This window comes from Procambarus clarkii, chromosome 17 (genome assembly GCF_040958095.1).
Source record: "Procambarus clarkii isolate CNS0578487 chromosome 17, FALCON_Pclarkii_2.0, whole genome shotgun sequence".
In the NCBI taxonomy this organism is placed as follows: Eukaryota; Metazoa; Arthropoda; class Malacostraca; order Decapoda; family Cambaridae; genus Procambarus; species Procambarus clarkii.
Window position 1 is genome coordinate 2,896,566 of NC_091166.1, and position 112,062 is coordinate 3,008,627.

Here is a 112,062-nt window from a genome sequence, read left to right on the forward strand (position 1 = left end):
GGCATGGGGGGGGGGGTGCTGGACCAGTAGCTCCAGCTCGCCTCTACTGGAAGGTGGATGATGCTGACCTTTAGCCCCAGCCCCCTTCTAATGGCAGGGGGTTGAGGCTGTACCTGTAGCTCCAGCCCACCTCTACTGGCAGGGGTTAGTGCTGGAGCTGTAGCTCCAGCCCCCCTTACTGGCAGGGGGTTAGTGCTCTCACCTATAGCTCCAGCCCCCCTCTACTGCAGGGGGTTGGTGCTGTATCTGTAGCTCCAGCCCACCTCTACTTGCAGGGGGTTGGTGCTGGAAATGTAGCTCCAGCCCCCCTCTACTGGCAGGGGTTTGGTCCTGGACCTGTATCTCCAGCCCCCTCTCTACTGGCAGGGGGGTTGGTCCTGGACCTGTATCTCCAGCCCCCTCTACTGGCAGGGGGTTGGTGCTGGAAATGTAGCTCCAGCGCCCCCTCTTCTGGCAGGGAGGTTGGTGCTGGACCTATAGTTTCAGCCCTCCTATACTGGCAGGGGGGTTGGTGCTGGACCTTTAGCTCCAGCCCACCTCTACTGGCAGGGGGTTGGTGCTGGACCTGTAGCTCATGCCCACCTCTACTGGAAGGGGGTTGGTTCGTACCTGTAGCTCCTGCCCACCTCTACTGGAAGGGGTTGGTGCTGGATCTGTAGCTCCAGCCCCCCTCTACTGGCAGGGGGTTTGATGCTGGACCTGTAGCTCCAGCCCCCTCTACTGGCAGGGGGTTAGTGTTAGACATGTAGCTCCAGTCCCCCTCTACTGGCAGGGGGTTGGAGCTAGACCAATAGCTCAAACCCCTCTTCTACTGGCAGGGGGATGATGCTGGACCTGTAGCTGCACCCCCTTCTTTAGTGGCAGGGGGTAGGTCCTTGACCTGTAGCTCCAGCCCCCTCCTGAAACTGGCAGGGGTTGATGTTGGACCTGTAGCTCCAGCTCCTCTCTACTTGCATGGGGTTGGTGCTGGACCTGTAGCTCCAGCGCCTCTCTAATGGCAGGGGGTTGATGCTGGACCTGTAGCTGCAGCCCCCCCTCTACTGACAGGGGGTTGGTGCTGGACCCTGTAGCTCCTGTCCCCCTCACAGGAAGGGGATTGGTGCTGGACCTGTAGCTGCAGCCCACCTCTACTGGCAGGGGGTTGGTCCTGGACCTGTATCTCCAGCACCCCTCTACTGGCAGGGGAGGGGGGGGTTGGTGCAGGAAATGTAGCTCCAGCGTCCCCCCTCTACTGGCAGGGGGGTTGGTGCTGGATCTGTAGCTACAGCCTCCCTCTCTAGTGGCAGGGGTTGGTGCTGGATCTGTAGCTACAGCCTCCCTCTCTAGTGGCAGGGGTTGGTGCTGGATCTGTAGCTACAGCCCCCCTCTACTGGCAGGGGGTTGGTGCTGGATCTGTAGCTCCAGCCCCCCTTTACTGCCAGGGGTTTGGTCCTGGACCCTGTATCTCCAGCCCCGCTCTACTGGCAGAGGGTTGGTGCTGGATCGGTAGCTATAGCCCCCCTCTACTGGCAGGGGGTTGGTGCTGGATCGGTAGCTATAGCCCCCCCTCTACTGGCAGGAGGTTGGTCCTGGACCTGTATCTCCAGCTCCCCTCTACTGGCAGGGGGTGGTGCTGGATCGGTAGCTATAGCCCCCCCTCTACTGGCAGGGGGTTGGTCCTGGACCTGTATCTCCAGCTCCCCTCTACTGGCAGGGGGTTGGTGCTGGATCGGTAGCTATAGCCCCCCCTCTACTGGCAGGGGGTTGGTCCTGGACCTGTATCTCCAGCTCCCCTCTACTGGCAGGGGGTTGGTCCTGGACCTGTATCTTTATCCCCCCTCTACTGGCAAGGGGTTGGTGCTGAAAATGTAGCTCCAGCCCACCTTTACTGGCAGGGGGATGATGCTGGACCTGTAGCTCCAGCCCCCCCTCTACTGGAAGGGGGTTGGTGCTAGACCAATAGCTCCAGCCCCCCCTCTTCTGGCAGGGGGGTTGGGGCTGGACCATTAGCTCCAGCCCCCTCAACTGGCAGGGGGTTGGTGCTGTACCTTTAGCTCCAGCCCACCTCTACTGGCAGGGGGTTGGTGCTGGAAATGTAGCTCCAGCCCCCCTCTACTGGTAGGGGGTTGGTCCTGGACCTGTATCTCCAGCCCCCCTCTACTGGCAGGGGGTTGGTGCTGGACGTTTAGCTTCCAGCCCACCTCTACTGGCAGGGGGTTGGTTCTGTACCTGTAGATCCTGCCCACCTCTACTGGAAGGGGGTTGGTGCTGGATCTGTAGCTCCAGTCCCCTTCTACTGACAGGGGGTTGGTGCTGGACCTGTAGCTCCAGCCCACCTCTACTGGCAGGGGGGGGGGAATTGGTTCTGGACGTGTAGCTCCAGCCCCCCTCTACTGGCAGGGGGTTGGCGCTGGGACCAGTAGCTTCAGCCCCCCTCTACTGGCAGGGGGTTGGAGTTGGACCTGTAGCCCCAGCCCCCTTCTAATGGCAGGGGGTTGGTGCTGGACCTGTAGCTCCAGCCCCCATCTACTGGCAGGGGGTTGGTGCTGGACGTGTAGCCACCCCCCCCCCCCCTCTCCTGGCAGGGGGTTGGTGCTGGACCTGTAGCTCCAGCCCCTCCTCTACTGGCAGGGGGTTGTTTGCCGGACCTGTAGCTCCAGCCCCCCCCCCTCTACTGGCAGGGGGTTGGTGCTGGACCTGTAGCTCCAGCCCACCTCTACTGGCAGGGGTTGGTGCTGGACCTGTATGTCCAGCCCCCCTCTACTGGCAGGGGGTTGGTCCTGGACCTGTATCTCCAGCCCCCTCTACTGGCAGGGGGTTGGTGCTGGAAATGTAGCTCCAGTGCCCCCTCTTCTGGCAGGGAGGTTGGTGCTGGACCTGTAGCTTCAGCCCTCCTATACTGGCAGGGGGTTGGTGCTGGACCTTTAGCTCCAGCCCACCTCTACTGGCAGGGGGTTGGTGCTGGACCTGTAGCTCATGCCCACCTCTACTGGAAGGGGGTTGGTTCTGTACCTGTAGCTCCTGCCCACCTCTACTGGAAGGGGGTTGGCGCTGGATCTGTAGCTCCAGCCCCCCTCTACTGGCAGGGGGGTTAGTGTTAGACATGTAGCTCCAGTCCCCCTCTGCTGGCAGGGGGTTGGTGCTAGACCAATAGCTCAAACCCCTCTTCTACTGGCAGGGGATTGATGCTGGACCTGTAGCTGCATCCCCCTTCTTTAGTGGCAGAGGGTAGGTCCTTGACCCGTAGCTCCAGCCCCCTCCTGAAACTGGCAGGGGGTTGATGTTGGACCTGTAGCTCCAGCTCCTCTCTACTTGCATGGGGTTGGTGCTGGACCTGTAGCTCCAGCGCCTCTCTAATGGCAGGGGGTTGATGCTGGACCTGTAGCTGCAGCACCCCCCTCTAATGACAGGGGGTAGGTCCTTGACCTGTAGCTCCAGCCCCCCTATACTGGAAGGAGGTTGGCGATTGACCTGTAGCTCCTGTCTCCCTCTACCGCAGGGGATTGGTGCTGGACCTGTAGCTACAGCCCCCCCTCTACTGACAGGGGGTTGGTGCTGGACCTGTAGCTCCTGTCCCCCTCTACAGGAAGGGGATTGGTGCTGGACCTGTAGCTGCAGCCCCCCTCTACTGGCAGGGGGTTGATGTTGGACATGTAGCTCCAGCCCTCCTCTACTGGCAGAGGGGTTGGTACTGGACCTGTAGCTCCAGCCCCCTGCCCCCTCTACTGGCAGGGGGGATGGTGCTGGATCTGTAGCTACAGCCCAGCTCTACTGGCAGGGGGTTGGTCCTGGACCTGTATCTCCAGCCCCCCTCTACTGGCAGGGGAGGGGGGGTTGGTGGCAGGAAATGTTGCTCCAGCGTCCCCCTCTACTGGCAGGGGGTTGGTGCTGGATCTGTAGCTACAGCCCCCCTTTACTTCCAGGGGGTTGGTCCTGGACCTGTATCTCCAGCCCCCCTCTACTGGCAGAGGGTTGGTGCTGGATCGGTAGCTATAGCCCCCCCTCTACTGGCAGGGGGTTGGTCCTGGACCTGTATCTCCAGCTCCCCTATACTGGCAGGGGGTTGGTGCTGGATCGGTAGCTATAGCCCCCCCCTCTACTGGCAGGGGGTTGGTTCTGGACCTGTATCTCCAGCTCCCCTCTACTGGCAGGGGGTTGGTGCTGGATCGGTAGCTATAACACCCCCTCTACTGGCAGGGGGTTGGTCCTGGACCTGTATCTTCAGCCCCCCTCTACTGGCAAGAGGTTGGTGCTGAAAATGTAGCTCCAGCCCACCTTTACTGGCAGGGGGTTGGTGCTGAACCTGTAGCTCCATCCCCCCTCTACTGGCAGGGGGGTTGGTGTTGGACCTGTAGCTCCAGGCCCCCTCTACTGGAAGGGGGTTGGTACTAGACCAATAGCTCCAGCCCCCCCCCCCTCTTCTGGCAGGGAGGTTGGGGCTGGACCAGTAGCTCCAGCCCCCTCTACTGGCAGGGGGTTGGTGCTGTACCTGTACCTCCAGCCCACCTCTACTGGCAGGGGGTTGGTGCTGGAAATGTAGCTCCAGCCCCCACTCTACTGGCAGGGGGTTGCTGCTGGAACTGTAGCTCCAGCCCCTTCTACTGGCAGGGGGTTGGTGCTGGACCTGTAGCTCCAGCCGTCTTCTACTGGCAAGGGGTTTGGTGCTGAACCTGTAGCTCCATCCCCCCTCTACTGGCAGGGGGTTGGTGCTGAACCTGTAGCTCCATCCCCCCTCTACTGGCAGGGGGTTGGTGCTGAACCTGTAGCTCCATCCCCCCTCTACTGGCAGGGGGTTGGTGCTGAACCTGTAGCTCCATCCCCCCTCTACTGGCAGGGGGTTGGTGTTGGACCTGTAGATCCAGCCCCCCTTTACTGGCAGGGGGTTGGTGTTGGACCTGTAGCTCCAGCCCCCTTCTACTGGCAGGGAGTTGGTGCTGGACCTGTAGCTCCAGCCCCCCTCTACTGACAGGGGATTGGTGCTGGACCTGTAGCTGCAGACCCCTTCTACTGGCAGGGGGTTGGTGCTGGACCTGTAGTTCCAGCTCCCTTCTACTGACAGGGGGTTGGTGCTGAACCTGTAGCACCAGCCCCCCCTCTACTAGCAGTGTTGGTGCTAGACCTGTAGCTCCAGCCCACCTCTACTGGCAGGGGGTTGGTGCTGGATGTGTAGCCACCCCCCCCTCTCCTGGCAGGGGGTTGGTGCTGGACCTGTAGCTCCAGCCCCCCCTCTACTGGCAGGGGGTTGTTGCCGGACCTGTAGCTCCAGCCCCCCCCCCCCTCTACTGGAAGGGGGTTGGTGCTGGACCTGTAGCTACAGCCCCCCTCTACTGGTAGGGGGTTGGAGCTGGACCTGTAGCTACAGCCCCCTCTCCTGGCAGGGGGTTGGTGCTGGACCTGTAGCTCCAGCCCACCTCTACTGGCAGGGGGTTGGTGCTGGACCTGTAGCTCCAGCCCACCTCTACTGGCAGGGGGTTGGTGCTGGACCTTTAGCTCCAGCCCACCTCTACTGGAAGGGGGTTAGTGCTGGACCTGTAGCTCCAACCCACCTCTACTGGCAGGGGGTTGGTGCTGGACCTGTAGCTCCAGCCCACCTTTACTGGCAGGGGGTTGGTGCTGGACCTTTAGCTCCAGCCCACCTCTACTGGCAGGGGGTTGGTGCTGGACCTGTAGCTCCAGCCCACCTCTACTGGCAGGGGGTTGGTGCTGGACCTTTAGCTCCAGCCCACCTCTACTGGCAGGGGGTTGGTGCTGGACCTGTAGCTCCAGCCCACCTCTGCTGGCAGGGGGTTGGTGCTGGACCTTTAGCTCCAGCCCAACTCTACTGGCAGGGGTTTGGTTCAGGACCTGTAGTTCCAGCCCACTCTCTTCTGGCAGGGGGTTGGTATTGGACCTGTAGCTCCACCCCCCCCCCCCCCTCTCTACTGGCAGGGGGTTGGTGCTGGACGTGTTGCTTAGCTCACCTTTACTGGCAGGGAGTTGGTTCTGGACCTGAAGCTCCAGCCCCTCTGTCTCTACTGGCAGGGGGTTGGTTCTGGACCTGTAGCTCAAGCCCACATCTACTGGCAGGGGGTTGGTGCTGGACCTGTTGCTCCAGCCCCCCTCTACTGGCAGGGGGATGGTGCTGGACCTGTAGCTCCAGCCCACCTTTACTGGCAGGGTATTGGTGCCGGACCTGTAGCTCCAGCCCCCCCACTACTGGCAGGGTGGATGGTGCTGGACCTGTAGCCCCAGCCCCCCTCTACTGGCAGGGGGTTGGTGCTGGACCTGTAGCTTCAGCCTCCCTCTACTGGCTGGGGGTTTGTGCGGGACCTGTAGATCCAGCCCCCCCTCTACTGGCAGGGGGTTGGTGCTGGACCTGTAGCTCCAGCCCTCCTCTTCTGGCAGGAGGTTGGTGCCAGACCTGTACCTGGTGATGAGGTTCTGGGAGTTCTTCTACTCCCCAAGCCCGGCCCGAGGCCAGGCTCGACTTGTGAGAGTTTGGTCCACCAGGCTGTTGCTTGGAGCGGTCCGCAGGGCCACATACCCACCACAGCCGGAAGTTCTCTTAGAAAACAGTCCAGTTTTCTCTTGAAGATGTCCACGATTGTTCCGGCAATATTTCTTATAGTCGCTGGGAGGACGTTGAACAACCGCGGACCTCTGATGTTTATACAGTGCTCTCTGATTGTGCCTATGGCACCTCTGCTCTTCACGGGTTCAATCTTGCATTTTCTTCCATATTGTTCACTCCAGTACGTTGTTATTTTACTGTGTAGATTTGGGACCTGACCCTCCAGTATTTTCCATGTGTATATTATGTAGTATCTCTCTCGTCTTCTTTCTAGTGAGTACATTTGGAGAGCTTTGAGACGATCCCAATAATTTAGGTGTTTTATGTCGTCTATGTGTGCCTTATATGTTCTCTGTATTCCCTCTAATTCAGCAATCTCTCCTGCTCTGAAAAGGGAAGTGAGTACTGAGCAGTACTCGAGACGGGACAACACAAGTGACTTCAAGAGTACAACCATTGTGATGGGATCCCTGGATTTGAAAGTTCTCGTAATCCATCCGATCATTTTTCTGGCTGACGCCTTATTTACTTGGTTATGCTCCCTAAACGTTAGATCGTCGGACATCATTATTCCCAAATCCTTGACAAGCTGTTTTTCTACTATGGGAAGATTCGATTGTGTTTTGTACCCTGTATTATGTTTCAGATCCTCATTTTTTCCGAACCTGAGTACCTGAAATTTATCACTGTTAAACATCATGTTATTTTCTGCTGCCCAATTGAAAACTTTGTTGACATCTGCTTGTAGTTTTTCAATGTCTTCAGCAGAGGTAATTTTCATGCTGATTTTTGTGTCATCTGCAAAGGACGACTCGAAGCTGTGACTTGTATTTTTGTCTATATCAGATGTGAGAATAAGGAACAGTAGCGGTGCAAGAACTGTACCTTGAGGTACAGAGCTTTTAACATCGCTTGGACTCGATTTTATCTGATTGACTGTTACTCTTTGTGTTCTGTTCGACAGGAAATTGAGTATCCAGCGTCCTACTTTTCCAGTTATTCCTATTGACCTCATTTTGTGAGCTATCACCCCATGGTCAAATTTGATGAACCCCTTTGCAAAGTATAACATCAAAGTACCCCTTTACAACATCTGTATACAACATCATACAACGTATACAACGTATACAGCAGTATACAACATCTGCATTTTGCTTTTCTTCTAGAGCTTCTGGGATTTTGTCATAGAGGTTGAGAAACTGTGACAGACAAGATCTTCCCGCTCTAAATCCATGTTGTCCTGGATTGTGCAATTCATTGTTTTCCATAAAACTAGAAATTTGATTCCTAATCACTTTTTCAAACACTTTTATTATGTGTGATGTTAGTGCAACTGGCCAGTAATTTTTTGCCAAGGCTTTAATTCCCCCCCCCCCCCTTGTGCAACGGAGCTATATCTGCAGATTTAAGTGCTGCTGGTATCTCCCCTGTATCCAGGCTCTTTCTCCATATTACGCTGTGCTCTCGCTACTGGTACTTTACATTTCTTTATGAGTATTGAATTCCATGAGTCAGGCCCAGGAGCTGAGTGCATAGGCATATTGTCAATTTCTCTTTCAAAGTCTTCCGAGTTTGTGGTAATATCCGGTATATTATCTGCAGCTTGAATGTCATTCATAAAGAAGCTGTCTGGGTCATCAACTTTCATGTTGTTTATTGGTGTGCTAAACATAGCCTCATACTGGCTTCTTAGAATTTCACTAATCTCTTTGTTATCCTCTGTGTACGTACCTTCATTTGTAATTAACGGTCCAATACTGGTCGAGGTTTTGGATTTTGATTTTGCGTATGTGAAAAAATATTTCGGATTTTTCCTTATCTCTTGTATAGCTTTCTGTTCCAATTCCATTTCCTCAGACTCATATGATCGCTTCAACGTTTGTTCTATTTCTTTGATCTCCCTGCTTAGGCTTATTTCCTTGCTTGTGATAGTTGTGTCTGCCGAAGCATTTCCGTTATTTTTCTCCTGTACAGTTGTCAGCGTTCTCTTTCTAGAGTGGTCCTCTTTCTGTCCCTCCTCACTGGCACGTGTTTCAAGCAGACCTTGTAAGCTTCAGCTGTCAGTTGAGCTATTCCCTGTGTGGGAGTTTTGTCGCTTAAGACCGTCTCCCATTGAATGGTTGCAAGGTCTACATTTATTTTTTCCCAGTCAATCCTCTTATTGTGAAATTGAATTGATTGAATATTCCTTCTCGCTTGTTGGGTCTCTTAGACCTACTATCGTTATTTATGCTAGTTCACACTTCAATGAGCTTATGGTCTGAGTATGAAGTATCTGAGATTGTTATGTCTCTGATTAGTTCATCATTGTTTGTGAATAACAAGTCTAGTGTGTTTTCGTTCCTAGTTGGTTCTGTAATCTGTTGATTGAGCGAGAATTTGTCACAGAATCTCAAAAGTTCTCTGACTTGTGGTTAGTTACTTCCCGGGTCATTCCCTGCTATGATATTTGTGTTTGCCACTCTCCATCTTAGACTCGGTAAATTGAAATCTCCGAGGAAGATAATATCTGGAGCTGGGTTTGCTAGGTTATCAAGTATGTTCTCTATCTATTGGTGCTGGACCTGTAGCTTCAGCCCCCACACCACTGGCAGGGGGTTGGTGCTGGACCTGTAGCTCCAGCCCCCCCTCTACTGGCAGGGGGTTGGTGCTGGACCTGTAGCTCCAGACCTCACCCTCTACTGGCAGGGTGTTGGTGCTGGACCTGTAGCTCCAGCCCCCTCTACTGGCAGGGGGGTGGTGCTGGACCTGTAGCACTAGCCCCCCTCTACTGGCAGGGTGTTAGTGCTGAACCTGTAGCTCTAGCCCCCCCACCACTGGCAGGGTGTTAGTGCTGGACCTGTAGCTTCAGCCCCCCCACCACTGGCAGGGGGTTGGTGCTGGACCTGTAGCTCCAGCCCCCCCTCTACTGGCAGGGGGTTGGTGCTGGACCTGTAGCTCCAGACCTCACCCTCTACTGGCAGGGAGTTGGTGCTGGACCTGTAGCTCCAGCCTCCCTCTACTGGCAGGGGGGTTGGTGCTGGACCTGTAGCTCCAGCCCTCACCCTCTACTGGCAGGTGGTTTGTGCTGGACCTGTAGCTTCAGCCCCCCTCTACTGGCAGAGGGTTGGTGCTGCACCTGATGCTTCAGCACCACCCTTCTACTGGCAGGGGGTTGGTGCTGGACCTGAAGCTCCAGCCCCCCCCCTCTACTGGCAGGGGGTTGGTGCTGGACCTGTAGCTCCAGCCCCTTTCTACTGGCAGGGGGTTGGTCCTGTAGCTCCAGCCCCCTCTACTGGCAGGGGGTTGGTGCTGGACCTGTAGCTCCATCCCTCCTCTAATGCCAAGGGGTTGGTGCTGGACCTGTAGCTCCAGCCCCCTCTACTGGCAGGGGGTTGGTGCTGGACGTGTAGGTCCAGGCCCCCCTCTACTGGCAGGAGGATGGTGCTGGACCTGTAGCTCCAGTCCACCCTCTACTGGCAGGGGGTTGGTGCTGGACCAGTAGCTCCAGCCCTCTTCTACTGGCAGGGGGTTGGTGCTGGACCTGTACGTCCAACCCCCTCTCTATTGGCAGGGGGTTGGTGCTGGACCTGTACTTCCAGCCCTCCCTCTACTGCCAGGGGGGTTAGTGCTGGACCTGTAGCTCCAGCTCCATCTAATGGCAGGGGGTTGGTGCTGGACCTGTAGCTCCAGTATCCCTCTACTGGCAGGGGGTTGGTGTTGGACCTGTAGCTCCAGCCCCCCTCTACTGGCAGGGGGTTGGTGCTGGACCTGTAGCTCCAGCACCCTCTACTGGCAGAGGGTTTATGCTGGACCTGTAGCTCCAGCCCTCTTCTACTGGCAGGGGGTTGGTGCTGGACCTGTAGCTCCAACCCCCCCTCTACTGGCAGGGGGGTTGGTGCTGGACCTGTAGCTTCAGCCCCCCTCTACTGGCAAGGAGTTGGTGCTGGACCTATAGCTCCATCCCTCCTCTAATGCCAAGGGGTTTGTGATGGATCTGTAGCTCCATCCACCCTCTATTGGCAGGGGGTTGGTGTTGGACCTGTAGATCCAGCTTCCCTCAACTGGCAGGGGGTTGGTGCTGGACCTGTAACTCCAGCCGCCCTCTACTGGCAGGGAGTTTGTGCTGGACCTGTAGCTTCAGCCCCCCTCTACTGGCAGCAGGTTGGTGCTGGACCTGTAGTTCCAGCCTCCCTCTACTGCCAGGAAGTTGGTGCTGGACCTGTAGCTCCAGCCTACCTCTACAGGCATGGGGTTGGTGTTGGACCTGTAGCTCCAGCCCCCCTCTACTGGCAGGGGGTTGGTGTTGGACCTGTAGCTCCAGCCCCCCTCTACTGGCAGAGGGTTGGTGCTGGACCTGTAGCTCCAGCCCATCTCTACTGGCAGGGGGGTTAGTGCTGGACCTGTAGCTCCAGCCCCCCTCTACTGGCAGGGGGTTGGTGCTGGACCTGTAGCTCCAGCCCCTCTCTACTGGCTGGGGGGGAGGGGTTGGTGCTGGACCTGTAGCTCCAGCTCCCCCTTCTACTGGCAGGGGGTTGGTGCTGGATTTGTTGTTCCAGTCCCCCCTCTACTAGCAGGGGGTTGGTGCTGGACCTGTAGCTCCAGCCCCCTCTACTGGCAGGGGGTTGGTGCTGGACTTGTAGCTTCAGCCTCCCTCTACTGGCAGGGGGTTGGTGCTGGACCTGTAGCTCCAGCCCCCTTCTACTGGCAGGGGGGTGGGGCTGGACCTGTAGCTCCAGCCCCCCCCCCCCTCTACTGGAAGGGGATTGGTCCTGGACCTGTAGCTCCAGCCCCCCCTCTACTGGCAGGGGGTTGGTGCTGGACCTGTAGCTCCAACCCCCCCCTCTCCTGGCAGGGGGTTGGTGCTGGACCTTTAGCTTCAGCCCTGCCTCTACTGCCAGGGGGTTGGTGCTGAACCTGTAGCTCCAGCCCCCCCCCCCCCTCTACTGGCAGGGGGTTGGTTCTGGACCTGAAGCTCCAGCCCACCACTACTGGCAGGGGTTTGGTGCTGGAAATGTACCTCCATCCCCCCTCTACTGGCAGGGGGTTGATTCTGGACCTGTACCTCCAGCCCCACCCATCTAGTGGCAGGGGGTTTGGCGTTGGACGTATAGCTCCAGACCCCATCTACGGGCAGGGGGTTGGTGCTGGACCTGAAGCTCCAGCCCTCCTCTACTAGCAGGGGGATGGTGCTGGACCTGTAGCTCCAGCCCCCTCCCCCCCCTCTACTGGCTGGGGGTTGGTTCTGGACCTGTAGCTCCAGCCCACCTCTACTGGCAGGGGGATGGTGCATTACCTGTAGGTCCAACCCCCTCTACTGGCAGGGGATTGGTGCTGGACTAGTAGCTGCAGACCCCTTCTACTGGCAGGGGGTTGGTGCTGGATCGCTGGACCTGTAGCTCCAGCCCCACTCTACTGGCAGGGTGGATGGTGCTGGACCTGTAGCCCCAGCCCCTTTCTATTGGCAGGGGGTTGGTGCTGGACCTGTAGCTCCAGACCACCTCTATTGGCAGGGGGCTGGTGCTGCGACCTGTAGCTCCAGCCCCTCTCTACTGGCAGGGGGTTGGTGCTGGACCTGTAGCTCCAGCCTCCTATCTACTGGCTGTGGAGGTTGGTGCTGGACCTGTAGCTCCACCCCCCCCATCCTCTACTGGCAGGAGGTTGGTGTTGGACCTGTAGCTCCTTCTTACCTCTACTGGCAGGTGGAATGGTGCTGGACCTGTAGCCCCAGCCCTCTCTACTCAGGGGGTTGGTTCTGAACCTGTAGCTCTGGCCCCCCTCTACTGGCAGGGGGTTGGTGCTGGACCTGTACCTTCAGCCCCCTCTACTCAGGGGGTTGGTTCTGGACCTGTAGCTCTAGCCCCCCTCTACTGGCAGGGGGTTGGTGCTGGACCTGTAGCTCCAGCCTCACTCTACTCGCAGGGGGAGAGATGGTGCTGGACCTGTAGCCCCAGCCCTCTCTACTCAGGGGGTTGGTTCTGAACCTGTAGCTCTGGCCCCCCTCTACTGGCAGGGGGTTGGTGCTGGACCTGTACCTTCAGCCCCCTCTACTCAGGGGGTTGGTTCTGGACCTGTAGCTCTAGCCCCCCTCTCCTGGCAAGGGGTTGGTGCTGTACCTGTAGCTTCAGCGCCCCCTCTCCTGACAGTTGGATGGTGCTGGACCTGTAGTTCCAGCCCCCCTCATGTGCCAGGAATTTGGTGCTAGACCTATAGCGCCAGTCCCCTCCCCCCTCTACTGGCAGGGGGTTGGTTCTGGACCTGTAGCTCCAGTCCCCTCTCCTGGAATTTGGGAATGGTGCTGGACCTGTAACTCAAGCCCCTTTCTACTGGCAGGGGGTTGGTGCTGGACCTATAGCTCCAGCCCTCCCCCCCCCCCCCCCCGTCTACTGGCAGGGGGGGATGGTGCTGGATCTGTAGCCCCAGCCCCTTTCTACTGGCAGAGGTTTGGTGCTGGACCTGTAGCTCCAGCCTCCCCTCTCTTGGCAGGGGGTTGGTGCTGGACCTGTAGCTACAGCCCCCCTCTAATGGTAGGGGCTTGGTCCTGGACCTGTAGCTCTAGCCCCCCCCCCCTCTACTGGCAGGGGGTTGATTCTGGGCCTGTAGCTCCAGCCCACCACTATACTGGCAGGGGGTTGGTGTGGGAAATGTAGCTCCAGCCCCCTCCTCTACTGGCAGGAGGTTGGTGCTAGACCTGTACCTTCAGCCCCCCTCTACTGGCAGGGGGTTGGTTCTGGACCTGTAGCTCCAGCCCACCTCTACTGTCAGGGGGCTGGTGCTGGACCTAAAGCTCCAGCCCCTCTCTACTGGCAGGGGGTTGGTTCTGGATCTGTAGCTTTAGCCCACCTCTACTGCATGTCAAGGATTTGGGAATAATGATGTCCGACGATGTAACGTTTAGGGAGCATAACCAAGCAAATATCGCATCAGCCAGAAAAATGATCGGATGGATTACGAGAACTTTCAAATCCAGGGATCCCATCACAATGGTTGTACTCTTCAAGTCACTTGTGTTGTTCCGTCTCGAGTACTGTTCAGTACTCAGTCCCCCCGTTTAGAGCAGGAGAGATTGCTGAAATAGAGGGAATACTGAGAACATATACGGCACGCATAGACCAGATAAAACACCTAAATTATTGGGATCGTCTCAAAGCTCTTTAAATGTACTCTCTAGAAAGGAGACGAGAGAGATACCAAGTAATATACACATTGAAAATACTGAAGGGTCAGGTCCAAAATGTACACAGTAAAATAACAACGTACTGGATTGAACGATATAGAAGAAAATGCATGATTGAACCAGTGAAGAGCAGGGGTGCCATAGGCACAATCAGAGAGCACTGTATAAACATCAGAGGTCAGCGCTTGTTCAACGTCCTCCCAGGGACTATAAGAAATATTGCCGGAACAACCGTGGACATCTTCAAGAGAAAACTGGACGGTTTTCTAAAAGAAGTTCCGGGTCAGCCGGGCTGTGGTGGGTATGTGGCCCTGCGGGCCGCTCCAAGCAACAGCCTGGTGGACCAGACTCTCACAAGTCGAGCCTGGCCTCGGGCCGGGCTTGGGGAGTAGAAGAACTCCCAGAACTCCATCAACCAGGTACTGGCAGGGGGTTGGTGCTGGACCGCTGGACCTGTAGCTCCAGCCTCACTGTACTGGCAGGGGGTTGGTGCTGGACCTGTAGCTTCAGCCCCCCTCTACTGGCAGGAGGTTGGTGCTGGACCTGTAGCTTCAGCCCCCACCTACTGGCAGGGGGGTTGGTGCTGGACCTGTAGCTTCAGCCCCCACCTACTGGCAGGAGGGTTGGTGCTGGACCTGTATCTCCAGCCCTCCCTGTACTGGCAGGGGGTTGGTGTTGGACCTGTAATTCCAGCCCCCCTCTACTGGCAGGGAAGTTTATGCTGGCATTGTCTGGGCGTTTGTTGGCAGTTCTAAGGCTTCAGTCTCTTCGAACCCATCAGTGGTCTGTTTTGGTTCACTGTCTTCCTGAATGCTTTCCCGGTTGGTTGGTGTAGTGTCACCCACTCTTTGTGCCTCTGTGAGGGGAGCCAGGATCCCGGGTTCAATAGAGGATCACAGGTTCAATCACCATGCAGGACAGAAATGGTTCACATGCTTCCTTTCACCTGTTAGGTCTGTTCACCTACCAGTAAATATTTATCCCAGGGGTAGGAAACTATTGTAAATTATAAGTCATGGAAAGTCAGTAGTTGACCTTGGGGAACCTCGATAAACCTAAGAACAGGCTTCCTCTCCACAAAATGCAACTCAATATCTTGTGATATGACCTATGAGAGAAAATAAAAAACTTACTGTTAACTGCTTCTGGGGGATCTGTCCAGTGATTTCTTGAACTTAATTCATGATGCTGGAGGCTGAGTCTCCCAGGTGTACGGGGTCAGCTGTGGCACCTGTCTCTGTGGTCATCATCTCCAGGGCCTCCCTGATGGTCTCCTGCACCTGCCATTACCAACACAAACATTAATGGTGGAGGCTGAGTCTCCCAGGTGTATGGGGTCAGCTGTGGCACCTGTCGCTGTGGTCATCATCTCCAGGGCCTCCCTGATGGGTCTCCTGCACCTGTCATTACCAACACAAACATTAATGGTGGAGGCTGAGTCTCCCAGGTGTACGGGGTCAGCTGTGGCACCTGTCTCTGTGGTCATCATCTCCAGGGCCTCCCTGATGGTCTCCTGCACCTGCCATTACCAACACAAACATTAATGTTGAACCTGGACTATAATGAAGCATCAGGCACTGAGTAAAGTAACTGGACTATAATGAAGCATCAGGCTCTCAGTAAAGTAACTGGACTATAATGAACCATCAGGCTCTGAGTAAAGTAACTGGACTATAATGAACCATCAGGCTCTGAGTAAAGTAACTGGACTATAATGAAGCATTAGGCTCTGAATAAAGTAACTGGACTATAATGAAGCATCAGGCACTGAGTAAAGTAACTGGACTATAATGAAGCATCAGGCTCTGAGTAAAGTAACTGGACTATAATGAAGCATTAGGCTCTGAATAAAGTAACTGGACTATAATGAAGCATCAGGCACTGAGTAAAGTAACTGGACTATAATGAAGCATCAGGCTCTGAGTAAAGTAACTGGACTATAATGAAGCATCAGGCTCTGATGTTTCGGTCTGTCCTGGACCATTCTCAAGTCGATCGACTTGAGAATGGTCCAGGATGGACCGAAACGTCGTCGTCCCTTCAACTTCTAGTGTGTGGTCTGGTCAACATACTTCAGCCACGTTATTGTGACTCATCGCCTGCATCAGGCTCTGAGTAAAGTAACTGGACTATAATGAAGCATCAGGCACTGAGTAAAGTAACTGGACTATAATGAACCATCAGGCTCTGAGTAAAGTAACTGGACTATAATGAAGCATTAGGCTCTGAATAAAGTAACTGGACTATAATGAAGCATCAGGCACTGAGTAAAGTAACTGGAGTATAATGAAGCATCAGGCTCTGAGTAAAGTAACTGGACTATAATGAAGCATCAGGCTCTGATGTTTCGGTCCGTCCTGGACCATTCTCAAGTCGATCGACTTGAGAATGGTCCAGGATGGACCGAAACGTCGTCGTCCCTTCAACTTCTAGTGTGTGGTCTGGTCAACATACTTCAGCCACGTTATTGTGACTCATCGCCTGCATCAGGCTCTGAGTAAAGTAACTGGACTATAATGAAGCATTAGGCTCTGAATAAAGTAACTGGACTATAATGAAGCATCAGGCTCTTAGTAAAGCAACTGGACTATAATGAAGCATCAGGCTCTGAGTAAAATAATTTCACAATATAAGTAATGGTGTTTCTCTACACTGACCACAGTGTAGAGAAACACCAAGATGACAGTTGACTTTATTAATACAAATGTTTCCTATATATAAAGTCAACTCTTATCTTGATGTGTCTCCAAGTCAAAAGTATTTATATAGAGGCAATACTACACTCAGTTGTGTGAGAACAATGTGACCTTCAGTAGTGTACCTTCACTGAGGTGTGGACAGTCTTGACATCTGGGAAGAGTTCCTGGCACTTCCGGAGCCAATCTTCTATCTTCATGCTGCACCCATCAGCTGTGTCTATGGTTGTGCCAACCTCCTGTGGAGTGTTGACTGTGCCGAGGCTCCCCAACATGGCCTGCAGCTGAGTCTTCCCTTCCTCTCCTTGTGTTGTCATATCCACCACACTGGTATCCTCCAGTTCCAAGAGTTTCATTGCTGACTTATTCTGCTCTACCAGAGCATAGAGTCTGTCCTGGAGCTGGAGGTGATGAGTCTTCCAGTCCCCCAGCTGCCCCCGGTACTCCCCCAGCTGGGACAGTACCTCTTCACAGCTAATAATGAGGCGGCTGATGCTGCTCATCTGCTCCTGCACCATGGAGCGTAATGTCTTACTGATGCCTTTGGCAGGACCTTCATAGGGTTTTGCTGGCACTACTTCCTCAGTTGTTAGTTGGATATTTTTGAGTTTCCTAACTAAAGCCTCCACAGCATAGTTAATTGGGAACTGAGTAGAGGCTGTGGCAGCGTGCTCGGCACGGCAGCTGGGGCAGGTCAGCTGACCATTCTTGATAGCATTGTCAATACACTGGGAGCAGAATGTGTGGCCACATGGCAGTGTGCGAGGTCGTAGCCGATTTTCGGCATAATCGTTAAAACACACTGAACATTCCTCTGGCTTGTTATCCTGTGGAAAAGAATATTTAGTTTGCTAGATGTATTTACAACTAAAACTAATATTACAGTACTTTATTTACTAATACAAATTACATAATATTGTTATACATTCTTTGCATTAACTATTTCAGAGCAGGGTTAATATTACTGACAGATTAACACATTCACAGCAAGGCCAATATTTTTTATAAACATATCCTGGAGTATGGGATAATATATTTGGTAACATATTGCAGCAGCAGGGCTCTTTGTAAGCCATACCTGAGAGTACAGATTAACAAAACCCGTCCTTACTTTATTATGAATAATGGAAGTAAATGTATGTATCGTAAGTGATAATGGGGGAAGGATCAAGTATTCTTAGTCTAAGTTGGACAATAAGTGCACTGTGGGTTACATCTTAACACATGGGTTTTATTGAACAACTCTGGATTATTTTACACTTACTATGGGAACACACAATTACGTTACGGGACTGTCGAAATATCGTAAGTAGAAGCGATTTTTCCCATAAGAAATAAAGGGAATTGAATTAATCCGCTCCCCACCCTCCAAAATATTAACATACAAATACATTTTATACTGAATACAATGTTTTTTTCTAACTACAATACAGTACCAAAGTGTCTCTTACCTTTATGGCTCTTGATGGCGTATGGAAGATGGTGATAAGGGGGGGAGGAAGAGAGTTGTTCCTGTTTGGAAGGGGAGTCCCCTTCCATTATCACATCAGGCAGTGATGTTTTCTCTGGGGTACTCTCTTTCCTACGTTTTGTCTGAATACCACTAGGACCTGGTTATGATTCAGTGCTTGTTTGTCTCACTACAAATTTGTCAAGAGGCATTTGTTGTTCCCTTAATTTTAACATTTGTCTGTAATGATGCATCAGTGTCATTGAATAGGTTAAGGCAACGACCTACTGCAGCTTGATTTGGGCGAGTCGTTTCAACAAAGGTTTGCAATTCTTCCCATGCTGCACACATTTTCTTAATTGTTGAGGAAGAGACATTCTGTACTCTTGTATCTGTTATATGCTCATCCTTACATGGGTTTTCATATGTTGAGCCTTACCACTGACTTTCCTGGGACTCATGGCAAGGTATATAATAATTACTTTAATGTTCAAAATGCAAAAAATCACCACAAAAGCGGAATTTCTTATAGGCGCGATCGTCACTAAGCAGGCAGCTGTAGTAAACTGAGGCAGGTCGGCCGCGTGACTGGGAACCACTCGCTCTGTCGACCCGAACGTGTACCAACAAATATCATAAGTCGACGACACCATCAGATGTCGAGTCGCATTTTTCGATGAAATTCACATCGTAACTCGAAATTATCGCAAGTAGGGGCAATCGTATGTCGAGGTGCCACTGTATATTTTATATATATATATATATATATATATATATATATATATATATATATATATATATATATATATATATATATATATATATATATATATATATATATAGCGGGCGGAGTGTATCGTGATCTGGCCTGTACTCCTCTTGACATACCAGAAAACATTCTAAGGAAACTACTCCAAGCTTGTACTAAAGAGGCATCCTTCTTGAGCCTGGATGGGCACATGTATAAGCAAGTAGATGGGGTCGCCATGGGTTCTCCCCTAGGTGTTCTGTTTGCAAACTTCTACATGGGTACCATCGAACAAAAGGTCTTCGTCGACATGAACTTGAAACCGGCCATATACTGCAGGTATGTTGACGACATTTTTACTCAGGTACCTGAGGTCAGACATCTGCAGGAGCTGAAGGAGGCATTTGAGCGGAATTCTGTGTTGCATTTCACCTACGAGATGGAGAAGGATGGGAAGCTGCCCTTTCTAGATGTAACAGTCATGGAAAGGAGCGGAGGTTTCCACACTGCAGTCTACACTAGAGAAACAAACATAGGAATGTGCCTCAATGCCAATAGTGACTGCCCAGACAGGTACAAGAGAAGTGTTGTTAACGCTTATGTCGACCGTGCTCTCAGCCACAGCTCAGGATGGAAGCAAGTCGATGAAGAACTTCGTAGGGTAAGGCAGGTCCTAGTCAACAATGGCTTCTCCAATGGTTTCATTGAAGACATCATAAGAAGGAAGGTGAAATGCCATGCAACCTCTGAAGAGACAACTAACACAACACCTGTACCCCCTATTAGACTATTTTACAGGAACTTCTTTTCCACAGCTCATAAAACGCAGGAAAGGGTCCTGAAAGATATTGTTAATAGAAACATTACCCCTACAGACAAAAATCAGAAGATACAATTGACGATTTACTATAAAACCAAGAAAACTGCCAACCTACTCATGAGAAACTCTCCAGACACAAAGCAGAACGCTTTGAAAGAGACCAATGTCGTCTATGCCTTCAAATGCCCACTTAGGGACTGTAAGCCTCAAAGAACTCAGTATATAGGCAAGACAACAACATCTCTTTCCTGGCGATTAACGATACATAAGCAACAGGGCTCCATTAAGGAACATATAATCTCTTCCCACAACCATACCATCACCAGAGAAGTCTTAACAAAAAACACGGAAATCATCGATAGATACACCGATAGCAGGCAGCTTGATATCTGCGAGGCACTACACATTAAGAAGTCAAGACCAGCAATCAACAGCCAATTAATGCACAACTATATTCTACCCACTTCAAGACTCCGCACCAATATAGAAGCATCAAGAAATATGGGCCAATAGGCCGTTTGCATTTACTTCCATTCTTCCCCTTTAACTTTACCCAATATTTCGTGTTCTATCTTGTGTTGAAAGTTTGTTTTCACCTCATCCAAAACTGTTGTAACATATCACCTCACCCAAATGCAGGTATATAAAATGAAAAGCCATTTGAATTATAGCATAGTAAGAAATCTGTTTAGTGTTTGCAGGTTATAGTTGTGTGCGTGTAAACTAAAGTCTTTGAAAATGTAATAAGTTATTACGAAACGCGTTTAAGTGTGGCATCAGACTAGAAATAAAAATGAATTTTGGAGAACTGATTTTTCAATTACCATCGACAGTGAAAAGAAACATAAGAAATATTGAGAAAATTTGTGTTAGAATTATTAATCTTATTTTTTCGGTCATATTTAACAATATATGTCTACAGGAAAGAATGCTACCAAAATATACAAATATATATATATATATATATATATATATATATATATATATATATATATATATATATATATATATGCGAACAAGCCTGAATGGTCCCCAGGACAATATGCAACTGAAAACTCACACCCCAGAAGTGACTCGAACCCATACTCCCAGATGCCACGCAACTGGTATGTACAAGACGCCTTAATCCACTTGACCATCACGACCGGACATAATGAGGTGATAGCCGAGGCTATTTGAACCACCCCACCGCCGGCACTCGGATAGTAATCTTGGGCATAGCATTTTACCAAATCACCTCATTCTTTGGGGCACACGTGAGGAACACAAATGCGAACAAGCCTGAATGGTCCCCAGGACAATATGCAACTGAAAACTCACACCCCAGAAGTGACTCGAACCCATACTCCCAGATGCCACGCAACTGGTATGTACAAGACGCCTTAATCCACTTGACCATCACGACCGGACATAATGAGGTGATAGCCGAGGCTATTTGAACCACCCCACCGCCGGCACTCGGATAGTAATCTTGGGCATAGCATTTTACCAAATCACCTCATTCTTTGAGGCACACGTGAGGAACACAAATGCGAACAAGCCTGAATGGTCCCCAGGACAATATGCAACTGAAAACTCACACCCCAGAAGTGACTCGAACCCATACTCCCAGATGCCACGCAACTGGTATGTACAAGACGCCTTAATCCACTTGACCATCACGACCGGACATAATGAGGTGATAGCCGAGGCTATTTGAACCACCCCACCGCCGGCACTCGGATAGTAATCTTGGGCATAGCATTTTACCAAATCACCTCATTCTTTGGGGCACACGTGAGGAACACAAATGCGAACAAGCCTGAATGGTCCCCAGGACAATATGCAACTGAAAACTCACACCCCAGAAGTGACTCGAACCCATACTCCCAGATGCCACGCAACTGGTATGTACAAGACGCCTTAATCCACTTGACCATCACGACCGGACATAATGAGGTGATAGCCGAGGCTATTTGAACCACCCCACCGCCGGCACTCGGATAGTAATCTTGGGCATAGCATTTTACCAAATCACCTCATTCTTTGGGGCACACGTGAGGAACACAAATGCGAACAAGCCTGAATGGTCCCCAGGACAATATGCAACTGAAAACTCACAACCCAGAAGTGACTCGAACCCATATAGTTTTATGTCCGGTCGTGATGGTCAAGTGGATTAAGGCGTCTTGTACATACCAGTTGCGTGGCATCTGGGAGTATGGGTTCGAGTCACTTCTGGGGTGTGAGTTTTCAGTTGCATATTGTCCTGGGGACCATTCAGGCTTGTTCGCATTTGTGTTCCTCACGTGTGCCCCAAAGAATGAGGTGATTTGGTAAAATGCTATGCCTGTCGGAAAATCCGACACCATTTTATATCATACAGATAATAGCTGTATTACCAACAAGTTACCCATAGAAAACGTAACTTGTAGTGGAATTACCATCTAAAGAAAACGGGATATCATCACCACACACTATTATAATTCACCACCTATTATGGTGGGAATTGTTCTTAAATACATTAGTCTTTGGACTTTACCATCATAAAAACATCTTATATAAATTAACTTAATTATCAATATTAAAGTAGAGTAAATGTGACCCTTCTATCACTTTCTGAAATCTGGACAAAGTAGGCCAGGAGTGAGGGGAAGGAGGGCAGCCATTGTTGTGTCACCTCCGAGACGTGTGGAGCAAATTCGGCTCCTATCATTCTGGACAATGTCGGCCAGTAACGTCAATAATATGGAGTGTTAAACAGCCATTGTTTATTAAGACCAGAGGCTCACACGGGAGTAAATTCGGCTCCTGTTAATTTACTTGGACGTAGTGTTATGGAAACCAAAGGTGTACCATTTTTCAACACGCTGTCTACATATCAAGTTAAGTGTCTATCCGAAATCCGTTTATCATTCATTTATGGCCATTAATGTCAGGATATAGGGTGACCCGGTTAGATCACGTGGAAGCCTCAAACTAAAGGTAATTAAGCCAGGTCTTCAATGTTCCATGTACTGTATAGTGTTTTCTCTGATATATCTTGTCATATATAGGATTCTGGCTTCACAGCTAGCGCACTTTTGACAGGTCAAGACGAGGAAGGAAGATATGTGCACCAGTTACTGGGTGATATGGAAGCTACCTCAAAGAGGATAATTTGGTGTCTACACCCTAGTTATACCTGGTGGACTAACCTGCTGTACTATAAGATAAGGAACCTCTTCAATGTATGTAGTTAATTTTGTAGTTTGATTGGCTGCATATATATATAAACTATTAAACCCCCCCCTAATGTGTAGAGGATCGATTTGTGAGATTATAAGATTATTGCAGAAATACAGTCCACTTAACATTATACAAATTGCTATCGAAGTATATAAATTAACGTAAATATAAATTCATATAAATTAAATAAATATAAATCTCACAGGTCGGTTCCCACAATGCCCAAGATTACTATCCGAGTGCCGGCGGTGGGGTGGTTCAAATAGCCTCGGCTATCACCTCATTATGTCCGGTCGTGATGGTCAAGTGGATTAAGGCGTCTTGTACATACCAGTTGCGTGGCATCTGGGAGTATGGGTTCGAGTCACTTCTGGGGTGTGAGTTTTCAGTTGCATATTGTCCTGGGGACCATTCAGGCTTGTTCGCATTTGTGTTCCTCACGTGTGCCCCAAAGAATGAGGTGATTTGGTAAAATGCTATGCCCAAGATTACTATCCGAGTGCCGGCGGTGGGGTGGTTCAAATAGCCTCGGCTATCACCTCATTATGTCCGGTCGTGATGGTCAAGTGGATTAAGGCGTCTTGTACATACCAGTTGCGTGGCATCTGGGAGTATGGGTTCGAGTCACTTCTGGGGTGTGAGTTTTCAGTTGCATATTGTCCTGGGGACCATTCAGGCTTGTTCGCATTTGTGTTCCTCACGTGTGCCCCAAAGAATGAGGTGATTTGGTAAAATGCTATGCCCAAGATTACTATCCGAGTGCCGGCGGTGGGGTGGTTCAAATAGCCTCGGCTATCACCTCATTATGTCCGGTCGTGATGGTCAAGTGGATTAAGGCGTCTTGTACATACCAGTTGCGTGGCATCTGGGAGTATGGGTTCGAGTCACTTCTGGGGTGTGAGTTTTCAGTTGCATATTGTCCTGGGGACCATTCAGGCTTGTTCGCATTTGTGTTCCTCACGTGTGCCCCAAAGAATGAGGTGATTTGGTAAAATGCTATGCCCAAGATTACTATCCGAGTGCCGGCGGTGGGGTGGTTCAAATAGCCTCGGCTATCACCTCATTATGTCCGGTCGTGATGGTCAAGTGGATTAAGGCGTCTTGTACATACCAGTTGCGTGGCATCTGGGAGTATGGGTTCGAGTCACTTCTGGGGTGTGAGTTTTCAGTTGCATATTGTCCTGGGGACCATTCAGGCTTGTTCGCATTTGTGTTCCTCACGGTTGCCCCAAAGAATGAGGTGATTTGGTAAAATGCTATGCCCAAGATTACTATCCGAGTGCCGGCGGTGGGGTGGTTCAAATAGCCTCGGCTATCACCTCATTATGTCCGGTCGTGATGGTCAAGTGGATTAAGGCGTCTTGTACATACCAGTTGCGTGGCATCTGGGAGTATGGGTTCGAGTCACTTCTGGGGTGTGAGTTTTCAGTTGCATATTGTCCTGAGAACCATTCAGGCTTGTTCGCATTTGTGTTCCTCACGGTTGCCCCAAAGAATGAGGTGATTTGGTAAAATGCTATGCCCAAGATTACTATCCGAGTGCCGGCGGTGGGGTGGTTCAAATAGCCTCGGCTATCACCTCATTATGTCCGGTCGTGATGGTCAAGTGGATTAAGGCGTCTTGTACATACCAGTTGCGTGGCATCTGGGAGTATGGGTTCGAGTCACTTCTGGGGTGTGAGTTTTCAGTTTATATATATATATATATATATATATATATATATATATATATATATTATATATATATATATATATATATATATATATATATATATATATATTAGTATATTTTGGTAGCAGTCTTTCCTGTAGACATATATTATTAAATATGACTGAAAAAGTAAGATTAATAATTCTAACACGAATTTTCTCTATCTTTCTTACATTTCTTTTTCACTGTTGATGGTAATTCAAAGATCAATTCTCCAAAATTCATTTTTATTTCTAGTCTGACGCGACACTTGAGCGCGTTTCGTAAAACTTATTACATTTTCAAAGACTTTAGTATACAAACACACAACTGAAACTGAATAGAGCTTACACATCTTCGAGGTTTATATCTACATTTGGGTGAGGTGGATGAGGTGAAAAAACGAACTTTCAACAATGGGTATTAAATTCCAACACAAGACAGAACACGAAACAATGGGTATTAAATTCAAACACAAGACAGAACACAAAACAATGGGTATTGAATGGAAGTAATTGTAGAAAGCCTATTGATCCATATTTCTTGATGCTTCTATATTGGAGCGGAGTCTTGAAGTGGGTAGAATATAGTTGTGCATTAATTGGCTGTTGATTGCTGGTGTTAACTTCTTGATGTGTAGTGCTTCGCAGACGTCAAGCCGCCTGCTATCGCTGTATCTATCGATGATTATCAAACAACTATCTAACAACACAGAAATCATCGATAGATACAGCGATAGCAGGCGGCTTGACATGTGTACGCCCTGAGTAACATGTCCCACTGTGCGCATGAAGTATATATACGCCATAGGGTGCCAGGCCCGATTCAAATGGGCCGCGGCTACACGGGGTTCACAGTAACGTCCTCATGGCTCTTGTAAACAGACGCCATTTTTTAAAAAAATCGTGGGCAATATTCTCAGGTGTAAGAGGCACAGTACTGTTGGAGCAACCAAGGCTGGCACACGCAGCATGAGCGAACAGCATTGCTGTTCAGCTTGTGACCACAGCATCGCCGAAAAATGTCAAAATATATAATTGTTATTATTTAGCGATGACAATATTACAGATGACCCATGACTGTGATATAAATAACCAGGGTTGTGATAATAGCAGGATTGTTGTAATAATTAGCGCTGTGGGAGGAGTAATGCTGAGAGACGGAGGGAGACAGCATCGTTTACTGACTGTGTGGCCACCTGTTATTGTTTGCATTCACCATACCAGGTCAGTGGTTCTCTATGGTGAACACAAATGTAGATACTTATATATAATGTGTGTATTAGTGTAATAACAGCAAAAGGATTATGCTGGGAGGAGCCATATGGGTGACGTAGGTGACGTCGTCTGCACAATTTGTCTAGCTGTTTAGAGGGTGGCCACTATGCTCTTTGGGCGCACTACAAGCTTAGGTGTACAGTTACGGTGCATAAAACATGTAGATACTTATATATAATATGTGTATATAGGGTAATAACACTGCAAACAGTATTGTTGGGGGAGAAAGTTTAGTGCGTGTGACCTTGAATGAGTGAGGGAGCCGCCAGCCGCCATCTGTGTATAGCGACGACTCTTAGTGCCTGAACTAACTATATCAGCTTAGCTTTACAGTTGTGGTGAACAAAATATATACATAATTATATATAACGTCTGTATATAGTGTAATAACACCACAAATGGTATTGTTGGGGGAAGAAAGTTTAGTGCGTGTGTTGAGGGAGTAGCAGCGAGTGGCTGGCTGGTGTGTGGTGGTAACTCTTCGTTGCTTTTCGACTCTCAATACCAACTTAGTGGTTCGTTATGGTGACCAAAACATGCAGATACTTATATATAACCTGTGTATAGAGTGTAATAGCAGCAAAACTATTTGTTTATTGTTTTATAAACATAATTGAATCACTAATATGCACATCATACTTTTGAGTATAGCGATTATTCACCACTTTTATTACATAAATATATTACAATACACACTATTGAATAATATTACTGCAAAAAAACTAAGAAAAAATAAATCGAAGACATTGAAACAATTAGGTAATAATATCTTTGTGGCAACTCCTACCTGTCAGCGCGGGTGATGCTGACGGGTCTGACGACCGCGCTGTCAACGCCCACTTTTTGTCAGACTTCCTCGGTCAATTGCGCCCAAAATATGTCACCTACGATTTTTTTTTATTTTTCCCGTGCTCAGGGGACACAAATTAACATGTCTAGAAGACGAAAAAAAAATTTTGAATTCTATTTTTCTTGCGCACAGGGGTGTAAGTGTCCCCAGGACCCCTGAGCAGTGTAAGGGTTAAACAGCTTTGATTTTATACCTGCATTTGGGTGAGGTGATATGTTACAACAGTTTTGGATGAGGTGAAAACAAATTTTCAACACAAGACAGAACACGAAACAATGGGTATAATATTTTGTAAGTTAAAAGGAAGAATGTAAGTAACTGCAATGGGCCTATTGGCCCATATTTCTTGATGCTTCTATATTGGTGCGGAGTCTTGAAGTGGGTAGAATATAATTGTGCATTAATTGGCTGTTGATTGCTGGTATCGGCTTCTTAATGTGTAGTGCCTCGCAGATATCAGGCCGCCTGCTATCGCTGTATCTATCGATGATTTCTGTGTTTTTTGATAAGACTTCTCTGGTGATGGTCTGGTTGTGGGAAGAGATTATATGTTCCTTAATGGAGCCCTGTTGCTTATGCATCGTTAATGATGCATAAGCCATTCTATAGGTCATTGCTCCCCTTGCCTCTCTGAGGGGGCCAGGTTCTGGCCGTGGTCCCCGGTAGGCCCTAGAACTCCATACACATGACTGATGCCAAAGTCTGACATTAGCATATCAGCCTGGTAAAGCTCCGGGGAGCCTCCGGGTCTCACCCAGAAAATGGCGTTTCATTACATTCAACGCTGGTTTTTTCCAATATTTTGACTATAACACTTGTCAATGACACAGGTCTATATTTGATGGGATCTTTCCTGCTGCCACTGTTGTAGATTGCTGCTGCCTCTAATATCAACAGGGAATCTGAAATAGGTAGTACAATGAATATCAACCTTGTAGTGCAAACATTTGTTCTGTGTTAGCCTTTTTCCACACATCTGCTAGGACTCCTGTTCACGGGGATGCCTGAAAAAATCTGTTAAGTGGAATGCTGAGCTCAAGTGCACATTCTCTCAAAACCCATGGTGAAACTCCATCTGAACCAAATGCTTTGTTCTTACTTAGCTCCTTTGGCATTTTTTTCACTTTATATTCAGACACCTCTATGAAATGTGAGAAATCTTTAAAGAATTCGGATAAAGAAAGAGATCTAGAAGTGGTTCTAGATAAAAAGCTATCACCTGAGGACCACATAAAGAACATTGTGTGAAGAGCCAATGCTACACTTTCTAACTTCAGAATTGCTTTTAAATACATGGATGGCAAAATACTAAAGAAATTATTCACAACTATTGTCAGACCAAAACTGGAATATGCAGTGGTTGTATGGTGCCCATATCTTAAGCAGCACATCAACAAACTGGAAAAGGTGCAGAGACATGCAACTACTGTAATTTACTCGTGGAAAATAGTAGAGGGGCTGGTCCCAAATCTGCACACAGAAATAATATCATTTGAGACCGGAAGGTATGGCAGCATGTGTAGAATACCCCCGTTGAAGAGCAGAGGTTCAATAGGTACTCTGAGAGAACTCTGTCAACATCAGAGGCCTGATACTGTTCAACACGCTTCCACTAAATATAAGAGGCATAACTGGCCGATCCCTCACAATGTTCAAGAGAGAACTCAATAAGCACCTCCAAATGATACCTGATTAACCAGGCTGTGATTTATACGTCAGGCTGCGAGTAGCCACATTCAACAGCCTGGTTGACCAATCCAGAAACGAGGAGGCCTGGTCGACGACCGGGCAGCGGGGACGCTAAGCCCAGAAAACACCTCAAGGTAGCCTTAAGGCAAGGCTAAAAGTTTTGTGAAGAAATGTTTGCACTGCAAGGTTGATATTCACTATGTCACCTATTTCAAACTCCCAGTTGATATTAGAGGCAGCAGCAATACAGTTGCTTTTACAAGTTTCATTGTGTAGCCTAAGGCTTATCTTCATTGTATCTAGAGGCGGTTTACCTGCTTGATGGGGTTCTGGGAGTTGTTCTACTCCTACTTCTACTCTACTGGAAGTACTTGAGGAGTACTCTCTACTCCTCAAACTCTGACTTGTGAGAGTTTGGTCCACCAGGCTGTTGCTTGGAGCGGCCCACATACCCACCACAGCCAGGTTGGTCCAGCACTCCTTGGAGAAACCTATCTAGTTTGCTCTTGAAGATGTCCATGGTTGTCCCAGCAATATTTCTTATGCTTGCCAGGAGAATGTTGAACAACCGCGGACCACTGATGTTTATACAGTGTTCTCTGTGCCTACGGCACCCCTGCTCTTCACTGGTATTCATTGTGCATTTTCTTTCATATCATTCACTCCAGTATGTTGTTATTTTACAGTGTAGATTTGGAACATGGTCCCTCTAGTATTTTCCATATGTATATTATTTGATATCTCTCTCGTCGTCTTTCTAGTGAGTACATTTGGAGGGCTTTGAGACGATCCCAATAATTTAGGTGCTTTATCGGGTCTATGTATGCCGTATATGTTCTCTGTATTCCCTCTATTTCTGCAATCTCTCCTGCTCTGAAGGGTAAAGTGAGTACTGAGCAGTACTCATGACGTGACAACACAAGTGATTTGAAGAGCACAACCATTGTGATGGGATCCCTGGATTTGAAAGTTCTCGTAATCCATCATTTTTCTGGCTGACGCAATATTTGCTTGGTTATGCTCCCTAAACATTAGGTCGTTAGACATCATTATTCCCAAATTCTTTACATGGTGCTTACCTACTATGGGCAAATTTGATTGTGTTATGTACCCTGTATTATGTTTAACCCCTGTGTGGCTCCAGGCTATTTAGCATTTGTCACCCACAGGCGCATACAAAAAAAAATTATTTTTTCTTTTAAACCTGTTAATTTGTGTTCTCTGATCATGGGAAAAATAATAAAAAATATCGTAAGTGGCATATATTGCCCGCTATAGGGCGGGGAAGTCTGGCAAAAAACAGGGGCTGACTCAGCGTGCGTCCCAAGCGGTCTGTTGCTCGCCAGCTGTCAGGCAGGAGTGGCCACAAAGAGATAATTACCTAATTATTTCAATGTCTCTGATTGATTTTTCATAGTATTTTTGCTGTAATATTATTCAATAGTGTGTAGTGTGATATATTTATATAATAAAATGAGTGAATCATCGCTGTACTCAAAAATATGGTGTGCATATTGTTGATTCAATTATTATGTTCATCAAACAGTGAACAAATACTTTGTCGATTATTACACTATATACACAGGTTATATATAAGTATCTGCATGTTTTGTTCACCATAACGTACCATTAAGTCGCTAATATGAGTCAAAAAGCAACCAGGAGTGACCGCCACACACCAGCCAGCCACTCGCTGCCACCCACTCCCTCAACACCTCAGTCGCCCACATTCTCCTCCCACCATACTGTTTTTGCTTTTATTCACTATATACAGACGTTACATATAAGTATCTACATTCGTGTTCACCATAACGAACCACTAAGTTGGCATGCTGAGTGGCAGTGGCAACCAGTGGCAGCCCGCCTCTGGCTGCTACTTCCTCCCTCCCTCACCCACATTCTCCTCCCACAATACTGTTTTTGCTTTTATTCACTATATACAGATGTTATATGTAAGTATCTACATGTTTTGTTCACCACAACTGTACAACTAAGTTGATATAGTTAGTTCAGGCACTAAGAGACGTCGCTACACAGAGTCAGGTGACGGCTGCTTCCTTCACACATTCAAGGTCAGACGCACTAAAGTTTCACCCCCAACAATACTGTTTGTGGTGTTATTACCCTATATACAGACGTTTTAAACACTTTTATTATGTGTGATGTTAGTGCAACTGGCCTATAATTTTTTGCCAAGGCTTTACTCCCCCCCTTGTGCAACGGAGCTATATCTGCAGATTTAAGTGCTGCTGGTATCTCCCCTGTATCCAGGCTCTTTCTCCAAATTACGCTGAGTGCTCTCGCTACTGGTACTTTACATTTCTTTATGAATATTGAATTCCATGAGTCAGGCCCAGGAGCTGAGTGCATAGGCATATTGTCAATTTCTCTTTCAAAGTTTTCCGAGTTTGTGGTAATATCCGTTATATTATCTGCAGCTTGAATGTCATTCATAAAGAAACTGTCTGGGTCATCAACTTTCATGTTGTTTATTGGTGTGCTAAACATAGCCTCATACTGGCTTCTTAGAATTTCACTAATCTCTTTGTTGTCCTCTGTGTACGTACCTTCATTTGTAATTAACGGTCCAATACTGGTAGAGGTTTTTGATTTTGATTTTGCGTATGTGAAAAAATATTTCGGATTTTTCCTTATCTCTTTTGTATAGCTTTCTGTTCCAATTCCATTTCCTCAGACTCATATGATCGCTTCAACGTTTGTTCTATTTCTTCGATCTCCCTGCTTAGGCTTATTTTTCTTGCTTGTGATAGTTGTGTCTGCCGAAGCATTTCTGTTATTTTTTCCCTTCTCCTGTACAGTTGTCTGCGTTCTCTTTCTAGAGTGGTCCTCTTTCTGCCCCTCCTCACAGGCACGTGCTTCAAGCAAACCTTGTAAGCTTCAGCTGTCAGTTGAGCTATTCCCTGTGTGGGAGTTTTGTCGTTTATGACTGTCTCCCATTGAATGGTTGCAAGGTCTACATTTATTTTTTCCCAGTCGATCCTTTTATTGTTAAAATTGATTGATTGAATATTCCTTCTCGCTTGTTGGGTCTCTTAGACCTACTACCGTTATTTATGCTAGTTTGCACTTCAATGAGCTTATGGTCTGAGTATGAAGTATCTGAGATTGTGATGTCTCTGATTAGTTCATCATTGTTTGTGAACTAATGATGAACTAGAAAACAAGTCTAGAAAACTAGAAAACAACAAAAACACCCTAGAAAACAAGTCTAGTGTGTTTTCGTTCCTAGTTGGTTCTGTAATCTGTTGATTGAACGAGAATTTGTCACAGAATCTCAAAAGTTCTCTGACCTGTGGTTGGTTATTTCCCGAGTCATTCCCTGCTATGATATTTGTGTTTGCCATTCTCCATCTTAGACTCGGGAAATTGAAATCTCCAAGGAAGATTAACTCTTTTGCTGGCCTGGCAAGCGACCTGGCACACACTGCAACGAAGGCTGAGCATTGGCCGTGAGCGCACAAACCATACTCAAATGTTTATACAGTGTGACCTCACTCGAATGAGGCGTAGGCATTATATGAGGCGAGGCCGATTCGTTTCACTGTGGAATTCGTTCTACCCGTCAGCCCCAGGCTGTCCCTCCCCTTCATGTGAAAATAACAAAGGTCCTACATCCACTATCAACAAAACAAAAAATCACAGAAAATCTATTTATTATGTATTTATCATTTTGAACATGGCACATGATAGAACAATCAATGGTAAACAATTCCATATTAAAATCAAAACTATGTGACTGTTATTGGTGGCTGCAAATATGATGTATTGGCCAGGATTTCCATAAGCCAACTGTATCAGTCTATATAAATATTCATAAACAATTCATTTATTATGAAGTCTTCATTTTCACTATGGCATTTGATAGAACAATCACTTATAAACAATTTGGATTAAAAATTCTACATATATGAGCATTATTGAATCCAAAAAAGCAAAATCACATAATTTTCTCAACAAACTGAAGAGGAGGGGTGGTTGGCGGGCCACCGGTGGTAGGGGAAGGAGGGTCAGGGCCGGCCGCTGGTAGTCAGGTGCGGGAGGGGAGGGGGGAGGGGTTGTAACATGTTGGTGGTATAGGAGTGAGGGGGGGAGGGTGGCAGCCAGACTGACAGGCCTTGGGCCAGACCAGGCCTCAGGCCAGACCTTGAACCCAGACCTCGACGAAACTCGACCCAATGTTGACTGCATAGAGGCTAGCCGCCTCCTTACCCCTCCATCCCTTCCCAATACATCCCCTCACCACTAACCCCACACTTTATTATGAATTCTTCATTTTGACTACGGAATGTGGTAGAGCGATACATTACAAGCCACTGAAATGGTAAAATTTTCTCTCCTAATTTTGTCAAAAGCAGCAAGTGAGCTTAGTATCGAGGCAGGCAAGTGCTGCAGCAGTCAGCTGGTGTCTCTACTCACCCTCCTTCTCTGACGCCTTTCCACCCCCAATACATCCTCTCACCACTGACACCACAATTTATTATAAATTGTTCAATTTGACTATGGAATATGATAGAGCTTTGTGTTACAAACAACTGAAATGGTAACATTTTCTCAGCTAATTTGGTGAAAAGCAGACAGTGAGTGAACTATCAAGGTGGAGCATGGAGGCGCCAGCCACGTGTTGCCATTTACATGATAACTCGAGCCAGAGCTCTCCACTGACACAACCTGCCTCCCCTGACACCACTGTTACTCCATCTTCCCTGACAACTTCCACCACTGACACAACCAGCCTTCCCTGACACCACTATTACTCCAGCTTCCCTGACAACTTACACCACTGACAACCTGCCTTCCATGAGAATAACTTACACCACCTGCCCCCCCCCTAACAATAAACCCTAACTACTGACACCACTTGCCCCCCTGACAACAACTCTCACCAATGACCCTTGATACCATTTTATCATCCTTCAACCATTTATCCCTAGAAACAATGGGTAAGCATAATAAAACACTGTATAACGGTTTACACTTTGGCGAATCATAGATGATGACAGCCACCTCCGACACTCGGTCTCGGTGACTGCTTGGATGAACAATCTTCGCTTAATCAAACATTTGTATGTTCCACTGAACATTTAGTACCTAATTCAATTTGTTCGGATCTTCTGGGAATTCGCTAGAACGGGGTTCGTTAGTGAGGATGAACTGTACTCTTTTCAGCTTTCTAACCTCAATTTTCATGCTACGTCATTCATTTTGCTATCAAACTGTTCACAATATAAAGGGGCACATTTAAAACCAGTCCCATAATATTCGGACAATAAATGGGATTTTTAAAAATGCATTAATTGATGATGGCATTACCTTCATCAGGGACTCAGCGTGTTTTGGTTTTATGATGTCGATACCCTCATCAGGCCGTGAAACCCCTGATATTATTAGTTGGTTTTTGTTAACCCTTGAGCTGCTCTCTTGCGATTTTAGCCTGCAACACGTCTTATAAAAGTGTTCATGTGTGTTTCCTGATCATGGGAAAAATAGAAAATAATTTGTGACATATTTTGACCACAATAGGGCGAGGAAGTCTGGCAAAAGTGAGGCGTTGACAGAGTAATCATCGGAGGCAGTCAGCTCCACCCGAGCTGTCAGGCGGGAGTTGCCACAAAAATATTATTACTTAATTATTTCAATGTCTTTGATTTTTTTTCTGTTTTTTTTTTCGAGTAATATTATTCAATAGTGTGTAGTGTGATATATTTATATAATAAAATGTGATCCATCGCTATACTCAAAAAGTATTGTGAGCATATTAGTTATTCAATTACAGTGCATCCTCACTCTAACGAACCCTACTCTAAAGCATTCCCGGATAATCCGAACAAATTGCATTTGGCGCTAAATGTTCAGTAGAACATACAAAAATTCATTTGTGTTGTTCCACTGATGGTGATGACCTAGGCCGGCATGGCAGGGCTGTGAGAGCTGTGTACTGTACACACTCTCCACATCGTTCACTTCAATATCCGTATCACTAGTATCAAACACCTGTCTTAGGTCTTTTTCCAGATTTGAGTTATCAAAATCCCTGGCATGCTCATCTTCAAGGAATATGCCCTGTATTCCAACATCAGAGAGTGTTTTCTCAAAAACATGGCCAATTAGAGACTGGGAGCTCAATATGGATACATACAAAATAGTTCCTACCTTGAATATGAGCCTGCCCACAACAGTGGGGAATGCTGGGAATTTTTTTCAAGCTGGCAAACACCTCAGGAATCCATCTTGTACCCAAGTTTTGAACCCTACAATATATCTACGAGTGCCTTAACCACTGTGATGCGCTGAGTTTATTGTGACATTCCCCGTGCACATGAAATCAAGTGTTCCCCCAAAAATGTTTTTTTAACCCTGAACATGTCTATGTAAAAATAAATACAAAATTCCACTTACTTTGGCTGTGGGGACGTGGACAAGGTACGCTGTGACGTCATCATGGCTGGTCGCCCGTACCAGAAACTCCCAGAAGCAAGTGTGCAGGCCATTCAAGCATTGTGAGTTGCCACAAATATATTTTTAATTATTTGTTCTATGTATTTTCAATGCGGTTTTATTAGTTTTTTTTATTGTATATGATGCATATTTTTGTTATTTACAATATGTATACAACAGAACGTTCATAATGTTCCATGGAACTGTGATACTGTGTGTCAGTAATGTATCCACAATGTTTATTGTTGCAATATTACTTGCTAAAAATTCACTAAGATTACAATATGTATAGTTTCACACACTATTTACACACTAACACACTGTATTACACAATCAGTACTTCAGAAGTGAGTAATAATCAATGAAGTAGTCCATGGTACAAAGCGCGACTTCGCTCTCGTTGCACCAGGTACATAGATTTTCGCTGTTTCTTTGTTCTATGTGCTTGCAAATAACGCACTCATGTACACCCTTGGCTTTAGTACTTGTAAGTGGTATGTAGCCAAGCTTGTAATGTGTAAGGTAGTCTTGAAAATACTGCTTTGTAAGGTCCCTGACTGGAAGATTCAGTCATTTATGGCAAGTGTCAGTCAATCTGGAAGAGATTCAGCCATTCTGGAAGAGATTCAGCTAATCTTGAAAATATCTATGGAAAACACCACCATGGAAACCGCTAACACTGTTCATCTATGCTACTTGTATCAGATGCATCATCACTGAACCCAGAAAATGATTCATCTATGTATCACCTATATAAATTGGAGATGGCATAGGTGGGCATGGGTGGCGTTCACAGCTACAACTGGATACGCTCGCTGTGTCGTCCTAATAGGTGCGGTATCACTTGCATCCGACCTTTGTGTTAGGTCCTTATTGCTTCATCAATATCATGACCTAGCTTCATCAATATCATGACCCTTATGTTCTTCAAGCTATAAGGTCTGAATTTCACCGACAGAGAGCAATCTTTCAACACTGCGTCGGACAGGTGTTTGGGAGCCAGAGGCACGTGCACCACCCCATGGTTACTCACTCAATACTAACCCAGCCAGCAGCCCTAGGACATTCTGGGAATTTTTTTCAAAGAAAGCTGCCTCTCACTGGAGGTCCCAAGAGTTCATTTTGTATCCAACCTACCGCGAGCAGTGTTTTGACCGAGTACGAAAAAAAAAACTTTTGTCGGTGGGGACAGTTAATGGCGAAAAGCATTTGTCGTTTGGCACAGTGCAGTGGTTAAGGTGTTATGTGCACCGCTTGACTGAGCAAAATTAGGCGCTAATGCATTTCAGAGGGTTAATACACTCAACAAAACTGGTTATTAATACCATGACTAATACAATCAACATCACTGGGTAATGCCAATATGATGAATACACTCACCATTACTGGGTAATGAAAACACCAAGAATAACCCTTGTGTGGCTCCGGGCTATTTAGCATTTGTTACCCACAGGTGCATACCAAAAAAAAAAAAATTATTTTTTCTTCCTAACCTGTTAAGTCGTGTTCCCTGACCACGAGAAAAAAAAATTAAATTGAACTTACAGACGACGTAATTGAGCCGACAAGATGGGCGATGACATCACACCCTGCATGATTGCTCATGCACGGTGTGTCCCAGAGGCGTCGCGTGCGGTCTTCAAGCAACCAGAGTTGCCACAAATTTATTTTTGCGTCATTATTTACAGTGTCTAGGCCTATTTTATTAGCAATATTAGTCACTAATTGTGTTGCACATAATGTTACATCACAGTCATTGTCAATAAATGTTACATACATCGAGTATACACATGTGCACACAAATGTTTTCCATTACGCCATTATATTATGTAATCACAATGTTCATTATTATATGTACACACAAGCATGCACTATGTACAGGTTTTTGCACTATTATTGCACATTTAGAAATCTTGGAGAGAGTGGTAGTCGTTGAAGCAGTCGACAGCACACAATGGCACTGCACACGCTTCACACGATGTTCGTACCACCTTACGTTTCTGTTCTCTCCTTTTTGTTGTTTTTACATACTAGGCATTCACGTTGGCCTATTGCACGCTTTCCAGCTGGTGGCAAATGTTTTAGTCTGTGTTGCTGAAAGGCCTCCATGTGAGTAAGCTTGGTGTTGCAGCATGCTGCAACACTGGGTTCATGATTGGTCTTTGTATGCCAGGGACACCTTTACCAAACTTTGCTAATAACTGTGCTGCAAGTGTAAAAGCAAATGCACAGAAACTAGGTTTATGTCCAGTTTTCCCCAGATACATATTATAGCAGTTCAACATGCTCATGTCAACAAGATGGAAAAACACTTTTTTCGTCCATTTCAATGTTTTCTGCACACACTCGATCATGCCAACCATCATGTTAGCCTTATCAATCAAACGCATGTTGATATTATAGTCAAGAACACAATCTGGCTTATATACTGGTTCTTTCGTTACACAGTTCACCTTGCCACTATTCACCATTGTACCCTCATGAATGGTTGTCAGCATGTTCACTTCTCTCTTGTCTTTCCACCGAACCGAGAGTATTTGATCACATTTCTGTAGCTGGCACTCACCAACTGCAAGTCTACCGTCAAACACTGGCATTTCCCTCTTTCGTGCCTTTACTGTGCCAACCAATCCAGTTCTATTTTCAACCAAAAACGTAGTTAGCAATAGACTAGTATAGTAATTATCTGTGTATAAGATGTGGCCCTTGTTCGTCCATGGTGCCATCAGTGACTTCACCACACTACCCGAGACACCATGTTCGTTGTTACCGGGAATGTCTACATCGCTAGCTGAATACAGAATCATGTATAACACGTATCCTGTTTCACAGTCATACAGTACAAAGAATTTCAATCCAAATCTGTTTCGTTTGGAGGGAATATACTGCTTGAATGAAACATATCCTTTGAAAAGCACAAGGGATTTATCAATCACCAGCTTCTGTGCTGGTACGTAAAAATCTCTGAACTTATCAATCACTTCATTCATATAGTCTCACTCGCCAAAGTCTATCATCCTCTGCCCGGTCCTCATTACATGCAAAATGCAGATACCTGAGGAGTATCTGAAACCTATCTCGGGATATATATTTCCCTAAGAAAGGTGTTGGAATAGTCAGATCTTTGCTCCAGTAATCTGTGATAGCGTGTTTGACACAGTGCTTCATCAACATACTGTACATATTGCTAAAAACACATACATTTCACCTACATTGGTGGTTTTCCAATGTTGCAATCGTGAAAATTCTGTTATCTCTCTTCTAATGAGATGAGCCGCATGAAGGTTCGTTTGGTGTACAATATATTCCATGAGCGGCTCATCATAGAATGCTGTAAAATAATCTAATTTACTCATATCCTCTCCATTATCAGGGAAAAGCTCGGTAATCCCATTTTTATTGTCAAAGGCAGGAATTCGAGGAATAAAACCAGCACCATTACTCCACACTAGTACACCTGGTGTCCTGCGAGACGCAACAGGGGCACGACGGCGAGGAAGCGATGTACACCGTGGACCAGGAGCTGAAGCCCATCTACGCACAGTACGGCCACTACGTGCACATAAGGTGGAAGCACGTGAACATCACCATCACTACACTACTCTTGGTGCCTCATGTTGTTCCATGCGGTGGCGCTTGGCTGGGCGAGACGCTGCTGACGCGACAAATTCTTGCCCAGTAACATCACTGGTACTGGCACCAGGCCCAATAACACTATGTTCTGATTCCACTTCACTAAAACCAGAAAATGAGTCACCTTCCTCTGACTCGTCACCGAAAATATCCTCAGACTCTAAATAAGCACATGAACTGTGTGGTCGAGGGTGAATTGGAGTAGACACTAGGCTAAGTGGTATTGGTGAGCATATAGGCCTCGCCATGGGAGGCGGCTGTATCTCATTTTCACTGTCAGTGCTACTATCATCGGTCAATTGTGTGTAGTCTTTATCAATATTAGTTATCAAAATCACTTTCCTCACCATCAGAAAATAATTCACTGGTTATTTGCTCTTGGGCGAGTGATTGCGTGGTGCGCGCCCGATAAGCGTTCGGCCGTGCGCTCGACATGGTGGCTGCTGGGTAACTGATGCCTCCCACGCGATGGTAGCGTGAGCTGGATTTTTTTTTTACAAAATGGTGTCTGTTTACTATAACCCCTAAGCAGCGTATGGGAGTCCCCTCTACTCGCGGGCCTTTCAAATCTTGCGCGGTACTCCAATGCATCATATGATGTGGAGCGCAAGTTACTGCAAGTCACTCAACCCATCATATGATGAGTTGCGCACTTAAAGGGTTAATACACTCAGCATCACTAGTTAATGACAACATAATAAATATACTTACCATCACTAGTTAATAACAATATGATACACACACACACACACTGGTAGTACAGTAAGAATAAAATTGTCCTTACCATCATTAATGGGCAGAAGTTGTGTTTGCTATCGTCCTTGGTAGCCGAGCAGAGATGGAAGCAGTATTACCTATTAGGCAAAATAAAACAAATTTAAGGTTTCTATGACTAAATTTTTCCCACCAAAACATAGTAAATTTTTTGAAAAATTTAATAATATTTTTTAGGTATTGTACTTTGAGCAAAAGTAAGGAGGGTGGCCAGGAGTAAGGAGGGTAGGCCAGAGAAAGGAGGGTGGGTAGGAGTAAGGAGGGTGGGTAGGAGTAAGGAGGGTGGGCAGGAGTAAGGAGGGTGGGCAGGAGTAAGGAGGGTGGGCAGGAGTAAGGAGGGTGGGCAGGAGTATGGAGGGTGGGCAGGAGTAAGGAGGGTGGGCAGGAGTAAGGAGGGTGGGCAGGAGTATGGAGGGTGGGCAGGAGTAAGGAGGGGGGGCAGGAGTAAGGAGGGTAGGCAGGAGTAAGGAGGGTAGGCAGGAGTAAGGAGGGTGGGCAGGAGTAAGGAGGGTGGACAGGAGTAAAGAGGGTGGACAGGAGTATGGAGGGTGGACAGGAGTAAGGAGGGTGGGGCAGGAAAGGGGAAGGGGTATGGGCGGGTTCTCGGCTGCCTCCCCTCCCTCTCTAACAGCCTACGTAATACAAACCATGTGCATTAACCTGTAAATGCTGTAAATGGGGGCTGGGCCAAAAATATTTGAATTATGTGAAAATTAATATTAAATGTTAGACAAATCTCCAACTTATTGGCATAAGCGTCATGCAAGTTTCATCCTAATATTTTCAAAAATATATTTTAGACAATTTTTTTTAAAAAGGAGAACATTTTGTTGATAAGGAGAACAGCTCCTATTAACTGGAACTGAGGGATAATGCAGTAATAAAGGGATGCAAGCACTTGTACAATGTACAAAGAAGAAGAATAGTAGCAAGAAGTATCGACAAAGTGGATATGCAGCTGGTGCCTGTATAGCATTGCTGAGTAATACATCATAATACCAATATTAATGAGTATGTTATCATGCTCTATTTTGTTAAATATCATAAAAATGTATTGCCTAATGTTAATATCTGTTACTGTCACCAATATCCAAAAAATATATATATTTTTTATCTCCTTTGTTTATTATCTCATTTTGATGTAACCTCTACATCCTGGAGAGTGCATACCCATCCCTAACTATGTCAAGATAGAATGATATTGGTCACCCAATAAATCAGTCACAACTGGCAGAACTTGGGACTTTGAATTTTTTTTGACTGAGTTTTTCACAGATTTCAAATTCTATTTTCTTTGTCTCTTTAGGCGGTTTTGATGATCAGGGCTTTATCACTTTTATAAAGTACAGTAGCACCTCGATTAACGAGCGGCTGTATCTAAGATCATTTTGAGTAACGAGTGAGCCACTCACAGCAAATTTGTCTCTATTGACGAGCTTCACCTCTATTAACGAGCAAAACCACATGGTGCTTCCTAGCGTCTCGCGGGTTCTCACAAATTCTCGGACGCCTCCGACACCAGTGTTGTTGTTGTATCGCGCATGACAAGCATCCCTCTGCATTTATTTGCGCTTTTCTTTAGGTATTTTGTGGTTTTATGACAACAATTTGTAACGCAAGATGTCGCCAAAGAAGCTGCTTGTTAAAGATAGTCTTGTCAAGAGGAAGAAACACACAATTACTATGGATTTGAAGAAGGAAATTATAGCAAAGCATGAGCGTGGTGTCTGTGCGGCAGATCTCACAAGGGAGTATGGCAGATCCTCATCAACAATTTGCACCATTAGTAAGGGGATGAGGAGGTAAGGGAGGATGCTGCCTCTTCCAGTGAGATCAGTGAAGTGTTGGGAATGTTTGAAAAGGTAACCGCATTCTTGGAAAAGCTGCCCTGATAAAGCAGTGACAACCTTGTGTGTGAACATGTTTAATGATAATTTGCTGACTCGTTTTAGGAACATCCTAAAACAAAGACAAGAGCAATTGTCAATAGATATGTTCTTTGGAAAAGTAGAGAAAAGAAGAGCCAGTGATAGTGAACCACAATCCGGTCCCAGTGGGGAGAAATTCCCGAGAGAGCCCCCCTGATTCAGAGGTGGATTCTCCTTCCACACCATAACCCCTCTCCTCCTTCCCACCTCCCCATCGTCTCATTCAAGCAAGCAACGACTCTTCATAAGGTAAACATGAAAATAGTACAACAAAACATTCATAAATACATGTGCAGTATTATATTTACATTATAAAATGTCATACAAGTATGGATATTTTTGTGAGTGAAACGGATTAAATTTATTTCCTTTATTTTATATGGGGAAATTTGTTTCTAAAGACGAGTTTCCAAATAACGAGCTCGGTGCCAGAAAGGGTTAAACTCGTTAATCGAGGTGCCACTATATACATTTTTATCCCCTAAATCATTATAATTTTCCCTATACAGTATTTAGCTGTTTTTTTTTTTTGGGGGGGGGGGTATTTTTTCTTGACATCATTCCAACACATATTGACCTACAACTTTCACATATTCGAGTACGAATGCCAAACAACGTTTATTAAAACATATAAGTAAATTAATGAATTAGAACTACCTTATTCATTGTCGATAACTTTAACTTCAGTTATCTCTAAAACTTTGAGTCAGCTTCAAAAAATTCCGTTTCTGACCAATTCTCACCATTTTTACAAATAATGTGCACAGTTGTCTGTTCTACAATCCTATTAGAATAATATTTTAAATAAAACAAATTGTAACAGTCATTTGATAACTTGTAACATGTACATTAAATTTTGAGTATGCCTATAAAATAAGCACAGGTCATGTCAACGCATTGGGCCTGGATGAGATGGCTGGCACCATGTGCTTCTCCTCTTCCTGGGGTAAAAACGTCAGGTTCACGCGCGATGGATTTTCGTGATAAATTTGAACAATTTTTACTGTTTGAACTCATTTAACCCTTAAATGGCGCATAGCTATATACCATTTGACACCCACAGGCGCATACCAAAAAAAAAAAAAAAATTATTTATTCTTCCTAACCTGTTAATTTGTGTTCACTGATCACGGTAAAAATAATAAAAAAATTGTAAGTGGCATATATTGCCCACTATAGGGCGGGGAAGTGTGGCAAAAATCAGGCGCTGACTGAGCGTGCGTCCCAGGCGGTCTGTTGATCGCCAGCTGTCAGGCCAGAGTTTCCACAAAGAGATAATTACCTAATTATTTCAATGTCTCTGATTGATTTTTTGTAGTTTTTTTGCTGTAATATTATTCAATAGTGTGTAGTGTGATATATTTATATAATAAAATGAGTGAATCATCGCTGTACTCAAAAATATGGTGTGCATATTGTTGACTCAATTAGGTTCATCAAACAGTGAACAAATACTTTGTCGGTTATTACACTATATACACAGGTTATATATAAGTATCTGCATGTTTTGTTCACCATGACAAACCACTAAGTTGGTATGCTGAGTGGCAGTGGCAGGCAGTGACTGGCTGCCACTGGCTGCCACTCCCTCCCTCACCTCACCTCACCTGACTTGCCACCATTCTCCACCCACCATACTGTTTTTGCTTTTATATACAGACGTTATATATAATTATTTACATGTTTTGTTCACCATAACTGTACATCTAAGTTTGTATGGTGAGTAAAGTCACAGAGACATAGCTTCTCACACAGTCAGCTGGTGGCGGCCGCCCTCAAGGCCAGACGCACTAATATTTCTCCTATAACAATACTGTGTGGTGTTATTACGCTATATATACACACATTATATATAAATATCTACCAGTTTTATTCACCATACTTGTACAAGTAAACTGGTTTGGTGCCCAAAGACCATCGTGGTCATCAGTAAACAACATGATAAGTCCTGCAGACGACGCTCCACCCTCACCAAAATGGCGGCTCCCAACCTCCTACTCTCGCTGTTATCTCACACTATACACACGTTACATATAAGTATCTACATTTGTGGTCATAGCGAACCACTAAGCTGGTATGGTGAGTGCAGTCAATAAAAGGTGGCCACACACACTCAAAAGACAACGCCACCATCCTCCCTCCCACAGCATTACTCCTCCCTCCATGGCGCACAGCGCCAAATATCACCACAATCTTGCTATTATCAGAACCCTGGTCAGTTTTATCACTGTCTGGGGTCTTCTGTAATATCATCGCTACATAATAGCATGAACAAGTAAATTATGGCATTTTTAGGCGATGCTGTGGTCACAAGCTGAACAGCAGTGTTGTGAGTTCATGCTGCGTGCGTCAGGCTTGGTAGCTGACTCAATACTGAGGCCCCTAACACCCGGGAGTTTGGCCCACGATTTTTTTTAAAAATGGCGTCTGTTTACAAGAGCCCTGATGAAGGTCTGGTGAACCCCGTGTATCCGCGGGCCGTTTAAATCTTGCGTAGTACTCCAAAGCATCACATGATGCGATGCGCAATTTACTGCAAGTCGGTCAAAGCATCATATGATGCGATGCGCAATTGAAGGGTTAATCTGTCAAGATGTCTCAGAGCAGCATTCATGGTATTAAAGGTATAAAACAAAAGAGAAAATATTTGTCAATTGATTAGAAAGTTGACTTGATAGAGAAAGTAGAGCATGGATACTCCGTCACTCGACTCGCCCAAGAATTCAACATCGGTAAAGCTACAGTTTGTGATATAAAAAAGCAGAAGGATAATATTAAGAAATTCTTTGCTCAAACTGATACAATAGGCAACAGAAAAAATTGAGGCCTGCTAAGTATACGGATTTGGACTCGTCTGTATTTAAATGGTTTACACAGCATGGTACGAAAGGAATTGCTGTTTCAGTTGATTCTATTAGAAATGCAGCTGAAAGACTTGCTGTAAAGTTAAACATAGACAATTTCAAGGCTAGCATTGAATAAGTATGTCGATTTAAAGAGAGGTATGGCATCATTAACAAGAAAATTTGTGGCGATGCATTAAGTGCAGATGTTGGAAGTGCTAATGCATATAAGCATAAACTTTCTCAGCACATGATATCTAATAATCTAAGCTGGTTTTAAGTGTACAATGCAGATGTAACAGGCTTTAACTGGAAATGACTTCAAAGAAACACTTTGGCCTTCAGGCTTGAGAAGAGTATTCCTGGTTGCAAGATAAAGAAGGAAAGAATTTCAGCATTATTGTGCTCTAACGCAGATGGCAGTCACCAAACAAAGTACGCAATTGTTGGGAAATCTGCCAACCTCAGAGCACTGAAAAACTGCATGAACAGATTACCTGTCATCTACTACAACACAAAAAATGCCTGGTTCACACAGATTATTTTTGAAGATTGGTTCCAGAATCACTTGTAAAGAAGTAAAGAAAGCAGCAGATGTAGAATTCAGAGTGTAGAATTCATCCTACTGAGGTAAAGGTAATGCTGTTGACTGATAATGCCCCAGCTCACCCCATTGCTAAATTAACATCGCCTGATGGCAAAATAACATGTATGGCTTTACCACCAAACACTACATCTGTAATACAGCCCATGGATTAAGGGCTTATCAATGCTCTCAAAAGGCTTTATAAAAGAGCTATGAATTCAGATATGGAAGTTCTGCTCTCTGAGGAAGACGAGATGCTTAACCACTGCACTGCGCAACGCGCTTGTAGGCGCTCGACGGGTGGTGCGTAACACACCTCAGGGATCTTATAGGTATAGCGTATGATTCAAAACTCCCGCGGATACATGGGGGTCACATCAGCTTCCTCAGGGCTCTTTTGTAAACAGATGCCATTTAAAAAAAAAATTGTGGGCAACATTCCTGGGTGTAAGAGCCTCAGTATTGAGTGAGCAACCAAGGCTGGCGCACACAGCATGAGCTCACAGCACTGCTGTTCAGCTTGTGACCACAGCATCGCCGAATAATGTCAAAATATATATGTAACTGGTATTATTTAGCCATGATAGTATTACAGAAGAGCCTGAGTGTGATAATGACTGTGTACAATGTTCAAATGTAAGTGAATCAATGCTCTTCAAGATGTTCACAGCGCTAGCCACAGCACCACAGCATTATTTCGTCCATCTAGGAATCTTCAAACGACTTCATACGTTCCTTTACAAAATAAATGTGTGATCGATTATTCATTTACAGGATTTAGTGACCAGGATTGTGGTGATAATTAGCGCTGTGTGTAGTATTGTGGGAGGTGGAATTTTGGTGAGGGAGGGAGGGAATCGAGGTAGCGTCAGCATGTGGCAGCCACTCTTGTTTTGCTCACCATACTAGCTTAGTGGTTCACTATTGTGAACACAAATGTAGATACTTATAATAAATAAATAAATAAATAAACGTTTATTTAGGTAAGGTACATACAAGAGATTTTACAAAGTTTGTTGGATTAATAGATAGAGCTAGTACATACAATGCCTAAAGCCACTATTACGCAAAGCGTTTTGGGCAGGAAAAACATTAATGACTAAAGCTTAATACTAATGGGTATAAAGAATAAAATGTGTTGAGAACAAATAAAAATAGAGATAAAAGAGGGGGAACATGGCTGAAAAAGCAGCACAAATACAATTACAAATTATTACAGACAATTACAGACAAACAGCGTTGTTTTAAAAAAACCAGCGTTGAATGTAATGAAACGCCATTTTCTGGGTGAGACCCGGAGGCTCCCCGGAGCTTTACCGGCTGATATGCTAATGTCAGACTTTGGCATCAGTCATGTGTATGGAGTTCTAGGGCCTACCGGGGACCACGAGCCAGAACCTGGCCCCCTCAGAGAGGCAAGGGGAGCAATGGCCTATAGAAACCCCCGTGTGGTTGGAAGCATTCTATGTCTGCCATCGACTGGGTCAAGCATCCAGAAAGGCAAGCATTCCAAAACAAACCCCTATTCTGGTGAAAATTGCTACCTAAAGCCGAACTAGTGGATAGAACTCTTCAACAGAAAACAAGGAAACTAGTATGACGTCATACGTCACCGCGCCGCTGTCTGCGCAGCTCCCCCCTCCCCGGGAGGGGGAAGGGGGAGCCCCAGACCTCCCACGCCGGCTATCCACCCATCAGTTCTGAGGCTGGATGTCAAAACACACGAAAAACGCCGACCGGAGGGAGGGAGGGTTGCCGGGGAGCCTCCGGATCTCACCCAGAAAATGGCGTTTCATTACATTCAACGCTGCTTTTCTGGGGGGAGCCCCGTCGGCTCCCCGGAGCTAACTACACACAGAGGAAGGTCAAGGGACAGAACCGGGAGGCGGACACCACGCACCCCCCAAAGAGGCGAGACAACCGGCAGCAAACGCCAACCCAAGGCACCACAGCCCCGAAAATCCCAGGAACAACACGAGAACCATGAGCAGCAAGGCCCCTGCACGAACACCAAAAATCCATGCCCGAAAGACCGCAAGGCCACGTCACCCAGACGGCAGTGAGAGCAGCGAAGCCACGAACGCCACAGGCATGAGTGAAGAACACAGGCAGCTTAGCCGCAAGAACACGGCTGACCACCCGGGACACTATCACCCACGAACCAGGAAGAACAGAACCGGATCAACGCAAAACGCGCTCCGGACCCAAACGCCGTGGCACGCAAACAACAGCGAAGGGCCGCCACTGAACACAAAAACGACACACCCCCGGCCCGACCAACGAAGCACCAACAAACCCTGGACCCCTCCAGAATGCAGCAGCCCCACCCCGCGCCAGAAAAGATGGAGACTGCTGCCACCAAACAACCAAAACGCTAAAACCGAAGGAGCAAGAAACTCAGCGACGCGACCCCCAGAGGCAAAGGCCCAAAGGAAAGAGCCGACGAAAAAACACACCGGAACCGAAGGGGCACTACCAACCGAGGAGAAGACAGAGCACGCTGACCAGAGACAAGGATGGTGCAAGCGGCGCACGAACAGGCCGGAGGTGAAACGACGCACAAGACAGCTGACTAACGGCGCTGCACGAAAAGAGGCGACAGTATGTGGCAAGACGACGGCCCCAACCCCCACCAGAAAACCAAGCCGAGAGTAAACCAAGCTAACAAGAGTAACCACCTAAGAAGGGACAGGAAAAGGAAGGACCGCCAAAATACCCCATACTGCCGCCAAGAGAAGCACGCAGGTGGGACACCTACCACGAAGCCACCCGACCACCAACCGGAGGTGAGACCGCAAGGCAGAACATAAGCAGCCCCGACAAGGCCCCTCCGAGCCCAGGAAAAAGGCGGAGCCGCGGGAAGATCTCGGGCGCGACCACCGAAACCCAGGCGGCACAAGGAGATGGAACGTCTGCCGAACAGAAAAACTCCCCAAAGCATGCAAGCCCGCCAGGAGTTCAGAAACGACGGGTCCGATGCGAGACATCGCAAGACCCCCAAAAAAAAACAACCGGCAGGGCAAGCTAGGAAACCAAAGAAGGCGGAAGGGTCGCCGCCAGAACAGTACCCGGACCAAGGGGTACGAACAACTGCAATAGACCGAGACAAAGAAGCACATCACAGGACACAGGCTGACCAACGCCTAAGAACACACACAGAACATCCCTGCTGCAGAGGAAGCAGGAAGAAAGAGCAGAAGCACAAAAACCCCAGGAGAACCACCAGGGGTGGACAATCAGGCAGGGACAGAAAAAAAAACCACGCAATCCCCAGGCACAAAACGGCAGCAAAGTGCCACTCCACAACCGGACACAGGAACAAGGACACGCCACCGTGAAACACGGTACCAATGCACACGTGCAGCAGCAGCAACAGGCACCACTGCAACATGTAAATAGCAACTCCCTTCTGCAAAGGCAGAGAACGGAGCAGGCAGACCCCAGACAGGGCCAACGGAGACACAACAAAACCCTGCAGGCCCAGAAACCTGCACCAGGCGACCGACGGCGGAGAAACCCCGCTCGATACCTGCTGGATGAGGTACTGGGAGCTCTTTTACACCTGAAGCCCGGCCCAAGGCCAGGCTAGACCGGCCAGAGGGTGGCCCACCAGGCAGCTGCTAGGAGCAGTCCACCGGCCCACATACCATCACAACCAGGACGGGCCGGAACTGCCATACGAAAACAGGCTAGTGCACCCTGGAAGTCCACGGACGAACCAGCAAGAAGGCTTATGCTTGCAAGTAGGTCGTGTAACAAGCACAGACCTCTGATGGTAATACAGTGTTCCCCAAATGTGCCAATAGCACCACTACACTCCACTGGTACTATCCCGCAAGTTCTACCAGATAGGGGGGACCCAAGAGCCAGAGCTCAAAACCTGCAAGCACAGCCAGGAGCCTTACCAGGTGAGTACAGAACCAACCCTACAACCCCCACACCTCACAACATTAAAAAAGGAGGGTCCCCTGAATGACTCCAGCATGGGTTGGACATGCACATAAGGGGGACAGGAAGGGTTGAAAAAGGGACAGTCACTGGTGTGCGAACGGTCTCAGTCGTACAAAAATATACCTAAATAAAGACAGGTATATAAACAACTCTGCATCCAGCGCCCGGCCAAAAGACGCCAGACCGCAGAAACTCACCTGGCGAACGGTGGCACGAACTTGACACGACTCAACCGTGCCCAGAAGAACCAGGGAGCACCGCCAGGTGAAGACGCCAGAGCCGGACCCCGCCGGACCCGCAGGAGAGCAGGGAGAGGCGAAGGAGGCGGTCCACACCCATGACACAGGGAAAACCGCGGTGTCCTCCCCACAACTGGGAACCAGGACACCCCTGGCGCGAAGGGGCACATACCGCAGCCAGGGAGAAGAACGAGAGGCGAAGCACTGTAGCAAAAAGGGCGCAAAACACCAGCACTGAAACACCGCCCAGACCAAAACAAACTCCACGGCGCATGCGCATAACACGCTGGCCGAACCGCACACCCTCTCTGTGGGAAGACGCCAGCCAGGACTACTGCACGAGAAAAGTAGCCAAAAGAGGAAGCAGGAACAATAAAACCGGCCAAAGAAGCAAAGAGCACAAAAAGGAACCCAACCGGGCGACAAGCAGCCCAACCGGGCGACAAGCAGCCCAACCGGGCGACAAGCAGCCCAACCGGGCGACAAGCAGCCCAACCGGGCGACAAGCAGCCCAACCGGGCGACACGCAGCCCAACCGGGCGACAAGTAGCCCAACAGGGCGACAAGTAGCCCAACAGGGCGACAAGTAGCCCAACAGGGCGACAAGTAGCCCAACAGGGCGACAAGTAGCCCAACAGGGCGACAAGGAAGAGGAGCCGACAGACGTTCCAATAATGCGGGAAGTAGCGAAAAACCTTCCCGTACCCTCGAGAACACAGAAGCCAACACTAGTCCCGAAGGCACACGCAGGCGCACCCGAGATCAGAAGTCACGCAGAACCCCATCGAACGGGGAAACATGACAAAAACACCATCCCAAAAAGGGGTGGGAGGAAACATCCACCCACAGGACGGAACCAACCGACTCAAAGGCCAAGGAACCGAGCCCGGGGAGGGGCCGACGCCCAACAGCATGAACGGCGAGTGAGGAGGAAAGACCCCACTCCGCGTAACCACAAGCCCCGCCTAGAGGGGGATAAAAAAAACCCACGGGGTCCAACGGGGCCAAGGCCCCCCCAAGTCAGCCCCTCCCCAGCCCCGGGAACCAACACGACAGGCCCCGGGGCCGAGCCGTTCCCCCAAAGCCCCGGCCGTACCAGAAAACCGGGGTAGCCGTGAAAACACTAGGGAAGGGAGCCCACTGGCAGATTCATACAACACGGCTGGAGGAACAGGCTCAAATGCCCCCGTCACTACCCCGGAAGGGGAATTCCCCGGAAGGGGAATTCCCCGAGACTGCCCGAGTCTCAACACCACCAAAAACCCCGCCCCGAACCTACAGATGGTAAGGAACCGGACACAGGCAGGAAGGGTGATCCAGGGAAAAGACAAGGGGGCGTGGATGGAACCGAAGCAACCAACACCCCCAAGTCCCAAAACGAACTACAACGGGGCAGCCCCGGGGCTCCCGGGGAGGAAACCACGAGAACGTTGCCACCACCAAGGCTTAAGTGCAACGCCCCTGCTGCCCGCACCCGCTTCGTTAGCACAACCGGGTCACCAAGCCACAACGAGCAACCAAACTCGCAGGACTCCGGGTCGAAGGTGTCACCGACCCCACAGGCAGCAGACGGAGGCAAAACAGATTGTCACCCAGAGACAAAGGGCGAAAGCAACCCTCAAACTCGCTGGAAGCGAGGGGGGGACTCTGGGGTCACATCCATCGGACCCGTGCGCCCCCAGGGGTTTCCCAGGGTCCCGAGCGTTTACTATAAGAGGACTCGCGCTCAGGTAATCCCAGGCAGGGTACTGCTAACTGGCACCCAAAGCTACCAAACAACTTTCTAAGAGCTGAACCCCTGGGACGTGTAAACTCACGGGGACCTAGCAGGGGGTACCACCAGAAAATACTCAGAACACAAGGGACACAAGGGGCAAGAACGAAGGCAGACCCCCCCCCCCCACCAGGTAGATAAACAAAAAGAAAAAGAAAACCCCGCAAGAGGACAGCGTACCCAAGCGGAACAGAGCCGGCCGCTATGATTGGTAAAGACAAGCTGCACAGCACCCTGCGCCCCTACCAGTGCAAACTGCCCCCTACCCTAAGGCGAACAAGGGAGACAGAACACTCGAGCACACAAAGAGTGGCCGAAAACCAAGCAGTAAACGGCCAAGCAGGGGCAGGACCCAAGGAACTTGTGGAAGGTGGCCCCAAGGGCAGTACTTACAGGGCACCTAGGGAAGGGAACCCTAGGCGCATGCAGCCCGAGCACTGGAGAATCACTCCCGGCTCACGCACCACCTAGAAAACAGACACCACACTCTAGGTACAGTGCTGAAACAACCACTGGAGCCGGAGCACATAACCGTTGCCTATAGCATCAGCCGAAGAACTGATGGGTGGATAGTCGGCGTGGGAGGTCTGGGGCTCCCCCTTCCCCCTCCCGGGGAGGGGGGAGCTGCGCAGACAGCGGCGCGGTGACGTATGACGTCATACTAGTTTCCATGTTTTCTGTTGAAGAGTTCTATCCACTAGTTCGGCTTTAGGTAGCAATTTTCACCAGAATAGGGGTTTGTTTTGGAATGCTTACCTTTCTGGATGCTTGACCCGGTCGATGGCAGACATAGAATGCTTCCAACCACACGGGGGTTTCTATAGGCCATTGCTCCCCTTGCCTCTCTGAGGGGGCCAGGTTCTGGCCGTGGTCCCCGGTAGGCCCTAGAACTCCATACACATGACTGATGCCAAAGTCTGACATTAGCATATCAGCCGGTAAAGCTCCGGGGAGCCGGCGGGGCTCCCCCCAGAAAAAGCCAAGAATTTATTTCCTGCACACAGGGGGGGGTTGCCATATTTTGAGCCCGAGCAGCACAGTGACTAATAAGGATACAAAGGTTAGTAGAACAATAGAAAACTTCAAGAAATATTCAATTAAGGATGCAATTTACAACTAGGCCAAAGAATGGAGCAAGTTGAAGGTCACCACATTAAAGAATGCATGGAATAAAATTCTGAGTCCGGTACCTAGTTAGAATGAAGACAAAGATTACTATGATTTTGAGGGCTTTGATAATGTGATTTTTCAGACATTCAGAGATGCAGGTGAGGAAGATGTGCAATTTTCTGATGTGAATGCATGGTTAGATAATGATGCTGATGATCCAGGTTATGGTGAATTAGCTGATGATGAGATTATCTAGTCAGTTACTGGTAATAATGATGAGGATGTTGAAGAGGAAGATGATAGTGTGTTATCTATTCCATATGCTGCATCATTGCAAAAGGTTAATGATCTGCTTGATTTGGTTGCTGTAACTGATAATGAAGAGCTGACAGATTATTACCGGCACCTAAAGGACATGAAAGATATTATAATATCTTTGTGGTTGGCACAACAAAGAGACAAACTATGATTCAAAAGTTTTTGGTATGATTTCACAGAAGGCCTACAGGAACAGCACCCAGCACTAGCAAGGACACACCTGAGGATGCCCAGGCAACTGGACCAGCACCCAGCACTAGCAAGGACTCACCTTCCGAGGATGTCCAGGCAACTAGACCAGCACCCAGCACTAGCAAGGACTCACCTTCCAAGGATGCCCAGGCAACTGGACCAGCACCCAGCACTAGCAAGGACTCACCTTCCAAGGATGCCCAGGCAACTGGACCAGAACCCAGCACTAGCAAGGACTCACCTTCCGAGGATGCCCAGGCAACTGGACCAGCACCCAGCACTAGCAAGGACTCACCTTCCGAGGATGCCCAGGCAACTGGACCAGCACCCAGCACTAGCAAGGACTCACCTTCCGAGGATGCCCAGGCAACTGGACCAGCACCCAGCACTAGCAAGGACTCACCTTCTGAGGATGCCCAGGCAACTGGACCAGCACCCAGCACTAGCCATAACTTACCTGAGAGTACCAATTGAGCTGTACAGCACAGTTCTAATGACACTAAATGTACAAAGTGTAGTTTAAGTGATATATGTATACTGCAGTAGTGTGATTCTAGTGGTCTGTACTTTATGTACAGACTGTAGTGTATAATGTACATTTGTTAGAAAAGTTACTGTTCTTTAAACAATTTATATTGATATCATATGTGTGGCACTCTCAGGATATTGAGACTAACAAAGTTTGCACTACACAACTCAAAGTTACCCTAGTGTTCTAGTGCAGACAAGAATATTCAAGATGGCCGCCAGCAAGAGGAAAAACAGAGTTTGATTTTGGGGGATTCAATGAAGAAAGCATTGATATAAGCAGTCTACACAACAAGTTGGCAAAATTAGATACCATAGTGAACTCTCATGTAGAAATAATCAGTAAATTGAAAGACAGTAATGACTAGTTGTGTAGCAAAGTTTTATGTCTTGAGGGTTTAGTGAAAGACTTGTGCAAGGACAAGACTCAATTGGAAACAAATTGCAAAGCCATGGAAGAGGAAAATAATCTCTTAAAAAATAGCTTTGGAAGAAGCAAATTTAAACATAAATGACTACAATAGGTTAAGTAAGGAAATTCAACAGGAGAAACAGCTTTTGTCAGCACAGATGGAGGAAGTTACACAGGGAATAGAACAGTGCAAGAAGGATATGCAACTAACCTATGCACAAGTGGCCAAGGAGAAGGAAAAAATTGAAGAAGCAGTAAAGGAAGCCAAACACTGCAGCAACCAAGATAAAACAAACATTAGGCTGGAGATGAGGAAGGAATTGGCATCTAACCCAAAGTTGGTACAAAACACAGTTGATCGGAGCAAGTCCCTGATAATTTTTGGTTGCAAAGAAAAGATAATATCTAGGTCAGAAAGAGCTGTAGAAGAAGCAAAAGTAGTAGATAAAATTGTTGGCCTCGTGGAAGGTCTTACTACCATAGAGAATGTCTGCGACTACAGGAGAATAGGCAGGTACGTAAAAGGGAAAGATCGATCTTTGAGGATCACCCTAAACGGTGCCAAATAGATGGAAGAAGTACTAAGGAATGCTAGAAAATTACAAAGTGATGAGGATGGGAAAGTGTGATCGTTAAGACGAGATCTTTCAAGAGAAGACAGAGAGAAGCTGAAACTAAACCTCATAGAGGTAAAAAACTAAATGAGAGCAGAAATGAAGAAGAAAGCAATTCTTTTTTCTACAAATTGATAAGGGAAGGCAGGCCTGTAAAATGGTACAAAAAGGCAACCCAACATAATTGCTAGAGAGAGGGGTAGTGATGAATAAGGAGAGGGGGAACATGTTCCTGAAAATAGTATACACCAATGTAGATGGAGTAAGATCAAAGATACTGGAGTTAAGTGATGTAATACAGCTTCAGACACCAGACATTGTTGCACTCACGGAGACATAACTTGAAGATGTTATTTTAAATGAGGTCATATTCCCAAGAGGCTACTCAATTTGAAGACGGGACAGAAAAATTAGGAAAGGCGGTGGCGTTGCTGTGCTGGTGAAAGTACACCTAATGGTGAACGAAATAATGATTGCCAATCCACGAGAAGTTGACGTAATAGCATTAGAGATCTCCTATGAGGATGATAAACTAATGATCATAAATGCACATAGTCCACCGCCATGCAACACATGGACAAAGGGGGAGCTAGATAGTGAACGAGAGGGTCTTATAACAATAATGAGAGAGTTTATAGTAAGAGCGGATAAATATAGATCACGACTTTTGATAGTCAGCAACTTCAACTTAAAATCCATATACTGGGAAGCATACAAAGCTAGAACAGAGGATTTTTGGACCAGTAGATTTGTAGACCTCATCCTGGAAACATTTTTGTATCAACATGTTAAACAAGCTACGAGGATGAGGGAAGGGGACGTTGTTGGATATTTCCAACACCGAATACAACACTGTTGTATTCTCATTACTTATTACTAACAATACTAATTATTGTAGTAAGTAAAATTAACAACACGTAGAATTCTCATGTACTAATAATTTCATCTGTGCAGTAGGCTAGGAGTCTCACGTCACCTGACGCCAGTATTGCGTCAGATTTCCTTACAGTAAACACATTATATCCAATGTATGTGAGAATTAAACACGATTCTCTATACCTAAGGCATTCTGTATGATAACTAATTGCAGATGAATTGACTTCCAACTAAATGCCGAATAGAGCGTTGGAGTCATAGCGTCTATCTCGTAATAACGTTAACGTCACCAGTGAATGCCATGGGGAGACATTAATTCCTCTCCCTTATATATTTACTATTCTTAAATTGGTAAATAATAATAATTTCCTCCTCTAAATAATAAACCCGTCCAGTCTTCAACGTTTCAAGCGTAAATGCGAGAAATATTAATGTTCGTGACAATAATTTGTTTTATGAACGCGGATGCGGTGTGGGTAGAGGAAGGCCAACTCAGTACACGTGGAGAGCCGCTCAGAGGCAGACCTGCGTATTCCGTACTCACAAGGAGACGAAATTGTCCAGCCACTAGGGCAGACGTTATCCATCCTCAGATGAAAGTCGCCACTGTGAGGCGTGAATAACCTTGCAGATAATATCTTCAGCTAGTGCTGGTGTCAAATAAGGAACCTTTTAACCTGGTTCTTGACGACACGTGACCGGCCAGCGAAGCGCGTCACTATCCAGGATAGGTCAAACCGGAGCCTGGGACGCGAAGCACGGCAATCTTAATACTTATACAGTGCCCACAGCTAAGTATATTCCTTTATGTGATGCATCAGGTAAAAGTTTAATGGTAGCTGGGTGATTGTCCGTTATGACGCACGATAACATCTAATAACAGGTGATTAAATTCTGTCACCTGTAACTCTCAATTTCTTGAATATAGATTTAGTAGTTAAATTAGTTACTACTGTACATATTTGTCTTGCAGCACAAGAGAGGAACTCTCCATGCCGCCTTCTCCCATATTAATCCGTCCCTTTCGTCAGCCGACCGAGTCCAGAGAATAAGAGGAACTTCCATGGCTTGTCTAAAGGAATCATCATTAAGCTAAGACTATATTTTCTTTCATGATTCTATTGCAATTTCTTATGTGCAGAATCCCTCAAGATTAATATGTGGTTTACTGTAACTCTCATTGCTATACTCATAATCTATGTTTCCATCTATGGTAATGATAGCAGTTTCAATATAATTTTTATAGGATTAGATTATTATTAATTGAATTAGTGAACGAACCACACTAATTCCTGGACGTACTTACCTCCAGTAATAACCCCCCAATGTAGGTGCTTGAGGGTTTGATTCATTTAATAATACAGCCCATTAATTATTTCTATGATCATAAATTCTAGTATTTTTATCCATAGTTACTGGTTTCATCTAGGAATTATTTAATGATCAGAAATTCTCAGTTTCCCTCTTTACTATAAAAGCGGGTGGTCCTTCGTAATTTAATTTACTACATTAATATTTAAATAATCAGATTCAAGCCCCAAATATCCCACATTATGGTCCTTATCGAACCGGATAGGCATTAAATCTATAATTAAAATATTAACCATTAATAACTAATCATTGTATGACAGAAGCTAGACTAACTATTTAATTAATTGTGTCAACTAACAGTGTAACACATCAGTTAGTCTAGATCACACTAACATAGCTACCTTATACATAGCTTTAGTGGGTCATAACCAATTACCCACAACATTTAGACCTACTCTTCATACTGAAGTAGAATCTTTAGGTCACCAAGAGCAACAGCTCATAACCTTATATTAATCACTAACACCAATTAAGTGTTAACCATTTAGGCTATACCAATGTTTCAATATATGGCTGTCAGCAGACTGTCCATTATAGCCTGAATCCATGTTATAATTACTGATTCACTCAAGTCAGTGGATCATTAACATTTAGGGATCCAGTATACTAATATAAATTACTGATCTCATACTAACTAGTTAATCATTACTAACCCTGATAATATTTTATTCCATAATTAGGAGTACATTCAGGAGTTAGATAATATTTACGGCAGTAGAATACTTGCCAAACACAATTAATTCCTTTGTGTTCATTTAATTTCTTATACACATAATTACACAAGTGTATATTATATAAAATACCAAAAAACCCAAAAACACAGCACAATTATTTGCACATTACTGCACCATAATATAATCTTTGCCAACCTTAGGTAGGTAGCAATTTAGGCTGTGATTGTGTTGAATCTGGCACAAGCACAGACTAAATATAGTTGTAGTTTCTCAAGTAGAAATTCTCACGACTAGGCTTGAGCTAGTTAGTGACACATATATTATTCATTTGTGCTGACCCTATCAAGGGTGGGATTAACCATTTATTGTGTAATTATTTTATTGCATATTTCTATGTATGTTTTTGATTGTTACTGTAAGTCAACTACCCATCCGAGGCTGATTTAGAAGAGCTAAGCTGAGGAACACCTGTAGTGAGACCAAGGTACCACTCAAATCTTAGTTGCTTATTATTAGGTAGGTAGCTAACCTCTAAATGAGGTAAATTACAACCAGCCTCAAGAAATATCAGGCTGTCAATACTTATACCTGCTCTACATCAAGGAGCAGACACCATAGCTATACCACTAGCTACATAAGCCCTATCAGGCTGTCAATAATTATACCTGCTCTGCATCAAGGAGCAGACTATAGCTATACCACTAGCTACATAAGCCCTATCAGGCTCAATTTACCACAAGAATGAATCCTTTAGAAAGGAATGCAAGATTCTTGACAGCTCTTCAACGTCCCTTAGGAAAACTGCTTATGAAATGTCATTTCTGTGTCGAAACTGACCCAGGTGACGTCTATAGACTAGCAAGTTACATAAGGTACGCCATCCAAAAATATGATCATGTAAAGACTGTGATCGAGTCCCACAGGAATTTACTCCAAGTCGGTCATACTGTCTCAGACCACTTACGTCTGACAGAATCTGATCTCGGTAACTATGAACATTCTGTTCAAACCAGGTTAGACCGATATAAGGAGGTGCTTGCGAGACAAGATATTCCCGAGTGGGTGGATCAGATCATTAATAGACCTGTATCCAAGTTAACACTCAGTTCAGATGAAATACCTGAACTACCTCAAGACGAGGAGAATCCTCTAATCAATGCTGATCACTATACAGGATCAACAACTGAAGTTCAACCTTCATTTTCTAACCTCTCATCTAATACCGCTTCATGTGATGATTTGTTTACAGAGTCTGATCAAATTTCAGACCACTCTTCTCAATGTTCCTTGGATTCTATAAGTTCAATACATAAGGCTACTGAATTAACTAGCCTATCACCAGAATCCAGAGAAACAAGTGAAGCTGCAGATGAAACAAGTGAAGCTGCAATAATCAGTGAATCTGAACCAGAAAATGATAAAGCTAATGCTGCAGCAGCAGTCGAAGCTGTAATCAAAGCTGAGGCTAAACAAGAAGCCTTAAGCAACACAAGTAATGGTCACAATTGCTCACAACAGCCTTCTAAAGTAAGTGCTAACAATGAGAAGACTATTATAAACCTTGTGCACCAATTATTAAATTTATCTTCACCAGAGCAATCAGTTGACTCTTTACAAGCCTTTAGTTTCCAGCTTGAGTCACTGATAAATTCTTTCAGTAAAGAGGTGGATCACCCAACTACTGAGTGGATGACTAAAATTATCATCCAGAGAAAATTGTCTGGTGACACACTTAATAAACTATATGTATGCCAGAATGGTAATACCCTGTCAATGCAGGATATATTTACAGGTTTGCGTAATATGAGCAATCATACAGCAGACCAAGCAATTAATGCTAAATCTGAATGCACCAAAACTGTACCTACATCAGTTTCCTTGCCTGAAACTCCTAAAGTGACACTGTCACTAGGTAACAAAGGTGCTAATAACCCATGTAACCAGAATCAGTCAAATACTGATTCATCAGTGAGACCTAAGAGTCCCACAGGTGCTCCTAAGAGACCTAATAGTCCAAAGAGCACTCCCAAGAACCTGTTAATGGTTCCCCAGAGTACACCAAGTACTCCCAAGAGAATAAATAACAAGCAAATGCAAACAGCAAAACCATCACAACCTGCAAATACTGTTTTACCTAAAACGGTAACCCCTAAACGAACTATAGGATGGGGAATGTGCTTGTTTTGCAATCAAAAACATTCTCTGTACAAATGTACTAATTATCCTAATAGAGACACAAGAGTCAGACGACTCAAAACAGTTACATAAATGTACTAGGTGTCTCAAACCACATAATGTTAACAGCTGTGACACCCCACTGAACACCTGCAATAGGTGTAGAAGGGGCAAGCATCATGCTGCACTGTGCAAATTAGTTAGGACTAATTATGTCAATCCTGGAATAGGACGTAGAGAATCTACACCAGTACAGTGCTGCAAGGTGCGAGATGTGTACAGCGTAACTACACAAGCATCTCAAGTGGATGCTGCCCTGCCTACTGCCCAACTTCAAGTGAAGAACAGAGGAACCAAGATCACCATACGTGGACTATTTGATCAAGGTTCCCAGAGAACTTTCATTACTCAAAGGGCAGCAGAGGCACTTAATTTACAACCAATAGGACAGGTAAAATTAAACTTGTCAGGGTCCATGATAAATCGAGGAACCCATGAATTCACAGTAGTTCAACCGCTTGTACGACTAGGTAGTCATGCCAAGGCTGTCCAAGCCATTGTTGTAGATCAAATACCTTTAGACTTAAATATTAAGGGTCTGGGGTACACAGCCCACTTCCTGCAGGAACGTGAAATTAATTTGGCTGACAACAAGTTAACGTCTGACCGCCTTAACAATGTAGATGTACTAGTAGGAGCCGACTACTATTACCAGTTCATAACTGGACATGTTAAACGATTGGGAATGAATATGCTCCAATCTGCAGGTGGCTACTTACTTACTGGTAAAGTTCTGAATGTGAACAAGCCTAAACCTGCCAATAATAATAAATTAGTCAGCAGTAAATCAATTCTCCAGCAGCAAGCTAAAAGGAAAAACACAGCTGAGTAATAAACTCAGATTGAATGTAGTGCAATTGATACTCGCCGAGATGTTTCATAGCTCTCAGTGAAAACCAATGGTCCGTACTCAAACAAGTACAAGTCACAACGACCAAACCATTGAATTCACTGCAGACCTAGAATTATTCTCGACAAGTAGTAATTGACCACACTCAGTCTTCCTAGTTAAATTGTAATGTTGGGCTAGAGAATCTAGTACCCCCTAGGTAATTAATAATGTTAGGCTAGAGAATCTAGCACTTAATGCCACTGGCATTTCCTGAATTTAGTAATTCTATGAAGTCATCAAGCAACTTCAGTAATTACAAATTCACTAGGACCACTGGTCCACTATACTTGCGCTTAAAGGTTTGCCAAGAAAACCTTCTTAATACCATGTTTTCTGCACTAAGAGTTAGTGATAAATACTTGCATTAATTGTTTGAGTTGTTTTTTCTTTCATTTCTGCTTATTTAGTGTAGGAACGCAGCACGAACAAACTTGCAAACTTACTAATATGTAAGCGAATTTACAGAGAACTAATATGTTTAATGCATTATCGTTAAACATTAGCATTGTTAATTAACATGCTTCCTGAGCTTAATATAGCTCACCTTAGAATTAATGTAATAATATGAGTGCTTGTTCCCCATGCGTACGAGCTTAATATTGCTCGCCATGATAATTGAATAATGCAAAACTCCACCTCGTTAATTCGAGTTCACTGAACTCACCCTGTTAGCACTGCTAACGAGCTCACTGTAGCTCACCCTGTCAACACTGTTGACGAGTTCACTGTAACTCACCCTGTTAGCACTGCTAACGAGCTCACTGTAGCTCACCCTGTCAACACTGTTGACGAGTTCACTGCAACTCACCCTGTTAGCACTGCTAACGAGCTCACTGTAGCTCACCCTGTCAACACTGTTGACGAGTTCACTGCAACTCACCCTGTTAGCACTGCTAACGAGCTCACTGTAGCTCACCCTGTCAACACTGTTGACGAGTTCACTGTAACTCACCCTGTTAGCACTGCTAACGAGCTCACTGTAGCTCACCCTGTCAACACTGTTGACGAGTTCACTGCAACTCACCCTGTTAGCACTGCTAACGAGCTCACTGTAGCTCACCCTGTCAACACTGTTGATGAGTTCACTGCAACTCACCCTGTTGGCACTGCTAACGAGCTCACTGTAGCTCACCCTGTCAACACTGTTGACGAGTTCACTGTAACTCACCCTGTTAGCACTGCTAACGAGCTCACTGTAGCTCACCCTGTCAACACTGTTGACGAGTTCACTGCAACTCACCCTGTTAGCACTGCTAACGAGCTCACTGTAGCTCACCCTGTCAACACTGTTGACGAGTTCAATGTAACTCACCCTGTTAGCACTGCTAACGAGCTCACTGTAGCTCACCCTGTTAACACTGTTAACGAGCTCACTGTAGCTCACCCAGTCAACACTGTTGACGAGTTCAATGTAACTCACCCTGTTAGCACTGCTAACGAGCTCACTGTAGCTCACCATATTCACGAGTTCAATATAGCTCGACCTGTTAATGAGCTCAATACTGCTCACAATCTTAATTCGAGTACTTTGCTCACAATTAGCTTAGTCCCTTACTTAGGTAGGTTAGAAATTCAAACCATTTATTTAGGTAGGCTTAGGGACTTTAGTAGTGTCAACTGAGTACTAGCCTAATCTGTACTCACCATTAATTACAGTTGACTATACTTATAGAGACTGATTTAATAAACTCAAATTCATGTAAAGGTGATTTCGTATTAACCAGTTTACAGTGTCAAGCCTATGAGCTGCCATTTAATTAGCTCATAAGTCAGAATGACTAGGCTGCTAATCTCACTGTCGACTCAGAATTTTCCTTGATTTTAATGAATAAACTTTTCAGTTCTCTACTTTTCTATTATTTTAGCTAGTTAGCAAATTATTTGTACCATCAGTCAGAATGACTACTGCACGGCAGTGCACATTAAATTCAATTTCCTCATTTGAATTTGGGGTGATCGTGATACTGCGTGATGTTATTGTCTAGTAACTCAATAGTTACAAGTCACAGCGACCCTAGACAGTGACCTTACTGTAGTGTCATAGTCTCCTTGATCTTGAAGGACTAATAATACTTTACTGTATAATCATACAATAGTGTTATCAGTTCCTAGGAACTTATTCTGAGTTTGCCTACGATTCAGCAGCTACGTAATACACCATTACATGTCACTGCGACCCTAGTTGTTGAGTTTATTGTGAGCTTTAGAGTGTTCCTGATTACCGATAACTTAATCATTTAATGTTTCAATATTTAACACGTTTCCACTAAGGGAAACTACAAGCCTATTATAGTTCTCAACTAAGAGCAATTCTTTAATTATTGTGTAGGCTATAAGTAACATGTTTCATTTACATGTAATTAGCAAGACTTAAGTTCTTGTAAGTCCTTGATCAATCCGGGACGTTCGTTATGTGTGTACCAACATACTAACATATTAACATACTAATGTACTAATCTTAATATCACTTCGGGATAGGTCAGTACAACACAGTACACTACGACCCTAGAATCCTCCCCCCAGAGTTATGTTGGATATTTCCAACACCGAATACAACACTGTTGTATTCTCATTACTTATTACTAACAATACTAATTATTGTAGTAAGTAAAATTAACAACACGTAGAATTCTCATGTACTAATAATTTCATCTGTGCAGTAGGCTAGGAGTCTCACGTCACCTGACGCCAGTATTGCGTCAGATTTCCTTACAGTAAACACATTATATCCAATGTATGTGAGAATTAAACACGATTCTCTATACCTAAGGCATTCTGTATGATAACTAATTGCAGATGAATTGACTTCCAACTAAATGCCGAATAGAGCGTTGGAGTCATAGCGTCTATCTCGTAATAACGTTAACGTCACCAGTGAATGCCATGGGGAGACATTAATTCCTCTCCCTTATATATTTACTATTCTTAAATTGGTAAATAATAATAATTTCCTCCTCTAAATAATAAACCCGTCCAGTCTTCAACGTTTCAAGCGTAAATGCGAGAAATATTAATGTTCGTGACAATAATTTGTTTTATGAACGCGGATGCGGCGTGGGTAGAGGAAGGCCAACTCAGTACACGCGGAGAGCCGCTCAGAGGCAGACCTGCGTATTCCGTACTCACAAGGAGACGCCATTGTCCAGCCACTAGGGCAGACGTTATCCATCCTCAGATGAAAGTCGCCACTGTGAGGCGTGAATAACCTTGCAGATAATATCTTCAGCTAGTGCTGGTGTCAAATAAGGAACCTTTTAACCTGGTTCTTGACGACACGTGACCGGCCAGCGAAGCGCGTCACTATCCAGGATAGGTCAAACCGGAGCCTGGGACGCGAAGCACGGCAATCTTAATACTTATACAGTGCCCACAGCTAAGTATAGTCCTTTATGTGATGCATCAGGTAAAAGTTTAATGGTAGCTGGGTGATTGTCCGTTATGACGCACGATAACATCTAATAACAGGTAATTAAATTCTGTCACCTGTAACTCTCAATTTCTTGAATATAGATTTAGTAGTTAAATTAGTTACTACTGTACATATTTGTCTTGCAGCACGAGAGAGGAACTCTCCATGCCGTCTTCTCCCATATTAATCCGTCCCTTTCGTCAGCCGACCGAGTCCAGAGAATAAGAGGAACTTCCATGGCTTGTCTAAAGGAATCATCATTAAGCTAAGACTATATTTTCTTTCATGATTCTATTGCAATTTCTTATGTGTAGAATCCCTCAGGATTAATATGTGGTTTACTGTAACTCTCATTGCTATACTCATAATCTATGGTTCCATCTATGGTAATGATAGCAGTTTCAATATAATTTTTATAGGATTAGATTATTATTAATTGAATTAGTGAACGAACCACACTAATTCCTGGACGTACTTACCTCCAGTAATAACCCCCCAATGTAGGTGCTTGAGGGTTTGATTCATTTAATAATACAGCCCATTAATTATTTCTATGATCATAAATTCTAGTATTTTTATCCATAGTTACTGGTTTCATCTAGGAATTATTTAATGATCAGAAATTCTCAGTTTCCCTCTTTACTATAAAAGCGGGTGGTCCTTCGTAATTTAATTTACTACATTAATATTTAAATAATCAGATTCAAGCCCCAAATATCCCACAGACGTTCCCTCCATGCTAGATTTTATATTAACCAGGAAGGAGGAAGAGATATTTGATATTCAGTACCTTCCTCCCTTGGGTAAAAGTGACCATGTCTTTTTGGGAATAAACTATGCAATGCGTTATAATCTGGTAGAAAATAAGGAGGTTGAAGCAGTTGAAAAAGCTGACTTCAGGAGAGGACACTATGGCGACCTTAGACATTTTTTTTAGTGAGTATAATTGGACAGACTTGTTGCTAGGCAAGGAAGTAAATGAGATGTATGTCAAGTTTTGTGAAATATATGATAAAGGCACAAAAAAAATTATACCAAAGCAGAGATACACAACTAGGAAACAGGATTGGTTTGACAGAAATTGTGAGAGGGCCAGAGACCAAAAGACACAAAAATGGAATCAATATAGCAAGAGGCCAAACCCCCAAACATACAAGCGTTACAAAGACGCGAGAAACAACTACACGTCAGTGAGGAGAGAGGAAGAAAAAAATTTTGAAAAAGAAATTGTGGACAAATGCAAAACAGAACCAGGTCTATTCTATAAATTCATAAACAACAAATTGCAGGGTAAAGGATAATATTCAGAGGTTGAAAATGGGAAATAGATTCACGGAAAAAGAAAAAGAAACGTGTGAAACATTAAACGAAAAGTTTCAAAGTGTGTTTGTACAAAATGAAATCTTCAGGGAACCAGACACAATAAGAATTCCAGAGAACAACAGAGCACATAGAGGTGTCTAGAAACGAAGTGGAAAAAATGCTCAAGGAGCTAAGTAAGAACAAAGCAGTTGGTCCAGATGGAGTTTCACCCTGGGTTCTGAGAGAATGTGCACCTGAGCTCAGCATTCCACTTCAACTGATTTTTCAGGCATCCCTGTTTACAGGAGTTGTAGCTGATGTGTGTGGAAAAAGGCTAACATCATTCCAATCTACATAAGTGGCAGCAGGGAAGACCCCCCTCAATTATAGACCTGTATCATTAACAATTGTAATTGTCAAAATATTGGAAAAAATAATTAAAACTAAATGGGTAGAACACCTGGACAAAAACAATATAATATCAGACAGACAGTATGTTTTTCAATCTGGAAGATCCTGTGTAACGAATTTACTCGGTTTCTATGATCGAGCCACAGAGATTTTACAGGAAAGAGATGGTTGGGTTGACTGCATCTATCTGGACCTAAAAAAGGCTTTTGACAGTTTCACATAAGAGGTTGTTCTGGAAATGAATATATTGGAGGGGTGACAGGTAAGCTTCTAACATGGGTGAAAAATTTCCTAACTGATAGAAAAATGAGGGCCGTAATCAAAGGCAATGTGTCGGATTGGAGAAATGTCCCAAGTGGAGTACCATAGGGTTTAGTTCTTGGACCGGTAATGTTTATTGTTTACATAAACGATCTACCAGATGGAATACAGAATTATATGAACATGTTTGCTGATGATGCTAAGATAATAGGAAGAATAAGAAACCTAGATGATTGTCATGCCCTTCAAGAAGATCTGGACAAAATAAGTAAATGGAGCAATACAAAATAAGTATATGGAGCAAAACTAGAAGATAGAAGAAAAAGAGGTGATATGATCACCAAGTACAAAATAGTAACAGGAATTTAACGTGAATAAATGCCATGTTATGGAATGAGGATTTAGAGAACATCGACCCCACACAACCTATAAATTATGTGAGAAATCTTTAAAGAATTCTGACAAAGAAAGGGATCTAGGGAAAGTTCTAGATAGAAAACCGTCACCTGAGGACCACATTAAGAACATTGTGCAAGGTGCCTATGCTACACTTTCTAATTTCAAAATTGCTTTTAAATACATGGATGGTGAAATACTAAAGAAATTGTTCACGACTTTTGTAAGACCAAAGCTGGAATATGAGGCAGTTGTATGGTCCCCATAACTTACGAAGCACATCAACAAACTGGAAAAGGTGCAAAGACATGCCACTAAGTGGCTCCCAGAAGTAAAGGACAAGAGGGGTCTGTCTAATTACCACAAGCTACACAAGCTTCACAAAGCTTCCTGGCAATACGTTTGTAATGAATAAATATGATATGTTAGGTTTGGCTGACCTGACCTAACCTAACCTAACCTAACCTAACCTAACCTAACCAAACCAAACCTAACCTAACCTAACCTAACCTAACCTAACCGACGCTTGGATCGTCGACTTTATTTGGCGTCACCAGCTCTTTATTTTCGTCTAATTTCTTAATAAAAATATACTTTTTCAGATTAAAATTATGTTTTCTCATGTTGTACATTCAGCACCAACATTATAATGAGTAAATATATCATATTTATTCATTACTAACATAAGCTTTCTGAAGCTTTGTGAAGCTTGTGTAGCTTGTGGTAATTAGACGGACCGGACAAGAGCTATGAGGAGAGGTTAGAGGCATTAAATATGAAAAACTAGAAGATAGAAGAAAAAGAGGTGATATGATCACCAAGTACAAAATAGTAACAGGAATCGATAAAATTGACAGGGAAGAATTCCTGAGACCCGGAACTTCAAGAACAAGAGGTCATAGATTTAAACTAACGAAACAAAGCTGCCAGAGAAATATAAGAAAATTCAATTTTGTAAACAGAGTGGTAGACAATTGGAATAAATTAGGTGAGGTGGTGGAGGCCAAAACCATCAGTAATTTCAAAGCGTAATATGTATGACAAAGAGTGCTGGGAAGATGGGACACCACGAGCATAGATCTCATCTTGTAACTACACTTAGGTAATTGCATTTAGGTAATTACAACTCAACTGGTAAGGTAAGTACAGTACTGCAACGTGCCATATCAATTTATTTCATTTCAATATACATTCTTTGTTATTTAAATTTTTCATAAGGCAAATGTGTACTGGCATATGCATTAATGTGATTGTATTTTTTTTTTGGGGGGGGGGGAGGGGAAAGGGTGTTGCTGGGGCCGAACGGATGGAACGAATTCCACACTGGAATAAATCGGCTATGCCTCATAGCCGAGGACACACTGTATTACTCATTTAATTTCTATATTTACTGTCAACATTTAATGTCATCTAATTTCATGCATTTCTTTGATAAAGTGTTTACTCGTGTCCTTTATGATCTTCGTTATTTGTAAGTGTTGGCCCCATTAACCTTAAATTATAGTATGTTACTCTATGTTCTGATTTGTTAAAAAAAAAATGTTGTGAGGAGCAGTTCACTTGCTTTTCTAAATTACAACTTGTATTTCCATTCTATAATTAATGCAAATAAACTACTGTACTGTTGCTAGAACTTCTGACTCCATAATGTAATAGTCTATGCTTGTCATCCTTAAGTATCACCTTCTTTGTATTAATTTTTTATTTTCCTGGAACACTCTCATTTTGTTAGCTTACTACTCTAATAGTATTAAGTGTTTTACCTCGTCACAACATTAATTAAACAACTTTTATATTATTAATAATTTTTGCCCGAAACGCTTTGCATAATAGTAGCTTCATTAGTATATGTAACTCCTGTCTCTTCATTGAACAATACTCTTATGTTCTTTGTACACACAATCTTTTGAATAAATAATAATAATATTATTATTATTATTTACACACGGAAAATCACACAAAAGTGATATACATCAATGAGAAAATTCACTCGGGCTGTGAGATGAGGCAAACCTGCAATGTTTGCATTACCTCATAGCCTCAGTGGATTGTTCATTGATGTATATCACCTTAGTGTGATTTTCTGTGTATCTGAAGTTGTGCATACAGTGTTGAACTACAGTACTTTATCCTTCACCTGAGTGCTTAGGGGTCTTACATAAAATTTGGACTGGCTTCAGGACTTCCTGTGATATCAGGATATCACAGACTTCCTGTGTTATCAGTAGAAATCCGATTATAAAACTTTTAGGAAGTCAGTGGTGGTACAGTGGTAGAGTATGCGACTGGCAATGCCTTGGTTGTTGGTTTGCAACACCACACAGTCCCAGTGGATTTTCGTATTATTATTATTATAAAAATTATCATATTCGATAGACCAATGTCCACACCCCAACAATGCCATAGGCCTATTTCCACACCCCAACAATTGCATGTTGGGGTGTAAGACAATGGTGGAGCAGAAAGTACTCAAGAACTTACGGTGGATGATGAGAGTGCGAGGAACAAGGTGGTCAGGTGGCGCCAGTGACTCCTTCCTTCAACAGTTTTGTCTCTCCCTCGTGGTATATCCTCAATGTCTTCAGTGGTGTGGCCTCACTACACACTTACACTGCCACAAGTGTCCTGAGAGTACTGTGGGAGGATCAATTTGGCGGGTATTGTGGACACAGGTCTTTAAGACAGGCGAACTTCACGAGTCGTGGAGACGTGTATAGCAACCTTTGTTGTGATGACGTCACTCGCTCGCTCGCTTACTCGCCACGTCGCTCTTCCCATTTTCTTTGGTTACTGATCTTTGCTGAAGTTTAATTTACCTGAAAGCCACTAATATTGGTGGCCTCAACGAGGACAGGAAGCTGGCGGCTTGTTAAAGGTTCTACCCATTTGCCTGGACGATCTTTTCTATCTGTATTTTAAAACCCAGTACAGATTTGGCGTTTACCTTACCTACTCTTTGGCGGGTAGGCTGTTTTACGGGTTTACAACCATACGGGTGAAAGAGCATCTTCTGTTTTCTGTCCTACATTGTGGCTTGTTGAGCTCGAACCCGAGAATCTGACCTTTTGAAGAAAGTGTCCAGATCGACATCGTCCAAATTGTTTAGTATTTGAAAGGTTTCGATGAGCTCCGCCCTGTCATGCTTTTTTGCAGTGTTATATATTTATTTATTTATTTATTTATTTATATATATACAAGAAGGTACATTGAGATTGTGAGGATACATAGCATAGTAATTACATTCTTGTAAAGCCACTAGTACGCGCAGCGTTTCAGGCAGGTCCATGTACCTTCTTGTATATATATATATAAATCTAAGAAAATTTTAAGTAGGTAAATACTAGCAAAATTTATAAAAATGATAACAGATACATAGCAAGAAAAAAAATAAGATGAGAAAAATTTGTAGGTATATTGAGGCACATAGGTAGCTCAGATTGATTGCAATGACAGCTTGAATGGTAGTTAACAAAAATTAGTAGGTACAATACAGTATATAGCTTGCACAAAAGCACATAAAAAGAAGACAGCAATGAACACAATGAGAGAGTTGTTTGGATTAAGTACATAAAGATTGGGAGATTTGGTAACACTAGATACAAAGCAAATTTAAAGCTCATTGTGGGAAACTACGAAGATGAAATTAGGTACTTTTTGGTTTTGTTTTTGAATGGGGCAAAAGTTGGACAGCTTTTCAATTCACTAGGGAGTGAGTTCCATAGACTGGGTCCCTTTATTTGCATAGAGTGTTTACACAGATTAAGTTTGACCCTGGGGATATCAAAGAGATATTTATTTCTGGTGTGGTGATAATGGGTCCTATTACATCTGTCCGGGGAGAGCTTCAGAGCAGAATTTGCATTTAAGAACAGGGTTTTGTAAATGTAGTTGACGCAAGAGAATGTGTGGAGGGAGTTAATATTTAGCAAGTTTAGGGATATAAACAAGGGAGCTGAGTGTTGTCTGAAAGCAGAGTTTGTTATAATTCTGATAGCAGATTTTTGCTGGTTGATGATGGGCATGAGGTGGTTTGCAGTGGCTGACCCCCATGCACAGATACCATAATTCAGATAGGGATAGATTAGTGCATAATATAGTGAGAGGAGAGCAGAGTTAGGAACATAATATCTGATTTTAGAGAGTATACCAACTGTTTTAGAGACTTTCTTAGTTATGTGTTGAATGTGGGTGCTGAAGTTGAGTCTCTTGTCTAGGAATAGGTCAAGAAACTTTCCATCATTTTTATTACTAATGTTAATGTTGTCTATCTGTAGCTGAATTGCATTCGATGATTTGCTTCCAAATAAGATGTAGTAGGTCTTTTCTATGTTTAGTGTTAGTTTGTTAGTTGACATCCATAAGTAGACTTTTTTAACTTTATTATTCACAACATTGTTTAGTGTATGTGGGTTGGAGTCTGAATAGATGAGGTATAGTATCATCAGCAAACAGTATAGGTTTAAGAATATTAGAGACATTAGGCAGATCATTGATATATATAAGAAATAGAAGAGGTCCTAAGATGCTGCCCTGTGGCACTCCAACGGTTATTGGTAGAGTGGAAGAGGTTGTATCATTGATGGTTACATATTGGTGTCTGTCACTAAGATAGGATCGGATATAGTCCAGAGCAAGGCCTCTAGCTAATTCCATAATGATGGAGTTTATGTAAGAGGTAATTGTGATTAACAGTATCAAAGGCTTTTCTTAGGTCAATGAAGAGTCCAATCAGAAATTCATTTTTGTCAAGGGCTGAGTAGATTACGTCAAGGAGATTAATGATTGCATCATTGGTGCTCTTGTGGGACCGGAAGTCAAACTGGCAGGGGCTGAGTATGTCGAATTTTACGAGGTAGGAATAGAGCTGTTTGTAGATAATTTTTTCAAATATTTTTGATAGAATTGGTAGGTTTGATGTTGGTCTATAATTGTTTATGTCCGCCGAATTACCTCCTTTATGAACTGGCGTTACTCCTGCTTTTTTAAGGATATCAGGGAAGGTATGACACTCTATGGATTTGTTGAACAAAAGAGCTATAGGTGGCGCAAGGGCATGGGAGGCGCTCTTGTATACAATGGACGGAATTTCACTGATGTTCCCTGCCTCGGTTTTTAGTGAGTGTATGATGGACATTACATCTGCCGGGCTGACTGGTGAAAGGAGAAGAGAGGTTTGGATAGCTGCCTGAGAGATATGTGTTAATATGTATTCACCTAATTGTGCTTGCGGGGGTTGAGCTTTGGCTCTTTGGTCCCGCCTCTCAACTGTCAATCAACTGGTGTACAGATTCCTGAGCCTACTGGGCTCTATCATATCTACATTTGAAACTGTGTATGGAGTCAGCCATACACAGTTTCACAGCCATACATGTGTCTAAGTCTGTGGGATTGAAATTGAATTGAAATTGAAATAAGTTTATTGAGGTAAAATACACACAAAGGGATGAGGTAGCTCAAGCTATTCTCACCCCATTCAGTACAACGTGTTAATATATACATAGACACACATCACAAATAAACATATTACCAAACATTCTGAGAGGTAAACATATACATTTCCTCCTTCACAAGTAGTATGATATCAGACGTACACACAAATACTTTTATGACCTAGGTATACTGTATAGACAATTTGCAAGACACCTGCAGATAATTCAACAAAACATTACAATCTTGGTGCAAAATTCTTATATCTCTCAAGAATATCATCAACCTTTCCGTTGTGACACATCCAGGCTATTTGTTCAGGAACAGTCCTTATCTCAGTGTTTCTATATACATTAATCAACGGACAATCAAGAACATAATGGGCAAGGGTGTGAGACCTTAACATACCACATAGTTTACACTTCGTGTCATTATCATGAACATCTATCCCATATTCCCAGTAATATTTGTACCCAAGCCTGAGCCGCATGTACACAGAGTCACTCCAAGCATTTCTCCTTTTACCATAAGTGAAATGGGTGTTTTGACTCACATACATGTAGTGTTGCATGGTTTGACTTCTCTCATACATTATCTCTCTCCTCTCCACTCCTGAGTAGTGAAATATGTGACTAGAACCGCGCGCACCAGCTGCCAGCTGGTCCTCCATGGAGTGCCAGCCGACAGGTGGCGCGCGTGTGTCTAGTCACACAGGGTTTTGGGGGATTTTCCCGGAAGTTTGGCGCGTTTCGGACGCTCTCACCTGACAGGTGGCGCGCGGGTGTCTAGTCACGTAAGCTTTTGGGGGAATTTCCCGGAAGTTTTGGCGCGTTTCGGACGCGTGTGAGCGTGTTGTGTTTGGGATGTGGACAGGAAAGAGGGGAGGTCATGTTGGGCAGCTGACAGGTGGCGCGCGTCGCTCCCGTCCTCAAGTTTTTTTCGGGGAATTTCCCGGCCAGTCCTCAGGGGTTAAGGTACGTGGTCAGGAAAGAATGGAGTTCTTGTTGTGTGAGAGTAAGTGGTGGAGTAAGAGGAAGGAGTGAAATGAATATGTGTGTTTAGCAAGTGATAGAGTAAGAAAATAGAAGGAAGATGGAGGAAGGAGTAAAAGAGTTGATCGTGAGTTAGTGTGTAGATGAGAGGAGAAGGCAACACAGTCTGTTATGTTGTTTTGGGATGGGAGCTGGATGGAGCTTCCCCTTCGTCGGGAGAGAGTGCTCTGGGCCATTATGTGGTTAGACAAAACATTAGCTCCCCTACAGGAAGTCGCAAGTGCGAGAGGAGGGTATGAGAGAGCACCCTCCTGTGGAAGTTGGCCATTCCCTTGGACCGTTTGTCTAAAAAGGTTTTCGTTGTCTTCAGAGTGTTGATGTTAGTCCCACGGCGACTCCCCATACACTGTGGATTTCCGGTAAGGAGGCGCGAGGTACATACGACAGACCCACACCTGTCAGCCATCAATCAATCACTCACACCCCTCATCCCCACCCGCTCCCATACCATCAACCATTGTTCTGTGCAAAACCTTTTAGTATCTGTAAGCTATATCGCAACGTGATCAACATGGTGAGAGCAATAACGAGGGAAAAGTAAACACATTATATAAATTTATTTCTTTATTAAACACTTAAGCGATTTACAACGATAATAATAATAATAATAATAAGACTTCTTCTTGGTGGTTTAGCTAGCAGTCAGTTGTAGAAAGACCTTCACTCAGTCCATCGAACCTTCCCGACACGCTAGTCAATCAGTCAATCTGTAGAAAGGGAAAAAGGTTATAAGTTTCGTTGTTGTCAATGTTGTAAACATAAATACAGTCATTATTATGTTCATCATTCAATCCTACATAAAGTATTACTCACCGCAGCATCATCCTAACCAACTTCGTCACACAGCGTTTCACACTCAGCATCACTACCGTTTAAGCAGAATGTTTGCCTACACACAGGCATTTTCATCTGAGCGTAATTGAATTTCAACACTTTTTCATCATTCTTGCGAAAATGACCATATTTAAACGTTTCATCAAAGTGAAGCAGGGCGGCCTCTAAGCCTAGTCTGCAAAAATGATATGCAAAATAAACGGCGTAATTCCCACAGAAGTAACTATTCAAGGATTGAATCCTTTTCTTCATAATATATAGGGTATAGTCTTGGAAGTAAGACATAAACTCTTCGAAATATCTTGAATAAGATCCTATTGCAGGATTGGCGTAGCTGTCTAGTATAACTATCTCGCTTCTACCTTCATCCTTATTTACATAGAATGTTATCCAATGACCCATTTTATTACGGGAACCCGAGTCCAGAGTGTTCATTATGAACACCACAGGTCTTTTTTTATGTATTTTTGTCAGTATTTTCCGTACGTCATCAGCTAGGAAACATCCTAGATAGTCTACCCTGGCACCTAAATTACTTCTGATAGCCTCATTTATTTCCAAACAATTCATATTAGTATTTTATCCTCGCGTATCGCAAATAACGCGACGATCCGCGTTAATGCTGATCACACCTGTTGTAGAGCCGTAAACTAGTATGACTTTATTTCTAGCTACTCCGCGTTTAAATTCCAAAGCGATCCTCAGATTACCACTTTTTTCAATTGGGATGGTGTCATCGATATCCTCGGGTTGTAAATTAAAGGCCAGTATGGTTCCACCATTCACATATGTGTCATAAGATAATATATTGTCTTTATCGAAGCCTAAGGCTTGTAATGCTGTGTAATACAACTTGGCGCAGTTATGAGGGAAGTCACACCCAATATTGACAATATTAGTGCTATTCTGCGATATTAATACTTTACTAAGGTCGCAGTTTTCCAAATAAAGCGGGTTGCGATTATATGCACCAGACACCGCCTCCATATCAAGGATGATCATATATAAATGTTCTGGTATAACAGTCCCCCACGGCTGGTCCATTGTAATAGAGCGTTGACCTGTGCCCAATATATACGTTTTGTATAATGTTTTATTAAAAGTATACGTAATAGGAGAGTTGTTCTGCACCATGGCTTTATTAACTGCTACTAATCCTTCAGGGTATGGCAATACCCGATCCACCCATAGACGTGTAGACTTGATATTATATTTAAAATTAGCATGTTCATTATCGCTGAGTATAAGCCACTTATCAGGTTGAAGTTCGAGCCTCACCCTGATGTCCACATTATCCAAAACGTATTCACTAACGGATGTGACATCCAGCATTAGTTTAAAACAAGTATTCACGCCACTCGTTTTCATATCAGTCATCCGCTGCTTCTCACTAGCCGAGGCATTAGTGAAATAACCAGCTTCAATTTTACCAGGATCAACTCGGTTAAAAATCTGTGACAGTTTATCATAGCGGTTAGCCTTACACCCAGAAATCGTAGATAATAACTTTACGTATGACCAGAATGAGAATAATGAGCTGGTTTCAACTACTGTTTCGTTTAAATACACAATAGCGGATTTGAATAGAGTTTGCGATAATCCATTCACTAACGATGCGTTTTTAGCATCTCCTAAAGGCGTTATTCCATCTTCTTCGGTTAGATCAATAGTCAACTCCAAAGCTATAGATGATAAATCCACCAGTTGGCCATTCACTCCCTTGATGATGAATTCCAGATAAGTGTCTGTAAACTTATTATTGACCCCAGAATTCACAGGTAATACATCCACCGTTTGTCTGCTTGCAATTGTTGATTCTATCAATCGAGGGGAAAATACTTTAGGAAAGGCTTCACTAACAGCAGCTGTATAGTGTTCTAATGGCACCTGGAGGCCCAGAGCGTTATATCCGGCCATGTTCGCGCTTTAGACAACACCAACCGAGTGAGAAGAAGTTATGACAACACATCATTATATTTCGCTTTAGTAAAACGTTTGATGTTTACTAATTTTTTGTTTGTTTATTCTTTTTCTGCACTCTTCCGCCTATCATTTGCTTCCCCACTCCTTTCAATGTTTCAATTCCGCGTTTCTTAAGAGATTGTTTGAAAGTTTGTTTGTCATTATTAATGTCGTCTAGTACGCTCTGCCCCAAGCTAAGCGCAGCCGGAGCCAGAGTACTCATGATAAAGGGCGCTGCTCGACGCGCTATTCCGCTTAAAAAGGAAAATATTCCTCCTCCACGCATATAACGTCTACTGCTGTTGAAAATCCTTATATCATCGGTCCCTCCACCTCTAGGAGGGGTTAACAGAATGTATAATTCCTCAACAGAGGGAAGAATAAAGTGGACACGCATTTCTCCGCTTGTTTCAGACGAATGAGGAGTAGGGGGAAAGCGTTGGTGTTATATCCCTCTTGCAACGGGACGTATATGCAAGACTGCTATGGTGCACCCACGTTCATCAAAATGTATGGGGTTACCATCTTGATCCCTAACAGTGATGCTGACGCTATCTATCATGTTAGTGTTAAGACGCACATATAGTTTTTTATTGTTGCTGTTATCACTTCCATTTAGGGAGATTACATCCAAAATATTTACACACTGGTTTCCATATCTAGTAGAAGAGATTTTATCGCAATAAACACACAGAATATCAACTCCTCCTCTAGGCATTGGCGGGAATAGACATGTGTTAACTACACTCGAGGCGTACTGACGTTTTGCGAATATGTCATATTCTATTTCTGGAACTACGCCCAACACTTTCCCAAAAGCGGTTCCAAATGATAATGTAACTCTACTGATGTTTTTATGCCCCGTTGCAGAGCTAATATTCTCATCACTAATCACAGTAGTGAACTTGTTTCGATTGGAGGAAGAATCATATTTAATAAAATGCGTTCCATATTTAGCTGAAAATTGTTTTAATGACTTTCCTAAAAAACTCAGTTTAGCATTACTTGAAAATATGGCCTCTATTTCTGTATTAATCGTGGTATTAATTTCTTTTATAGTTCCAGCTAAAACATCAGATGATAATAAATGCTTTGAATGCATGTATTTCCCCTCACCCACTTTCTCATACGTAACGCCTACACGTATATATGCCTCAGGATTATTACGCTTAATAACGTAATGTGAAGTGGGGAGGAGTAATTTTTGTAGACACATTTCATAACTCCTCCTGGAATCTAATTCTAGCTGGTTAAACAATCGATTTTGGAAAGATGCGGGGATGTTATTGGGGAATAAATGCGTATCTGATACGCTGGTGGCGTATATCACGTGAGTGTCCATCGCTCTATCTCCTTAGACTGCTTTTTGCCTAGTAAAGCTAGTTACACATTACATACACATTTATATACACTCACCTGTTAATATACGATCCAAGAAGCTTTCCTTTTACTGTGAGGATCAATCTTTGCAGTTGCCTTTCTCTTAACAGATGGAGCCTCATACACTTGACTGCTTGCTGTAGTATTACGGAATAAATCTCGTGATGTAGATGTTAGTGTGAAAAACTGTTGAGCAATGGGGAGTTTATCCGGTAAAAAAATAGATTTAAGCACAGTCATTTTATGTATAATGTCGTTAATTATATGTATGCCAGATACTGGAGCCAATACATTTCCATTCAGATCCCAACGAACGATTCCAGTAGCATCATAATGGTTTAGCAAGGATCTTGCATATTCATGATCTCGCACTTTCAACTTCAAATCTATTAAATGTTTTATGGAAGGGTTGGTATGCAACTGAGGAGGAGGTGATTTGACAGTAAGATGTTGAGCAACAGCTTTCACAGTGGGGTAAGCAGGGCTGTGTGCAGCTTTCCGGTTGTCCACTATTTTACGCGGTACGAGATAAAAGGCTTTCATTTTACTTTACTTACTGAACAACCTATATATGCATAAATAAATAAATAAATAACCAGTGATGCAGGTCACCCTGAATATACTTGGGTTTTTATCCAACAGTGGACCTAAACGTAGTCAAACCCTACATTCCCTTGGGTGGTTACCTCAGACCTGTATTCTCTATAGTCGTGGACACAATCCCATCTGACCTACATGTACCAGGTCTAGGGATCACAATTAAACATTTAAAACAGCAGCGAGTCAAATTAGCTTACTCATAAATCAAATCTAAACGTATCAAAGATATAGGAGTGTTAATTGGGTCAGATTATTGTAAATTCATCTCTGGTAAACACCATTTACACGGGATGATCGTACTGAACTCTGCAGGTGGAAAGTCCCATTGTGTGAAGAGAACTAGTATGGTGGAGATGTGATTATAAACTAGTGAAGATATTGACTCTTATACGTTTCACCTTTTTTAAGCCGGGTCTTTCCCTCTACCCCCGTCCACTCCCACAGCAGTACACAGGTGCACATAGTTACACAGCAGTACACAGGTGCACATAGTTACACAGCAGTACACAGGTGCACATAGTTACACAGCAGTACACAGGTGCACATAGTTACACAGCAGTACACAGGTGCACATAGTTACACAGCAGTACACAGGTGCACATAGTTACACAGCAGTACACAGGTGCACATAGTTACACAGCAGTACACAGGTGCACATAGTTACACAGCAGTACACAGGTGCACATAGTTACACAGCAGTACACAGGTGCACATAGTTACACAGCAGTACACAGGTGCACATAGTTACACAGCAGTACACAGGTGCACACAGTTACAAAAGCAGTGTGTAAACAAGAGGCTGGGTTGATATATTTGGAGGAGAGTGTGAAGCCCAGACTGTTACTGGGTCTCAGCCAGCAAGGGAGGCGCCACGCTGCCAGATGCATCAGTGTAAACATTGCCCCAACAATGTAAACAGTGGAGTGTTTAAGGCACTCAACAACGGGTCGTTAGCAGTGTCTCTGTTACGACCCTGGGTTCTTCAGTGGAAACCAGAGGTCAAAATTTAGTTATTAAACTTTCTTATAGTACAGTTGAGCGCATCACGAGTGGCAACTGTTTGTATCTTCCCTGCCAGACGTAAGACTATTCTTGTTTCTCAAAGAGCATTTAAAGACTGAGCTGGGGGTTGATTATTAAATAATAACATAGGCACCAACTATGCTTACTAATACTTTCTAATCATTTGTAAAGTAAACCTGAGTAAACTTGGTATAGGGCTGCAGTACGATTATTTGAGCAGTCTGCCGGCAGCAGCCAGCTGGGGGGATGGAGAGAGAGACTCCATCTTTTTCTGAGCTGGCGTGGTGTGGACAGGAACCTCCTACCCTTCCTCTTCGTTTCCTTATTTCTGTGTCTTGTTTAAGATAAGTACATTATTCCATGTCTGGCATACTCATGTTCTATGTGTAGAATAGTATATTTTGTGTGTAGTAGGTGTGTTTAGAGTTTATATTACTAGTTATTCTAAAGGGGGTACCATTGGAACCACGTGGTCCCCTACCCTAAGCTGACTCTAACTTCAAGTTATTCAGTAGTAGAGCTTTACCCTAGCTTGTGTTCAGTGTAAAACCTTGTATCCTGCTTATGTGGACCAAGGCTTTTAACGTAAGGTAGTGTGGTAAAGTTATTATTATTATTGTTATTGGTGTGAATGTATTTGGGGGGCTGTTAAGGGGTTAATAAATAAGTAAATTAGAACAGAGTATCCCTTCTTCCTGTGTGGGAGTGCATTGATCAACCCTTAGACTGACATATATGGTCTAGTAGCAAGTTATTATTACGGTGGATAGTTTATTTTGGGGGCCGGGCCTTTTAGCTCTCCCATATTTGATAACTCTGTCTTCTAACTACCCTCACCCCTTAATAGAACCAGTTCCCCCATAGCAAGACCACCATTTTTTTTTATAATAGTCTCCTATGACCAACTGCTCATACCTTTCCATGCATGTAATGTTCTTTTGTCTTGGTGTCGAGAATGGCTGATCTTAATTACCTCAGGGAATGTTATTGATGAACAATCGTCAAGGGACTTACCAATATTAGACGTATATGTGCAAGTTAGTGTACCCATTTATTGTTGTCCATTATGTGGAGTGTTTGACCATATGTTGATTTATTGGTAACTACTTTTGGCCAGGAAGTCAAGGTTATGTGGTGAAGATATTGAACACATGAGCACATTAGATATATGTACAGTTTTGACCAAAGGTTCACCTCAGTTACAGAGGAGACAGTCACGTGTGATATAAGACAATTAACAACATGTTTGTAACATGGTGTAACGGGAGTGTTGAGGAGAGTTCAAGAAGAGTACACTGAGGGGTTGTGGGTCCAGCCTCAGTTAATATCAATATTTGCCATCTTCATTTATTTGTATTGAATGTTCTATTTTTTGACTTAGGAGTTTATTTCCTACCTCTGCAGGTGTGGAAGTGAACTGTGGTGTTTGTGTGTTACTGAGGAAGTCTTGGTTGTAGGGTTGATGTAAAGTCATGACTTGGTTACTGACTTTAATACTTAATATGATTACATGACTAGTAGCTACCAAGCTTGGCGGGCGTCCTGTACGCTCTCTTGTTTACCTTCTCTCTCTCTGGCGTCTCAGCCGCCGCACATAGAAAACAGATGGTACCATTTTCTGTGAACATGACATCCCTCCTTTTCTTTAAAAAGAATGAATACAGGATGTCTACCATGCTTGTAGCACAAAGCAAAGTTATTGACACAAAGTAAGTTATTACCATATCAAGAGATACTGCATACATTTAACATTAATTAAGCACACAAAGAATTTAAACAACTTAATCTTTTCCACAAAGGATTTCAATGTTAAAAATACATATGCAATGTTAAACAAACATGAAAGAAACTGTACTACAAAGTTACAAAATATTGAATGAGATATCTGCATTATTCAAACAATATTAAATTTAGTTTAGCACAATAAGTAAATACTTTTCATTACATAGGAACACAATTAATCATCAAATCGTGTAGGGCGTTTAACATGACGTTTAGGACGAGAGTCCTTAAATACAATAATATCCCTTGATGAATTGTTTGTCGGGTTATAACTATTTTTTCTTTTTCTTTTGCACGACTTTGCACTTCATCATTTTCTACACTAGTTGGAATCACTTTGAAATAAGCCATATTACGTGTTATACTATGATCTCTATTACTAGCTGTTACCATAGTTCCTTTTACACTAATCACTTTATATGGTTTTGTATCATACGGCATATCTAACTTTCCCTCTTTTTTCTTTTTAACGAGAACAGTGTCACCAACCTTTATGAACTGTTCCTTTGCACGTTGATCATGAGCAATTTTCATTTTGCCCTTGGCTAGTGCATCCTTCTGAGTGAGACGTTTATCCGTTACCTCGGCTGGCATGACGGGTAATGCGATTCTCATAGGACGTCCAAATAAAAGTTCACCAGGTGACTTGCCCAGTGTTCCATGCGGTGTTGCACGGTAGTTCCTGAGAAAAGCATACATAGCTTGTTTCCAGGATCGTCCTTCGGCATGAGCACAGCGTACCGCTTTCATGAGAGGTTGCATGAATCTCTCAACTTCTCCATTTGCTTGAGGATGTAGTGGCATCACACGGCGGTGTTTGAATCCAATATGCTCAGCAAAGTTGACAAAGTCTTGTCCATTGAATGGCGGTCCATTGTCCGTCTTGACAACTTCAGGAATGCCAAAGTTTGAAAAGATCTTGTCGAGTTTCGGGATGACGGCCTTTGCAGATGTGGAATTGATGATTTCTACTTCTGGATAACGTGAGTGATCATCAATGACTACCATCAAGTACTCTCCAGTTGGTAGTGGTCCGCAGAAGTCCATCGATACTTCCGTCCATGGTGCAGCAGGTAGTGGTGAAGGTTGTAGAGGTGTTGCTCTTGAAGTATCCACTGCAGCTTGGCAAGGGACACAGGCATCATGCATATCCTTTGCTTGACGATCAATGCCAGGAAACCACACCTTTTCTCTTAGCAGCTGTTTCGTCCTAACAACACCTTGGTGTCCTTGATGTGCAAGCTTCAGAGCACGTTGCTGGAGAACAGCTGGAATCACGATACGAGTACCTCGCAGCACAGTGTCGCGTTGTTGCGTAACACTTAATTCTGTCTGGATGCGTTCAAGTGCTTTGAATGCATCTTGGTCAACTCCTGAGGGTGGGATGCGTGGAAACTTTTTCTTAGTCAATGCATCCACTGTTGCTTGCAGAGTTGGGTCCTCTAGGGTTGCAGTACGGATTTCATCAAGAGTAAGAGCCTTAGGGACTGCATCACAGGTTACAGAGTGTACATATTCCTCGGCAACTTGCTGATGCTTGGTGATGGTGAAACTGTTGGCAGGATGTCGACTGATGTAATCAGCGGGATTGCCTGCATCCGGCTTGTATTTCACCGTAAAGTTGTATGGTTGCAGACGAAGAGCCCATCTCTCAATGCGAGCTGGTGGTTTGGACTTTGGATTATTGAAGATGGTCTCCAACGGTTTGTGGTCAGTGACTATCGTGGTGAAGGGTGCACCAAGCAGATACACATTGAAGTGTTCACAGCCCCATACAAGAGCAAGAGCTTCCTTCTCTGTCTGACTGTATCGTTGCTCAACATCTGTGAGAGAACGGCTGGCGTAGGCAATTACTACTCGGGAATCTGGTTGACCAGGTTTGTGTTGGGCTAAAACAGCACCTAAACCAACAGGACTAGCATCCACTGTTAACTCAGTGTCCATTGATGGATCAAAATACGCAGCAGTCGCATTCTCTACTAGTGCATCTTTCACAGCATCAAATGCATTTTGCTCGATATCGCTCCAGTACCATGATGCATTTTTCTTCAGGAGCTCACGTAGAGGCTTTGTAATGGTAGCAAAATCTGGAATGAAGCGAGAACAGTAGTTTGCCATTCCCAGAAAACTATGTACTTCAGTGGACGTTGAAGGAGGTGCAGCGTTCTTGATATCTGCAACTTTCTTAGGATCTGGAGACAGACCTTTGTCACTAAGTACATGTCCAAAGAATTCAATTTTATGTTGATTGAACTCACACTTTGCTCGGCTTAACGTCAAATTCTTTTCTCGTAAGCGTTGCAATGTTGCACGAAGAGCTTTGTCGTGTTCAGCTTGGGTACGGCCATAAACAATGATGTCATCAGACATGTTGTCAGCATTAGGTATGTCTTGCAATACCTGGCTGATGATGTGCTGGAATACCTCGGCAGCACTGTTAATACCAAAACTCAGGCGCTTGTACCTATACAGACCTCGATGTGTCGTAAACATTGTGATGAATCGACTCTCATCATCAAGTTCAAGCTGATGATAGCCCTTGTTTAAATCTAACTTGCTGAATATAGTTGCACCATTCAAGCGGTAGATCATATCATCTACAGTGGGTGTAGGATGGCGTTCACGCATTATTGCCTTGTTGGGAACACGCATGTCCACACAAATGCGTATCTCATCTGGATTCTTCGGCTTTGGTGGAGTGATAATTGGGCTTACCCATGGTGTTGGACCTGTTACTGGTTCAATGATATCTAGGTCGATCAGCCTATCCAGTTCGGCATCGACTTTCTTGCGAGTATGGAATGGTTGTCGGCGATGTGGTTGGGCAACTGGAATTACATCTGGGTTGATTTGCAGATGTACTTTGCTATCAGTATAACAACCTATGGATTTAAATCGATCAGAAAATTCAGCAACAATACCATCAACCTTGTTTGCAGATTCCACTGCTACAGCATTAGAAAGCTGAAGTAGCCCCAATTTGGTTGAAGTCTTGTAACTGAGTAAAGACTCCTTTGCATTCCTAACAACATGGAATGTAGTAATGAGCATTGCATTCTTTGACTTAATCTCTGCAGTGAAAGTTCCAATCACTGGCAAGGCTACCTTTGAAGCATAGGCAGTGGCTTTGCCATTATAGTTCTCAAGCTTTGGGAACTGTTTTTTAAATTTTTCATAGTGGCACTCAGCAATGGTGTCAATGTTTGATCCAGTGTCAATGAGAACCTTGAGACAAATACCAGCAATGTATACACATGTCTCTGGGTTGTTTGGAAGATCATTCCATTCTGTGATTGCTTGTACTCCATAAGTATAATCACATTCACTGTCATCTGAGACTGGTTGTAATGAAATGTTGTCTTGTATATTATTAACATTCTGGATATGAGGTGCAATATTGTGTTTACCACCTCGACCCCTATGACCTGATCCTCGTACAGTGCTTTTATTCATTGACTGTGGTTTCTTTAGTGCAGAACGACACATAGCACCAAAATGACCTAGTTTTCTACACTCATAGCACTTCTTACCTTGAGCAGGACAAACATTATCTTGGTGTGGGTAGTCTCCTCCACAATTGTAACATTTATTGTTGACACCCTCTGATGTGGGTCGTTGTGACTGCTTGAGGCTTGTTCCTTGACTCCAGTTGTGATGTGGTTCTCGGCTCAATTTACTGTTAGGTTTGGCATGTCTTCTTTGATTACGATGTCCTCCCTGAACTTTACATACCTCATCACTGTTAGTAACAGTGGCAGAACCGTTATTGGCACTGCACTCCATGACACAAGCATCACGTGCAGCATCTTCCATTCGACGAGCAATATCCAGTATCTTGGTAAGAGAACTTTCATCATCAACAAGTTCTAGAGCTCTTCGACGGAGACGTGTAGATGTGCATGTTTCAATTATTTGCTGTTTGATTTCTTTGTCAACATCAGCAAACTCACAATGGGCTGCTAAACCCTGCAGACGTGTGTGGTATTGATCCACAGTTTCATTAGAGAGTTGTTTTGCTCTCCTGAAATGCATAATTTCCATTGCAGTATTTTGCCTTGGTTTGAAATGCTCTGTTAGTTTGGCTTTGGCAGTGTCATAATCTTTGGCACCACCAGTGTCTTTCAGTGTATCAAAGATGTCACAAACTCTATCACCTGCATAATGAAGTAGAAAGGCACGCTTTCTTTCAGCACTTTTGATGTCAGAAACTATCAACAAATTTTCAAACCTTTTAAGCCATTTGACCCACCTCTGTGACAGGTTTGTCTGGTCACAGTCAGGATCAAATGCAGGAAACTGAGGTATATTTGCCATTTTTACTGAATAAATGTAACTTATCACTTAAATGTTCCTCAGAATATTAAACACTTACTGCACTGTATTTGTTAGTCAAGAATTCACTGTAATTACTTTAATTTTGCAAAGCACACAAGCATTTTAATGCAAAAGTTCACAACAGTGCACAATATAGCAGCAACTGACTTCTTACCTAGCCCTTGTGTACATGTGTTGTTCCTACTCACAGCAGCAGCACAGCAGTTGGTACAGCAGCAGTTGGTACAGCAGTTGGTACAGCAGCAGTTGGTTCAGTGTGATGAATTTTGTAGCACGAAGCGTCGTTTCGTAACCAAAACATCAGGTTTTGTACACATCAAAGCGTCGTTTCGTACACAACGTCGGCAGATTCCTCAGTACACAGTTTCTTCAGCACAGCTTGGGTAGCACACAGCTTGGGTAGCACACAGCATCGGTTAGCACACAGCATCGTTTAGCACACAGCATTGGTTAGCACACAGCATCGGTTAGCATACAGCATCGGGTATGGCGCTCACAGCTTCTCTTCCTCCTCCAGGCAGCATGCTTCTCCCTTGTGTTTGAAACTGAACAAATACCTGCGTTCACAGTTCATCCTCGTCGCCAATGTGGTGTTTGTGTGTTACTGAGGAAGTCTTGGTTGTAGGGTTGATGTAAAGTCATGACTTGGTTACTGACTTTAATACTTAATATGATTACATGACTAGTAGCTACCAAACTTGGCGGGCGTCCTGTACGCTCTTGTTTACCTTCTTTCTCTGGCGTCTCAGCCGCCGCACATAGAAAACGGATGGTACCATTTTCTGTGAACATGACAGTATGTATGTATGTATGTATGTATGTATGCATGCATGCATGTATGTATGTATGTATGTATGTATGCATGTATGATTGGATGGATGGATGGATGTATGTATGTACGCATGCATGCATGTATGTATGTATGCATGTATGTATGTATGTATGTATGTATGTATGCATATATGTATGTATGTATGTATGTATGTATTTATATACGCATGTATATACGCATGTATGTATGTATGTATGTATGTACTCACCTAATTGTACTCACCTAATTGTGCTTGCGGGGTTGAGCTTTGGCTCTTTGGTCCCGCCTCTCACCTCCACCATGTATGTATGCATGTATGTATGTATGTATGTATGTATGTATGTATGTATGTATGCATGCATGTATGAATGGATAGATGGATGGATGTATGTACGCATGCATGCATGTATGTATGTATGCATGTATGTATGTATGTATGTATGTATGTATGTATGTATGCTTGTATGTATGTATGTGTATGTATGGATGGATGGATGTATGTACGCATGCATGCATGTATGTATGTATGTAATGTATGTATGTATGTATGTATTTATATACGCATGTATATATGCATGTATTTATATACGCATGTATGTATGTATGTATGTATGTACTCACCTAATTGTACTCACCTAATTGTGCTTGCAGGGTTGAGCTTTGGCTCTTTGGTCCCGCCTCTCAACTGTCAATCAACTGGTGTACAGATTCCTGAGCCTACTGGGCTCTATCATATCTACATTTGAAACTGTGTATGGAGTCAGCCTCCACCACATCACTTCCTAGTGCATTCCATTTATTAACTACTCTGACACTGAAAAAATCTTTCTAACGTCTCTGTGGCTCGTCTGGGTACTAAGTTTCCACCTGTGTCCCCTTGTTCGTGTCCCACCCGTGCTGAAGAGTTTGTCTTTGTCCACCCTGTCAATTCCCCTGAGAATTTTGTAGGTGGTTATCATGTCTCCCCTTACTCTTCTGTTTTCCAGGGATGTGAGGTTCAGCTCCTTTAGCCTTTCCTCGTAGCTCAATCCTCTCAGTTCCGGGACGAGCCTGGTGGCATACCGCTGAATCTTCTCTAACTTTGTCTTGTGTTTAACTAGGTATGGACTCCAGGCTGGAGCTGCATACTCCAGGATTGGTCTTACATAAGTGGTATACAGGGTTCTGAAAGATTCCTTACACAAGTTTCTGAAGGCAGTTCTTATGTTGGCCAGTCTAGCATATGCCGCTGATGATATTCTTTTGATGTGGGCCTCTGGGGACAGGTTCGGTGTGATATCAACCCCCAGATCCTTCTCTCTATTTGATTCTTGCAGGATTTCCCCTTCCAGATGATACCTTGTGTTCAGCCTCCTGCTCCCTTCGCCTAATTTCATCACCTTACACTTTCCAGAGTTGAACTTCAGCAGCCATTTTCTAGACCATTCCTCCAGTTTATCCAGGTCATCCTGTAGTCTCTGTCTATCTTCATCCGTCTTGATTCTTCTCATAATTTTTGCATCATCAGCAAACATCGAGAGGAATGAGTCTATACCCTCTGGAAGATCGTTCACATATATTAGAAACAGGATGGGTCCAAGTACTGAGCCCTGTGGGACTCCGCTGGTGACATCTCGCCACTCTGATGTCTTCCCCCTCACAGTTACTCGCTGTTTCCTGTTGCTTAAGTACTCCCTTATCCACTGGAGCACCTTCCCTTTTACTCCTGCCTGTTGCTCCAACTTTTTTAACAGCCTTTTATGGGGTACTGTGTCAAAGGCTTTTTGGCAATCCAGGAAAATGCAGTCGGCCCACCCTTCTCTTTCCTGCCTAATTTTCGTTGCCTGGTCATAAAATTCTATTAAACCTGTGAGGCACGATTTACCATCTCAGAACCCATGTTGGTGGTGCGTTACAAAGTTATTTCCCTCCAGATGCTCTACGAGCCTTTTCCTCACGATCTTCTCCAGCACCTTGCATGGTATACAAGTTAAGGAAACTGGCCTGTAATTCAGTGCCTCTTGCGTGTCACCCTTTTTGTATATTGGGACCACGTTAGCTGTCTTCCAACTTTCTGGTAAGTCTCCTGTTTCCAGTGACCTGTTATACACCATAGAGAGTGGCACACTTAGTGCTTCTGCACCTTCCTTTAGTATCCATGGTGAGATTCTATCAGGCCCAACAGCCTTTGTCACATCTAGCTCCAGCAGACACCTTTTGACCTCATCACTGGTGAGGTCAAATTCCTCCAAGGTTGCTTGGTTTGCCGCCTCCTCATTTAGTGCAGGGGCTTCTCCTTGTTCTATTGTGAAGACCTCCTGGAATCTCTTGTTGAGTTCTTCACACACCTCCTTGTCATTCTCTGTGTATCTGTTCTCCCCTTTCCGCAGCTTCATCACTTGTTCCTTCACTGCTGTTTTCCTCCTGATATGGCTGTGGAGCAGCTTTGGTTGGGTCTTGGCTTTACTCGCGATGTCATTTTCAAACTGTCTCTCTGCTTCCCTCCTCACTCTGATGTACTCATTTCTGGCCCTCTGGTATCTCTCCCTGCTCTCTGGTGTTCTGTTATTTCTGTAGTTTCTCCATGTTCTTTTACTCAGTTGTTTCGCTACCTTACATTCCTGGTTGAACCATGGGTTTTTCTGTTGTTTTTCGTTTTTCTCCTTTTGGACGGGGATAAACCTGTCTGCAGCTTCCTGGCACTTTTGGGTGACAATATTCATCATGACCTGCACATTCTTGTCTCTAAGTTCTGTTTCCTATGGTATTCCCCTGAGGAAGTTCCTCATCTCGTCCTATTTTCCTCTTCGGTAATTCAGTCTTTTCCCCTCCACTCCCATCCTTGGATAGGTTATCCCTACCTCCACCAAGTACTCAAAGGTCAGTACACTGTGGTCACTCATTCCTATGGGGGCTTCAACTTTGACTTCCCTTATTTCTGACTCATTCAGGGTGAATATTAAGTCGAGTCTAGCTGGTTCATCATTGCCTCTCATTCTTGTGGGTTCCTTGACATGCTGGCTCAGAAAATTCCTTGTTGCCACTTCCAAGAGTTTAGCTCGCCACGTATCTGCACCACGATGTGGGTCCCCATTCTCCCATGTATGTATGTATGTATGTATGTATGCATGTATGTATGTATGTATGTATGTATGTATGTATGTATGTATGTATGTATGTATGTATGGATGGATGGATGTACGCATGCATGTATGTATGTATGTATGTATGTATGTGTGTATGTATGGATGTATGTATGTATGTACGCATGTATGTATGTACGTATGTATGTACGTATGTATGTATGTATGTATGTATGTATGTATGTATGTATGTATGTATGTATGTATGTATGTATGTATGTATGTATGTATGTATGTATGTATTCCCAATCACGTTAAAGACTCCCCCTCTATCATCCAGTTTAAGAGAAAAACAACTATGTACTAAGTAATCGACTCTTTGTAACTTTAATTATGCTGACCTTCCTATCTGTATTCAGACTGAGCCTACCATCATTAGAGGTGATTATAACGCTAGACATAGGAATATTGGTAATTCGCAGTTCAGTAATCGTAACGGCAACCAACTGGTGTCACTATTAGGTAGTCACGATGATGCACAGAGTGTGGGTGACCTTGAACCGACGAATATCTACGGAGGTATTCTTGGTCTATGTCTCGGTTTCAACGTCTCTCACACCGTGTGTGCCTCGTCAATAGTGCCAGTTATGGCGTCTGATCATCTGGCCATATTAGCCACTATAAGCATTGGAAGCTCTATCCTCCCTGGTGGAGTGTTCAAGCGGAAGAGGCTGGCTGTGCCCATCGATCAACGAGACAATCTTGTTGCTCATGTGTCAGATTGGTGCAGTTCATCTGAGCCTTCATCAGTTGAAGATTTTAACAATGAGCTCACAGGTACTATCGAACAGTTTATAGAATCACTTGATTCATCGTCCAGGCCACGTAACCCAAATTACACTGGTCATAGCACTTATGTTTATTATAATGATTCTAAATTGCAGACACTAAAACGCACTGCCAGAATAATTGGACTAGCTTGTAGAAGGACCCACACTGCTGAAATGCTTCGGCTCTTTCAAGCGGCTCTGGCTAAGGCCAGGGAACGTATGGTGGAGCTGAGGCAGACAGACTGGGAAACTTTTGTCCGTGGTCTCAATTCTCACACGCCACTAAGTCGGGCATGGAAGGATATCAACAAGATCAAAGGGAAAAATGCTGCAGAGATCTCGTACCCTAATCCTCTGCACAGAGCAAATGATCTTGTTGATGCTTGGGCCACGACTTCCAGCTTTGACAGTCTTCCTCTACCCTCACAGAATGAATTAAATGATAGATATACTGATAGGGCAAGGTTCCTTGACTTCATGCTTCATCAAGAGGATGACTGTGACATGCTTTTACTGAATACGAACTAGATTCTGCTCTACATAAAGGCAAAGCTACATCACCCGGGGAGGATGGAGTTACTGACGGCATACTGCATATGCTTCTGCTAGTTCCAGGGAATACCTTTCTTCAATTGTATAATATGTGCTATGTAACTGGGGAGCTTCCTAAGTCATGGACCAACAGTGTTATTATTCCCATTCCTAAACCTCACCAGCCGAGTGCTTTTCGCCCAATCTCCCTCACTAGTTGTCTCTATAAGTGTCTTGAGAGGATGGTTCTCAACCGTCTCCTTTACAAAATTAATAATATGTTGTCTCCCCAGATATATGGCTTTATGCATGGAAAGAGTGTACATCACTGTATTACCACATTCCTCACCCTGCATACTGATAGGTCATATACCACTTTCCTAGATCTTAAGTCAGCCTTTGGCATTGCTAACCCACACGTCATTCTGAGAGAACTTGCTAAAATGAATGTTGGAATGTGTATGTTAAAAATTGTTCAAACTGAAATAAATATATAACACTGTACGGTACAGTTGTGTTTAATTATGTTTTGCGATTCCTTTGGAAAAGGTATTTGTGCATCAAGTACTACTAGGTCATTATGAGATATGCTGAATGTTGTCAATATACCATCTGAATACGCTTCACTTTGCGTTAATCATTGGACGTCCTAATGATTAAGGTCCCCAAAAGGACTTAATCAGACCTCAGTGGATAATTTTTTCTCTCTCTCTCTCTCTCTCTCTCTCTCTCTCTCTCTCTCTCTCTCTCTCTCTCTCTCTCTCTCTCTCTCTCTCTCTCTCTCTCTCTCTCTCTCTCTCTCTCTCTCTCTCTCTCTCTCTCTCTCTCTCTCTCTCTCTCTCTCTCTCTCTCTCTCTCTCTCTCTCTCTCTCTCTCTCTCTCTCTCTCTCTCTCTCTCTCTCTCTCTCTCTCTCTCTCTCTCTCTCTCTCTCTCTCTCTCTCTCTCTCTCTCTCTCTCTCTCTCTCTCTCTCTCTCTCTCTCTCTCTCTCTCTCTCTCTCTCTCTCTCTCTCTCTCTCTCTCTCTCTCTCTCTCTCTCTCTCTCTCTCTCTCTCTCTCTCTCTCTCTCTCTCTCTCTCTCTCTCTCTCTCTCTCTCTCTCTCTCTCTCTCTCTCTCTCTCTCTCTCTCTCTCTCTCTCTCTCTCTCTCTCTCTCTCTCTCTCTCTCTCTCTCTCTCTCTCTCTCTCTCTCTCTCTCTCTCTCTCTCTCTCTCTCTCTCTCTCTCTCTCTCTCTCTCTCTCTCTCTCTCTCTCTCTCTCTCTCTCTCTCTCTCTCTCTCTCTCTCTCTCTCTCTCTCTCTCTCTCTCTCTCTCTCTCTCTCTCTCTCTCTCTCTCTCTCTCTCTCTCTCTCTCTCTCTCTCTCTCTCTCTCTCTCTCTCTCCTCTCTCTCTCTCTCTCTCTCTCTCTCTCTCTCTCTCTCTCTCTCTCTCTCTCTCTCTCTCTCTCTCTCTCTCTCTCTCTCTCTCTCTCTCTCTCTCTCTCTCTCTCTCTCTCTCTCTCTCTCTCTCTCTCTCTCTCTCTCTCTCTCTCTCAGAGCATCCCCTTATGTGTTGTATGTGGGTGCTGAAGTTCAGTCTCTTGTCTATGTATAGGTGAAGGAACTTTCCATAATTGTTATTGCTAATGTATACTTGTAATACTGGGTATACATCCGGTGTTCTTACCCTCGACCGCGGCGAGGGTAAGCCGTCGTCGTATGGTCTGAAACCCACAAATATTTACAATGGCGGGGGGGGGGGGGCCTCTTCATTTCCTCTTCAAGCACGCGCACACAAATGAACTATGTTACTTAACTGGAAGCACTCGTACAACATAATTTACACGATTTCTCAGGATAATTATACTTCTTACCAGCATATATACACTATAGTACCTAGGAGGTTCTCTTCAATGGTATCTAAGATAATTAAAAGAACCCAAGCAAACCACTGTGGAAATGTGCAGGACAATCATATCAATTGTGACACTAGCTCTCCACATATGGCATTTGCTTAATTTAGAAACTGTACTTGTGGTCGATCTCGAACCCACGTTGTTGATGTGACGATGTGTTATGAATTTTGTGGCTAGCTCCTCAAGATTGTAACTTGCTTAGATAAATATATTGTGTGTTCAGTCCCTGAACCCATTATGTGATAAACTAACTAAACTAAAAACTATAGTCTGGCGACGAAACCTGAACTGCATAATGTAAATAGGGATTAACCAGAAAAAGATATAGGTGAAGAATAACACAAGGTAACTGCGTTAATTACAATATCTAGATCAAACTAACATTGATTTTCAAAGGTTGTATATTTTCCATCAATGGAGTGCATCAGCCAAGAAGCCTTCTTTAAAATATGAATATCTTTCCGCACCCAATAAGATCTAATCTCTAAATAAAAAGCAAAAAACGACATGATTGTAACCTATCCACCGCTGCCCATTGGATGGGGGAGAGGGGGTTATGTGTAGGATAAACATATCAATTGTGACACTAGCCCTCCATATATGTCAGTTGCTTAAATTATAAACTGTACTTGTGGCCGGTCTCGAGCCCATTGTTGATGTGACAATGTGCATTGACTTTTGTAACTAGCTTATCAAGATTATAACTTCCTTGGCTATATGAATTGTGGGGCTCAGTCCCTGAGCCCATTACGTGCCTCTGTAACACTCCACTATCGCCCATAGGATGGGTATGGGGTGCATAATAAATGAACTAAACTAAGCTCTGCCTTTTTGTTAAGATACAATTATCAGCTTTATTTGTGAATCTCAATTAATTAAACAATATATCACAGAGCCTGTAGGGTTCGGTGAGATGAGCGAAGAGACATGGGAGATTAAATGGGATTCTTGTAATGTTATTTGTCTATTTGTACTCACTGAATTTGTGCGCCCCTTGAGGGACTTGAAGTAGAGGGGGGGGGGTAGAAATAGCCTAAGCTACTCTATCCCTTTGAGATGTATTTATTGCTTATCTCAATAAACATACTTGAACTTGAACTTGACATGGGAGATTTTACATAAGTACAGTACATGGTAGTTTAAGTAGCGAACGCATGTCAACGAATAACGAGTATATATACAATACAATTTTATTTAGGTAAGGTACATACATACAATAAATTTTTACAAGGATTGGTTGATATAACAAAAACAATATAACAAAGATATATTGGTTGATATAACAAAACAATTGTCCTATGAAGTCGATTTAACTTCCAAACATATATTTTTTTAATAAATGTTAAATGTTTTCTGGCTAGTTATGTTAGATTTTATTAAAAATACGTATTCTACCTGTTAACATTATAATTTAAATTTGTGATAATTTGTGCAGAGAAGTGCGACAACTGGATATGCCAACAAACACTTTCCAAACAACGATATATCTTGGATAAGTCGCTCCACAACATTGACGCTTGGACCGTCGACTTCCTTTGATGCTACTTATTTACTTATTTCATAATGAAATTATATTAGTTTGGAGTAAATATATGTTTTCTCATGTTCTGCATTCAGCACCCACATTATAGTAAATATACCATATTACTTCATTACTTAAATAATGCTAGGAGGGTTTGAGTTGCTTTGGGTCTTTAGTGGACAGAATCTCCAATAGATGGGGCGAGAGTCGCTCCCTCTCTCTCGTCCGAGCAAGAGTCGAAACTTAATTTAAAATTGATATATCTTTGTTCTCGAACATGATATATTTCATTTGGTGAAATCATAATAATGTTCATATCTCGATCTTTCTGGAGGCATATAAGATTTTAGGCTTTATTAGCGTATCTTTGTTAATTATACAATATATCGGCAAGTGCGTAGGCGTCTGCACTCCATGCCCGACAAGCTACTGAGCGCTACTATAAAAACATGTATCTTCACTTGAGCTATAAATATGTCTATTGTAATGTATTTAAAATGAAGCTCTTATTTCTATCTTGCTTAAGACATAAAACATTTGTGTTTATTAACGAATTTACGTGAAATAAACATTGATCTGAGAGAGTTGCTCTGTCGTTCAGTCTGTACGGGGTGGGAGCTCCGTAATTTTTAAAATACATGTATCTTCATTAGAACTTTAAATATGTCCATGGTAAAGTGTTTAAAGTGAAGCTTATATGTCTGCCTTTCTTGAGACATATAAAACATATATGTTTATTAACGAATTCACGTGAAATAAACATTGTTCTGAGAGAGAGTTGCTCGGTCGATCAATCTGTCCGGGGTTAAAGCTCGGCTATTATAAAAGTACACGTATCTTCGCTTTAAATTTAAATATGCCCATGGTAAGGTATTTAGAATGAAGCTTATATTTCTATCTTTCTTGTGACATATAAAACTCTTACGTTTATTAAGGAATCTGTGTGAAATAGGCATGGTTCTGAGATGAATGCTGCGGTTTTCGAGCTCGACGCGCGGCAATGGACGCCTTAAACATCCAGTGGGTGTTATTGGACACGATACCCATTTTATTTGTGGTTGGAGCCCCATACCCATTCTATGGGTGGTTGGAGCCCCATACCCATCCTGTGGGTTGTAGTGGACGCCATACTCATCCTGTGGGTGGTATTGGACCCCATACCCTTCCTGTGGGTGGATGTGATCCCCATACTCATCCTGTGGGTGGATGTGACCCTCATACCCATCCTGTGGGTGGTATTGGACCCCTTTCCCACCTAACAGGCGGTAGGTGACAATATACCCATCCTAGCTATAGTTGGTATAGTAGACACAATACCGTCCTGTTTGCAGTAGTTTACCCCATAGACATTCAAATGTAACATCGTTTTCTGTTAGCGTTCCTACAAAACATTCTTTAAAGATTTTTAAAGCCAAACTATGGTATATAATATTGATTGGTGAAGCACTGTTATTCTATGTAATAATTTATAGTGCTTATTATAATTTACTAAGAACAACTAATATTTCTCAAAACAAAACTACGAGCCTTCAATAGGATATAGCTGATCTGTAATATTATAAGAGCATGGACAACAGTAGGTAAATTTCACAACCAATGTGGGACCTGAAAACTACAATTTTCCTTATAATTGAACCAATCACGAATATTCTGCTATCTATGTTGACGGACGGGTACTGTGACACGTAAATTGGTACGTGAGGAAGAGTTTGGGCCTTGGTAAAAAAAGTAACTGGGAATATATCACATATTTACTAATTCATATTCAACATATTGACTTTAAGCATTAAGTCATATATGTGCTGTCTTGTGTGAGAACGGGTTGTCTACTGGCAGGGGGTTGGTGCTGGACCTGTAGCTCCAGCCCCCCTCTACTGGCAGGGGATTGGTGCTGGACCTGCAGCTCCAGCCCCCCCCCTCTACTGGCAGGGGGTTGGTGTTGGATGTGTTGACCCAGCCCCCCTCTACTGGCAGGGGATGCTGCTGGACCTGTAGCTCCAGCCCCCCTCTACTTACAGGGGGTTGGTGCTGGACCTGTAGCTCCAGCCCCGCTCTACCTGCTGGGGGTAGGTGCTGGACCTGTAGCTCCAGCCACCCCTCTACTGGCAGGGGGTAGGTGCTGGACCTGTAGCTCCAGCCCCCCTCTACTGGCAGGGGGTAGGTGCTGGACCTGTAGCTCCAGCCCCCTTCTACTGGCAGGGGGTTGACCCTGGATCTGTAGCGCCAGCCCCCCCCCCTCAACTAGCAGGGGGTTGGCCCTGGAAATGAAGACACCAGCCCCCCTCTACCGGCAGAGGGTTGATGCTGGACCTGTAGCTCCAGCCCCCTCAACTGGCAGGGGGTTGGTGCTGGACCTGTAGCTCCAGCCCCCTCTACTGGCAGGGGAATGGTGCTGGACTTGTAGCTCCAGCCCCCTTCTACTGGCAGGGGGTTGGTGCTGGACCTGTAGCTCCAGCCCCCTCTACTGGCAGGGGAATGGTGCTGGACTTGTAGCTCCAGGCCCCCTCTACTGGCAGGAGGTTGGTGCTGGACCTGTAGCTCCAGCCCCCCTCTACTGGCAGGGGGTTGGTGCTGGACCTGTAGCTCTAGCTCCCCTCCACTGGCAGGGGGTTGGCCCTGAATCTGTAGCTCCAGCCCCCTCTACTGGCAGGGGGTTGGTGCTGGACCTGTAGCTCCAGCCCCCCTCTTCTGGCAAAGGGTTGGTGCTGGAACTGTAGCTCCAGCCCCACCCCCCTCTACTAGAAGGGGGTTGGTGCTGGACCTGTAGCTCCAGCCCCCCCCTCTAATGGCAGGGGGTTGGTGCTGGACCTGTAGCTCCAGCCCCCCCCCCACTCTACTGGCAGGGGGTTGGTGCTTGACCTGCAGATCCAGCCTCCTCTATTGGCAGGGGGATGGTGCTGGACCTGTAGCTCCAGCCCCCCTCTACTGGCAGGGGGTTGGAGATGGACCTGTAGCTCCAGCCATCCTCTATAGCCAGGGGGTTGGCCCTGAATCTGTAGTTCCACTCCGCCTTCTACTGGCAGGGGGTTCGTGCTGGACCTTTAGCTCCAGCCCCCCTCTACTGGCAGGGGATTGGTCCTGGACCTGTAGCTACAGCCCCCCTCAACTGGCAGGGGTTTGGTGCTGGACCTGTAACTCCAGCCCCCCTCTACTAGGAGGGGGGTTGCTGCTGGAACTGTAGCTCCAGCCCCCCTCTACTGGCAGGGGGTTGGTGCTGAACCTCTAGCTCCAGGCCCCCTCTACTGGTAGGGGGTTGGTGCTGGACCTGTAGCTCCAGGCCCCCTCTACTGGCAAGGGGTTGGTGCTGGACCTGTAGCTCCAGCCCCCCCTCTACTGGCAGGAGGTTGGTGCTGTAGCTGTAGCTCCAGCCCCCCTCCCCTCTATTGGCATGGGGTTGGTGCTGCACCTGTAGCTCCAGCTTCCGTCTACTGGCAGGGGGTTGGCGCTGGATCTGTAGTTCCAGCCTGCTCTACTGGCAGGAGGTTGGTGCAGGACCTGTAGATCCAGCCCTCCTCTACTGGCACGGGGTTGATGCTGGACCTATAGCTCCAGCCCCCCTCTACTGGCAGGGGGGATGGTGCTGGACCTGTAGCTCCAGCCCCCCCCCTCTATTGGCATGGGGTTGGTCCTGGACTTGTAGCTCCAGCCCCCCTCTACTAGCAGGGGGTTGGTGCAAGACCTGTAGCTCTAGCCCCCCCCCCCTCTACTGGCTGGGGGTTGGTGCTGGACCTGTAGCTGCAGCCCCCCTCTACGGGCTGGGTGGGGTTGGTCCTGGACCTGTAACTCCAGCCCCCCTCTACTGGCAGGGGGTTGGTGCTGGACCTGAAGCTCCAGCTCCCCTCTACTGGCAGGGGGTTGGTGCTAGACCTGTAGCTCCAGCCACACTCTACTGGCAGGGGGTTGATGCTGGACCTGTAGCTCTAGCCCCCCCTCTACTGGCAGGGGTTTGGTGCAGGACTAGTAGTTCCAACCTCCCTCTACTGGCAGGGGGTAGGTGCTGGACCTGTAGCTCCAGCCACCACTCTACTGGAAGAGGGTTGGTGCTGGACCTGTAGCTCGAGCCCCCCTCTACTGGAAGAGGGTTGGTGCTGGACCTGTAGCTGCAGCCCCTTCTACGGGCAGGGGGTTGGTGCTGGACCAGTAGCTCCAGCCCCCCACCTCTACTGGCCGGGGGTTGGTGCTGGATCTGTAGCTCCAGCCCCCCCCCTTTACTGGGAGGGGGTTGGTGTTTGACATGTAGCTCCACCCCACCTCTACTGGTAGGGGGTTGGTGCTGGACCTGTAGCTCCAGCCCCCCCCTCTACTGGCAGGGGGTAGGTGCTGCACCTGTATCTCCAGCCCCCCCCCTCTACTGGCAGGAGGTTGGTGCTGGACCTGTAGCTCCAGTCCCCTTCTACTGGCAGGGGGTTGGTGCTGAACCTGCAGTTCCTTCCCCCCCTCTACTGGCAGGGGGTTGGTGCTTGACCTGCAGCTCCAGCCTCCTCTACTGGCAGGAGGTTGGTGCTGGACCTGTAGATCCAGCCCTCCTCTACTGGCAGGGGGTTGATGCTGGACCTATAGCTCCAGCCCCCCTCTACTGGCAGGGGGGATGGTGCTGGACCTGTAGCTCCAGCCCCCCCTCTATTGGCATGGGGTTGGTCCTGGATCTGCAGCTGCAGCCCCCCTCTACTGGCAGGGTGTTGGTGCTGGACCTGTAGCTGCAGCCCCCTCTACGGGCAGGGTGGGGTTGGTCCTGAACCTGTAACTCCAGCTCCCTTCTATTGGCAGGGGGTTGGTGCTGGACCTGAAGCTCCAGCCCCCCTCTACTGGCAGGGGGTTGCTTCTTGACCTGTAGTTCCAGACCTTCCCCCCTCTAGTGGCAGGGGGTTGGTGCTGGACCTGAAAATCCAGCCCCCCCTCTACTGGAAGGGGGTTGGTTCTGGACCTGTAGCTCCAGTCCCCTTCTACTGGCAGGGGGTTGGTGCTGGACCTGTAGCTCCAGCCCCCCTCTACTGGCAGGGGATTGGTGCTGGACCTGCATCTCCAGCCCCTCCCCCCCCTCTACTGGCGGGGGGTTGGTGTTGGATGTGTTGACCCAGCCCCCCTCTACTGGCAGGGGATGCTGCTGGACCTGTAGCTCCAGCCCCGCTCTACCTGCTGGGGGTAGGTGCTGGACCTGTAGCTCCAGCCACCCCTCTACTGGCAGGGGGTAGGTGCTGGACCTGTAGCTCCAGCCCCCCTCTACTGGCAGGGGGTAGGTGCTGGACCTGTAGCTCCAGCCCCCTTCTACTGGCAGGGGGTTGACCCTGGATCTGTAGCGCCAGCCCCCCCCTCAACTAGCAGGGGGTTGGTCCTGGAAATGAAGACTCCAGCCCCCCTCTACCGGAAGAGGGTTGATGCTGGACCTGTAGCTCCAGCCCCCTCAACTGGCAGGGGGTTGGTGCTGGACCTGTAGCTCCAGCCCCCTCTACAGGCAGGGGAATGGTGCTGGACTTGTAGCTCCAGCCCCCTTCTACTGGCAGGGGGTTGGTGCTGGACCTGTAGCTCCAGCCCCCTCTACTGGCAGGGGAATGGTGCTGGACTTGTAGCTCCAGGCCCCCTCTACTGGCAGGAGGTTGGTGCTGGACCTGTAGCTCCAGCCCCCCTCTACTGGCAGGGGGTTGGTGCTGGACCTGTAGCTCTAGCTCCCCTCCACTGGCAGGGGGTTGGCCCTGAATCTGTAGCTCCAGCCCCCTCTACTGGCAGGGGGTTGGTGCTGGACCTGTAGCACCAGCCCCCCTCTTCTGGCAAAGGGTTGGTGCTGGAACTGTAGCTCCAGCCCCACCCCCCTCTACTAGAAGGGGGTTGGTGCTGGACCTGTAGCTCCAGCCCCCCCCCCTCTAATGGCAGGGGGTTGGTGCTGGACCTGTAGCTCCAGCCCCCCCCCCCCACTCTACTGGCAGGGGGTTGGTGCTTGACCTGCAGATCCAGCCTCCTCTATTGGCAGGGGGATGGTGCTGGACCTGTAGCTCAAGCCCCCCTCTACTGGCAGGGGGTTGGAGATGGACCTGTAGCTCCAGCCATCCTCTATAGCCAGGGGGTTGGCCCTGAATCTGTAGCTCCACTCCGCCTTCTACTGGCAGGGGGTTCGTGCTGGACCTTTAGCTCCAGCCCCCCTCTACTGGCAGGGGATTGGTCCTGGACCTGTAGCTACAGCCCCCCTCTACTGGCAGGGGTTTGGTGCTGGACCTGTAGCTCCAGCCCCCTTCTACTGGCAGGGGGTTGGTGCTGGACCTGTAACTCCAGCCCCCCTCTACTAGGAGGGGGGTTGGTGCTGGAACTGTAGCTCCAGCCCCCCTCTACTGGCAGGGGGTTAGTGCTGAACCTGTAGCTCCAGGCCCCCTCTACTGGTAGGGGGTTGGTGCTGGACCTGTAGCTCCAGGCCCCCTCTACTGGCAAGGGGTTGGTGCTGGACCTGTAGCTCCAGCCCCCCCTCTACTGGCAGGAGGTTGGTGCTGTAGCTGTAGCTCCAGCCCCCCTCCCCTCTATTGGCATGGGGTTGGTGCTGCACCTGTAGCTCCAGCTCCCCTCTACTGGCAGGGGGTTGGCGCTGGATCTGTAGTTCCAGCCTCCTTTACTGGCAGGAGGTTGGTGCAGGACCTGTAGATCCAGCCCTCCTCTACTGGCACGGGGTTGATGCTGGACCTATAGCTCCAGCCCCCCTCTACTGGCAGGGGGGATGGTGCTGGACCTGTAGCTCCAGCCCCCCCCCCCCTCTATTGGCATGGGGTTGGTCCTGGACATGTAGCTCCAGCCCCCCTCTACTAGCAGGGGGTTGGTGCTAGACCTGTAGCTCTAGCCCCCCCCCCCTCTACTGGCTGGAGGTTGGTGCTGGACCTGTAGCTGCAGCCCCCTCTACGGGCTGGGTGGGGTTGGTCCTGGACCTGTAACTCCAGCCCCCCTCTACTGGCAAGGGGTTGGTGCTGGACCTGAAGCTCCAGCTCCCCTCTACTGGCAGGGGGTTGGTGCTAGACCTGTAGCTCCAGCCACACTCTACTGGCAGGGGGTTGATGCTGGACCTGTAGCTCTAGCCCCCCCCTCTACTGGCAGGGGTTTGGTGCAGGACTAGTAGTTCCAACCTCCCTCTACTGGCAGGGGGTAGGTGCTGGACCTGTAGCTCCAGCCCCCCTCTACTGGCGGTTTCTGGCCTTATAGCTCCAGCCCTCCTCTACTGGCAGAGGGTAGGTGCTGGACCTGTAGCTACAACCCCCCTCTACTGGCAGGGGGTTGGTGCTGGACCTGTAGCTCCAGTCCCCCCCTTTACTGGCAGGGGGATCGTGCTTGACATGTAGCTCCACCCCACCTCTACTGGTAGGGGGTTGGTGCTGGACCTGTAGCTCCAGCCCCCCTCTACTGGCAGGGGGTAGGTGCTGCACCTGTATCTCCAGCCCCCCCCCCCCTCTACTGGCAGGAGGTTGGTGCTGGACCTGTAGCTCCAGCCCCCCCTTTACTGGCAGGGGGTAGGTGCTGCACCTGTATCTCCAGCCCCCCCCCCTCTACTGGCAGGAGGTTGGTGCTGGACCTGTAGCTCCAGTCCCCTTCTACTGGCAGGGGGTTGGTGCTGAACCTGCAGTTCCTTCCCCCCCTCTACTGGCAGGGGGTTGGTGCTTGACCTGCAGCTCCAGCCTCCTCTACTGGCAGGAGGTTGGTGCTGGACCTGTAGATCCAGCCCTCCTCTACTGGCAGGGGGTTGATGCTGGACCTATAGCTCCAGCCCCCCTCTACTGGCAGGGGGGATGGTGCTGGACCTGTAGCTCTAGCCCCCCCTCTATTGGCATGGGGTTGGTCCTGGATCTGCAGCTCCAGCCCCCCTCTACTAGCAGGGGGTTGGTGCTGGACCCGTAGCTCTAGCTCCCCTCTACTGGTAGGGGGTTGGCCCTGAATCTGTAGCTCCAGCCGTTTCTACTGGCAGGGGGTTGATGCTGGAACTGTAGCTTTAGCCCCCCCCTCTACTGGCAGGGTGTTGGTGCTGGACCTGTAGCTGCAGCCCCCTCTACGGGCAGGGTGGGGTTGGTCCTGAACCTGTAACTCCAGCCCCCCTCTATTGGCAGGGGGTTGGTGCTGGACCTGAAGCTCCAGCCCCCCCTCTACTGGCAGGGGGTTGGTTCTGGACCTGTAGCTCCAGTCCCCTTCTACTGGCAGGGGGTTGGTGCTGGACCTGTAGCTCCAGCCCCTCTCTACTGGCATGGGATTGGTGCTGGACCTGCAGCTCCAGCCCCCCCTCTTCTGGCAGGGAGTTGGTGTTGGATGTGTTGACCCAGCCCCCCTCTACTGGCAGAGGATGCTGCTGGACCTGTAACTCCAGCCCCCCTCTACTTGCAGGGGGTAGGTGCTGGACCTGTAGCTCCAGCCACCCCTCTACTGGCAGGGGGTAGGTGCTGGACCTGTAGCTCCAGCCCACCTCTACTGGCAGGGGGTTGATGCTAGACCTGTAGCTCCAGCCCCCCTCTACTAGCAGGGGATTGGTGCTGGACCTGCATCTCCAGCCCCCCCCCCTCTACTGGCGGGGGGTTGGTGTTGGATGTGTTGACCCAGCCCCCCTCTACTGGCAGGGGATGCTGCTGGACCTGTAGCTCCAGCCCCGCTCTACCTGCTGGGGGTAGGTGCTGGACCTGTAGCTCCAGCCACCCCTCTACTGGCAGGGGGTAGGTGCTGGACCTGTAGCTCCAGCCCCCCTCTACTGGCAGGGGGTAGGTGCTGGACCTGTAGCTCCAGCCCCCTTCTACTGGCAGGGGGTTGACCCTGGACCTGTAGCTCCAGCCTCCCTCTACTGGCAGGGGGTAGGTGCTGGACCTGTAGCTCCAGCCCCCCTCTACTGGCAGGGGGTTGATGCTAGACCTGTAGCTCCAGCCCCCCTCTACTAGCAGGGGGTTGGTGCTAGACCTATAGCTCCAGCCACCCATTACTGGCAAGGGGTTGGTCCTGGACCTGTAGCTCCGGCCCCCCTGTACTAGCAGGGGATTGATGATGGACCTGTAGCTCCAGCCCCTTCTACTGGCATGGGGTTGGTCCTGGACCTGTAGCTCCAGCCCCCCCCCCTCTACAGGCAGGGGGTTTGTGCTGGACCTATAGCTCCAGCCTCCCCCCTCTACTGGCAGGGGGTTGGTGCTGAACCTGTAGCTCCAGCCTCCCCCTCTACTGGCAGGGAGTTGGTGCTGAACCTGTACCTCCAGCCCACCTCTACCGGCAGGGGGGGGGGGGTTGGAGCAGGACCTGTAGCTCCAGCCCCCCCCCCTCTACTGGCAGGGGGGTGGTACTGGACCTGTAGCTCCAGGCCCCCTCTACTGGCAGGAGGTCGGTGCTGGACCTGTAGCTCCAGCCCCCCTCTACTGGCAGGGGGTTGGTGCTGGACCTGTAGCTCCAGCCCCCCTCTACTGACAGGGGGTTGTTGCTGAACCTATAGCTCAAGCCCCTTCTCTACTGGCAGGGATTTGGTGCTGAACCTGTAGCTTCAGCTCCCTTCTACTGGCAGGGGGTTGACCCTGGATCTGTAGCGCCAGCCCCCCCTCTACTGGCAGGGGGTTGGTGCTGAACCTGCAGTTCCTTCCCCCCCTCTACTGGCAGGGGGTTTGCGCCTGACCTGTAGCTCCAGCCCCCCTCTACTGGCAGGGGGTTGGTGCTGGACCTGTAGATCCAGCCCCCCTCTACTAGCAGGGGGTTGGTGCTGGACCTGTAGCTCTAGCTCCCCTCTACTGGCAGGGGGTTGGCCCTGAATCTGTATGTTACGGACCCGAGTCCAGCGTCCGAGCAAGGAGCAGTAACAACTACGCCATCTGTGGGTCAGCTCCCGAAACCCCCGCCAAACGAACGACGACACCTAGTGAGGACAGCGTGTACTGGCCTCGAGGACCAGTTTCCAGTCTGGTTCAGCGCTCAACACCGCCGCTCCTGACCTCTGGTGAGGTGGTGCTCCGACGACAGTGCCATCTCTGGACTGGATACGTCAGGTGTTAGTATCTGAGCCTGTGAGTGTGGTGTATTAGTGTCCCGGTTATTAATGACGTGTCTGCTTACAGAGCCGACCTGGGACCACTGTGTTGAAGGTGGAGTCAGTCTACCCGAGGCAGCCAGTCTCCATACTGTGAAGTTTGCTGCAGCTGTTGAGACGTCGTCCCCCCGGAAGAACACTGTGGTGTGTTAAGCCTGCCAGTGGAGTGGCAGTGAAAGGATTTACCCGGGACCGACGGTTGGAGACGATAATCCACTGGGGTATTGAGGACAGGAGGGTGATTGGTGATATCACACGAGACTCCTGTCTAGGGCGTACCCCTTTTATCGCTCGTGGAGTGGCCGTACCAGCCTTGGTGGCTCAGTACCTGCCAGCAGACCTGCTGGACGTGTGGTTGACGGCCTCCACGACGGTGCCCCCAGTGGACCTGTGTTGTGGCTGACCTGTGGCCAGGGTAGACTCGGCGTTCTCAGAGGACACGTCTTGAGGCCACGAAGTAAGCACCGCGGACTCAGCACCTAGCTTCGAGGATCCATAGTCTCCAGCAGAAGACTACAGTGTTGATCCCCTTTGTAAAGTGTTAATACCCCTCCCCCTTGTGTACTCTTTTATTATATATATTAAACGGTGAAGGTGAACATTATATTATATTAAGTTCTTAGCTTTCTTTCCCTACTCCCTTTAAGTTACTTGCGTCACGGATCGCATCCCTTGAAAGCCTCTACTGGCTTGGGGTCGGATATATATCTTCCTCTAACGACATCGGAGTAAGAACCCCGTTGCGTCCCGAGAGGGCCGTAACACTGTAGCTCCAGCCCCCTCTACTGGCAGGGGGTTGATGCTGGACCTGTAGCTCTAGCCGCGCCTTTTACAGGCAGGGGGTTGGTCCTGAACCTGTAACTCCAACCCCCCTCTATTGGCAGGGGGATGGTGCTGGACCTGTAGCTCCAGCCCCCTCTACTAGGAGGGGGGTTGGTGCTGGACCTGTAACTCCAGCCCCCCTCTACTAGGAGGGGGGTTGGTGCTGGAACTGTAGCTCCAGCCCCCCCTCTACTGGCAGGGGGTTGATGCTGCACCTTTAGCTCCAGCTCCCCTCTACTGGCAGGGGGTTGGTGCTTGACCTGCAGCTCCAGCCTCCTCTACTGGCAGGGGGATGGTGCTGGACCTGTAGCTCCAGCCCCCCCCCTCTATTGGCATGGGGTTGGTCCTGGACCTGTAGCTCCAGCCCCCTTCTACTAGCAGGGGGTTGGTGCTGGACCTGTAGCTCTAGATCCCCCCTACTGCCATGGGGTTGGTGCTGGACCTGCAGCTCCAGCCCCCCTCTACTGGCAGGATGTTGGCCTTGGACCTGTAGCTCCAGCCTTCCCTCTACTGGCAGAGGGGTGGTGTTGGACCTGTAGCTCCAGCCCCCCTCTACTGGCAGGAGGTTGGCCCTGGACCTGTAGCTCCAGCCTTCCCTCTACTGGCAGAGGGGTGGTGCTGGACCTGTAGCTCCAGCCTCCCTCTACTGGCAGGGGGTTGGCCCTGGACCTGTAGCTCCAGCCCCCCTCTACTGGCAGGGGGTTGGCGCTGGACCTGTAGCTCCAGCCCTCCTCTACTGGCAGGGGGTTGGTGCTGGACCTGTAGCTCCAGCCCCCTTCTACTGGCAGGGGGTTGGTGCTGGACCTGTAGCTCCAGCCCCCTCTACTGGCAGGGGTTTGGTGCTGGACCTGTAGCTCCAGCCCCCCTCTACTGGCAGCGGGTTGGTGCTGGACCTGTAGCTCCAGCCCCCCTCTACTGGTAGAGGGGTGGGGCTGGACCTGTAGCTCCAGCCCCCCCCCTCTACTGGCAGGGGGTTGGTGCTGGACCTGTAGCTCCAGCCCCCCCTCTACTGGCAGGGGATTGGTGCTGGACCTGAAGCTCCAGAACCCCTTCTACTGGCAGATGGTTGGTGCTGGACCTGTAGCTCCAACCTTCCTCTACTGGCAGGTGGTTGGTGCTGGACCTGTAGCTCCAGCCCCCCCTCTACTGGCAGGGGATTGGTGCTGGACCTGAAGCTCCAGGACCCCTTAAACTGGCAGATGGTTGGTGCTGGACCTGTAGTTCCAACCCCCCTCTACTGGCAGGGGGTAGCTGCTTGACCTGTAGCTCCAGCCCCCCTCTACTGGAAGAGGGTTGGTGCTGGACTTGTAGCTCCAGCCCCCCCTCTACTGGCAGGGGGTTGGTGCTGGACCAGTAGCTCCAGCTCCCCTCTACTGGCAGGGGGTAGGTGCTGGACTTGTAGCTCCAGCCCCCCTCTACTGGCAGGGGGTTGGTGCTGGACCTGTAGCTCCAGCCCCCCTCTACTGGCAGGGGGTAGGTGCTGGAGCTGTAGCTCCAGCCTCCCTCTACTGGCAGGGGGTAGGTGCTGCACCTGTATCTCCAGCCCCCCTCCCCCTCTAATGGGAGGGGGTTGGTGCTTGACGTGTAGCTCCAGCCCCCCCTCTACTGGCAGGGGGTTGGTGCTGGACCTGTAGCTCCAGCCCCCCTCTACTGGCTGGGGGTTGGTGCTGGACCTGTAGCTCCAGCCCCCCTCTACTGGCTGGGGGTTGGTGCTGGACCTGTAGCTCCTGCCCACCTCTACTGGCAGGGGGTTGGCGCTGGACCTGTAGCTCCAGCCCTCCTCAACTGGCAGGGGGTTGGTTCTGGACCTGTAACTCCAGCCCCCTTTACTGGCAGGGGGTTGGCCCTGGACCTGTAGCTCCAGCCTTCCCTCTACTGGCAGGTGGTTGGTGCTGGACCTGTAGCTCAAGCCCCCCTCTACTGGCAGAGGGGTGGTGCTGGTCCTGTAGCTCAAGCCCCCCTCTTCTGGCTTGGGGTTGGCGCTGGACCTGTAGCTCCAGCCCTCCTCTACTGGCAGGGGTTGGTGCTGGACCTGTTGCTCCAGCCCCCTTCTACTGGCAGGGGTTTGGTGCTGGACCTGTAGCTCCAGCCCCCCTCTACTGGCAGCGGGTTGGTGCTGGACCTGTAGCTCCAGCCCCCCTCTACTGGTAGAGGGGTGGTGCTGGACCTGTAGCTCCAGCCCCCCCCCCTCTACTGGCAGGGGGTTGGTGCTGGACCTGTAGCTCCAGCCCCCCCTCTACTGGCAGGAGATTGGTGCTGGACCTGTAGTTCCAACCCCCCCCCTCTACTGGCAGGGGGTTGGTGCTTGACCTGTAGCTCCAGCCCTCCTCTACTGGAAGAGAGTTGGTGCTGGACTTGTAGCTCCAGCCCCCCTTTACTGGCAGGGGGTAGGTGCTGCACCTGTATCTCCTGCCCCCCCCTCTACTGGGAGGGGGTTGGTGCTGGACCTGTAGCTCCAGCCCCCCTCTACTGGCTGGGGGTTGGAGCTGGACCTGTAGCTCTAGCCCCCTCAACTGGCAGGGGGTTGGTGCAGGATCTGTAGCTCCAGCCCCCTCTACTGGTAGGGGGTTGGTGCTGGACCTGTAGCTCTAGCCCCCTCTACTGGCAGGGGGTTGGTGTTGGACTTGTAGCTCCAGCCCTGCTCTTTTGGCAGGGGGTTGGTGCTGGACCTGTAGCTCCAGCCCCACACTACTGGCAAGGGGTGGGTGCTGGACCTGTAGTTCCAGCCCCCCTCTACTGGCAGGGGGTTGGTGCTGCAACTGTAGCTCCAGCCCCCCCTCTACTGGCAGGGGGTCGGTGCAGGACCAGTAGCTACAGCCCCCCCTCTACTGGCAGGGGGTTGGTGCTGGACCTGTAGCTCCAGCCCCCCCCCCCCTCTACTGGCAGGGGGTTGGTGCTGGATCTGTAGCTCCAGCCCCCCCTCTACTGGCAGGGGATTGGTGCTGGACCTGTAGCTCCAGCCCCACTCTACTGACAGGGGGATGGTGCTGGACCTGTAGCTCCAGCCTCCCCCCTCTACTGGCAGGGGGTTGGTGCTGGACCTGTAGCTCCAGCCCCTCTCTACTGGCAAGGGGTTGGTGCTAGACCTGTAGCTCCAGGACCCTCCTCTGGCAGGGGGTTGGTACTGGACCTGTAGCTCCATGTCCCCCTCTACTGGCAGGGCGTTAGTTCTGGACTTGTAGCTCCAGCCCCCCCTATTGGCAGGGGGTTGGTGCTGGACCAGTAGCTCCAGCCCCCCTCAACTGGCAGGGGGTTGGTGCTGGACCTGTAGCTCCAGCCCCTCCTCTACTGGCAGGGGGTTGGAGTTGTACCTGTAGCTCCAGCCCCCCTTTACTGGCAGGGGGTAGGTGCTGGACCTGTAGTTCCAGCCCACCTCTACTGGCAGGGGGTAGGTGCTGGACCAGTAGCTCCAGCCCCCCTCTACTGGCAGGGGGTTGGAGTTGTACCTGTAGCTCCAGCCCTCCCCCTCTACTGGCAGGGGGTTGGTGCTGGACCTGTAGCTCCAGCCCCCCTTTACTGGCAGTGAGTTGGTGCTGGACCTGTAGCTCCAGCCCCCCTCTACTGGCTGGGGGTTGGAGCTGGACCTGTAGCTCTAGCCCCCTCTACTGGCAGGGGGTTGGTGCAGGATCTGTAGCTTCAGCCGCCTCTACTGGTAGGGGGTTGGTGCTGGACCTGTAGCTCTAGCCCCCTCTACTGGCAGGGGGTTGGTGTTGGACTTGTAGCTCCAGCCCTGCTCTATTGGCAGGGGGTTGGTGCTGGACCTGTAGCTCCAGCCCCACACTACTGGCAAGGGGTGGGTGCTGGACCTGTAGTTCCAGCCCCCCTCTACTGGCAGGGGGTTGGTGCTGCAACTGTAGCTCCAGCCCCCCCCCCCTCTACTGGCAGGGGGTCGGTGCAGGACCAGTAGCTCCAGCCCCCCCCCCTCTACTGGCAGGGGGTTGGTGCTGGACCTGTAGCTCCAGACCCCCCCTCTAATGGCAGGGGGTTGGTGCTGGATCTGTAGCTCCAGCCCCCCCTCTACTGGCAGGGGATTGGTGCTGAACCTGTAGCTCCAGCCCCACTCTACTGACAGGGGGATGGTGCTGGACATGTAGCTCCAGCCCCCCCCCCTCTACTGGCAGGGGGTTGGTGCTGGACCTGTAGCTCCAGCCCCCCTCTACTGGCAGGGGGTTGGAGTTGTACCTGTAACTCCAGCCCTCCCCCTCTACTGGCAGGGGGTTGGTGCTGGACCTGTAGCTCCAGCCCCCCTTTACTGGCAGTGAGTTGGTGCTGGACCTGTAGCTCCAGCCCCTCTTTACTGGCAGGGGGTAGGTGCTGGACCTGTAGCTCCAGGACCCTCCTCTGGCAGGGGGTTGGTACTGGACCTGTAGCTCCATGTCCCCCTCTACTGGCATGGCGTTAGTTCTGGACTTGTAGCTCCAGCCCCCCCCCTACTGGCAGGGGGTTGGTGCTGGACCAGAAGCTAGAGCCCCTCCTCTACTGGCAGGGGGTTGGAGTTGTACCTGTAGCTCCAGCCCCCCTTTACTGGCAGGGGGTAGGTGCTGGACCTGTAGCTCCAGCCCCCCTCTACTGGCAGGGGGTAGGTGCTGGACCAGTAGCTCCAGCCCCCCTCTACTGGCAGGGGGTTGGAGTTGTACCTGTAACTCCAGCCCTCCCCCTCTACTGGCAGGGGGTTGGTGCTGGACCTGTAGCTCCAGCCTCCCTTTACTGGCAGTGAGTTGGTGCTGGACCTGTAGCTCCAGCCCCCCTTTACTGGCAGGGGGTAGGTGCTGGACCTGTAGCTCCAGCCCCCCTCTACTGGCAGGGGGTAGGTGCTGGACCTGTATCTCCAGCCCCCCCCCCCCTCTACTGGGAGGGGGTTGGTGGTGGACCTGTAGCTCCAGCCCCCCTCTACTGGCTGGGGGTTGGTGCTGGACCTGTAGCTCCTGCCCACCTCTACTGGCAGGGGGTTGGCGCTGGACCTGTAGCTCCAGCCCTCCTCAACTGGCAGGGGGTTGGTTCTGGACCTGTAGCTCCAGCCCCCTTTACTGGCAGAGGGTTGGCCCTGGACCTGTAGCTCCAGCCTTCCCTCTATTGGCAGGTGGTTGGTGCTGGACCTGTAGCTCCAGCCCCCTCTACTGCCAGGAGGTTGGTGCTGGACCTGTAGCTCCAGCTCCCTCTACTGGCAGGGGTTTGGTGCTGGACCTGTAGCTCCAGCCCTCCTCTACTGGCAGGGGTTTGGTGCTGGACCTGTAGCTCCAGCCCCCCTCTACTGGCAGACGGTTGGTGCTGGACCTGTAGCTCCAGCCCTACTCTACTTGCAAGGGTTGGTGCAGGACTAGTAGTTCCAACCCCTCTCTACTGGCATGGGGTATGTGCTGGACCTGTAGCTCCAGCCCCCCTCTATTGGAAGAGGGTTGGTGCTGGACCTGTAGCTCCAGCCCCCCTCTACTGGCAGGGGGTTAGTACTGGACTAGTAGCTCCAGCCCACCTCTACTGGCAGGGGGTTCGTGCTGGACCTGTAGTTCCAGCCTCCCTCTACTGGCAGGGGGTTGGTGCTGGACCAGTAGCTCCAGCCCTCCCTCTACTGGCAGGGGGTTGGTGCTGGATCTGTAGCTCCAGCCCCCCCCCTCTACTGGGAGGGGGGTTGGTGCTGGACCAGTAGCTCCAGCCCTCCCTCTACTGGCAGGGGGTTCGTGCTGGACCTGTAGCTCCAGCCTCCCTCTACTGGCAGGGGGTTGGTGCTGGACCAGTAGCTCCAGTCCCTCTCTACTGGCAAGGGGTTGGTGCTAGACCTGTAGCTCCAGGACCCTCCTCTGGCAGGGGGTTGGTACTGGACCTGTAGCTCCATGTCCCCCTCTACTGGCAAGGCGTTAGTTCTGGACTTGTAGCTCCAGCCCCCCCCCCTCTACTGGCAGGGGGTTGGTGCTGGACCAGTAGCTCCAGCCCCCCTCTACTGGCAGGGGGTTGGTGCTGGACCTGTAGCTCCAGCCCCTCCTCTACTGGCAGGGGGTTGGAGTTGTACCTGTAGCTCCAGCCCTCCCCCTCTACTGGCAGGGGGTTGGTGCTGGACCTGTAGCTCCAGCCCCCCTTTACTAGCAGTGGGTTGGTGCTGGACCTGTAGCTCCATCCCCCCTTTACTGGCAGGGGGTAGGTGCTGGACCTATAGCTCCAGCCCCCCCCCCCTCTACTGGCAGGCGGTTGGTGCTGGACCTGTAGCTCCAGCCCCCTCTACTGGCTGGGGGTTGGCGCTTGACCTGTAGCTCCAGCCCCCCTCTACTGGCTGGGGGTTGGCGCTGGACCTGTAGCTCCAGCCCACCTCTACTGGTAGGGGGTAGGTGCTGCACCTGTATCTCTTGCCCCCCACCTCTACTGGCAGGCGGTTGGTGCTGGACCTGTAGCTCCAGCCCCCCTCTACTGGCAGGGGGTAGGTGTTGGACCTGTAGCTCCAGCCCCCCTTTACTGGCAGGGGGTAGGTGCTGCACCTGTATCTCCTGCCCCCCCCCTCTACTGGGAGGGGGTTGGTGCTGGACCTGTAGCTCCAGCCCCCCTCTACTGGCTGGGGGTTGGAGCTGGACCTGTAGCTCTAGCCCCCTCTACTGGCAGAGGGTTGGTGCAGTATCTGTAGCTCCAGCCCCCTCTACTGGTAGGGGGTTGGTGCTGGACCTGTAGCTCTAGCCCCCTCTACTGGCAGGGGGTTGGTGTTGGACTTGTAGCTCCAGCCCTGCTCTATTGGCAGGGGGTTGGTGCTGGACCAGTAGCTCCAGCCCCACACTACTGGCAAGGGGTGGGTGCTGGACCTGTAGTTCCAGCCCCCCTCTACTGGCAGGGGGTTGGTGCTGGACCTGTAGCTCCAGCCCCCCCCCCCCCTCTACTGGCAGGGGGTTGGTGCTGGATCTGTAGCTCCAGCCCCCCCTCTACTGGCAGGGGATTGGTGCTGGACCTGTAGCTCCAGCCCCACTCTACTGACAGGGGGATGGTGCTGGACCTGTAGCTCCAGCCCCCCCCCTCTACTGGCAGGGGGTTGGTGCTGGACCTGTAGCTCCAGCCCCTCTCTACTGGCAAGGGGTTGGTGCTAGACCTGTAGCTCCAGAACCCTCCTCTGGCAGGGGGTTGGTACTGGACCTGTAGCTCCATGTCCCCCTCTACTGGCAGGGCGTTAGTTCTGGACTTGTAGCTCCAGCCCCCCCTACTGGCAGGGGGTTGGTGCTGGACCAGTAGCTCCAGACCCCCTCTACTGGCAGGGGGTTGGAGTTGTACCTGTAGCTCCAGCCCTCCCCCTCTACTGGCAGGGGGTTGGTGCTGGACCTGTAGCTCCAGCCCCCCTTTACTGGCAGTGGGTTGGTGCTGGACTTGTAGCTCCAGCCCCCCTTTACTGGCAGGGGGTAGGTGCTGGACCTGTAGCTCCAGCCCCCCTCTACTGGCTGGGGGTAGGTGCTGGACCTGTATCTCCAGCCCCCCCCCCCTCTACTGGGAGGGGGTTGGTGCTTGACGTGTAGCTCCAGCCCTCCCTCTACTGGCAGGGGGTTGGTGCTGGACCTGTAGCTCCAGCCCCCCTCTACTGGCTGGGGGTTGGTGCTGGACCTTTAGCTCCAGCCCCTCCTCTACTGGCAGGGGGTTGGAGTTGTACCTGTAGCTCCAGCCCCCCTTTACTGGCAGGGGGTAGGTGCTGGACCTGTACCTCCAGCCCCCCTCTACTGGCAGTGGGTAGGTGCTGGACCAGTAGCTCCAGCCCCCCTCTACTGGCAGGGGGTTGGAGTTGTACCTGTAGCTCCAGCCCTCCCCCTCTACTGGCAGGGGGTTGGTGCTGGACCTGTAGCTCCAGCCCCCCTTTACTGGCAGTGGGTTGGTGCTGGACTTGTAGCTCCAGCCCCCCTTTACTGGCAGGGGGTAGGTGCTGGACCTGTAGCTCCAGCCCCCCTCTACTGGCTGGGGGTAGGTGCTGGACCTGTATCTTCAGCCCCCCACCCTCTACTGGGAGGGGGTTGGTGCTTGACGTGTAGCTCCAGCCCCCCCCCTCTACTGGCAGGGGGTTGGTGCTGGACCTGTAGCTCCAGCCCCCCTCTACTGGCTGGGGGTTGGTGCTGGACCTGTAGCTCCTGCCCACCTCTACTGGCAGGGGGTTGGCGCTGGACCTGTAGCTCCAGCCCCCTTTACTGGCAGAGGGTTGGCCCTGGACCTGTAGCTCCAGCCTTCCCTCTACTGGCAGGGGGTTGGTGCTGGACCTATAGCTCCAGCCCCCTCTACTGGCAAGGGGTTGGCCCTGGACCTGTAGCTCCAGCCTTCCCTCTATTGCCAGGTGGTTGGTGCTGGACCTGTAGCTCCAGCCCCCCCTCTACTGGCAGAGGGGTGGTGCTGGACCTGTAGCTCAAGCCCTCCTCTACTGGCTTGGGGTTGGCACTGGACCTGTAGCTCCAGCCCTCCTCTACTGGCAGGGGGTTGATGCTGGACCTGTAGCTCCAGCCCCCTCTACTGCCAGGAGGTTGGTGCTGGACCTGTAGCTCCAGCTCCCTCTACTGGCAGGGGTTTGGTGCTGGACCTGTAGCTCCAGCCCCCCTCTACTGGCAGCGGGTTGGTGCTGGACCTGAAGCTCCAGCCCTCCTCTACTGGCAGGGGGTTGGTGCTGGACCTGTAGCTCCAGCCCTCCTCAACTGGCAGGGGTTTGGTGCTGGACCTGTAGCTCCAGCCCCCCTCTACTGGCAGACGGTTGGTGCTGGACCTGTAGCTCCAGCCTTCCTCTACTGGCAAGGGTTGGTGCAGGACTAGTAGTTCCAACCCCTCTCTACTGGCATGGGGTATGTGCTGGACCTGTAGCTCCAGCCCCCCTCTACTGGAAGAGGGTTGGTGCTGGACCTGTAGCTTCAGCCCCCCTCTACTGGCAGGGGGTTAGTACTGGACCAGTAGCTCCAGCCCCC

At 47.2% G+C, this 112,062-nt stretch overlaps 1 protein-coding gene across 1 annotated transcript; it reads right to left on the reverse strand.

The window, feature by feature from the left end:
* Positions 1-16,247: 16,247 nt before the first annotated feature.
* LOC138365561 (tripartite motif-containing protein 5-like) lies at positions 16,248-68,281 on the reverse strand. Its single transcript, XM_069326034.1, has 4 exons — positions 67,779-68,281; positions 38,986-39,055; positions 16,507-17,208; positions 16,248-16,292 (listed from the first exon to the last, which is right to left on the reverse strand). The coding sequence occupies exons 2-4, from the start codon at positions 38,989-38,991 to the stop codon at positions 16,248-16,250; spliced, it is 753 nt and encodes a 250-aa protein (XP_069182135.1). The 5' UTR covers positions 38,992-39,055; positions 67,779-68,281.
* Between the last annotated feature and the right edge of the window lie 43,781 nt (positions 68,282-112,062).

What these genes read in the sequence shown, in the direction of transcription:
- LOC138365561 (XM_069326034.1), bottom strand. An exon ending in CTGTCCACACCTCAGTGAAG is followed by an intron (nt 16,293 to 16,506) that starts GTACACTACTGA and finishes TATTTTACTCAG; the next exon opens with AGCCTGATGCTTCATTATAG.